The sequence below is a fragment of the Bufo bufo genome, chromosome 4 (assembly GCF_905171765.1).
Source record: "Bufo bufo chromosome 4, aBufBuf1.1, whole genome shotgun sequence".
NCBI lineage: Eukaryota > Metazoa > Chordata > Amphibia > Anura > Bufonidae > Bufo > Bufo bufo.
In genome coordinates, this window is record NC_053392.1 from 130,636,581 (window position 1) to 130,763,500 (window position 126,920).

The 126,920-nt window shown below is 44.7% G+C and overlaps 1 protein-coding gene, 1 long non-coding RNA gene and 2 other non-coding genes across 8 annotated transcripts; all 4 read right to left on the reverse strand.

The window, feature by feature from the left end:
- Nucleotides 1-833: 833 nt before the first annotated feature.
- Nucleotides 834-29,872, reverse strand: LOC120999992. The gene is made up of 3 exons (XR_005778716.1): nucleotides 29,716-29,872; nucleotides 27,939-27,940; nucleotides 834-861 (listed from the first exon to the last, which is right to left on the reverse strand). It is a non-coding gene; the product is annotated as an uncharacterized LOC120999992 (long non-coding RNA).
- An 8,313-nt stretch (nucleotides 29,873-38,185) lies between these two features.
- ATG16L1 (autophagy related 16 like 1) lies at nucleotides 38,186-105,401 on the reverse strand. Of its 5 annotated transcripts, XM_040427889.1 has the most exons (19): nucleotides 104,830-105,401; nucleotides 88,056-88,146; nucleotides 79,771-79,876; nucleotides 79,291-79,364; nucleotides 78,314-78,565; nucleotides 76,779-76,844; nucleotides 73,035-73,118; nucleotides 70,492-70,551; nucleotides 65,992-66,036; nucleotides 64,037-64,139; nucleotides 63,193-63,298; nucleotides 62,664-62,734; nucleotides 52,233-52,304; nucleotides 49,330-49,450; nucleotides 49,107-49,212; nucleotides 41,884-42,033; nucleotides 41,577-41,624; nucleotides 40,310-40,411; nucleotides 38,186-39,215 (listed from the first exon to the last, which is right to left on the reverse strand). In XM_040427889.1, exons 1-19 carry the CDS (start codon nucleotides 104,942-104,944, stop codon nucleotides 39,122-39,124), a joined length of 1,866 nt encoding a protein of 621 aa, XP_040283823.1. In that variant the 5' UTR covers nucleotides 104,945-105,401; the 3' UTR covers nucleotides 38,186-39,121. The 5 variants fall into 5 exon arrangements, with proteins under 5 accessions (XP_040283823.1, XP_040283825.1, XP_040283824.1 ...); XM_040427891.1 differs by lacking the exon at nucleotides 70,492-70,551; XM_040427890.1 differs by lacking the exon at nucleotides 65,992-66,036 and having other exon boundaries at nucleotides 104,830-105,400.
- LOC121000203 lies at nucleotides 62,817-63,087 on the reverse strand. The gene has a single exon (XR_005778828.1).
- Nucleotides 63,711-63,978, reverse strand: LOC121000204. Its single transcript, XR_005778829.1, has one exon.
- Nucleotides 105,402-126,920: the final 21,519 nt, after the last annotated feature.

Below are 126,920 nucleotides of genomic sequence, written 5' to 3' on the forward strand. Positions count from 1 at the left end.
TCATACTTCAAATGCCACCGGTTACAGCAGAAAGGACACACCCCTGACACACTCCCTGTACTGGCAGCTTGATATAAATCTAGCAGAGTAATTGAAGCAATGAATGGGGAGATCTCTGGATCCATGTGAGGTACAGGGCTGGTGCTAGCTTTTTTTTAGAAATAGATTGCCATGTACTGTACGATGTCTGATTTTCATTTTTTACATTAATCATAAGATAACCCCTTTAATGGCAACACAACACAATGGTGTTGGAGGAAATGTGAATGTGTAGATGAACATACTAATCTGACTTGACACCCAGGACCACAGTGCTGCAAGACATCAGTGCTAATCACTAATCCATTGTACATGAAAATATACTTCTCCATAAGGCCTCTTTCACACGATCATACGACTTTTTTAGTGTTTTGCGGTCTGTTTTTCACAGATCCGTTGTTCCGTTTTTGTTTCCGTTGTGTTTCCGTTTCCATTTCCGTGCCGTTTTTCCGTATGGCATATACAGTATACAGTATATACACAGAAAAAATTGGGCTGGGCATGAAATTTTCAATAGATGGTTCCACAAAAACGGAATGGATACGGAAGACATACAGAGTACATTCCGTATGTGTTCCGTTTTTTTTGGGGACTCATTGACTTGAATGGAGCCACGGAACGTGATTTGCGGGCAATAATAGGACATGTTCTATCTTTCAACGGAACAGAAAAACGGAAATACGGAAACGGAATGCATACGGAGTACATAAATTTTTTTTTGCGGAACCATTGAAATTAATGGTTTCGTATACGGACCGTATACGAAACGCAAAAAATGGCCCGTAAACGGAGAAAAAAAATGGTCGTGTGAAAGAGGCCTAACTGTTATCCCATTACTTCATACCTAAACCTACATACACAGAGAGATAGGATGGTGATGTATAAAAAGTAGTGCACATAGTGACATTTCCTATATATAGAGCAATGCTATATCTGTAATTGAATGGTTGTAAACTCCACCATTCTTTTTCCACTTGATTTTGTACAATGGAAGTATAAGTGTCAAGCATTTGTATATTGAAAGGCAACACAAACTACTGCACATGAAATATTAGTTATAGACAAGGAACCCTTGAAAAACTTGTGTATTGGGGCTCATGCACACGACTGTATGTATTTTGCGGTCTGCAAAACACGGATCCGCAAAAAATACGGATGATGTCCATGTGCATTTTGTATTTTGCTGAACAGAACAGCTGGCCCCTAATAGAACAGTCATATCCTTTTCCGTAATGCATACAACAATAGGACATGTTCTTTTTTTTTTTTTGTGGAACGGAAATACGGACATACGGAAACGAAATGCACACGGATTAACTTCCATTTTTTTTGCGGACCCATTGAAATGAATGGTTCCACATACGGTCCACAAACAAAATGGAACAGACACAGAAATAAAATACGTTCGTGTGCATAAGCCCTTAAACAGACCACACACACAGAACATAGCTCTCAGGCATGTGAAAATAATACATGTCTAATCCTCATTTCCCCAGACATCTTCAATTGCCAGACAGTCAAGAGGTTTCACACAATGGAGAATCCTGCCAATATAATTTTAATGTATGAGCAGCTTTAAGTGAGATGACAAGTCTACTGATTATACTAGTCGTAACTTTACAAACTGACCAATTTAAAAGGGTTTTCCAGGCTCATGATATTGATGACATATCCTGAGGGTAGGTCATTAATATCTGATCAGTGAGGGTCTAACATCCCACACTTCCATGATCAGCACGATCAGTTGTTCCCTGAAGTCTCTGACACTGGAACTACCATTTTAAAGAGCCTCTGTCAGCATGATCAATCTATTAAGCCAAGCCTACTGCCTGGTAGGGTTGATCATGCTGATTAAAACGATACCTTTCTTTTGTCTGTATGTTAAACAACTGCAGAGATATATGTTTTTTATTCATATGCATTTCATCTGTAGGACTACCCCGAGGACAGGCTTGAATCCTTGGAGCACTGCTTTTGTAACACCCTCTGTGCTCTGCACACTCCCCTCTCCCCTTGATTGACAGGACTAGACATCAGCATGCTGGATGCAGATCTGTATCCTATAACATAACAAAAACAAATTCTGGTGCACTTGTGAGGCCCGGGCTATATCAGCCAGTCTTGGGTGGGGCTCAGAGCTCTCTGCCTCCTCCCATTGTATGCATGGTCACATGCTGGAGGTTACTGGGAGATTGCTTTGAGTCGGACCTTGCGCACCTGTAATTCACCCACTGGTTCCTGGTATTGCCCATACGGCCCAGGTAGGTTTAGCGTTAGGTTCCCGAGCTACTTGAGAAACCTTGGCGCGGTGCTCGTGCTCAGACATGTCCTCCAAGCAGGATATGTTGGCTAATTCTCAATTTTACACCAGTACGAGGGTTAGTAAGACCGCAGAGTGCACCTGTCTTTGTTTTTGTTATATTATTTTTACTGTTTATCACATCCACACAATTGCTATCTTGTGTAGGATGTCCATTGTGGTACTTGTGGTCCGCTGCAGGCATCCTCCATTGTATGCATTTTTGCTGGGGATTGCCATTAGCAACGGGCCACAAGTGCAGGATCTGCCCCCCCCCCCCCCCCCTTGGTATAGATGCACCACTGCATATGGGGTTGAGCACTTCCTGCTGTTTAATACCACGCCAATTTGTAGTTTGTAGATCTGTATCCTAGCATGTACATATTATACACACTACTTACTATAGCCTTACCATGTTGAGAATAGATGTTTTCTATGCTTAGAAAACTATTACATATTGCTGGTTTATTCACAGGCACAATATATGATTATAAAGACACCAGTAATATGTATTCGCTTTTTTAAATATAGAAAACCTCCATTCTTAATATAGTAAGGCTATAGCCTTTTATTATGGGTTAAATGAGGGAGAGAAAATAAATGAAGAAAAGAATCTAGAAGTTTCTCCTGGGATTTAAATCTGTGACATTTACATGCAAGGCTGACTACTTAAATCCAGGCTACAGCTTTATCATATTGAGAAGAGTGGGGCAGCATGGTGGCTCACTGGTGCCTTGCAGGGTGATTCTAATGTCTGTAAAGTGCTGCGGGAATATGTCTGTGCTATATAAGTGAGTATAATAAATAAAATAAAAAATAAGAGTGGTTTTCTTGGTTTATACTTAGAGTGGTTTTTACTTAGAAAGCTAATGCATATAACTGGTTGCTTTATCATCATAAATTGTGCCTATGAATAGATCAGTAATATGTATTAGCTTTCTAAGCATTGAAAACCTCTATGCTCAACATGGTAAAGCTATAGTAAGTGATGATTATGATAGGTGCATGCTATGACACTGCTCTAGAACACAGCAGCTCTGTCCTCAGCATGCTGATGTCTAGTCCTGTCAACCAAGTGGAACGGGGAGTGTGCAGAGCACAGGGATGTTACAAAAGCAAAACCTAGTCCCCTGCCGAATAGTTTTTCTCAGCAGCCACTGGCACCAGAACTAACACAGCTAGATCATCAATATATAAAATGGAAAACGGATTTTAATATGCATTTTCACGAAAACAGACATAGATCATTTGATTTTCTTTTGTCGCATACTGAAATCAAAACTAAGAAATTCATATAAAATCTTCACTATATGTACTAGTATATCAGTCATTTCCCCCTCCTCCTTCTCAAAATCCTTTGGTTGTAAAACAACTGTCTGCAGCAGGAGCCTCCCTCTTAGCCCTGTCTGCAGTAGGACTAAAGATTGTTAAGCCCGGTTCCCCCTTGATAAGCAAGTTCTACTGAAAAAAAACTTTGATCACCTATAAAACTGCAGGAGGTTTAGGTACTGTGGCCAAAATCTGGACAGTAAAATACAGTCACAACATTTCCATCTGATACCAAAATTCGTATATAAACACAAGGGATCATCAAAATAAATGTGTTCACAGATGATTGCCTTTTCAGGTTCAAGCCACATTTCTTAAATAAAACAGTAGCTGATCCTAATCATGTGCATATTAAATATAATCCTATTAACTTGCAAAAATCATCTCTGGAGAGGCGTTTGCCTGGATGGGATTAGGTAAAGATAAAATGTTTTATCACAAACATTACTGGATAAGTAAAAAATTGTGTCACAAATTCTGGAAACAAAATTGACTATTTCCTGTCCATAAGGCATCATGCACACAGCCATATTCCAGATCTGTTTGGTATGGAGGCGATGGAGGTATTTCACCCCAGAAGCAGTGCTTCTAGGGTAAATACAATGCATTATACACCAATACATACAAAGCCCTCAGTCACAGTCAGAGCCCAGCAGTAAGTCCTGGTATCCATCAATGGTGGACTCCCCCAGTCCGCCCGTCATAAGTAACACATGGATCAAATAGGGTCTCTTTAATGACTACTTTATACTATCCTCAGATCGGGTAGCATAAACCTGGTGACAGATTCCCTTTAAAGGGGTTGTCTCATCTTGACAGTCCCTTTCCATGTACCCTGCTATGGTCAATAAGCCATCAGTGGCAACTTCCCCCAGAAAATAAACTGTTTTCTAGGGGTCTCATATTAAAGGGGTTACCCTTTTAATGCCATACAAGTTACCAGTAGCCTTGAAGATGTATGAACCTATTCTCTACTAATTCACCACCGTTCTTAGAACCCATATGCAGTAGAAGTCAATATAACTGAAAGGAGACCATAGGCTTCTCCATGACACAAAAGCTACAATAAGCATATACAGTAAGACTATGCATGGTCATACAACATCTCTATTGTATCTGGTTTCTCAATGATATTGCAATACCTTTTTATAGCAGGAACTCAACATACACTAAAACTAAAGCATATTATAAAATGAAATGCAGTTGTATTGCTAATATATGAATCAAAATATAATCATTTTTATTTTGAACAATATTTCTAAATTCTGCTTCAGGAATATACATATAATACATAGGCTTCCATTGTAAGAAGGGCACACAGAACGTACTAAACAATAAAACCAGAATTAAAACTACAGCTACATTCAGTAAAACTATTCATAAAAGCACCATAATACCATGGTCAAACAACAACTTTTATAGCAGGCACTCAACATACTCTAAAACTAAAGCAGATTATAAAAAGAAATGCAGTTGTATTGCTAATATATGAATTGAAATATACGGTAATACAATTTTTAATTTCTAAATTCTGCCCCAAGAATGAATATTACATCAGACTTCATTGTAAGAAAGGCAAACGGCACGTACTAAACAACAAAACCAGTATTAAAACTACAGCTACATTCGGTATATACAGTAAAACTAGGCATAAAAACCATATAATACCACTGTCATATAACAACCATATTGTATACCAGATTTATATTTACCACTGTCATACAACAACCGTATTGTATACCAGATACAATGTGGCTGTAGTATTTTAGTGCCCAACCTAGACAGTGGCACCTACCCAACCATCTAGAAGTATGACTGTGCCAGCCATGCCAAGAAATGGCAGATATATACTTGACCAAATACTATAAGAAAAAGTAACGTAAATCGTTTAAATATCATGAAATGAGAAAGCAAAGGATACAAATGAAATCACTGGCACAGACATGAGGAATGCCATGGCTGCTTTACTATTCTAACAGCAAGTAATAGTAGTAAAAATAAAACAGCAGGAATAATAAGAAATTCTTAATCTATATATTATAGGTAAGGTATACAATAGTAATCCAAATCTTACTATGAAGACAAGTACAAGGGTCAGAAACTAAAGCTCGAGGTCCAGAGGATTGCAGAAATATACTCTGAACCGCACGTTCCTGCAGCTCAATTTGTAGCAGCAGCAGGAGGGTAGGGAGGAGAAATCCCATTAATCCCTGGGCAAGTTTGTGAAGGAAGCAGGATTAGGAGATGAGCCAGAAGTATCTGTGTCAGCACCACAGGGCATTAACAAGAGGCTGTAGGACACATGATGTTGGATAGGGTGGAGTGGAAACTAGTGGCCATTAGATGCACCTTTAATATCAATCACAGGTGACCAAGGAGGTCAAAGCAAAATGACCTTTTTCGAAAGGGCAGCTAACTGCACTGCATCTGGCATCAAACAAACACTGGTGCTCTGGTGGTTAATAAGGATGAGCAAAAAAGGAGTTGCCGGGGTCGACTTTTACAACAAAGTGGTCTGTTTTGCAGGATTCAGGGAATATAGAATTGCCTGAGGTAGATTATTAACCTGCACAATAGATCTGGACGCTTCATTATGATCATCTATGAATCAGTGTGGTGCCAAGTGTAGCATGGAGATGAGCCACTGTCCCCTCAGGAATTAGATACATGCAATATTTCAGTACTTCCTTCCCTTTGCTAATATTTAAATAACTTGTTTCTTGGCCTGCAATCTGGATTTCACTCTGTAATTGTGAAGAAGACTAATAATCTCCCAACAACTCATACACCATATTCCTCAGGAACATCTATATGGGAATCAGCACATGGAGGAGGCTAGTACTGTGGGCACTTCGTGCTCATCTTTGTGTCTTCTTTAGTGATTTTTCTGCTATTGCCTTTGCAGTTGTTGGTTGTTCTAGTCTTGGATACCAAAGAGCTAAAATATCATGCCGCCATTACACCACTATGTTTGCTAGCAGTGCAATCCCTTTCATTCCAGTTGGTGTACACAAAGACTTTCCAAATGCTCAACTGAGGTGGAAAATTCCAGAATATTACTTTTGTCCTAACAAGACCATCATCTTTACAGCCACATTGTGGGGAGCATGAGGGCGCTCCTAGATCTTTCTGACCAGCTACCTCGGAGCAGTAAGCACAGATAGGGCCAATATGTGTTTCCTAGACCACTGTGCCAAGTTAGCACTAGTGAAGCGCCTCAACAAAAAAGTCAGGTCCCTACTGACTCTGCAAGCCAGGATTGTAGCCACAAAAGTTAGACATTTTTACCATACAAACACTCTTTAGAACCCTTAGGGGCACGCTAGTGCGATGTCTGTCTTTGGGACAGATTTATTTTAAAAAATAGCCAGTTTTAAGGGACACATTTCTGTCAAAATTTAGATTAGCTTGGTTTTGGTACATAAATGTGTGAAACTGTCGTGCAAAAGTTGCACCAAATCAATCACACAGCGCTCACCACTGGGATAAATTTGGTGCATTCTGTTACTGCCTGGACTAAGTTTTTTCTGTCTAAATATTTGTGAATCTGTATCAATGTGTTTTGTCCATCATAATACCACTGTCACCACTAGAAGAAGACAAGTAATACACAATACTTATCAATTGCACAAGACGGCGGACATGGTATGCACCTGCATACCATGTCCGCCGTCTTGTGCAATTGATAAGTATTGTGTGTTAGTTGATGCCTTATTCACTTACTGTGCATTTTGTATGGCGGCTTATGTGTGTTCCCATTTGGAACTTGAGTGTTGCAGGTATGTGTGGTGGACATATTTAAAGTCCACACACAAAGGTGTCAATTGTATACAATGATTTTAGCCTTTTTGGGATTTTGTGTTCTTTAATATAAGAGGTGCAGCCTTGTTTGCGGTAGTTCTTTTTTCTTAGATTTCTTGGTCTTTTACGAATACCATGGCTTGCACTCTGTTATACTCATTAGGTGTGCCTCCTGAATATTCTGGGTTGTTAACAGCAGCACCAAAAACATCTGATTCATCATTAAAGATATGGCGGAGGCATACCACCAGTTGCCACGACAGACTGACCCTGGAAGCCATATAGAAAGGTTGGAAGAAGACTGCTCCCAGGTGTTGGTAAAAACTCAAACATCTCCTGGCCTTCTCAGTCTACAGACTGGCTCATTCGCCCTGCTTGCAATGCACCCATTCCCACTGCCAGCATCTTTCCTGAGAGAATCCTTTAGTGTGGCAGTGGGGTCATAACATATTTCCACAATTGGAAGACTTTCATCAACGTGAAAACATCTTTGCATGCCACCACTGCCAGATGATTCCACTATAGACTAAGACACTGATGGATGGTGATGGATTCTCAGGGACTATGGAGAGTTTGTATATACTGTACACTCATTGACCAAAAAATATTAATGTGTCAAGAAGGAGTTGTTGGAGTTGAAATAATCTGTGTGTGAGAATGTAATAATTTATATATGTGATTACAAAATTAGAGAGAAATAATATGTTTATTGGGGAAAACTAAAATTGAAATGAGGCTCTAGGACACTGTTGGGTCACCTCTAGCCTGGATACAAGATTAGATACGGTTGGGCATGGAGGCATACAGGTTCTGTATGGTATCTTGCAGCACATTTGCAACTTGGCCTCTAGATACTGCCCACTAGTAGGTTGCCGAACCTGGTGTACCAGCTGGTCCTATAAATGTGCGACTAGCAAAAAATCTGGAGAATGGGCAGATCAAAGAAGTGTTGCAATCTAGCAGAGACATTACTGGGAAACCCTTGCTGTGTGTGTTAAGCATTATCCTGCTAAAAATAATGCCAGCTGGAAGCCCTGCCATGAGAGGCAATAAATGTAGCTGCAGAATGTCCTGCACATATCACTGAAGCGTTCACCACGAGGCCTCCACACTCGAACCTGACTGTTATTATGTGATGGCTCCTCATATCATTACGTCATCATTTGGGGCAGTGCGTTGCTCCACAGCAAAGGCAGGATGGAAGCCTTCACCACGAGACCTCCACACTCGAACCTGACTGTCGTGAGATCTCAAACAGAACCTGGATTCGTCATTAAAGATGATGGGTTCCAGTCCGCAGCAGTCCAGGTTTCTTGTTCATAACACCACAACACCACTGCAAACAAGGTGACAGTGGTTGGCTGTAATTGGCAGGGCACATAATGGATGCCATGACACCAAATTTCCTTCTGCTCTTCTGCTAAGCACTTGAAAATGCTCCGGGCAGAGACAGGGGTGTGTAATGAAGGTGTCACCCATGTCTGGATGGTGGACAATGAAACTGTGGGAGCTGCTCGTGCTTGTCAGCGGATCAAACAATCCTCTCTACAAAACCACTGCTCCCAACAATATGTTGAACCGACCATCCTGCTTCTCAAACGATACCCCCTTCTCAAAGTCTGTATACTGGCAAAAATGTATTTTATGCTGCACTAAAGTATTGCTGGTTCTGCCTACTTCTGCTTTTGTCAGGCTCCACCACGGTCCCATCACTCCCTCGCCTTCATAAGTGGCAAGCACAGTACAAAAACTTTTTTATGTCAAAAACAGTAGTAGTGTTCTTAGTAAATTACCCCCATTGACGTTAAGGAAAACACATGTCTGTATAGGAGCTGTGGAAATAAAACAATAAAACATTTTTTATTACAAACTACTGCAAAGTTGCTTAATTTATCATTTTAGATGCATTATATATTTAAAAAATTGCTGCAAAGTTAAATTGTGCCTGAGTTTTCAGAAAAAAAAGTTTGTATAATGGCTGTGCTTCTTTGTACAATCATAACTGTGAAGGAACAGGTCTTTTTTGGGCTTCCCTAATGTTTCTTTCAGCCATATTATTTCCTGTTTCAGCTGCACAGCTAGATGCATTTCTCTCAGAAGCAGGGGCATATCCCTTCTGTGAAATCTGCCAGCATTTTACTGCTGTGATGTCCTTTCCCTTACTTACCACTACGTTTGTTTTCAGCTCCAGAGCTCACAGAACAGATGTGGGCTCTTTTGATGTTCAGAAGCAGTGTAGAAGTAGTTATTTTATTAGGCTTAGGATCTCAGCTAGCTCTGACATGCCCTCATTTCCTATGAACCATCTTCTGTGCCTCTGTTACGGTTTTTGTGAGAGCCCTAGTGGCCATGACTTTATAATTTTTTTTTTTTTTTTAGGTCGATGCAGACAGATTCTTTAAATTAAGTTTACTAGTTACACCATTTTTTATTAAAAGGAACCTGTCATCAACTTTATGCTGACCTCACTGAGGGCAACATAAATTAGTGACAGAAATGTTGATTTCAGTGGTGTGTCATTCATGAGCTAAAAGTAAGTGGTTGCCGAGAACCAGCATCATAATCATTGCAGCCCAGGCCTTGAAAAAAGTCAAATCTACCTGAGAAGAGTCATGGTTATTCATAATCTCCTGCTCTCTCACCCATCTGCTGATGATTGGCAGTTCTCTCCTAGAGAGAAAGGGAGAAAACTAGGTAGAAGACTGTCAGTCATCAGTAGGTGGGCAGGAGAGCAGGAATTTATGAATAACCAGGACTCTTCTCAGGTGGCCGTGACTCTTTTCCAGGCCCAGTCTGCAATGATTGTGATGTTGGTTCTCGGCAACCACTTACTTTTTACTTATAAATGACAGACCGCTGAAATCAACTCACCTGTCTCTACTTTATACTGCAGTTAGTATGGGCAGCACAAAGTTGATGACAGTTCCCCTTTAAATGAAACTGTGTGAAAGTATAGTGACTCTTTAAGCCTTTACTCACTTTTTCAAAACACGCCTGAATTATGCTAGAACTTTATTGTAGAATGCTTTTTTGAAAAGAAATAAGGACCCATTATACCTGGCATTAAAAGGGGGTTTTCAGGCTCCAGGTCAGCATATTAATGGCCTATCCTCAGAATGGGTCATCAATTTCAAATCAGTCAAGGCCTGACATTTGCACCCCTGCCTATGAGCTGCTTAACTGAGCTATGGTGGTTGAGCATGGTCTCTTTATTGTTTACATCAGTACATCTACCTGCATGCCATCCACACAGTAGCAACCTGTTCACTTGAATAGGACAAAGATAAAATATACACTGTATAACAAAAGTACTAGGACATCTACACATTACACCTACAGGAGCTTTTATAATATCCCATTCTAAATCCATGGGCATTAAAGTGGTTGCCTGGGTAACATAGTTAATACGGTTGAAAAAAGACATACGTCCATCAAGTTCAACCAAGGAATAGGTGGCGATGCGAATCCCAAAAGGAATTGAGACTCAGATTTCTACACGTTTTCATAAGCATTAATTTTTTTACTTTTTTTTTTTTTAAACTTCTCTTTATTGAAAGAAAATGATATTGACATATCACAGATTACTTCAATGCTAAGCATTATTTTTAACATATTATTTCTTATATTCACCTTTACAACTTTCCCAAACCCCCCCCCCCACCCACTCATCTCGACTCTTGTTTAGAAGAAGATAACAATAATGTATATGAAAACATCTGTCCCTCTACCCAAATCTATTTTTTGACCTTCTCATTGTATAAAACATACCATGGATCTGAATTCCCCAATCTCAGGAACCATTCCGTTTCGACAAACGGATTAACGATTGATAGAATCTCTTCCTCTGTGAAATTTTTTTCCATATATGTTCTCCACTTTTTGAAAAAAGGTACTGTCAATTCTGATTTGCAGTTTTCCGCCTCAATACGTTCTAGCATCAAGCAATGTGTCGTCAAACTAATGGCATCATCTATGTTTGGTACACAGGGACAAAGCCAATGAGATAGTATACTACATTTGGCCGTCAATAGGATCACATGTACTGAATCTGTTAGTCGTGATCGCATTTCTGATCTCCCCACATGAAATAAAATCAACTCTGGATCCAATGGGATCTTCATTTGGTATTAATCTTATCAATGAAGGATTTCCAGAAAGCTTGGATTTTTATACAGGACCATAATCCATGTGTGAGATCAGTATTCGGAAGACTGCATTTAGGACAATGTGTTATTCTATCAGATAAAATGGGAGTTGTACCTTTTGGTAAGTGAAAACCATATATGGCTCTATGCACAATTTTGAAATATGTTTCCCTCCATATTTCATTACTGATTATTTTCCTAACCTTGTCCCATCCCTCCAATAACTGATCAGGGAGGTTCATGTCAGGAAAATCTTTTAGCCAGGCCTTAAATAAAGATATATCTCCTCTCCTAGATTCCTCTTCTCTCAAGCAGCTATGAATGAAGGATAAGTCTTTCCGGTTTCCCGCACTCCCTAATAATGTGTCAAAAGGGCCAGGTAAAAACTCTCTCGCCTTTTCTTGTATAAAGGCCTTAGCCTGATAATATGCTAGAAAATGGTTCGGAGAGATTCCGTATGTGGCTTGTACCTCCTGGAAGTTATATATTCTACGCTCTTCTTGCTTCCATATGTGACTGACCTTTGAAATCCCCTTTTGTGCCCATTGTACCAGTTGTTTATTGGTTGTGGCAGACTCAAATTCAGGGTGACCCCATAATGACATATTTTTTGAGATCCCACATAGGAGGCCAAAAGTTTTCCTAATTGCTCTCCAGGTCGCGATAGTGTCTCTAAGGAGAACGCTCCGTTTAACCAATGAAGGCAATCGAGAAAACTTAGTATGCAACAGTGCATTCAGCTTCCAGGGTTTCACTAGTTCTTTTTCCACATGGAGAACCGAATAATAAGACGTGTCCTGCATCCAATTCAGACCATGTCCCATCAAACTAGCTAAGTTATACTTCCTAATGTCTGGGAAAACCAGACCCCCTCTTGACTTAAGTCTAGTAAGCGTCCGCATAGCTATGCTGCTCCTCTTATTCTGCCAAACAAAAGAGCGAAATGCCCGTGACAATTGTTGGACGTCAGTATGTTTCTGAGGGAGTGGCAGGGTCTGCAAGGGATAAAGGAGTTTGCTGAAGCTCATCATTTTTATCATATAGCACCTCCAATGTTTTTTACTTTTAAGAATTTGTCTAAACCCTTTTTGAAACTGTCCACTGTTCCTGCTGTGACCACGTCCTGAGGAAGTCTATTCCACAGATTCCCAGTTCTCACAGTAAAGAAGCTTTGACGCTTCTGGAGACTGAACTTTTTCTTCTCCAGTCGGAGGCAGTGCCCCCTTGTCTTTTGAGCGCATTTTACATGGAACAGCTTTTCATCATATTTTTTGTATGGCCCATTTATATATTTGTATAGGTTAATCATGTTCCCCCTTAGACGTCTCTTCTCAAGACTAAATAAATTAAATTCTTTTCATCTTTCTTCATAACAAAGACCCTCCATGCCCCTTATCGGTTTAGTCGCTCTCCTCTGTACTTTTTCCAGCTGCAGAGCATCCTTTCTGTGTACTGGTGCCCAGAACTGAACTGCGTATTCCAGATGAGGCCGCACCAAAGCTTTGTAAAGTGGTAGTATTACATCCCTGCCCCGCGAGTCCATGCCTCGTTTAATGCATGACAATATCCTGGTGGCTTTAGAAGCAGCTGATTGACATTGTATGCTGTAATTTAATCTGCCATACACAAGGACACCCAAATCTTTCTCTATAAGTGACTCTCCTAGTACTACATCACCTAGGACATATGAAGAACAGAGATTATTACTACCAAGATGCATAACTTTACATTTATCTACATTGAACCTCATTGTTTTATATTGATAACCCATCCTCAGGTTAGGTCATCAATATCTGATCAGTGGGAATTAGACTCTCGGCACCCCCACAGATCAGTTGTTTGAAGAAGCTGCAGTACTCCAAGAGTCCTGCGTCCCTTTCTTCCCAGGCCAGTGATGTCATGTTTATCAGCCTCATGGCCTAGGCCAGTGATGACTAACCTCCAGCACTCCAGCTGTGGTGAAACTTCGACTCCCAGCATGCTGAATTCATTTCTATGGAGTTCTGAGAACAGCCAGCAAGTGTGCATCTTGGGAGTTGCAGTTTTACCACATCTGGAGTGCCGGAGGTTATCCATCACAGACCTAGCACAATTCAAGTGAATGGAGCTGAGCTGTAATAGCAAGCACAGCTACTATCCAATGGACGGCACTGTGCTTGGTAGGGTGAGAGGAGACCAAGGTGCTCAATAAAGCACAGCAGCCTCTTCATACAGCTTATCGGCAGGGCTGCCAGGAACAGCACCACCACCAATTATATGGCCTGAGGCCATTATTATTTGAAAGTGCCATTAATTATATGGCGCTGTACATCTAAGAGGTGCTATACATACGTAATATAAAACAACACAAGTACAATGAGCATGAAATTGCCAACAGACTGGAGCTCCACTCCCTTCCCGGGTATTACGATGACATATGAAATAGTTTAACTACATCTATGATTTTGGCAGCTTGAGAGTGGCTCATACAACTGGTCCGGTTTCATCAGTAACCTTACAAATGAATTGTAATTTGTAAATCTTCATTGAGCCTAACACGCATGACCTCCTAGCCAGCTTTAGTCATGCACCTGCATATAATCTTCCCATAATCCTCCTGATTAGATAAAGATAGAGTCAGGCACACTGGTGAGACATTTATTTGAGCAACTTGTCAAGAGGGAGATCTTACGCGTATCTCATGGAGCATACTCCAGTACTACTACTAAAATGTATGACAATACTAAAGAGAAAAGCAGTTCTACACCATTCTTTTGCATCAAAACAATAGTAAGGAGGTGTACTGTAAGATTTGGGGCTATGTTAAAGCCACAATAAACAGTGAAAAAGTCCCAAACCATCCCTCTAAATTTGTAAGATTGCACTGAGCATTTGGGCAGCGTTCCATCATCTGCAGAAGCCAGGCTCATCTTCCAACTCCAGTTCATCCCTCCAGAGACCATATTTCCATTCCTGTGCAGGACATGGAGTGGTCTGCACACTATTGCAATGAAGGTTTACATTGCTGGTCTGGATCTCAGACTTCTGTGCGTCTGCTCAGCCATGGAACCCGAATCCATGAGTGCAGCATTCTGGAATCACAAGGACACCCAGCAATGGAGTTTAAATGTGATATACACAGTACTACCTGATGCATATTGAGCAATACTTGCTATTAATCATAGCTGGATTTCTTCTTGGGATCCACTGGGAACTTTTTGGATATCTCTGACTCTGAGTCACGTCGGACGTCCAGATGGTTGTAGCTAATGGTGGATTTTAGTTTGAAGCTGGTTTCGGCAGTGAGCCTCATGAAAGTAATGCAGCTGAACATATATTTATGTACTCAGCACCTGAATCCCTGTCGCCGATGGGGTTCACAATCAGACTTCCCTATCCGACACACAGGACAAGCCAATAACTTACCATTTATTTTATGTAGATAAATGTTTATGGTCAAACGTTACAACAATAGAACTTAAATGGAATCTGTCCATGATTCTGGACTATTATCAGCAGTCATACATGAGTAGTACTGCACATAAGGAGTCCAGATCGCCATGTTTTATTTTCCTACTGTCCCCGCTCCCACTCTGTCAGTGCTCAAAGTTGTGCCTAAATACCTTGTCAGGACTGCTGTGCATGCAAGACTGTCACGACAAGGTATTTCAGGGCAGGTCTGAGAGCGGACAGTGGGGGAACAGTAGGAAAATAATAGGGATCTGGACTCCTTGGGGGACATTTATCAAAGCCCCTGCACGCCTCATCATAAATTAAGTGCATCCCCCGGAAGTCTGTGCACCTAGATTGAAATCAACTTAAGCCCCTGAGTGGAGTAGATTTCAACAGTCTTTTATGACTGGAAACATCCTAAATGTAAATGAATTTACCGGGCTGATGATTACAACTAGGGATGAGTGAATCCACTTTGGATGAAACATCCGAAGTCGATTCGCATAAAACGTAATTCTAATACCGTACGGAGCAGGAGCTCTGTACAGTATTAGAATGTATTTGCTCCTATGAGCCGAAGTTATTGCTTCCAAGTGGTACCGTGGAACCGAACCAGAGTCCTGGAAATGGTTTTTTATAGTACAAATTAATTTATGAAGTTATTACACAAAGTCTCACGAGACTTTGCGGAGCAATAACTTCGCTCATCGGAGCAAATACATTCTAATACTGTACGGATCTCCTGCTCCTACAGTATTAGAACCAAGTTTTATGCGAATCGACACCGGATGTTTCATCCGAAGTCGATTCGCTCATCCTTAATTACAACCAAATGTTGAGGGTGGCGTAAAAATGCAGAAGTCTTAGTAAAATACTTATTTGTAGAGCTACTCATGTATTACTGCAGATAACAGTCCAAGATGGTGGTGACAGATTTGGTGGTTGTATCGAAAATGAGCAGATGAACGTTTTAAAAAGTCATCTGTCAGCAGTTTTGAACCTATGACACTGGCTGACTTGTTACATGTGAACTAAGCATCTGAAGGCATCTGTGTTGGTCCCATGTTCATATGTGCCCGCATTGCTGATAAAAATGATGTAATATATGCAAATGAGCCTCTAGGAGCCAGGGCTGTGGAGTCGGAGTCGAGGAGTCAGAGGCAATTTTGGGTACCTGGAGTCAGAGTCGGAGTCAGCAAAAAATGAACCGACTACTAGATTTAAATTAGAATAAATAAAAAAAAAAGCAAGTTTAAATGTCCCAATTCACAAAAAGTTATAATTAATTACCGTATTTTTTGCCCATTAGACGCACCTAGGTTTTTGAGGAGGAAAATAAGAAAAAAATAATTTTAACCAAAAGGTGTGCTTTAGGTGAGTTTTGAACTAATGGTGGTCTGTGGATGACACTATTATGGGGCATATGCGGATTGCACTGTTATGGGGGCATCTGTGGATGGCACTGTTATGGGGGCATCTGAGGATGGCACTGTTATGGGGGCATCTGTGGATGGCACTGTTATGGGGGCATCTGTGGGTGGCACTGTTATGGGGGAATCTGTGGGTGGCACTGTTATGGGGGCATCTGTGGGTGGCACTGTTATGGGGGATCATTGTGGGGGCATCTGCAGATGACACATATACAGCATCTTATCTTATGTGTCATCCATAGATCCACCCCCATAACAGTGTCCCTGTGTAGTGAATGGGGGCCGGCATCTTTTTCTGTAATGGCAGCGGGGCCCGGTGCCTGCTTCATTCATAAAGTGGGCGGAGCAGGCACGTGACGTAGTGAGCTACGCTACGAGCACCCACCCGGCCTCCTGACTGCCAAGAAGTTAGTAGTAAGTAGTACTGCGCTAGATTTAAGATGATTGGAATACTTTAACAATACCCACAAGTTAGATATGATTACCGTATACTACAGTGAGCAGGGCCCGGTGTAGTAGAATACAGTGACTGCACCGGGCCCCGCTGCCATTACAGAAACCGATGCCGGCCCCCAGCCCCTCCTCCCTCTCAGCCTATTCACCGGACGGTCGCAGCATTCACCCCCATAAGACGCACTGCTATTTTTCCCCCACTTTTGCGAAAAATACGGTACTTCTCTACTGTAAGAATAAAGGCCAATGCATGCAGTGCGTCACGTTACCGCAAAACGAACACGTTAAGTGACCATGAAGAAGCATGCTTTTCATATGCTTCACTATATGGCACGCAACGCACAGTTAAGGAGCGGCAATACTTATACTTTCCATTGTGTTGTGTTCCGCTGTTACAGGGAACGCAACGCCCATGGTTAACCTAGCCTCTCACTGATAACTGATTAAGTAAATATGTTTTTTGCAGGACTAGACACTTGTATAAGTGACGGGAATGGATAGTCAATAGTTCAAGACTGAAGCTGTAAACCATTTGAAAAACTGCTGTCATTCAGCTAAGGCTATAAAAACTTGTAAACTCAGATTGTTAGCTTAAACTTTAAACATGACTATGGGATTCTACTAGGGAAATCATGTTTTACAATAAATGCCCCTTCCTGGATCCTCCCACCGCCCTATCTTCAGCAGAAGATCAGCACACAAAGGAGAAGGCAGCAGCTTCCTAGCCAGTAGTTCTGTGGTAATGACATGTATGTTGCCTTTCTTTCCTTCAAGGAATGTATAAAATACATTCGCATATTAAATACAGAGGAGTCGGAAGTACCAAAAACTGAGGAGTTGGAGTCGGACCATTTATCTACCGACTCCACAGCCCTGCTAGGAGCAACAAGGGGCCTAGAGGCTCTGCTCTCTCTGCAACTGCTACGCCATCTGCACTTTAATTAACGGGGCCAAGTGTGATTACATTTTCACTGTCTGACCCTGTTAATCAAACTGGAGAGATGCAGAGAGAGCAGAGCCTCTAGGTGTAATGACAACGCCCCCGTTGCTCCTAGAGGCTCATTTGCATATATAAAAACCTCATTTTTCTCAGCAATGCAGACACATATGAACATGGGACCAACACAGATGTCTTCAGCTGCCAAGTGCACATATAACAGGTCATCCAGTGTCATAGGTACAAATCTGCTGACAGATGAACTTTAACCCCTTAAGGACGCAGGGCGTATCGGTACGCCCTATTTCCCGAGTCCTTAAGGACTCAGGGCGTACCGGTACGTCCTAGCTTGAACTCAGTATTCCGGCGCCCGAGGGGTTAAACGGAACGGGATTTCGGCTGAAATCCTTCAGCCGGCATCCTGTGACAACGCCAGGGGGGGTCATGTGACCCCCCCGTGTCGGCGATCGCAGCAAACCGCAGGTCAATTCAGACCTGCGGTTTGCTGCGCTTTTTGCAGTTTCTGATGCCCGCGGTCCCTGACCGCGGGGATCAGAAACTTTTGAGTGCCTATAATCAATATTTTTCACCCCCCCCTGCACCCCTGCACGATTTTATGCCGGCGGGTGGTGCGGGGGGGGGTGTCGCATGCGGTGGGGGCGGTGCGGGAGGCGGGCGGTGCGGCAGGCGGGATCGCGATCCCCCGCCCGCCTCCCCATGAACGATCGTTGGCTTCTAGTGGGGATACCAGGGTGCCAGCACATTGCTGGCACCCTGGTATAAACGGCTGACATCTGTGAAGATGTCAGCCGTTTAACCCTTTCCATACCGCGGTCCGTACGGACCGCTGTATGGAAAAAGTTAACTGTCGTCGGTCAGGGAGCTCCCTCCCTCTCCATCGGGGGGCTGCTGTGCCTTTGCAGCCCCCCGATGGAGAGGGAGAGAGCCCCCAGAGAGCCCCCCTCAGCCCCGTGCTTACCCTTCCCCGTCTGCGAAGTTCTGAGCAGACGGGGAAGGTTCCCATGGCAACAGGACGCCTGCTCAGGCGTCCTGCTGTCCATGGTGCTGAACAGATCTATGCTGAAAGCATAGATCTGTTCAGTGTAAGTAAAATACAGTATAGAACAATATATATTGTACTGTACTGTATTATACAGACATCAGACCCACTGGATCTTCCAGAACCAAGTGGGTCTGGGTCAAAAAAAAAGTGAAAAAAAGTGAAAAAAGTTAAGATAAAAAAAAAACATTCATCACTGAATAAAAATAAAAAAAAATAAAATACACTACACATATTAGGTATCGCCGCGTCCGTAACGACCTGATCTATAAAACGGTCATGTTACTTTCCCCGCACGGTGAACACCATAAAAATAAAAAAATAAAAACTATGAGAAAATTGAAATTTTGCCCACCTTACTTCCCAAAAAAGGTAATAAAAGTGATCAAAAAAGTCACATGTACGCCAAAATAGTACCAATCAAACCGTCATCTCATCCCGCAAAAATCATACCTTACCCAAGATAATCGCCCAAAAACTGAAAAAACTATGGCTCTCAGACTAAAGAAACACTAAAACATGATTTTTTTTGTTTCAAAAATGAAATCATTGTGTAAAACTTACATAAATAAAAATAAAGTATACATATTAGGTATCGCCGCGTCCGTATCGACCGGCTCTATAAGAATATCACATGATCTAACCCCTCAGGTGACCACCGTAAAAAATAAAAAATAAAAACGGTGTAAAAAAAGCCATTTTTTGTCATCTTACGTCACAAAAAGTGTAATAACAAGCGATCAAAAAGTCATATGCACCCCAAAATAGTGCCAATTAAACCGTCATCTCATCCCGCAAAAAATGAGACCCTACTCAAGATAATCGCCCAAAAACTGAAAAAACTATGGCTCTTAGACTATGGAGACACTAAAACTTTTTTTGGTTTTAAAAATGAAGTTATTGTATAAAACTTACATAAATAAAAAAAAGGTATACATATTAGGTATCACCGCGTCCGTGACAACCTGCTCTATAAAATTACCACATGATCTAACCTGTCAGATGAATGTTGTAAATAACAGAAAAAAAAAAAACGTGCCAAAAAAGCTATTTCTTGTTACCTTGCCGCACAAAAAGTGTAATATAGAGCAACCAAAAATCATATGTACCCTAAACTAGTACCAACAAAGCTGCCACCTTATTCCGTACTTTCTAAAATGGGGTCACTTTTTTGGAGTTTCTACTCTAGGGGTGCATCAGGGGGGCTTCAAATGGGACATGGTGTCAAAAAAACCAGTCCAGCAAAACCTGCCTTCCAAAAACCGTATGGCATTCCTTTCCTTCTGCGCCCTGCCGTGTGCCCGTACAGCGGTTTACGACCACATATGGGGTGTTTCTGTAAACTACAGAATAAGGGCCATAAATAATGAGTTTTGTTTGGCTGTTAACCCTTGCTTTGTTACTGGAAAAAAAATATTAAAATGGAAAATCTGCCAAAAAAGTGAAATTTTGAAATTGTATCTCTATTTTCCATTAAATCTTGTGCAACACCTAAAGGGTTAACAAAGTTTGTAAAATCAGTTTTGAATACCTTGAGGGGTGTAGTTTCTTAGATGGGGTCACTTTTATGGAGTTTCTACTCTAGGGGTGCATCAGGGGGGCTTCAAATGGGACATGGTGTCAAAAAAACAGTCCAGCAAAATCTGGCTTCCAAAAACCATACGGCGCACCTTTCACTCTACGCCCCGCTGTGTGGCCGTACAGTAGTTTACGGCCACATATGGGGTGTTTCTGTAAACGGCAGAGTCAGGGCAATAAAGATACAGTCTTGTTTGGCTGTTAACCCTTGCTTTGTTAGTGGAAAAAATGGGTTAAAATGGAAAATTAGGCAAAAAAATGAAATTCTCAAATTTCATCCCCATTTGCCAATAACTCTTGTGCAACACCTAAAGGGTTAACAAAGTTTGTAAAATCAGTTTTGAATACCTTGAGGGGTGTAGTTTCTTAGATGGGGTCACTTTTATGGAGTTTCTACTCTAGGGGTGCATCAGGGGGCTTCAAATGGGACATGGTGTCAAAAAAACAGTCCAGCAAAATCAGCCCTCCAAAAACCAAACGGCGCACCTTTCACTCTACGCCCTACTGTGTGCCCGTACAGTAGTTTACGGCCACATATGGGGTGTTTCTGTAAACGGCAGAGTCAGGGAAATAAAGATACAGTCTTGTTTAGCTGTTAACCCTTGCTTTGTTAGTGGAAAAAATGGGTTAAAATGGAAAATTAGGCAAAAAAATGAAATTCTCAAATTTCATCCCCATTTGCCAATAACTCTTGTGCAATACTTAAAGGGTTAACAAAGCTTGTAAAATCAGTTTTGAATACCTTGAGGGGTGTAGTTTATAGAATGGGGTCATTTTTGGGCGGTTTCTATTATGTAAGCCTCGCAAAGTGACTTCAGACCTGTAGTGGTCCCTAAAAATTTGGTTTTTGTAAATTTCTGAAAAATTTCAAGATTTGCTTCTAAACTTCTAAGCCTTATAACATCCCCAAAAAATAAAATATCAATCCCAAAATGCTACAAACATGAAGTAGACATATGGGGAATGTAAAGTCATCAAAATTTTTGGGGGTATTACTATGTATTACAGAAGTAGAGAAACTGAAACTTTGAAATTTGCAAATTTTTCAAAATTTTTGGTAAATATGGTATTTTTTTATGCAAAAAAATTTACTTTTTTGACCCAATTTTAGCAGTGTCATGAAGTACAATATGTGACGAAAAAACAATCTCAGAACGGCCTGGATAAGTCAAAGCGTTTTAAAGTTATCAGCATTTAAAGTGACACTGGTCAGATTTGCAAAAAATGGCCAAGTCCTTAAGGTGAAATAGGGCTGAGTCCTTAAGGGGTTAAATGAAAAATCACTGTGAGGTGGAAATTAATGAACAAATGTTTAGCCTCGTTCCCTGGAAAGAAGTTTCAATGTTTTGCCCAATAATCCCTGAAGGAACATTCCCTGTGTCATCAGTCATACTGCGCCTGGTATCGTTAGACATGTATTACTAGTTAAAACAACTGTAACAGCCATAAGGGATAACGTGTATGGCTGCATCTATGGAACAATCATTCATTCGGGGGTTGTTCAACCATCAACCTGCGTCTATCTCATGTGTATGATCTCCTAGCAGGGCAGAAAATGTTACAAACTGGTATGGAAAGGTTTCATTAAATAACATAGTAACATAGTAACATAGTACATAAGGCCGAAAAAAGACATTTGTCCATCCAGTTCGGCCTGTTATCCTGCAAGTTGATCCAGAGGAAGGCAAAAAACCCTGTGAGGTAGAAGCCAATTTTCTCCACTTTAGGGGAATAAAAAAATTCCTTCCCGACTCCAATCAGGCAATCAGAATAACTCCCTGGATCAACGACCCCTCTCTAGTAGCTATAGCCTGTAATATTATTACGCTCTAGAAACACATCCAGGCCCCTCTTGAATTCCTTTATTGTACTCACCATCACCACCTCCTCAGGCAGAGAGTTCCATAGTCTCACTGCTCTTACCGTAAAGAATCCTCTTCTATGTTTGTGTACAAACCTTCTTTCCTCCAGACGCAGAGGATGTCCCCTCGTCACAGTCACAGTCCTGGGGATAAATAGCTGATGGGATAGATCTCTGTACTGACCCCTGATATATTTATACATATTAATTAGATCTCCCCTCAGTCGTCTTTTTTCTAACGTGAATAACCCTAATTTTGATAATCTTTCAGGGTACTGTAGTTGCCCCATTCCAGTTATTACTTTAGTTGCCCTCCTCTGAACCCTCTCTAGCTCTGCTATGTCTGCCTTGTTTACAGGAGCCCAGAACTGTACACAGTACTCCATGTGTGGTCTGAATACTACGGAGTACTTCAGTGTGACCCTTTTATTGCCATTTCTTGTCTGTGTACATAGACATACAGTATGTGGGTTAGCTGATATTAGTGAATGGCAGCTTGAGAGCTTAACAACCTAATAGTCATTATCTCTTTTGTAATCTTCACTAATCTGTATACTTTACAACTGGTGACGGAGACCCTGATGAGAACACCGGGGTCACTTGCTGGACCCATTCCTTTTGCTGAAATCACCACTGAGCAGCTCCAGCGCTCATGTTCATGGGCTCCTGGTTCTCCCCGCAGATGACTGACAGCTCTCGCCCTAAACACGCGATACAATAAACGTAAAAAGCGCTGACTGAAGAAGTAGTAGAGTGCAGAAGCTACAGTGGGGGAAATAATTATTTGACCCCTCACTGATTTTGTAAGTTTGTCCAATGACAAAGAAATGAAAAGTCTCAGAACAGTATCATTTCAATGGTAGGTTTATTGTAACAGTGGCAGATAGCACATCAAAAGGAAAATCGAAAAAATAACTTTAAATAAAAGATAGCAACTGATTTGCATTTCATTGAGTGAAATAAGTATTTGAACCCTCTAACAAAAAAAGACTTAATACTTGGTGGAAAAACCCTTGTTTGCAAGCACAGAGGTCAAACGTTTCTTGTAATTGATGACCAAGTTTGCGCACATTTTAGGAGGAATGTTGGTCCACTCCTCTTTGCAGATCATCTCTAAATCCCTAAGGTTTCGAGGCTGTCTCTGTGCAACTCTGAGCTTGAGCTCCCTCCATAGGTTTTCGATTGGATTAAGGTCCGGAGACTGACTAGGCCACTCCATGACCTTAATGTGCTTCTTCTTGAGCCACTCCTTTGTTGCCTTTGCTGTATGTTTTGGGTCATTGTCGTGCTGGAACACCCATCCACGACCCATTTTCAGTTTCCTGGCAGAGGGAAGGAGGTTGTCGCTCAGGATTTCACGATACATGGCTCCGTCCATTTTCCCGTTTATGCGAATAAGTTGTCCTGTGCCCTTAGCAGAAAAACACCCCCAAAGCAAAATGTTTCCACCCCCATGCTTGACGGTGGGGACGGTGTTTTGGGGGTCATAGGCAGCATTTTTCTTCCTCCAAACACAGCGAGTTGAGTTAATGCCAAAGAGCTCTATTTTGGTCTCATCAGACCACAGCACCTTCTCCCAGTCACTCTCTGAATCATTCAGGTGTTCATTGGCAAACTTCAGACGGGCCTGCACATGTGCCTTCCTGAGCAGGGGGACCTTGCGAGCCCTGCAGGATTTTAATCCATTGCGGTGTAATGTGTTTCCAATGGTTTTCTTGGTGACTGTGGTCCCTGCTAATTTGAGGTCATTAACTAACTCCTCCCGTGTAGTTCTAGGATGCTTTTTCACCTTTCTCAGAACCATTGACACCCCACGAGGTGAGATCTTGCGTGGAGCCCCAGAGCGAGGTCGATTGATGGTCATTTTGTGCTCCTTCCATTTTCGAACAATCGCACCAACAGTTGTCACCTTCTCTCCCAGCTTCTTGCTAATGGTTTTGTAGCCCATTCCAGCCTTGTGCAGGTCTACAATTTTGTCTCTGACATCCTTGGACAGCTCTTTGGTCTTTCCCATGTTGGAGAGTTTGGAGTCTGCTTGATTGATTGATTCTGTGGACAGGTGTCTTTTATACAGGTGACTAGTTAAGACAGGTGTCCTTAATGAGGGTGACTAATTGAGTAGAAGTGTCTAACCACTCTGTGGGAGCCAGAACTCTTAATGGTTGGTAGGGGTTCAAATACTTATTTCACTCAATGAAATGCAAATCAGTTGCTATCTTTTATTTAAAGTTTTTTTTTCGATTTTCCTTTTGATGTGCTATCTGCCACTGTTACAATAAACCTACCATTGAAATGATACTGTTCTGAGACTTTTCATTTCTTTGTCATTGGACAAACTTACAAAATCAGTGAGGGGTCAAATAATTATTTCCCCCACTGTATGTGACAGAATGTCAAGTTTATTTACAAGGTTGGTTGTGCAAACCATTAGACCAGAATAAGTCAAAACACAAGCAAGCATGGCACAGAGGGGGCAGAACACAGCGGGCACCTCTTCAGAAGAGAAAGAAGTGAAGGGATGCATCACGTGATGGGCTTCTTCTCACTAAATTAGAGCCAGGCGGCTAAGGTTTTATTTGTTAAGGCATGTACAATGTAAGAGGCAATGACACAATTACCTCGTAGGCATATACAGTACACCCTGCCCCAGTGAAATCATATTGTATAGATAGAGGAAGTGCAGCTTTTTATTTTTATTTATTATTTAAGAGATGTAATGCCACTTATGTCAAATAGTGGAACAGGCTTTTAAAAAAATAAAATAAATAAATAAATAAAAATAATAATAATAATAAAATATATATATTACTTTTACGGCAAAAACTGCACTGGTCAGTTTTTTGTCACCGATTTTGTGTCTAAAATGTTGCCGGTTGGATGCAGATTTCATTCTTTGCATTGGAAGGAGTTAAATCTGCAATGAAATCCATGTTATAAATTGATATGCTGTAGAATTAAAATCCACAGCACAGATTAATTTCTGCCACAGATTTTTTTTTTCTGCCGCGTGTTCGAGAGAACTGCTAAAAGCGCATTCCTTTGCTGGCACTGTACAGTGCTGCAGATTTGTTGCAAGAAAAATCAGTTAGGACTCATGCACACGAACGTAAGGGCTCTGTACACGGGCACCAGCCACGTGCACTCCGTCCTGCGACCCACTGACTTGAACGGGTCTGCAATCTGCAAGATACGGCCAAAGATCAATGGGTCCACATCCGCGGCAGGGAGTGCACACGTCCAGTACACCTTTATTGCGGACCCGCCATTTGCAGTCCACAATACAGGCACAGAACACTTGCGTTCAGGTGCATGAGCCCTTAATCAGACATGGGTGAACCCGGCCTTAATGTGATAGTGGACGCAGGCAATGTGATTGCCTAAGTTATCTTACACTTCCAGATGCCTTTCCAGTAGAGTTGATCTTCAAGAAAGGATTCTGGTACCATATGTAACTGGACTGCCCAAATCTCTTATCTTCACTTTTCAACCGGTTGGGGATGCAGAAGAAAAAGAATCACAATGCTATTTACAAACCAGTATGGAGCTACCCTATATATCAGAGATTGGTGGTGCTTAAAGTGAACCTGTCACATGGAACATGGTGTCTGAGCTGCAGGCAACATGTTATAGAGCAGGAGGAGCTGAGCAGACTGATAAAGTTGTGTGAAAATATTCTGTATAACTAGTAATTTATTCATCTAAATTCCTACTAATTCTGCGGTTTGAAGTCCAGGAGGCGGAGCTATCAGATCGACAGCCTGCCCTCTATGACTGTGTAAACAGAGGGAGCGGTCAATCACTGATAGCTCCGCCTCCTTGACTTCAAAGCCCAAAATTAGCAGAAATGTAAATGAATAAATAACAAATTTTACTGAATCTTTTCCCATAAAACCATACATCAATCTGCTCAGCTCCTCTTGCTCTATAACATGCTGCCTACAGCTCAGACACCATGTTCATTGTGACAGGTTCCCTTTAAACACAGCAAACAACCTAACATCGCCTAGAATTGGACTCCCTTCGGTGCTGAAGGAATTTCAGATTTTTGGATCATTATCCAATTTTAAAGTTAACGTTCAAAAATCTGAACTTCTAAATATCACCCTTTCCCCCAGAGATGTCACCACCCTCAAGGAGTCATTTTCATTTAGATGGTCACCAAATACACTTAAACACCTGGGAACGTATATTTCACCAGATCCTTCCCACTTGTTCAAGCTCAACTATCTGCCCTTACTCAATACCATTGAAGTTAACCTTCGATTCTGGTCGAACCTAAATGTCTCCTGGTTTGGTAGAATAAATACCTTGAAAATGGACATCCTGCCCAGGCTCCTCTATCTATTTCAGACGATCCCATGTCGGGTTCCCTTTTCTTATTTTACCCGACTAGCGTCTCGTTTTGGATGGGGTAGTTCCAGGGCCAGACTAAACTACAACTTAATGATTAGATCAAAGACCCAAGGAGGCACGGGTTTACCAAACTTCCTATCATATTACAGAGCGGCGGTCGCCAATTGCATAATTGACCTCACACACAATCTTGAAAGGAAATTATGGGTCAAATTAGAACACGCCTTGGCCCCAGGCCTAATTCCAGGCGTCTTCTGGTTCCCGAAAACCGCCTTGGCCCAGTTATCCATCCAAAAGCTATCACCTTTTCTATCCGCCATAGTGGATATTTGGATTGGGTTCGCTTCTAAGGTTCAATTAGCCACGATTCCTGGCCCACTCACAAACCTATCTGGACATCCATCACTACCATCCACGCTCTCGGCCCTACCATCTTTCGGGTCACAAGCCATGCCCTAGGTTAGGGTCAAGGACATATATTCCACCAGGGGGTTATTGGATCTCAAAGACTTAGGGCACCTCATTCCCGACTCACCCGGACGTTGGTTCCACTACCTCCAATTACGCAATTTCACTAGGTCTCTGGCACCCGGCCCGCAACTCCAATCCTCTCTATCTGAATTTGAGAAAATATGTCTAGCTACCTCTGCGCCTGGGCATCCTATATCTCTCATATATGCCATACTGAATTCGGGAGAGATCGGGGATGACACGGAGGAGTTCCCTGCTCCGGTTAGGAAAATTATGCAATCCTGGGAGACTGATATGGGATGTTCCCTCACGTCTGACCAGTGGAAGAGATCTATATTATTCACTCATAAGTCCTCAATATCCTGTAAGATACAAGAACTCAATTATAAGATCTGGACTGGATGGTATAGGACCCCGGTTAGGCTCCACCAGTTTTACCCTTCCGTACCAGACACGTGTTGGAGGTGCCTGAGATCTAGAGGCACCATGCTACACATTTGGTGGGAGTGTCCAGGAATTGCTCCCCTATGGCGAGATATATTCACACTCCATGATCATCTCTATAGGACCCATACCTCTCCATCCCCCCCAGTTAGCCCTCCTTTCAGCTTACCCAGGTAGAATCAAATTGGTTAAAAAATGCACTTAGATTCTTTATTATAGCAATGTGCCAAATCATACCTCGGGCATGGCGCTCAACGGACAGCCCTCTTAGAATTACATGGGTGAAGGCTCTAGATTGCCTAGCACGACTCGAGGAATTGGGTGCTGAAGACCAGGGCACTGGTGCTGTGCACTCTAGACAGTGGGAAGCCTGGTACCAGTTCCGGGCATCGGGTTGGTTGACGTCTGGTACATTGACTTAATGTATTATATTAGCTCTATTGTATTTCAAAATCTTATAAGGATTACAAGTATACTCCCCTCCTCTCCTCTCCTCTCCTTTCCCTTCCCTTCCCATTCCCATTCCCATTCCTCCTTTCTGTCCTCCTGTCTTGTCTCCCCTCTTACCACCGTCCATCTTTAGATTGATTATTTAAAGATTCATGTCGACATGATCTACTGTATTTGAAACCGCTATTAACAGGTGATTTGATATGTCTTTTGTTCACCATGGTTTTCAATAAACACAAATTGAACCATAAACACAGCAAACATAAAGGCGGATAGCCTATGAAAACATTATTGTGTAATAACCCAATCAGTGAGAGGCCTATATAAGTAAATCACTGGTATCATACTCTTGTATTATGGCAGCCTACTAACTACCGTATTTTTTGCCCTATAAGATGCATTTCCCCCCCCTCAAAAGTGTGGGGGAAATGGCAGTGCGTCTTATGGGGTGAATGCTGCAGTTTACACTGATACACCGCCGACCGCATGCTGCACAGCGAGGTCGGCGGGTGCATCAGTGGGGAGGGAGGAGGGGCTGGCATCTAGTTTTGAATAGCCGCGGGACCCAGTGCAGTCACTGTATTCTATTGCACCGGGCCCCGCTCACTGTAGTAATCCCATCTATAACTGTAGGCATTGTTTAACTATAATCTTCAATACAATCCATTAATCTTCACTTACTAACGTCTGTATCAGGCAGGAGGCCGGGCGGGCGGTCACTGGCAGCGTAACTCACAACATCATGCACCTGCTCCGCCCACTTTATGCCGGCCTCCACCCTCTGTATTGGGGGTCATTCACACTACACAGGGACACTTATGGGGCGGATCTGTGGATGACACATAGCATAAGAGTGCCATCCACAGATGCCCCCATAACAGTGTCAGCCACAGATCCCCCATAACAGTTCAGAACCCACCAAAAGCACACCTTTCGTTTAAAAATATTTTTTTCTTATTTTCCGCCTCAAAAACCTAGGTGCGTCTTATGGGCCGATGCGTCTTATAGGGCTAGAAATACGGTAGTTATCTTGCTTAATTTCCCGTTTGCTTTGCAGTTAAAAACGGTCTGATGCATATCCAACCAATAGTAACATTATCTAAGTTTTACTGCGAGTTAATTTCTCTGATGTAAGCATAAATTCTGTATTACAAGTGTACTTCAAACAGGCTAAACACTTAACCAGCAAAATAACCTAATTGGGAGCCCAAATAAAAACTGTATCATAAGAGCACCTTAGGCTACTTTCACACTTGCAGTAGCCTTTTCCGGCAGGCTGTTCTGGTGGGGGAACAGCCTGCCGGATTTGTGCTTCGACAAGTCCACCGTGCCGCTGGAAGTCTCCTCCGGCCCCTGGCACTTTAATGGGGGCAGGCCGGAGGTCCGGCTGCAGCATGGCAAACATGCTGAGAGGAGGCCGGAATAAAACTACAACAGCACGCTGCTGTTTTTGTCTGGCAAACATGCCGTGCTGCGGCCGGACTTCCAGCCCACCCTCATTATAGTAAATGAGGCCGGAGCGGACTTCCAGTAGCACAGACCCTGCAGGCTGTTCCCCCGCCGGAAAAGGCTACCGCAAGTGTGAAAGTAGCCTTAGTCAGATTTTGTATTCGGGATCTATAATGGCCTATACCAGGGATCAGCAACCTCTGGCACTCCAGCTTCCGTAAAATTACAACTCCTATCATGCACACTTACTCCACTGTTCTTGTAACTCCCATAGAAGTGAAAGGAGGATTCTGGGAGTTGTAGTTTCAGAACAGCTGGAGTGCCAGAGGTTGCTGATCCCTGGCCTAGACGTATTGCTTCTCGGGGAGAAGATCTCTATAATACAGCTCTGTATTAAAAGCACCTTATGGTGGCACATGAGTGGTTACAGTACTGCTGTGTGCATGTAGGCAACTGCTAACTATAATATCGAAGATGCAGACTGTAAAATTGCTCAAAAATATTTAATAAAAAAACTTAAACAGCAATATCAAAGCCAAATGCCTCCGTGCATTCCTATGGGAAAAGATCGAGTGATTAATGAAATAAAGCAATATAAAAAAATGGCCAGAGTGATTTGTATAACAGTCATAAGGTGTCTTTCCTTCGTGACTTTTTGGATTTGTAAAAAAAAATCCACAATTTTCATTGGGCCCATGCATATGACAGTGTCTGTATTGCTGTCCTCAAAGCACAGATAAATAAAATATGGATACCTTCCATGTTCAATCTGCATTTTTCTCACTCCCATTACTGCAAATGACTATTATTGACTGCAAAACTGACATGAGTAGGACATGTTCTATAATTTGTGGAATGGACTCACAGACCCATAGAAATGAATGGGTCCGTGTGCGACCTGCAAAAACTTGATTTTTGTACTTACCGTAAAATCTGTTTCTCTTCCGTTCATTGGGAGAGACAGGCTTGACCATGGGTATAGCTGCTGCCACTAGGAGGCACACACTAAGCACAAAAGTGTTAGTGCAAAAGCCGTGCGAGAAGAGAGAAAAAAAAAAAAACTGAAAAACCAAACTATGTACAAACCCAGAACCATGTAGTCCAGGAGAGGTCTATAAAAGAGAGAACGGGTGGGTGCTGTCCCCCCCCAATGAACGGAAGAGAAACAGATTACTAGCCGCCTTTGATACCTGAAGGTCCGAAGCCCCTTGATGCACTTCCCAAAAGGCCCCCACTGCCGGAGCAGAATGAGCAGTAACCCGGAAGGGTGGGGCCCGGTCACTGATGCGGTACGCTTCCACAATGGCCAAACAAATCCATCGGGAAATGGAAGTTTTAGACGCAGTCAGAACTCATCTCGGCCCCTCTGGAATGACGAACAGGGAATCTGTCAGTCGGAAAGAGGACGTCTGGGACAGATAGATGCAAACGGCTCGTACCAAATCCAGAGTGTGGAGTGACTGCTCACGAGGATGAGACAGGGCAGGACAAAAAGGAAGGTAGGATGATCTATTTATTGCGATGGAATGCCAACACAACCTTCGGAAGGACGTACTGAACAGGGCGAAGACTACTTTGTCCTGATGGAGGATTAGGAAGGGCGACTGTCAGGAAAGAGCAGCGAGTTCATACACCCTACGGTTGGAAGTGATTGTCACCAAAAAGGCCACCTTGTAGGACAGGAAGCGAAGCAACACTTACTGCAAAGGCCCAAATGGTGAAGACTGTAGAGTGCTGAGCACTAGATTAAGATCCCAAGAATTCAACGGACTGAAAGGGGGCGCAGCATGCGCAACCCCCTGCAGAAAGGTCCGAACCACAGAAAGAGAAGCCAAGTTCCGCTGAAAAAGAATGGAAAGAGCTGAAACTCGCCAATTGAGGGAGCCGAGAGCCAGCCCCAAGTTCATGCCCGACTGCAGGAAAGACAAGAGTCGCGGCAACGAGAAACGAATGGGAGCTGGTGATGCTCGCACCAACTAAAGTAGGACTTCCAGGTCCGGTGGTAGATTTGAGAGGACGACGGCTTTCTGGCACGAATCATGGTCTGGACAACAGCATCCGAGAAACCCCGAGCCTTTAGTATGGCGGCTTCAACAGCCATGCCGTTAAATGTAGAAACCCTAAATTCGGGTGGAAGATAGGTCCCTGCGACAAGAGGTCCTTCCGAAGGGTAAGACGCCAGGGTTCACCTGCGAGGAGGGCGACTAGAGATGCGTGCCAAACTCGGCATTGCCAATCGGGGGCCACGAGTATGACAGGCAGACCTTCGGACCTGATTTTCCAGGAGATGTGGAATGAGGGGAAGAGGAGGGAACACGTAATGAAACGTTAACTGACTCCATGGAATAACGAGGGCATTGTACGCCAGGGCTATGGGATCCATGGACCGCACAACAAAGTTCTTGAGCTTGTGGTTGAAGCAGGAGGCCATGAGATCCACGTCCGGCCGACCCCATCGCTTGCAGATGGCTAGAAAAACTAGTGGGTGAAGAGTCCATTCGCCGGGATCGAGACGCTCCAGGCTGAGGAAGTCCACAATCCAGTTGTCGATGCCGGGGAGGTGAACTGCCGACAGCGCCGGAACATGGCTCTCCATCCAGCTGAGAATCAGTGCTGTTTCCGCCATGGATGCCGGCCTCCGGGTGCCGTCCTGGTGATTGAGGTACGCCACAGCCGTGGGGTTGTCAGACTAAACTCGATCTGGATGTCCCTGGAGATGGTCGGTCCAACGAAGCAGAGAGAGAGAGAGAGAGAGAGAGAGACTAATCGCTCTCAATTCCAGAATGTTGATTGGGAGGGATCGCTCCTCACACGCCTTGACCGGATAGATTTTCCAACACTTTCCCCCCCTCTCCCCCAACCACGGAGGCTTGAGTCCATTGTCAGCACGATCCAGCGGAGGGGAAGGAAAGAACGGCCCAACGTCAACATCGGTGAAACCAACCACCACCTAAAGGGGCCTGGCGGGTCGGGGCAGGGAGAAGCATGAGCCGATCCAGGGAGGCTGGTGAACAGTCCCAATTGGTTAGAATGGCTCGCTGAAGAGTCCTGGTATGGAACTAAGCATAGGGAACTGCTTCGAAGGCAGAGACCATGTGACTCAGAACCTGCATGCAGTGACGAATAGGAAGAGGATGGGGCCGCAACAAGGGGAGAATCTGAAGACAGAGTGGATAGCGTCTCCGGGGGCAAGAGTACCTTGGTCTGAAAGGTGTCAAGTAACATGCCCAGAAAGGTTAGCCACTGAGATGGATAAAGGCATGACTTTGGCCGGTTCAGGATCCATCTGAAGTGTTCCAGGGTGTCCAGGACTATGTGTAGGCTGTCCGCCTTTGCCTGAAATGAGAGACCCTTTATCAAGATATCGTCCAAGTATGGAATCGCCACTATGCTCCTGGCATGGAGCAGGGCCATGACAGTCACCAGAATCTTCGTAAAAGACTCTGGGAGCTGTGGCCAGGCTGAACAGGAGGGCCACAAACTGGTAGCGGAAGTGACCCACTGCGAACCAGAGAAATTTTTGGTGACTGACGCAGATGGGGACATGGAGATAGTCGTCCTTGATGTCCATCAAGGACAGGTCCTCCCCCAGTTGCATGGACGCAATGACCGATTCTCAGGGACTCCATCCGAAAGCGGCAGAGCCGAAGGAAGCGGTTGAATGCTTTGAGGTCCAGAATGGGGCGGAACATCCCCTCTTTTGGGGACCTCAAAGAGATTGGAGTAGAACCCGTGAAAACAGTCTTGTGCAGGAACTGGGGCGATCACTCCCTGATGCAGAAGTGTGTGGATAGCCTGAAAAAAGAAATTTGCGGCGGAGGGAGAGACTAGCGAAAAAATTAAATAAATAAATAAGGACAGAGGGGGGACCTGAATTCCAGTTTGTAACCCTCTGAGATGACCTCTCTCACACAGGCATCCAAGACGTGAGCCAGCCAAACATAACGAAACAGATGAAGACTGATGTTGCCCACCAGATTGGAGTCATGCACGTCATGCAGAAGAGGTCTTGGGGGTATAGGACTTGGAGCCCTGTTGACGGGGACGTCAGGAAGGGCAAGGTTTGATGGAAGGCTTGCTCTTCTGATCCGGCACAGACTTGGGGCTAGAAAAGCTCCGAAAGGGGCGAAAGAGGTCTACACTTTTTTGACTTGCTGAAACGAACCCTATTCTGTGGTAAATGAGTGCTCTTACCACCTGTAGCATCAGAAATGATAACGTCCAGGCGTTTGGCAAAAAGTCTGCTGCCGGTAAAGGAGATGGCCGTCAAGGTCAGTTTTGAAGAATTATCTGCTGCCCAGCAGGAGAGCCATAAGGTATGGTGAATAGTCACCCAAAGGGCTGACGAGCAGGCCATTAGTCTGGCCGTGTCCAGAGAGGCTATACAAATATACGCACTGGCATGGAAGAGCTGCAGGGCAATATCGGAAAGTTCCTCCGAGGGGTACCCCGAGGAGAGACCCTGACGTAGTTTGCTTTCCCATTCTCCCATAACTTTGCTCACCCATGTAGAGGCAAAAAACGGTCACAGTGCTGTGCCTACTGCTTCAAAGGATGAATTTGCGAAAGATTCAAATTTTTATCCCTGATATTAGAGAAGTAAGCCCCATCCGCTATCACCAAAGTGGTATGTTTTGCCAAGCGGGATACTGGCGGGTCAACTATAGGCAAGGACGACCACTTCTTAGTCAAATCCTCCGCAAATGGGTAAAGGACGTCTAAGCATTTTGGTAAGGCAAAACGTCTATCAGGAAAATTGCACTCCTTGTAAAAAGAGGAATCAAAATCCTGGTGGTTGGGGAAACATTTGGGTAAGCGTCTGAAGAAAAAACTGGACCTGGCCGATGAAGGTGCGGGGTCCTCAACCTGTAAGGTCTCTATAACCACTGTAATGAGATTGTCCACTATGGAGGACAGTTTTAAAGACTTGCCCTCAGAAGAGACAAAGTCTGCATCTGAAAACCTTTCCTCAGAACATGCCTCTTCCAAGGACACGTTGGACTCTCTGGGAGGTGGCAGAGAAAACGGGGGATGAAGACACCCTTCTGGGGGAGGGTGGTCTGGCCTGTTTAGCGGGATGGCCACGATGGGAATGAGCCCCAGGATCCCCAGAGTCGGACTAGCCAGAGGACGGCCTTGCGGACAAATGCCCCTGTATTTCCACAATGGCTTTGTTGGTATAGGAGACGTCCTGTACCATCCTTGACCGGGAACGCGCCCACTCCAGCTCTACCATAGGCTGGGCAGAATGGGCGACTGGGTCAGGGTCAAAGCCACTTAGCAAAGCACAAAGAGCAGAGAGGATCTAACTGGATAGAAATTTTAAGGGGCAAGAAGCACAAGCTAAATGGCGCACAGAAGTGAGCGCCTGCTTTGGGGCCTGGGCTTGGACATAGTGAGTACCCTGTAGTGACAGGTAGGAGGATGAGTGGGGTAGGTTAAACCCTGGAGGAAGAGGAGACAGAGCTTACCCGGCTTGTGTCCCTCAATGCAGCATATCCGGAGGTGCCTTGAGCCAGAGTCCCGCAGAGGCCCTCTTGAAACAGAAGGTGGACAGAGGCAGAAAAGGCGCCAAGATTCACACCAGGATACAGATAGAAAGGGAGCGGGGAGAACTTCATGCCCCGCCCCCAAAATGGAGTTGGTCCCTGGTGAAAACGCAGGGAAGCGCAGGCCTGATCCTTCTGTCCCTGCTAAAGAGGCCTCCATGCCTTAGTCCCTGTAGGAAAGATATAGCTGAATGGAGGCGCTCACACTTTTGTGCTTAGTGTACACCTCCTAGTGGCAGCAGCTATACCCATGGTCAAGCCTGTGTCCCCCAATGATACAGATGAGAAAAATGCGGATCAGACACAGATACAAAATACAGTCATTTGCATGAGGCCTTATTATAGACATTTAGGGGGCGATTGATCAAACTAGTGTAAAGTAGAACTGGCTTAGTTTCCCATAGCAACCAATCAGATTCCACCTTTCATTTTTCAAAGGAGCTGTGAAAAACGAAAGGTGGAATCTGATTGGTTGTTATGGGAAACTAAGCCAGTTCTACTTTACACCAGTTTGATAAATCTCCCCCTTAGGGTGACTGCACAAGTACAAGTTTATGTGCAGAAAATAGACATGAAATCAACAAAAGTGCACACACACAAAAAAAAAAAAGGCTCAAATCTGCACTATTTATCGCCTTTTTGGTGCATTTTTTGTGCATTTTTTTTTTTTATGCGTGTTTTGGTGCGGATTGGATTCAGATTTACTGCACATTTCACTCCGCCATTGAAAAGGGTTAAATCTGCACAAGAAAAACGCAACAATTGACACGCTGCAGATTTCAAAATCCAGTTAGGTCGATTTGTTCATCTAAGAAAAAAGGTGTACCTGAGACTTGTCTTATCTCATTCACTTTGCTGGTACTGGATTATGCTGTAGTTTTTCCGCACAACATTAGCTTGGAAAAAGTGTAATCCGCATCATGTGCAGCCACCCTTAGGCCCCTTTCACGTGAGCGAATATTCCGCGAGGGTGCACTGCGTGATACGAACGCATTATGCCTGCACTGAATCTGGACCCATTCATTTCAATGGGTCTGTGTACATGAGCGTTAGTTTTCACGCATCACTTGTGCGTTGCGTGAAAATCGCAGCATGTTCTATATTCTGCGTTTTTCAGGCAACGCTGGACCCATAGAAGTGAATGGAGCTGGGTGAAAAAAGCATCAGCAAGCAAGTGCGGATGCAATGCATTTTTCACGGATGGTGGCCAAGAAATGTTGTTTGTAAACATTCAGTTTTTTATCACGTGCCTGCAAAACGTTTTAAATCGCATTGCACCCGCGCGATAAAAACTGAACGTGATCGCATACTAAACTGAATGGACTTGCTTCCGAAATCGCGCATTTTTCACTGAACGCATCCGGACCTATTCCGCTCACGCTCGTCTGCAAGGGGCCTTAAGGTGCTGCCACCCAGTCTTTTTTGGCTTGTAAAAAATAACTGTAAATTGGCATTAAAAAATGAGAGAAAAAAAAACTGTGCAACTCCAAAAAAATGCACCAAAACACTGTGGTACATTTTATATTTCCCTATTGCCTACAGCCAACACCTGACCAAGAAGAATACGCCAAAAAATGAACAAAAAAAATGCTGCATTTTTCCTGAAAACAAAATGGGGGGAGTTTATAATTTCTGGAGTGTAAAAAAAAAAAAAAAAAAAAAAAAAAAGGTGCAAACCTTGTGCTTGAAACTCTTTAAATGCCATTGCACCTAAATCAAGGCACAAGTGCTGTTTCTCTGCTGCCCTCTTCATTTTCCCAGAGAAGAGGGAGTGGCAAGAGTGGGTACAGCGGGCCCAGCCTATTTACCTTCTTTAAAGGGGTTTTCCCATTATATACAATGGGGGCATATCGCTAGGACGCTACAACGAGAACAGAGCGGGGAAATGAATGGAGGGCGCACTGCGCATGCACAGCCGCCCTCAATTCATTTCAATGGGGCGCCGAAAATAGCCGAGCCATATTTCCGTCTGCCCCATAGAAATGAATGGGAGCAGGGGCCGCGATTGAGTGGTGCGCTCCTATTAACTTGTATGGGAGCAGCGGGGAGGAGCGCTTGGTGGTGGACGGACCCCAACTCCAGCCACAGCTCTCCCTACTCCGTTCTCATTGTAGGCGCGGCCCTATCAGACAATGGGGGCATATCCTAGCTATATGCCCCCATTGTATGTGATGGGAATACCCCTTTAAGTCACTTTTTTGCCGTGAAAGACGACTACAATCTGTGTCAGTACAGAGCTGCGTTGAGTTCCGTTTAGGTACATAGACTTCCAGGGGGATGAGCCCAATTTATGACAAATCATGTGCCGTAAATTAGGCGCATCCTCCGGCAGTGCACAAGGATATCATAGAGCAGTGTAACACGTCTATGATAAATTCCCCCTATGTGTGTAACCACCCTAACTGAAACACATTAAGATTTGTACAGATCTCATGGACTTGGCTTATTTTAATTTGGCAAAAGGAAGCTTGATGTAAGAGAAAGTAGGAACAGAGCTGAATTGCTGGACTTTTCACCAATCGTTCACATTAAACTGAAAAGTGCAAAAAAGTGAAAAACAAGTTAAACTGAAAGCCGAAAACTTACAATGAACAGAGAATCAATGTGAAATAAAACCTTGAAGAGCACTCATGCTAGGTGATGCTGTGTTGGTAGAAATATCCCATGACCATCTTACTATTAAAGGGAACGTCCCATCTAGAACATTTATGGCATATCGATAGGCATCCTCTCCATTTCATGATATGGGACTTCTGACAATAGCCAAGCGAGCATGCTCGGCTATTTTCGGAAATCCCATACCCATAAATGGAGGTGGTGGCTGCACATACGTGGTTTGCTCTCCATTCACTTCAGGGCCCGGTTCTTGAGACAGGAGCACATCCCAGAGATAGGACGTACCATAAGTATCAGATAGGTACTGGTCCTATCAATTTGCCATAATGTTGCAGATGGGATTTCCAATTTAAACTTAAAGTAGCTGGAAAAGTTGCTGTGCCCTGGATATAGAATAGCCTTAAGTAGTTCACTTCCCATGAAAAAAACAAAAACAAAAACAACCTACGCAAATATTCTGCTTCTATTTAAAAAACAAAAAACAATTAGTTGTGGAAGTCGTGAATTACAATTCCTTTAATCAAGAATTCTTTTCATTTCAACTTCCCAATCAGAATTCTGCAGGACCAAAAGTGAAAGACAGAGAAACAACCAATTAGAAGACACGATGCTAAGGGGTTACTAGCATTATAGTTGATTTTGGGCTGCTCATCAATTTTCAGATCTTCATCCAGAACTTGTCTCACTTTCTATCTGCAAGTTCAGGCTGCCATTTCCAGGACCACAGACATGGATGATCGATCGTAGCTTGCTACTGGACTGCTCAAAATGCATGTTCTATGGCTGCCGGATTAAAGGAATTTTTGACACATATCCTAAAGTGCCTTTCATGTTGGAAAACTTAACATTAAAAAACAGGTTCCACTGGCATTGAAAGAAAATATGAAATATAACGCAAAATGAGCGTATCTGCTAATTAAAACCCACATCCATCAGTACAGAAGACTGAAGACAACATTCACAACCATTCATTCTAAAACCGTTACTTTTCCCATAAACAAAAACAGGGATCTTACAGAAAAACCAAACGGTGCAAAAATAAACTGAAGGCATTAAATAGGTTCCTACATCAACCAATCAGATTAAATCTTTGGAATCTGACTGGGTCCTATGAGCAAAGCCTTCACTCTGCATAATTCTTTAACATCACCCCCCAGGTTGTAAAATTCAAGATATATTATTATATATATACTGTTTTCATTTAGCAGTCTTTACACAGAAGGCGTCCACGTTTTTAAGCACATAATGTCTCCTTCATTTCACAGCGATGAGGGCCCCTACAGGGATAGCACAATCTCATGGTCTGCACATTAAATATTTTCTGAGTCCAATCTCTCGTAAGTCGAATTGTGCGCCGTTAACAAACTGAACAGCTGAAAAGCCATTTGTCAGCAGTGCAGGCTTGGTCTTTGGGTAAGAAAGCACTCAAAAGTCTGACCATAATACGCCTTTGCTTCCTTTGTCCACACTCACTACGTAGGCACCAGAGGGAGACCAGGCAACGGCATTAATACTGGAACTGTAAGGAAGAAGAGGACAGTCAGCAACAATACATGAAATGTTCATAAGAAAAGTCCTATACCTGTTTTCACACCTAAACTCCAGAATATTTCCGGATTATCAGGTCCAGAAATTTACCAGAGTTGGCCTTTCCCACATGAACCTATCACCCTGGAGATGTTCCATGTCGGGTACGTTCTCACTACAGAGGTAATGTTCCAGGTGCCTAGACAAGGGGCAGGAGCTTTAGGCATGGCCACTGTGATTTTCTGGAACATTTACTGCTGATTTCACACATGCGCTCACTAGTTAGTACTAGGGCTCTGGGGAGAAAAAGTCTGAAAGTCCGGGACAGATATTGCAGATGTTTGCATTCACACATTCAGCCCCTCCTGGGTAAACTCCAGAATATTTCCGATTTATCATGTCCGGAGATTTACCAGAGTTGGCCTTTTATACAAGTAGCTATCACCCCGGAGATGTTCCATGTTGGGTGCATTCTCATTACAGAGGAAATGTTCCAGGTCCATACTGAGCGCATGTGTGGAAACAGCAGGACAAAACCTGGACTTAGTCCTAGGGCTCTGGAGAGAACAAAGCCCCATTCACACTTGAAGTGGAATCCAGAAATATTTTGGAGTTTACCCGGGAGAGCTGTATGTGTGAATGTCTCAGACTTTACCCAGAATCTCTCTCCCAGAGCACTAGTACTAACTGCAGGGTTTGTCCGAGTGAGCTTGTGCGAAAACAGCAGTAAATGTTCCAGAAAAATCTGTTTTCACCCCTTACCTAGGGACCTGGAACATTTCCTCTGTAGTGAGAACGCACCCCACATGGAACATCTCCAGGGTGATAGCTACATGTGTGAAAGGCCAAATCCAGTAAATTTTTGGACCTGATAATCCGGAAATATTCCAGATTTTAGGGGTGAAAACAGCTCAAGTCATGGGAAAGATATTGTGGAGGTTTGCATTCACACATACAGCCCCTCCGGGTAAATTCCACTGTAATTATGTGTACAGAATTTAAAAAAGGTGAACATATACTCTGGATACTATGTGACACAAAAGATGCAATAAGTCTAATAAAGCAACAGATTTCTTCCAGTCTTACCAATGCTGCTTGCCAAGAATCTTTTCCACTTTCCCGGTCATCACATTCCAGAAATATAGAGCCCCGTCTGCTGACCCGGCTGACACATATCTACCATCAGGGCTAAACCGAAAGAATAAGAGAAGAGAAGAGAAGATTGGGTTATAGGAGCACAGGGGCTTAATTTTCATTTACTGGAAATATCCAGGCTCTTGGTCTAATGGTTTATGTACTAGAGAACAACCCTCCGAAGGAATACCCAACTATACTCTCCTTATTTGGATCTAGATGGTTAATTTGTGTCAATTGCCCATATACAGTTTCTATCCTCCATGTGCCTGCAGAAGGGGTAATCAGAGCTCCCTCTGGTGGTCCCTGGTCCTTTATTTTGCTGGGGCGATGACAAGAATACATCCACAATACCGCTGCAGCCAATCACTGGTAATAATGTGTGCAGCTGAGGCCAGTGACTGGCTGCTGTGGTCATGTGGATTTACAGCATGTCATCGCTTCAGGAAAATAAACAGCGCACTGCAGCCTCGGTGCGGCAGGGGATTTAAAAGGTCACCCGTCAGCAGATTTGTACCTATGACACTGGCTGACCTGTTATATGTGCGCTAAGCAGCTGAAGGCATCTGTGTTGATCCCATGTTCATATGTGCCCGCATTGCTAAGATAAATTAAGTTTTAATATATGCAAATTAGCCTCTAGGAGCATTGCCATTAAACCTAGAGGCTTTGCTCTCTCTGCAACTGCCTCACCCTCTGCACTTTGACTGAGAGGATCAAGTAATCATGATTGGCCCTGCCAATCAAGGTGCAGAGGGCACAGCAGTTATAGAGAAAGTAGCGCCTCTAAGTGTAATGACATCGCCCCGTTGCTCCTAGAGCCTCATTTGCATATATTAAAATATCATTTTTCTCAGCAATGCCGCACATATGAACATGGGACCAACACAGTTTCATAGGTACAAATTTGCTGACAAATGCCCTTTAACAATAGTGTTCTTTCATTTTATAACATTTCCTGCAATTTTATTTCTAAAATTCTGGCACAACCACTTTAAGAGGACGGATAGATTTAGATGCAGGGAGTGCCTGAGCATCATCCTGGGACTGAACCCATAGACCCTTTGGCTATATGAGCAGCTCCAATGAGAGGTCCATGTAGTTTATGGGGACAATCCACATCATTTACAGCAAGTTCTTTAGCCATGCAATTTTTACATATAGGAAGTTTGAAGAAAATGTTAACTTTTCTATGCCTCCTTAATTTTTAAATGCTTACCTAAATATGACTCTAGTCCAATCAGATCCACACTTGAAACCTTGCGCACTAGAAGCAAAAATGAAACTGAATACGATTGCATTTAAATAGAAAGTAAAAAACGCCACAAACACACAGAATTCACATGAGATATGTAAAGACATTTTTCATTTTATCAACTTCTAGACTGTCTCACTATAGAGAACAAGTGCACATGAAGGCTGGTAATGACAGTCTTGAATATGCTACAATACAGTGAAGGCTCACTTTATTACCTAGGATTCCAATGTGTTAAGCAGACAGAGCCGATGGGTCGCCTCTAACTCACCTAAAGGTCTGTCGTACTGCACTGGCACGCAAATCTATGATCTTGATCAGGTCGTCCCGGGAGCAACTGAGCAACTCTGTCCTCTCGTGGTTCAGATCTAGAGCCGTGATTCTACCTTGTAGCTCCAGCTCCCGTACTATACACTCCGTTCTGAAAGGCAAAACAAGAGTTAATAATAATAATCCATTTTAATATTACTAACCTCTTTTCTAGTTACAGTGCCTTGCAAAATTAATCACCCCCCTTGACTTTTCGGATTTTGTTATATTACAGCCTTAAGTTCAATGTTTTGTCAATCTGAATTTTATGTGATGGATCAGAACACAATAGTCCAAGTCGGTGAAGTGAAATGAGAAAAATATATAAATAAAACTATGGTTTAGAAATAGAAAACAGAAAATTGCCATGTGCGTATGTATTCACCCCCTTTGTTAGGAAGCCCATAAAAAGCTCTGATGCAACCAATTACCGTCAGAAGTCACATAATTAGTGAAATGATGTCCACCTGTGTGCAATCTAAGTGTCACATGATCTGTCATTACATATACACACCTTTTTTAAAAGGCCCCAGAGGCTGCAACACTTAAGCAAGATGCATCACTAACCAAACACTGCCATGAAGACCAAGGAACTCTCCAAACAAGTAAGGGACAATGTTGTTGAGAAGTACAAGTCAGGGTTAGGTTATAAAAAAAATATCAAAATCTTTGATGATCCCCAGGAGCACCATCAAATCTATCATAACCAAATGGAAAGAACATTGCACAAAAACAAACCTGCCAAGAGATGGCCGCCCACCAAAACTCACGGACCGGGCAAGGAGGGCATTAATCAGAGAGGCAGCACAGAGACCTAAGGTAACCCTGGAGGAGCTGCAGAGTTCCACAGCAGAGACTGGAGTATCTGTACATAGGACGACAATAAGCCGTACGTTGGGCTTTATAGCCGAGTGGTCAGAAGGAAGCCATTACTTTCAGCTAAAAACAAAAAGGCACGTTGTGAGTTTGTGAAAAGGCATGTGGGAGACTCCCAAAATGTATGGAGTAAGGTGCTCTGGTCTGATGAGACTAAAATTGAACTTTTTGTCCATCAAAGAAAACGCTATGTCTGGAGAAAACCCCACACATCACCCAAAGAACACCATCCCCACAGTGAAAGACGGTGGTGGCAGCATTATCAAGCTGTGGGGATGTTTTTCAGCAGCCGGGACTGGGAAACTGGTCAGAGTTGAGGGAAAGATGGATGCTGCTAAATACAAGGATATTCTTGAGCAAAACCTGTACCACTCTATGCGTGATTTGAGGCTAGGACGGAGGTTTACCTTCCAGCAGGACAATGACCCCAAACACACTGCTAAATCAACACTTGACTGGTTTACATGTAAATGTGTTGGAATGGCCTAGTCAAAGCCCAGATCTCAACCCAATAGAAAATCGGTGGTCAGACTTGAAGGGAACCCGTCACCTCAAAAATGCTTCTACACCCGCCAGCAGTACCTCATAGTAGCCCGCAACCTGTTGATAATCATATGTTTCATCCTGTTGTCCGATGCTGCAAAAGTCCCAGGGACTTGGGGAATCGCGGCCGCACTGCAGGCTGTCACTCTCAGGCAAGAGGGGACGGTTAGGGGGCATGGTTACCTTGACTTCAAGCTGGCCGACACTATAGCGCTGTTTGAGAATTAAACCGCGTTTTTTTAACTTACGCAGCATCGGACAACAGGATGAAATATATGATTATTAACAGGCTGTGGGCTACTATGGAGGTACTGCTGGCGGGTGTAGATGCATTTTTGAGGTGACAGGTTCCCTTTAAAGATTGCTGTTCACAAGCGCAAACCATCCAACTTGAAGGAGCTGGAGCAGTTTTGGAAGGAGGAATGGGCAAAAATCCCAGTGGTAAGTTGTGGCAAGCTCATAGAGACTTATCCAAAGCTACTTGGAGCTGTGATTGCCCCAAAAGGTGCCTCTACAAAGCATTGACTTTAGGGGGGTGAATAGTTATGCACATTGACCTTTTCTGTTATTTTGTCCTATTTGTTGTTTGCGTCACAAGAAAAAAAATTAAAAAAATCTTCAAAGTTGTGGGCATGTTCTGTAAATTAAATTATGCAAATCCTCAAACAATCCATGTTAATTCCAGGTTGTGAGGCACCAAAACACGAAAAAAAAGTCAAGGGGGTGAATACTTTTGCAATGCATTGTATATAATGTAAACCTATTTAACAAGGGGAATCGGTAAACATACAAAAGTGCTGTGGATTTACAGCAGATTTCACCCTTTGCATTGCAAGCCGTGAAAAACAGTCAAAATCCACATGTAACAGGCAAACTAAATAAATAAATAAAAAATTTGCCATGTATGAAGTCCCCCTTAACCACCTCAGCCCCCAGTGCTTAAACACCCTGAAAGACCAGGCCACTTTTTACACTTCTGACCTACACTACTTTCACCGTTTATTGCTCGGTCATGCAACTTACCACCCAAATGAATTTTACCTCCTTTTCTTCTCACTAATAGAGCTTTCATTTGGTGGTATTTCATTGCTGCTGACATTTTTACTTTTTTTGTTATTAATCGAAATTTAACGATTTTTTTGCAAAAAAAATGAATTTTTTCACTTTCAGTTGTAAAAGTTTGCAAAAAAAACGAGATCCATATATAAATTTTGCTCTAAATTTATTGTTCTACATGTCTTTGATAAAAAAAAAAATGTTTGGGTAAAAAAAAAAAAATGGTTTGGGTAAAAGTTATAGCATTTACAAACTATGGTACAAAAATGTGAATTTCCGCTTTTTGAAGCAGCTCTGACTTTCTGAGCACCTGTCATGTTTCTTGAGGTTCTACAATGCCCAGACAGTACAAACACCCCACAAATGACCCCATTTCGGAAAGTAGACACCCTAAGGTATTCGCTGATGGGCATAATGAGTTCATAGAACTTTTTATTTTTTGTCACAAGTTAGCGGAAAATGATGATTTTTTTTTTCTTTATTTTTTTTCTTACAACGTCTCATATTCCACTAACTTGTGACAAAAAATAAAAACTTCCATGAACTCACTATGCCCATCAGCGAATACCTTGGGGTGTCTTCTTTCCAAAGTGGGGTCACTTGTGGGGTAGTTATACTGCCCTGGCATTCTAGGGGCCCAAATGTGTGGTAAGGAGTTTGAAATCAAATTCTGTAATAAATGGCCGGTGAAATCCGAAAGGTGCTCTTTGGAATGTGGGCCCCTTTGCCCACCTAGGCTGCAAAAAAGTGTCACACATGTGGTATCTCCGTATTCAGGAGAAGTTGGGGAATGTGTTTTGGGGTGTCATTTTACATATACCCATGCTGGGTGAGAGAAATATCTTGGTCAAATGCCAACTTTGTATAAAAAAAAAAAATGGGAAAAGTTGTCTTTTGCCAAGATATTTCTCTCACCCAGCATGGGTATATGTAAAATGACACCCCAAAACACATTGCCCAACTTCTCCTGAATACGGAGATACCACATGTGTGACACTTTTTTGCAGCCTAGGTGGGCAAAGGGGCCCACATTCCAAAGAGCACCTTTCGGATTTCACTGGCCATTTATTACAGAATTTGATTTCAAACTCCTTACCACACATTTGGGCCCCTAGAATGCCAGGGCAGTATAACTACCCCACAAGTGACCCCATTTTGGAAAGAAGACACCCCAAGGTATTTCGTGATGGGCATAGTGAGTTCATGGAAGTTTTTATTTTTTGTCACAAGTTAGTGGAATATGAGACTTTGTAAGGGAAAAAAATTTAAATAAAAAAAATCATCATCATTTTCCACTAACTTGTGACAAAAAATATAAAATTCTAGGAACTCGCCATGCCCCTCACGGAATACCTTGGGGTGTCTTCTTTCCAAAATAGGGTCACTTGTGGGGTAGTTATACTGCCCTGGCATTTTCCAGGGGCCCTAATGTGTGGTAAGTAGGTAAATGACCTGTGAAATCCTAAAGGTGCTCTTTGGAATGTGGGCCCCTTTGCCCACCTAGGCTGCAAAAAAGTGTCACACATGTGGTATCGCCGTATTCAGGAGAAGTTGGGCAATGTGTTTTGGGGTGTCTTTTTACATATACCCATGCTGGGTAAAAGAAATATCTCGGCAAAAGACAACTTTTCCCATTTTTTTAATACAAAGTTGGCATTTGACCAAGATATTTATCTCACCCAGCATGGGTATATGTAAAATGACACCCCAAAACACATTGCCCAACTTCTCCTGAATACGGCGATACCACATGTGTGACACTTTTTTGCAGCCTAGATGCGCAAAGGGGGCCACATTAATTTTAGGAGGGCATTTTTAGATATTTGGATCCCAGACTTCTTCTCACGCTTTAGGACCCCTAGAATGCCAGGGCAGTATAAATACCCCACATGTGACCCCATTTGGGAAAGAAGACACCCCAAGGTATTCAATGAGGGGCATGGCGAGTTCATAGAAATTTTTTTTTTTGGCACAAGTTAGCAGAAATTTATATATTTATTTTTTTTCTCACAAAGTCTCCCTTTCCGCTAACTTGGGACAAAAATTTCAATCTTTTATGGACTCAATATGCCCCTCACGGAATACCTTGGGGTGTCTTCTTTCCGAAATGGGGTCACATGTGGGATATTTATACTGCCCTGGCATTCTAGGGGCCCTAAAGCGTGAGAAGAAGTCTGGAATATAAATGTCTAAAAAATTTTACGCATTTGGATTCCGTGAGGGGTATGGTGAGTTCATGTGAGATTTTATTTTTTGACACAAGTTAGTGGAATATGAGACTTTGTAAGAAAAAAAAAATAATAATTCCGCTAACTTGGGCCAAAAAAAATGTCTGAATGGAGCCTTACAGGGGGGTGATCAATGACAGGGGGGTGATTAATGACAGGGGGATGATCAGAGAGTCTATATGGGGTGATCACCCCCCTGTCATTGATCACCCCCCTGTAAGGCTCCATTCAGATGTCCGTATGTGTTTTGCGGATCCGATCCATGTATCCGTAAAAATCATACGGACATCTGAATGCAGCCTGACAGGGGGGGTGATCAATGACAGGGGGGGTGATCAGGGAGTCTATATGGGGTGATCACCCCCCCCCGGAAGGCTCCAGGGAGACGCCTGTATGTGTTTTGCGGATCCGATCCATCTATCCGTGGATCCGTAAAAATCATGCGGACATCTGAATGGAGCTTTACAGGGGTGTGATCAATGACAGGGGGGTAATCAATGACAGGGGGGTGATGAGGGAGTCTATATGGGGTGATCACCACAGTCATTGATCACGCCCCTGTAAGGCTCCATTCAGACGTCCGTATGCGTTTTGCGGATCCGATCCATCTATCAGTGGATCCGTAAAAATCATGCGGACATCTGAATGGAGCTTTACAGGGGTGTGATCAATGACAGGGGGGTGATCAGGGAGTCTATATGGGGTGATCAGGGGGTTAATAAGTGACAGGGGGGGGGGGGGGGTGTAGTGTAGTGGTGCAACATATTACTGAGCTACCCGTGTCCTCTGGTGGTCGATCCAAACAAAGGGGACCACCAGAGGACCAGGTAGCAGGTATATTAGACGCTGTTATCAAAACAGCGTCTAATATACCTGTTAGGGGTTAAAAAAAAAATCACATCTCCAGCCTGCCAGCAAACGATCGCCGCTGGCAGGCTGGAGATCCACTCTCTTACCTTCCGTTCCTGTGAACGTGCGCGCCTGTGTACGTTCTCGCGAGAGGACGCGCCCACCCAGAAGAGCAGGGCCGCCGCAATCCTGCGTACGGCGGTCCTGAGAAGGTTAAAGAGGACCTTTCACCAGAGGAAAGCCTCTAAACTAACTATACAGAAGTGTAGAGCGGCGCCCAGGGATCCCGCTGCACTTACTGTTATCCCCGGGCGCCGCTCCGTTCTCCGGTTATAGCCTCCGGTATGTAAGTAGTTAGGCTCCTCCCAGTTGATCCTGCCGGCATCTTCTTCTCCTATGCTGTAGCACTGGCCAATCGCAGCGCTCAGCTCATAGCCAGGCTATGAGCTGAGCGCTGCGATTGGCCAGCGCTACAGCATAGGAGAAGACGCCGGCAGAATCAAGTGGGAGGAGCCTAACTACTTACATACCGGAGGCTATAACCGGAGAACGGAGCGGCGCCCGGGGATAACAGTAAGTGCAGCGGGATCCCTGGGCGCCGCTCTACACTTCTGTATAGTTAGTTTAGAGGCTTTCCTCTGGTGAAAGGTCCTCTTTAAGGCTGGGTTCACACTTGAGCGTTTTACAGCGCGTTCAAACGCGCTGTAAAACGGTCAACACATGAAAACCAATGCTTCCCTATGGCCTTGGTTCTCACTTGAGCGTTTTACAGCGCGTTTGAACGCGCAGAAAAACGCCCTACGCTCAAACAAGTTCTTGAGCTTCTTTGGGGCGTTTTGACGCGCGTTTGTGGCCATAGGACACTGCAGTCAATCACACAAACGCGCGTTTACTATTGCAAAAAACGTACATAAAAACGCGCGACAAAAACACGCGTTAAACGCGCATATCAAATACGCTCAGGTCTGAACCCAGCCTAAAGAGGTTATCCGGGAACTGACATTGATGACCTATCCTGAGGAAAGAACATCAATATCAAAATCCTGGATAAGGCCTCCTGCACACGACCGTAGGTGTCCCGTTGCCGTATTGCGGACTGCATATGCGGATCCGCAACACACGGGCACCGTTCAGTGCGCATTCCGCATCACGGATGCGGACCCATTCACTTCAATGGGACCGCAAATCCGGAGACACGGAATGGTGCGGAACGGAAGCGATACGGAGTGCTTCCGTGGGGTTTTGTCCCGTACATGGGTTCCGCAAAAAGATAGAACATGTCCTATCTATTTACGAAAGTGGCAGATCGCGGACCTATTAAAATGAATGGTCCACGTTTCCGCTGCCCCACGGTCGGTGTTTGTGCATTGCGGCACGCCGCGGGGCGCACACGTTCGTGCGCAGGAGACCTAACCCTTTAAGCTGGCCATACACTTCAGATAGTTGTAGACCAAACACTAGGGAGGGAGAGTTGGGAGCCCTACACACACACAATGTTTGGCGGGTTCAGCTAACATTAATGTATATGACAATGGAAAACCTTGCAAGTTCACTATACAATTAATAGATAAGTTATTTTGGGGAATGTCCAAAAAGGAGACCACCATGACTCTCATTCTATCATCCCACATACCTTATATCCCAAAAACGAATCTTTTTGTCAAAGTGCCCGCTCATCACACACTGCTCAGTGCAGACAATGTCATTGCAGCTGGAGCCAGCAAATACAGTCTTGATACCTGAAATTGCAGGAAAAAAATAAATAAAATTGCCATTCCAAAAAATAAAATTTTCAGTGGACATTCTGGAATCTGAAGGCCTTGTCCTTGAAAGGGTTAATGTCAGGAAAAACTTACACACTTTGTTACGCAGATCCCAGAGTTTCAAAGTACGGTCATGACTTCCTGACACGATGCGAGCGTTGTCCAGTAGGAATTTAGCTGACAACACCTTTCCACTGTGCCCCGTCAGTGTATGCTGAGGCGAATGAAGATAATAAAAATTGAAGACATTAAAATGTGCTGGACTGACCGACATAAGCAGAGGAAAAAACATGGGCCATTTCTTCTTTCCTCTCCACCTCTCAAACTGCAGAGGCTCTATTCAAAAAGGCTGTCGCGGTGGGGAGGACGACGACTCCCCACCGAACACCGTAAGGAAGCGGGAATAGAAACTAGGCCTAGATGCCAGGATCAGGGCACCTTCTAAAGCATACCTAATCCTTGCCCCGACTCCTATCCGTATGAGTGTACCCAGATGGTAGGAGGGCTCATACACAGGAACCTGGGCCCTAGCTGACCCTGAAGATCCCTGGAATAAAGTCAGGACTGAGACACCCTGTTCGTCCACAACAATAATGAACAGGAGTCTCTACAGGCTTAGCAGCAAGGAGAGGAGAAGACCGTGAACAGCAACTGGATCAGCAGGTAAGAACCTAATGCTACAACACACCAGAACAACTAGCACTTACCCGCCGCAGCAACAGGATGGAACACAGACACAAATAACTACCTGGACCCCTATGCGGAGAGGATGCATGACGGCACCAGGCAGAGCTGCTCAGTGACTTGTGGTTCCCACTTCGAGGAAGCCAGGAGCCCTCTCACTGAAGGCACAAACAGGGGAAATGTCTAGCAAACATGCTGGACTACAAACACCAACAGACCAGACATGTAACAACAACTAGACATACAGCAAAACCCCAAACAAAACCCACACCATACAAAGAGACATGTAAAGAAGGGAAAAAGACATAACAGGAAGAATTGGTGTCAAACTAGGTGGCCCTCATACTGGACAGATGGAACCTCCAGCACAGGAGCGCAACTCCAGCACACAACAAGGCTGGAGTACAACTAAACTCCCGCTACCAGCCACAGGCAATATAAGCACCTAGTGACCACACCCAGCCAGGTAGTTAACCCCACACACACCAGACAGGGAAGGGAAACCAACCATAAAGGGAATGCTGCAAACACGTTGCTCCAGGCAACCAGCATGCACGGCTATTGTGTCACGGCGAACAACAACATGACCGCGACACAGCCATGACACTATAGGATGCACCCAAGGATTAGATGGGAAGAAAACATTGCAGGCTAACTCAGGCTTTGGTGGTGGTCTAAGGAGACGGAGGGGTTAATGTCAGTAACTTTGACTATGCCCTAGGCCAGTGATAGGCAAACTGCGGCTCTCCAGCTGTTGCAAAACTACAACTCCCACCATGCCCTGCTGTAGGCAGTCTTTGCATGCTGGGAGTTGTAGTTCTGCAACAGCTGGAGAGCCGCAGTTTGCAGATCACTGCCCTAGGCCAATGATGGCAAACCTTTTACAGACAATGCCCAAACTGCAACCCAAAACCCACTTATTTATCGAGAAGTGCCAACACAGCAATGTAACCTGAATACTACAGTCCAGTATAGTATATCTTCCATGTACTTTATCATTTAGCTATAATATCCTGCCTACATTCATTGCACTGCCTGCGCTGTTCATAGTGCACCCTGCGCTGATGAATGGCAGAGAAAATCTAAGGCATATTGGTACACCATAGACTTTTTCCAGGGTGTCCACAGAGAGGGCTCTGAGTGCTACCTCTGGCACCTGTGCCATAGATAGGACTATGTTCTAAGTCAGTGGTGGCAAACCTATGTTCAATGTACGGGCTAATGCACACAAACGTATATTTCTTTTCCACATCCGATCCACATTTTTGCAGATTGGATGCGGACCCATTCACTTCAATGGTGCCACAAAAGATGCGGACAGCACTCCGTATGCCTACTCCGTGGCACCTGCAAAAATATAGAATATTTCCTATTCTTGTCTGCATTACAGTTCCATTATAAGCCACGAGTTCCGCAAAATGCAGAGCGCACGCGGTCAGTATCAGTGTTTTGCGGACCTGCAATGTGCTGACTGCAAAACAGGCTACGGTTGTGTGCATGAGTTCAAAGAGGGGGAGAATATATTTTACATGTTCTTTAGATAAATTGGTGGGGGTGCCGTTTATGAGACGTTACATTGTGACTTTGAATATTAAAGCCGATTTATGTTGGAACCTTAGCTCCAGTGTACCCTGCCTGCATCTGCTGTGACGTGTAGTACTACTGCACATGCTCAGGAGGATTACCGCAACATGAATTCCTGACATTCCTGGCTCTCCACGCCCCAACTTCTTAATAACAGCTCCAGATCAAAGTCTGCACTGACCGGAAGCTCAAATTTTTGTTTTTGATGTGCCAAAATGTGCAACTTTTTGCGGGCCAGTTTTCTGGCATAAAAGCAATGAGAAATCTCTCCTAAAGGGTCTATACTTGAGCGTCTATGGGCTGCCAGAGTAGGGCATGTCCTGCCAACAGTTCTGAGGCATGCTATCTAGCTTCTGACAGGCAGCTGAATGATCAGTCAGAGCACTTTATAAACACTCTGCCTGATCAGTAGTGAAGCAGTCAGAAAAGGGTTTGCCAGGCCCCAGGGAATTCAGACTAAAACAGGACTTTTTAGTACGATTTCTTTTTGCTAAGAAGTGCACCTTATGGTCAAAACAATCAAGTATATATTTTTTTTATAATATTTTTGCTCTCCATTAGTTTTAGACGTAATTTTGGTGCCCAAATCACACCTAGAAGTAGGAGGACATCACTGTTTATGTCAGTTTAATAACTCGCTGTGGTATAAAATTATATATATATATATATATATATATATATATATATATATATATACACAAAAATATACAAAATAATTGTGGTCTTACCCGAAGGCGAAGGTCATCAACTGTCCAGATCCTGCTGGCAAAATCATTAGACGCAGCCAAAAGGTAGGAACCCTAGAAGAACATTGCAATATCATTACTCATTGCACATAGTATGTTTACTTCTTTATTTATTTTACGCATTTATGTAGCACTTTACAGACAATAGCATCACTCGCTGTCCCCAATGGGGCTCACAATCTAAGTTCCCCATCAGTATTTGTTTAAATTGTGGGAGGAAACCGGAGTACCTGGAGGAACCCCACACAAACAAGGGGAGAACATACAAGCTCCATAGGGATGTTGTCATTGGCTGGATTCGAACCTAGGACCCCAGAGCTGCAAGGACCCCAGCGCTAACCACTGAGCCACTTAACCCCTTTAGGACACAGCCTTATTTCACCTTAAAGACCAGGCCATTTTTTGCAAATCTGACCAGTGTCACTTTATGTGGTGATAACTTTAAAACGCTTTTACTTATCCAGACCATTCTGAGATTGTTTTTTCGTCACATATTGTACTTCATAACACTGGTAAAATGGAGTAAAAAAAAATCATTTTTATTTATAAAAGAAATACCAAATATAGTTATTAGTTTACATTCCCCATGTGTCTACTTCATGTTTGGATCATTTTGGGAATGCCATTTTATTTTTTGGGGACATTACAAGGCTTAGAAGTTTAGATGCAAATCCTGAAAATTTTTCAAAAACCCACTTTTTAGGGACCAGTTGAGGTCTGAAGTCACTTTGTGAGGCTTACATAATAGAAAACCACCCAAAAGTGACCCCATTCTAGAAACTACACCCCTCAAGGTATTCAAAACTGATTTTACAAACATTAACCCTTTAGGTGTTCCCCAAGAGTTGATGGCAAATGGAGATGAAATTTCAGAATTTCAATTTTTTGCCAAATTTTCCATTTTAATCCATTTTTTCCACTAAGCAAGGGTTAACAGCCAAACAAAACTCTATATTTATTGCCCTGACTCTGCGGTTTACAGAAACATCCGATATGGTCGTACACCACTGTACGGCCCCACGTCAGGGCGTAGAGGGAAAGGAGTGCCGTGTGGTTTTTGGAAGGCAGATTTCGCTGGACTGGTTTATTTACACCATGTCCCATTTGAAGCCCCCCTGATGCACCCCTAGAGTAGGAACTCCAAAAATGTGACCCCATTTTGGAAACTACAGGATAAGGTGGCAGTTTTTTTGGTACTATTTTAGGGTACATAAGATTTTTGGTTGCTCAATATTACACTTTTTGTGAAGCAAAGTAACAAAAAAATAGAAATTCTGAAATTTAATCTCCATTTGCCATTGACTTGTAAAACACTTCAAGGGTTAAAGTTAGTAAAATCAGTTTTGAATATCTTGAGGGGTGCCCGTACAGCAGTTTACGGCCACATATGGGGTGTTTCTGTAAACTAAAGTATCAGGGCAATAAATATTGAGTTTTGTTTGGCTGTTAACCCTTGCTTTGTTACGGGAAAAAAAATGGATTAAAATGGAAAATTATTTTTTATTATTTATAACGTTCATCTGACAGATTAGATCATGTGCGATCTTTATAGAGCAGGTTGTTACGGACGCAGGGATACCTAATATGTTTACTTTTTAAAATTAATTTAAGTTTTACACAATAATATTTTTGAAATAAAAAAAATCATTTTAGTGTCTCCATAGTCAGAGCCATAGTTTTTTTTATTTTTTGGGCGATTGTCTTAGTTAGGGTCTCATTTTTTGCAGGGTGAGATGACTGTTTTAATGGTATGATTTTGGGGTGCATATACCTTTTTGATCGCTTGCTATTACACCTTTTGTGATGTAAGGTGAAAAAATTATGGCTTTTTTTACACCATTTTTTATTTTTACGTTGTTCACCTGAGGGGTTAGATCATGTGATATTTTTATAGAGCAGGTTCTTACGGACACTGCAATACCAAATACGTGTTTTAGTGTCTCCATAAGTCTGAGAGCCATAGTTTTTTTTATTTTTTGGGCCATTGTCTCATGTAGGGGCTCATTTTTTGCGGGATGAGGCGACGGTTTGAATAGTACTATTTTGGCGTACATACAACTTTGATCACTTTTATTACCTTTTTTGGGAAGGTGGGCAAAGTTTCTATTTCATCATAGTTTTTATTTTTTATGGCGTTCACCGTGCGGGGAATGTAACATGACCGTTTAATAGATCAGGTCGTTACGGACGCGGTGATATATAACATGTGTAGGGAATTTAATTTTTTTATTTTTAATTAGGGATAAATGTGTTTTTTTTTATTTTTACTTTTTTTTACTCCAGTGGGTCTGATGTCTGTATAATACAGTACACTATATAGTGTACTGCACTGCATTTCACTCAAACTTTATTTGAACAGATCTCTGCCTTTAGCACCTAAGAAGGCTTCCTGTTGCCATGGGAACCTTCCCTGACTGCCAGGCATTGTCACAGGGTGCCTGCTGAATGATTTCAACAGGCACCCCGTTCCGATCCGTGCGGCAATGATCAAAACTACACAGGACGTACAGATACGCTCTGTGTCCTTAAGTACCGGGACATCAGGGTGTACCTGTACGCCCTGTGTCCTTAAGGGGTTAAAGTACATTTGCTACACTTTTCACAGATGTAAACTTAATCCAGACATAAAAGGGCAAAAGTGTCACAACTGGCTGGAGCAAAATTCACTATTTTATTTTTTCCACATTTTTTATTAATTCAATAAAAAATTAACATACAATACTATAAATTGTACGGCATATAGATCAAACAAAGGCCATACGAGTACAAAGGAAAAAGTCGATTTTTCATCAGATTAGAAATATTCATACAGTATGAGGACAATTCAAATATTGTTCAGTGACAGTTCTATTTGAAATTTCTGTATATCTCCTAGTCTTTCCAATTGTTCTTAAACTTAGGATGGGTTCTATTTTCCCAGACAGCAATTTCCTCAAAACGGTAAATCGTGTCAATTTTATTGACCCATTGATCGTCTGAGAGGAGATAGATCTGATGAGAGCCAACACTGCGGTACCAGGAGACGTGCTGCCATTATTAGTTTGCTAAATAGTAAGGGAATCCTAAAAATTCACTAGTTTTGAGCAAACTTCTGTTGTCAAGTTCGAGTTATCTAAGAATTCCGTTACCATGGATCATAAGATATAACCCGAACCTTGTACGTTGAACTTAAAAACAGAAGTTCGCTCAACACTAAAATGGACCTCTCCTTTTACCACCCATGAGGAGTAAGTCACCTTATAAGGGCTATACCAGAACAGCTGGGGACAGTCTTTTACACAGGCAGATGGAAACGTCCTGAGGGGCAAATGATCACTACCATCATCGTTTGTTTCCCATAGGTCTACATTATAGGAGATGTCCTGCTGAACAGCAAGCATTTTCATGCTCACATAAATGGGCTGATCTGCTGCATTTTACTCATTTTTGGCTGATCACTGGCACATTTATGCAGGTCAGTTATTGGGAATGAGCATTCGTTCTCGATAATTGGCCCCAAGATCTGCAAAATGTAAAAAGTGTGTTTGCAATAAGCTCTATGACAATTGTGTGCAGAGCTTAAAAGGGGTTGTCTCTCCTCAGACATTGGTGGCATGTCGCTGGGATATGCCACCGTCAGAGAAGCATGTGTCCCACCTATCTCTAGAACAGGGCAACCCCAAAGTGAACGAAAGTGCACAGCGCATGTGTGGAGTGCTCTCTATTCACTTCAATGGGAGTTCCCATAGAAAGCCCCACACTGCGCATTGAACTCTGTGGGACTGCCCTTTCCCATATTCGGAGTTGATTTTCCCCTTTTAAATATGGCCTCAGTGGTGCGCACAGCGTATACTCTCCTTTTGGTCGGCTTAATAATCTCTATAACTTTGAGCTGTGGTCCGCTCTTAGGTCTCCATTCATCGGTCTGTATTGTTGATGCCTCCTATTTTTAGAGATATAGATATATGTACCTATTCAATGTAATACCCCTTTGCCCCTTGAGGAAACTGTTCCCCTGACGTGCGTTTCACAGTCAAGCTGTTGGTCTGCTGCCTTATCATTGACCCCTTATGGGTCTGTATATTGTCTGTTTGAGTTCGGCACTATTGGACTCTTATTTTTCTATGTCCTTATATCCGTTTTACTAAACCTTTTTGGGTCAGTTTGAGGAGGCACTCGTGCACTTTACCGTTTCTTTGCATATTCATTCTTTATGTATTTGAGAAAATATTGGATTACACTTACCGGTAATCGTTTTTTCTTTGAGCCCATTACAGCACCCCTGGAGAGACCGCCGCCTCATTTGAACAGGAAACAGAACGCCTTTTTAAAAGAGGGATCCTCCCCTCTATCTCCAGTCCTTTCTCAAGGACTAAGAAACATAACATCTTAATAACTTTTTTTTTTTTTTGTAAAGGATTTTTTTTTTTTTGTAAATGCTTCCTCTTTTTTTTGGGATGGGAATGAACCGGGTGCTGTCATAGGCTTAAAGTAAAACGATTACCTATAAGTGTAATCCAATATTTCTCTTTCGCCTAAAGACAGCACCCCTGGAGAATAGGCAATAATTCTATCTAGCCTGCAGCACCTTACGGCCAAAGGAAAGACCCTCATTAGAGGGTAGCTGTAGCCTATAGTGTCTAATAAAAGTATGAGAACTCCAGGTAGCTGCTCTACAAATCTGCTCAATTGAAGCTGAAGCTTTCTCTGCCCATGACGTGGAGACTGATCTTGTAGAGTGAGTCTCAAACCCCAAAGGGCGGAACTATTGCCTTAGAAGAGTAAGCTAAGGAAATGGCCTGTCTGATCTACCTAGAAGAGGCAGCGGAACCCCTCCTAGCTCCCTGAAATAAAAGAAGGAAGGTAGCACTATCTCCTGAGAGCGGTGAAAATGAGAAAAAAACCTTTGCTAAAAAATAAGGATCAGGGGAAACCACTACCCGATCCTCCAAGATTACCAAATGGGGAGGGGGGGGGGGGGGAATCAGCAGAGAGTGCACTGATCTCACTAACTCTTATAGCCGAGGTAATGGCAAGCAGGAAAGCAAGCTTTAGGGAGAGCATCTTTGAGGAGAAACCATCAATCGGCTCAAATGGTTCAGAAGAGAGCAGAAAGGACCAAGTTTAAAGGAGGGGTTCTTTCCCTCTTGCCTCTTAGGACAGGAAACAGAACTAGAGGTAAAGGAGGGGAGGATCCCTCTTTTAAAAAGGCGTTCTGGTTCCCGTTTCCTGTCCAGAGGAGGAGGCGGTCTCTCCAGGGGTGCTGTCATAGGCAAAATAAAAAAATGTCCCCTTTTAACATTGGGTTCTCGAACCATATATTTTATTATACGTATGTGCCTATAGTTAAATTCCCTTTTTTAATGGTTCTATGATATAACAGGCAGTATAATGACCAACTTACTGGTTTTAATATGGATTGTGATGGTCATTTTGTATACTATTTATTACATGTCTTAATAAATCTTATTTTGCGATAGATATTATTTGTTCTTTATCCTTTACATTATTTGGGAACTATATGTCATTAGGTTACTCCGTGATATGGAGGTACATTTTTGGTTGGTGTTCATTTGTATTTTGATTTTGGGTCTCTAACTATAATGGCATCTCCTTGCTCTTAATCATTGTTTGGTATGTTTTCTGTTGTGTACTTCTTTAAAAATTAAAACGAAGGGGACATTTATTAAGACCGGTGTTTTAGATGCAGGTCTTACACTGCGTGCAGAATTATTAGGCAAATGAGTATTTTGACCACATCATCCTCTTTATGCATGTTGTCTTACTCCAAGCTGTATAGGCTCGAAAGCCTACTACCAATTAAGCATATTAGGTGATGTGCATCTCTGTAATGAGAAGGGGTGTGGTCTAATGACATCAACACCCTATATCAGGTGTGCATAATTATTAGGCAACTTCCTTTCCTTTGGCAAAATGGGTCAAAAGAAGGACTTGACAGGCTCAGAAAAGTCAAAAATAGTGAGATATCTTGCAGAGGGATGCAGCACTCTTAAAATTGTAAAGCTTCTGAAGCATGATCATCGAACAATCAAGCGTTTCATTCAAAATAGTCAACAGGGTCGCAAGAAGCGTGTGGAAAAACCAAGGCGCAAAATAACTGCCCATGAACTGAGAAAAGTCAAGCGTGCAGCTGCCAAGATGCCACTTGCCACCAGTTTGGCCATATTTCAGAGCTGCAACATCACTGGAGTGCCCAAAAGCACAAGGTGTGCAATACTCAGAGACATGGCCAAAGTAAGAAAGGCTGAAAGACGACCACCACTGAACAAGACACACAAGCTGAAACGTCAAGACTGGGCCAAGAAATATCTCAAGACTGATTTTTCTAAGGTTTTATGGACTGATGAAATGAGAGTGAGTCTTGATGGGCCAGATGGATGGGCCCGTGGCTGGATTGGTAAAGGGCAGAGAGCTCCAGTCCGACTCAGACGCCAGCAAGGTGGAGGTGGAGTACTGGTTTGGGCTGGTATCATCAAAGATGAGCTTGTGGGGCCTTTTCGGGTTGAGGATGGAGTCAAGCTCAACTCCCAGTTTCTGGAAGACACCTTCTTCAAGCAGTGGTACAGGAAGAAGTCTGCATCCTTCAAGAAAAACATGATTTTCATGCAGGACAATGCTCCATCACACGCGTCCAAGTACTCCACAGCGTGGCTGGCAAGAAAGGGTATAAAAGAAGAAAATCTAATGACATGGCCTCCTTGTTCACCTGATCTGAACCCCATTGAGAACCTGTGGTCCATCATCAAATGTGAGGTTTACAAGGAGGGAAAACAGTACACCTCTCTGAACAGTGTCTGGGAGGCTGTGGTTGCTGCTGCACGCAATGTTGATGGTGAACAGATCAAAACACTGACAGAATCCATGGATGGCAGGCTTTTGAGTGTCCTTGCAAAGAAAGGTGGCTATATTGGTCACTGATTTGTTTTTTGTTTTGTTTTTGAATGTCAAAAATGTCTATTTGTGAATGTTGAGATGTTATATTGGTTTCACTGGTAAAAATAAATAATTGAAATGGGTATATATTTTTTTTTGTTAAGTTGCCTAATAATTATGCACAGTAATAGTCACCTGCACACACAGATATCCCCCTAAAATAGCTAAAACTAAAAACAAACTAAAAACTACTTCCAAAAATATTCAGCTTTGATATTAATGAGTTTTTTGGGTTCATTGAGAACATGGTTGTTGTTCAATAATAAAATTAATCCTCAAAAATACAACTTGCCTAATAATTCTGCACTCCCTGTAATATCCTCTATAGCTTGTGGTGGATCTGCTGGAGTTATGAAGAGGCACTGGTCTCTACATAACTTCGGCAGATCCACCGCCGCTTCTAAGGGCTCTTTCACACTTGCGTTCTTGTCTTCCGGCATAGAGTTCCGTCGTCGGGGCTCTATGCCGGAAGAATCCTGATCAGGATTATCCTAATGCATTCTGAATGGAGTGAAATCCGTTCAGGATGCATCAGGATGTCTTCAGTTCCGGAACGGAACGTTTTTTGGCCGGAGAAAATACCGCAGCATGCTGCGCTTTTTGCTCCGGCCAAAAATCCGGAACACTTGCCGCAAGGCCGGATCCGGAATTAATGCCCATTGAAAGGCATTGATCCGGATCCTGCCTTAAGCTAAACGTCGTTTCGGCGCATTGCCGGAGCCGACATTTAGCTTTTTCTGAATGGTTACCATGGCTGCCGGGACGCTTAAGTCCTGGCAGCCATGGTAAAGTGTAGTGGGGAGCGGGGAGCAGTGTACTTACCGTCCGTGCGGCTCCCGGGGCGCTCCAGAGTGACGTCAGGGCGCCCCAAGCTCATGGATCATGTGATCGCATGGATCACGTCATCCATGCGCATGGGGCGCTCTGACGTCATTCTGGAGCGCCCCGGGAGCCGCACGGACTGTAAGTATACCGCTCCCCCGCTCCCCGCTCCTACTATGGCAGCCAGGACTTTAATAGCGTCCTGGGTGCCATAGTAACACTGAAAGCATTTGGAAGACGGTTCCGTCTTCAAATGCTTTCAGTACACTTGCGTTTTTTCCGGATACGGAGTGTAATTCCGGCAAGTGGAGTACACGCCGGATCCGGACAACGCAAGTGTGAAAGAGGCCTAAGGGTCCATTCACACGTCCGCAATTCTGTTCCGCATTTTGTGGTCCCATCCATTTCTATTTCCGGGTCTGCATTTCTGTTTCCGAAAAAACTAGAACATGCCTTATTCTTGTCCGCAATTGCGGACAATAGGCATATTCTATTAGAGCCAGCAATGTGTGGTCCGCAAAATGCGAAATGAACATTGCTGGTGTCCGTGTTTTGCGGATCCGTGGATCCACAAAACATACACGGATGTGTGAATGGACCCTAAAAGTAAGACTGTTTCCTTGCAGTCTTACATTTAGACCATTTTCTATGAGTAAACCAGGCATAGAAAATAGTAGATGAGACCAGCCTGCCGGCCCGTCCCCTTCCCCACCCATTTTTTTTTAGACCTGGCGTGAGAAGGGAAAAGTCGCAAATACGCCTAACATAGGTGTATATCTGGTTAGTAAATGACCCCCAAAGATTAAAAAGAATAAAAACAAAATTTTAATGCAAAAAAAATAAAATTATGAGACTGAAAAGTACAAAAGGAGAAGGAAGAATGAACATGGATTTCCATTTTTTTAATTCAAGAACAAAGCTGGACATAGGGCTAAAATGATTACTTGATTGAATTGAGTAATTCGACACAAAAAAAACCCCTCCACCTGCTGTTTGCCCTTTTTTAAGCTATCTGAGGTTGACATACATGCTCAGTTCCATCCTTAAACTGCCACCAGCTGTAGCAGAAAGGACATGCCCCTGAGAAAGGACACAACCCCTATGCTAGAAGTGCGATTGCAGCAGTGAATGTAGAGAGCTCTGGACCCATGTGAGGTACAGGGCTGGTTCTAGCTTTGTTAGATAAGCGGCGGTGCCAGCAGTGTTGGGCTCTAGCCTGTGAGCCCCAGCTAAATCAGAAGACATAGAAGAATACCGCAGCACTCACTTTCTTTGCAATAGTTGAGCAGGTTTATTCACCAAGATGAATGCAACGTTTCAACTTCCTAAGCTTGACAAAGACCGTAGGAAGTTGAAAAGTCACATTCATCTTGGTAAATAAACCTGCTCAACTATTGCAAAGAAAGTGAGTGCTGCGGTATTCTTCTATGTCTTCTGATTTACCTGGGGCTCACAGGCTAGAGCCCAACACTGCTGGCACCGCCGTTTATCTAACAAAGCTAGAACCAGCCCTGTACCTCACATGGGTCCAGAGCTCTCTACATTCACTGCTGCAATCGTACTTCTAGCATAGGGGTTGTGTCCTTTCTCTGGGGCATGTCCTTTCTGCTACAGCTGGTGGCAGTTTAAGGATGGAACTGAGCATGTATGTCAACCTCAGATAGCTTAAAAAAGGGCCAACAGCAGGTGGCGCTATATACAGATAGATTTCAGCGAATAACTCAGGGGCTATACAAATTTTTTTATTACATGCAATTACAAAAATATTCAGATCCAGGTGCTGGTTTGAAAAATATAGAATATTATTTTTTGGGGGGACAACTCCTTTAAGTACTTTACATTCCCCATGTGAAAACAATTCTGGAGCACCTATTCTTAAAGGGAACCTGTCACCGGGATTTTGTGTATAGAGCTGAGGAAATGGGTTTCTAGATGACCGCTAGCACATCCGCAATACCCAGTCCCCATAGCTCTGTGTGCTTTTATTGTGTAAAAAAACCGATTTGATACATATGCAAATTAACCTGAGAGGAGTCCTGTATGTGAGATGAGTCAGGGACCGGACTCATCTCAGGTTAATTTGCATATGTATCAAATCGTTTTTTTTACACAATAAAAGCACACAGAGCTATGGGGACTGGGTATTGCGGATGTGCTAGCGGCCATCTAGCAACCCATGTCCTCAGCTCTATACACAAAATCCCGGTGACAGGTTCCCTTTAAGACTCTATGTTGAGCCATTCCTCTTATTTTTACTAGAGTGCCGGCAGTCTGCAATTAAGATCCAGATGGGTGTCATCAGTAAAGGGCGTGTCCCTGCACAGTTTGATACTGTCCAATCAGTCCTGCCAGTGTCAGACTGTGCAGGAACACCCTCCCCAATTGGTAACACCCTTCTGGACCTTAATTGCAAACTGTTATTAGTTTATTCATAAACTTCTAGTAAGAATAATAGAAGAATGGAACAACAGTCATAAGAATAGATTCTCCAGGATCATATGGGGAATGCAAGTAGTTACTAAAACAGAAATGTGAGGAGGGGACAAGGTCCTCTGTAAAGTCCAAAGAGGGAACAGCATTAACTGTTAATCCCATCAAATTATTTTTTGCAGAAAAGCAAAGTTCACATTCATGTATGAAAGAAAAATACACACTTACTGCACTGTCAAACTCTATGCTTGTAATGCCCGCATTGCTTCCCGTCAATGATCCCTTTGCCTCACACCTCTCTGTAAACACAAGAAGCAGATGTGTAAGAATGGTAGACCACTACATATTACACTGGACACTAATATACTGCATATTCCACGTTGTCTCAGCTTGAAAACTTAAGATCATACACTGTATACATAGTCAGCCCCCGAACACCACACTCCAGATGGGAGGTATATGTAGGGTGACGTTAACCGCCATGAGTCCTATGTCTTCTGGACACAAGATTCACGTTACCCAATAATGTCAGCAACTCCTGGAAACACACATAGCACAACTGGAAGCTGGTGTATAAGAAGGGGCTGCTGGGAGCGTCTTGGCTGCAGGGGGGCAGCAATGTAATCAGACCTTTTACTGCTCATCACGGACAACAGGACAAATTTGTAAAACAGAAGAAAAAAAACGGGCAAATAACAAAAAAGTAACTCAAGTAACTTATTATTCGCTTTCCGTAATCCCTTTCCACATTTCTTACCTGCAATCACCTCCCACAGCTTTACCCGGCGGTCCATCCCTCCTGTAGCCAACAGTCGTGAGCCTGGGCTGAACCGCACTGCATTGACCTCGCCATCATGAGCATCCTGATAACGAAAAAACACATAGATGATGAAAAAGATCTAGCTGCTGTACAGTGCAATTACCCTATTCATAAATCATTGAAAACATGGCTCTGTTCACATCTCGTTTCTATTGGACGCTCTGCATATGCGCCAGGAAAATTCCTAGCGTGCATGATAGTACCCCGAGCACCCAGTATATGCCAAGAGTGTCCTCCTAACATACATTAGACCGACATGCACTGGCATACAGTATGAGGCATGGTATATTTTTATGGAAGTCAATGGCGGACTTAAACCACGGTATGCCTACAAAGTGGCAGACATTGAAGCTTTTGTTGGAGGTATACATCATGGAATACTCCTAATACTGTCAAGCAGGGAAAAACAAGATGTGAACAGGGCCCAATACACAATGACTGAGCGAAGGACATGAGGTCTCAGCTTAAAAACTTATGATCAGGTAGCACTGGATTCTGCCTCACCGCTCCTTATTACTTACTATGTAGGATTGGCTCAGAAAACGCTCATCCTTGTACCTCGGCCAGATAAGCAGCATAGAGACAACCCAATGATGTCAGCAGCCTTTACAACCAACCAACATGTAGCTCAAGTGTGGCTGGATCAAACTGTGGGTGCTGGGAGCTTAGTGGATTTTTGGAGAATTGCAGTGCTTTCAGACCTTTTACTATTCATCACTGACCTCAGCATATAGTAGAGGAGAAGAGAAAGATACCATACAAGTGATGGGCAGCTACTTACAAATGAGTGAAGAGCCGCCACTGGAACGCGAACCTCCCGGTTACCTCCCGCCTGAGCATCTGTGCTGTCCTGTGAGGCTGGGAAAGAAGATATAGAGCGCCTCCTAGGAGGAAATTCAGAGAAATTAACATCTATGAAGGCCACACCATCCTTGTAAATACAAGCAATACAAAAGGAACCTAATCCTATTCAAAGCAATACAATAGACAGCCATGCCCAGCACTGAAACCACAACAAAAAGGACAAAAGCAGCAAATCGATCCATGTTATCCAATGCCACAAGTAATATAAAAAAAACTGACAAAAACACCCCACCCAAGTAACCTAAGAATCATTGTGGCTTGATGTGGTTCTTAGATAGAAAAAATTGGATTGGCTCACCCTCCAAAAAATATGGTGCTAATAAATAGTTTTATAAACGTATTGGCTGCAGTTCCATGTGATTTTTAGATGTAGGTGTGCCCCTCTCATCTATTCAGCTTGATGTGGTTCTTGACAAGAGACAGAAACCTTTCCTGTGAAATAATTCATTTTTTGTACATAAGCCAAGGCCAATGTTATGGCCCACGGATAGTGTATCCCATACATATGTCAGACCCCCACCCCTGATACAAATACAACACACCTGTAAGTTCGGTGACAGCCTAATTTACTTTTTATTTGGTGTCAGTGAGTGGAAAGAATTTGGTTTATATCCAGAGACTGGAAATGGAAAAGGTGTAGAGACCTAAGGGCCTGTTGCTGGGAGGCCATGCTGCTGTTCGTGCATCTGGCATTTTAAAGCTATGACTGCGCATTAAAAGGGACATGTCCCATCCCGGAACGTTGTCCGGACAGACGCCAATGGAAGCCGTGGTGGGTGTCCGCTTGTGCATTCGCTCCATGCAAGCAGGTCTGTAGTCTTCAAAGTGAAAGACCGCAGTGGTTTCTGCCCTGGAAGACGTGTTGGGTTTTCGCAGAGGTAAAATCCGCCCTGTGACCACACACTTCTCGGAGCTGATAGTTTGCTACAATTCTATCCAGTGAGACAGCCTGAATCTCATCACATCTTACTTACAATGATACAGTACAGAAGACTACTTCTAGACTGGATACAACGTAGCAAACTCCATTGTTGGAGTAAAGTTTGCATGTTGTAACATATCCACAGCAAACCTGCAGGGAAAAATCGCCGTGCGCTTCCTGCTGCCGCCGCAGTACGGTAATACACTGGTATGATCTATACCAGTGTATCACTGTACAGTAGCGGCCGCAGGAAGCACACGGCGTCATAGAAACCAATGACGCCGTGCGCTCCTGCACTCTGAAGAAATCCAGGCCGGTATCACACGGACCGTGTTCCACGGACGTGTGAATGCAGCCTAATTGTGCGATCAGCATACGGAGAACAGGCGGTGGCAAGCATCACCATACGAGAGGCAGGGGATTGGGGAGGAGGGTATAATGCCTTTTTTTGCAGTAATCCATAGTAAAATTCACAATACTAGGATTTCTTCTCTCTCATTGACTTCAATGGGGAAAAATACAAATAAAAAAATAAAACAGCCCTGTCGGTGACCGATATTGACATGCTGCCGATTTTAAAATACATATCACAGGTCTGTCTCCGCCGCACCTGAAAGACCCTTGTTAAAATGCCACCATTTGCATAATGCTGTATTATGCTGCGCTGTGTGCAAATTCACTTAGAAAATCCTCAGCATGTCAGTCACATGTGAAGTCTGCCTTCAGATTGCACACTCTGGATGTAAATCAATATATTCTCATTCACTGACAGCAAGCAGAAATCCTGACTAATAACGTATGTTAGAAAGATACAGAACTTGTCATCACATTTTGATTTGCGTGAATCCCGGTGAGCGCGTGGCCTAACAAAAGGATGTACATTTGGTGGGAGAGAACCTAACCCGCCTGACAACACATGGGTGATAATGCAGAGGAGAGGGAAGCATCACCTGGAGGTGTCAGAATGATGGCCCAAGAGGGGAGACTCAGACAAGCTGGAGGGACAGTTCATAGGTCGCCGAGGCACAGGAATAGCAGGGAGAGGGAGGTAAGAGACAGAACACAGAAATTAACTATGCATTAGAACAATACAGAAAGCTTTGCATCTTACCGGCATCCGACCTGCACAAGCGTCGAGACACAGCAAGGTGCAGGGACCCACAGCAAGTAAAGGGTTCACAGAAGAAAATCATTGTCCAGTTCCTAAAGGTAATAGCCCTTTTTCTAAAAGGTGGTTACCTTAGGATAGGTCACCTGGGAAAAACCCTTCAATCAGGATCACATTTCTGATAGGGAATTCAGCTCTGTACACACTGCATTCGAAGTTAAGGGAGGGCACACTGCGCATGTGTGGGTCCTCTCCATTCACTACTATGGAAGTTCTGAAAATAGCTGAGCAAGCGCGCTCAGCTATTTCTGGATCTCCCAAAGTGTTGAATGGAGGGTGGCCACACTTGCGCGATGCGCTCTCCTTTACTTCGGGGGGCCGTTCTGGAGGAGACAGGTGTGGGTCCCAGAGGTGAGACCAGCAGCTATCCAACTTTGACGGCATAGATTTGTGATATTCTTAGTGCAAAACAGCAGGACGTCCTATTGTCTATGGATTATAGGTGAGCCTAATCAAAAATACTCACGCTTCCAGAAGTACTTCGGTATCTTCCAAATTTTATTTGTATATTAATACAGCAAATAAAGACTCGTAGGCCATGTTTTTAAGAGAACGCTGAGCTAATTCCTTTCCAGTACTGGGCGATGTTTCAGGGTTCATGCCCCCTTACTCACGCGTACTGGTTGAATGCAATCATGTTTCTTAAATAAGCTAAACCCATTACCTCAGATCTATTTATTATATCTATCTATATAGACACACACACACACACACACATAAAAAGCATAGAGGCAGATCTATAGAAATACCCTAGGCTTTAAAGGTTTCCATTTTGGTAATCCATCTAGTTTCATGATGTATCAATTTCCTTTTGTCATGCGGAGTAATATATTCAAGAATTGTCCACCGCGATTCATTCCATTTATGTCCCATGCCAAAACAATGTTGCAACAAAAACATTTCATTCCGTTTATTTCCTTTGACTGTTTCACAAAACCATTCAATATTAGATTTATCTTCATTCAATTGAATCCTAATTTCCCTTTCACTTTGTCCAATATACCACAAGCTGCATGGACATCTAATGCCATAAATGTTATTTTCAGGGATACATGTAGCAAAGTGGCGCATGGGAATTTCAAAACCCTGCCTGTGATGATTAATGGTACTTCCTTCAATAATTGAATTGCAATGCATACAAGACGAGCAGGGGTAGGTCCCCTTTTTTGGGTGGCTAAAAAAGTCTGTCTATGGCTACTTCCACACTGGCGTTTTGACTTTGTTTGCGAGATCCGTTCAGGGCTCTCACAAGCCGTCCAAAACGGATCAGTTTTGCCCTAATGCATTCTGAATGGATGAGGATCCGCTCAGAATGCATCAGTTTGCCTCCGTTCCGTCTCCATTCCGCTTTGGAGCGGGATACCAAAACGCTGCTTGCAGCGTTTGTGTCCGTCTGACGAAACTGAGCCAAACGGATCCGTTCTGACACACAATGTAAGTCAATGGGGACGGATCAGTTTTCTCTGACACAATAGAAAACGGATCCGTCCTCCATTGACTTTCAATGGTGTTCAAGACGGATCTGTCTTTGCTATGTTAAAGAAAATACAAACTGATCCCTTCTGAACGGATGCAGACGGTTGTATTATCTGAACTGATACGTCTGTGCAGATCGATGACTGATCCGCACCAAACGCAAATGTGAAAGTAGCCCATCTTGTTTTTTCGGTCTCCCCTAATCAGGGTATTGCCTATTGTTTTCCCTTTATGATAAGCAAGTCTCGGTTTGTCTTTCCTATCATGTTGTAGTAGATCCCAATTGGACGCCCTGCTGTGTTGCTCTAAGGTTGTGGTTTGGAGCCTGGTGAGGCTCTGAAGGCAGTGCGTGATTGCTACTCCATGTGGGAGCTATATGTATATACCATTAAAGTCTGAGATGAAAATGCCCCTTTAGGCCATGTATAGACATAACAGATTTGCTGCAGATTCTTGGTGTGAACCGGTGTAGATTTCAGGGCCTGCTTCTACAACATGACCCATATCTAGTAAGACACGAATTACACCTTCCCATCTAAAGCTGGCCATAGAGGGGCGGATTGGCAATGTACCCTACTGGGAAACTTCCCGGTGGCCGATTGCCTACAGTATGCTTGGGACCGGCGTCACCTTCATTTTTAACATTGTTATAAGATTACAGCAGGGGAGCTGCGGCCTGGCACCTGCCCTACAATACACATTACAGGCCGCAGTCAGCCCTGCTGAGATCTCATTATCATGCCACTGTCATGATAATGAGATCGCAGCAGGGCTGCTGGCAGCCGCAATGTGTATTGTAGGGAGGGTGATGGCTACCATTGGCCCTGCTGTAATCCCAGCAATGTGCCCGCCCCTGCCCAATGCGCCGCCACCCTCCTGTGCCTTCCTCCTGCTGCCAGATCCTTTGACACTGGACAGCAGGATGGAGGTCAAAGGACCTGTGGCTCCTCCTATATCCAGCGCCAACGCGACTGATTCTGTGTCATCCTCCATACCCCTCCTGCTCCGAGTTATTGTAACTAGTGGCACTATAGGGGGCATTAGTATTTCTATAGTATATTAGTTGGGGGCATTGGGGAGCTCAGTGAGCACATTATTGAAGGCAGCAGCAGGAAGACAATGTTAGGGCACCATGGTGGGGAAGATTATGGAAATTTGAGGACACTATGATGTTTGTGTGTCATACGCTGCAGAGACGGAACACGGCTAGAAGATGTCTCCTAATGGAGAAGATGAGGAAAGAGAAAATCTACATCACAGGAGAAGTCACTGGATGTAAGAGGCATGTGACGCTGTAGTCTCCTGTATGTATGGTAGTGATGAAAGACCAGTCATAATGCTGAAGGTAGGACTGGCTCTGTGATATTGCCTGTGTTTTAAGTTTCCATCCCCTTTCTCCATATCCTAATTAGATGAGGAGGAAAAGGAGGATGACAGAACATGGCAGTTGGCATTGGCCACCACAGAGAGGCAGATTCTATGGAGGTTCTACTGGGGCAGTATATCTTGCAGCACAATATACTGCTCCCTCTATGGAATTTCTGGCCCCACCTTCTGTCAGTTTGAGCCCGCCCACAACATAGGGCCATTTTTTATTTTATTTTTTTCCAGGGACACTTTAAATTCCCAATCCGCCCCTGGCACTTGTAAAAGCTATTGGTCAAATGCTCTTTCCTCCAGACACGGCTCCTTCATGCAAAAGTGCATCTTCTTAAGGCGTACTGGGTAGTGTTTTTTTTAATCTTCAATCACACTTTGAGAATTATAGTTTAACAGAGTGCATATTAGGGTAATTTCCCATATTCATTAAAATACAAAGTGTGCATAAATACAGTCAAGGAGAGTGTAGGGACAGAAGGGTAGACAGTGGAAGGATTCTAATAAAAGGTTATACATTTATACTCTATGGGAGTGATGGAAGCGGCACCATAGAGTTTGAATGAGTGCCTGTGCTTGATCTCTGGTCTATTCAGTCATGCAGGTGGGGCAAAGAGAGGACAATAGCCCTCTGTTCTAGTGACCAGCAGTAGTATGTGATTGGAATAAGAACAACCATTTAAGAATGGGACAAGCTACCCAAAACAGCCACTACTAAGTGCACTATGACCACTTACATCAATGTAAACAATGAACCGACCCCACCCCTCGTCTTTTCAAACTGCTGGTCAGCAGGGTGCCGAGAGGGTCAGACTCCCACCCATCTAATACGGACTGCCCATCCTCAACAATGTTACTTTGGAATAAGCTAAGAATAACTTGTGGACAAATTATGTTGTACAATGACGCCATATGTCAGATACTACCAGAAGGGCCGTTCCAAATCGATCTAATATAAGGTTTCTTGCGCTCCTCAGCAAGTTCTGCTAACATGTTATAAAGCATAGAAACATAGAATGTGTCGGCAGATAAGAACCATTTGGCCCATCTAGTCTGCCCAATATACTGAATACTATAGATAGCCCCTGGCCCTTATATGAAGGATGGCCTTATGCCTATCCCATGCATGCTTAAACCCCTTCACTGTATTTGCAGCTACCACTTCTGCAGGAAGGCTATTCCATGCATCCACTACTCTCTCAGTAAAGTAATACTTCCTGATGTTCCTTTTAAACCTTTGCCCCTCTAATTTAAAACTATGTCCTATACATAGCTAATGGCAATAAGACAACACTAGTTCCCAGCAAAGAGCTAGAAATCATTAACCAGACAGTTGCATGGCAATGTCATCAAGATCTGATGAGAAATCCTAAAAACGTACAAAACTTCCAGACGTGTGGAACAACAATATAGGAAGACAAAGACCTACCCGAACATATTAGTGATAGAGTCCAGAAGGCCTCCTACGGCAGGCTGAGAGAGTCTCTTACTAGAGAGGGAGCACAGGAATAAACCAAGTCATCATTATGGTCCAAACCAGAAAATAGGACTGTAAAACGGACAAGGACTCTAGAGACAACATTCAGCTATCGGACAAAACAATAATAGGTTGAGTTCAAAGGCCCAGGGGCTTAAGAATTAGTATGGTGGGTAAGTAGATGTAGAAATCAGAAGAAGACGTGAATGTGCAGACTGAAGAGTCAGATGTCTACTACAATAACAGGATAGCGATGCAAGCTGCAATAGCAAACTCCTTCCCCATGAAAATGGAGGAGATCCAGAAGAGAGGTCTCCAAGCTGGCCACACACAGCAGATGCCTGCCATCTCTCCTGACTCCCTCACAAACGTACAAGATTGGATTGACCAAACGTGTGACAGGGAGAGGGGTATAATAACGTAGTTACATGACTCGAGGTTTAGGCCGATCATCAGGAATGAATGTACGTTCCATATAGCGATTGTATGTGCAGATACCTAAATCATTGTTTCTGGGCAGAAGAGCTGCTGGTAAACATCACTGCTGCCAAATACAATGCAACTGTATGAAGATGAGCGATAGCATTAGCCATCAGTCATCCTGATCAATGCATGCACCTCCAGCAGCGAGCAGGCAATCAGGAAGGAGTGCTTCCTTCCCAACAATCGTCTGCTCATCAGCGCAGTGTAAATGCGCCTTAAAAGGGGTTCTCCGGGAATTAAAAAAATGAAAATACTTAAATGTTACTTTATGATAAATATATTCCCAAATACCTTTCATTAGTTATAATGGCTTGTTTTGTCTGGGGAGCAATCATTAGGAGAAATAAAATGGCCGCCTTCCTATCAGTACACACAAAACCCGTCCTAATCACACAGGAGGACAAGTTACTTCACCACAATGAGCCATAGTGCTGCCTCATCCTCCTCTCTGCTCGTCAGGAATCATGAAAACAGGTGAATCTCTGTGGGAATGGAGAAGATGAGGAGACATGAGAGGAGGGTGAGGTGTGGATAAGGAGCAGCAGCACTTGTTTACAGTCTCCATTACCACAGCCTGTCCTGTCCGTCCTCTCTGTATTAAGTTCCCCAGAGATTCAGCTAAAGTTTTTAGCAGCTATATTCGGGATCATAATCCCTGACCAGTAGAGCAGAGAGGAGGCTGAGGCAGCTCTAGTTTCCCCCCTGCTGATTGCTCCCCAGACAAAACGAGCCATTATAACTAATGAAAGGTATTCGGGAATATATTTATTATAAAGTAATATTTAAGTATTTTAATGTTCTTAATTCCAGGAGAATCCCTTTAAGCCACACCTCAAGTAGCCACTTTTCTTTGAAGGGAACATTTTTTCCTTACAAAACAGGAGACCACCAGCTGCCGGCATACATATTAGACTGTTTGCAGATCCTGCCGAATTCAGGAAGTCCACCCTCATGGGTATAGTTAGTTGAATAGTTAAAATTAGCTGAAAAAGTGATCTTGCAGCATGTCACCGAGTCATGTAAGATTACAAAAGCGGAGGACGGGAGTTTAGACCTCTGCCAAAATTGTCCAACTTGGGCTAGTTTCACACTTTTGCTAAAACGTTTTGGTAGAGGAACAGCCTGCCGGAGTCCATCATATCCAGCATAGTCAGTTACTACCTTTCACCGCCTGAGCCCTCTGACTATAATGAGACCCGGCAGGGATACATCCTGTTTCTGGCATTACTGCTGGGATTCGGCTGAATCTTGGTACTAATGCTGGATGCAATGAGCTCTACAGGAACAGCCTACCGGAACTAGATCTAGTGCGAAACTAGCCTTCTGGAGCATGAAAAGGTCATCAGCAGTAAGAAGATTCCCAACACGGGACATCTCTGCAGGGCCAGAAGTCACAATGCATGATGGGGAGGTTTCTATAAGGTTTGGGCTAAATGGCAGTATCGCGATACTACATCGTAATAGAATGAAAGTGAATGTGGTCGCCTTGAGTCTGGCAGGTTTGCTGTAGTATTGTAATACTGAGAACTTTGGCTGCGTGACAGGTCATATAGGCAAAGTTGCTGTGTAGCTCTACACAAGATTCTCGCTGAATTTCAACTAACACTTCCTAATATTCCTAACTCCTCCTTGCCAACCTGTGTTAGAAAACACAAGGAGTGTTTTTTCCAGCTCCTTACATTTTTATAAGGCATGAACAAAACACGGTGGTTAATGAAGTGCTTGTTAAAGGGGCAAAAAGGGTGCAACACAAAAGCAGTGTGCAACGAGATTCCTTTAATCCAGTATCCATGGGATCTGATAGTTTGGGTTTATCAGACAGCTGCAAAAAGTATATAAAAGATATTTTAAAAAATGAAGAACAAATCATCTACGCTCACACTCTGGTCACTGGATTATTTACCATTATATCACAATTGGAGATAGTTGGATTTTGTGGATTAAAGGAATTTCATTGTACCCACCTATACACACACACACACCAATTAACATATCAACAGTATTAAACTTACCCAGACATTCGTCCAGAAACTGGAGGGGCCATGGCATCCCCGGAGGGATCTGCATTATCATTCAATACTTCAATATCATCATCCCTGCAGGAAGGGACAGACCACAAGCTGAGAAGCAGCCATGGAAATCCAAGCTTAACATAACAATAACCAAGCTCAGACTGTTCAATAAAAGATGGTGTTGGTGGAAGCTGGAAGAGTAATGCTTCGTTTACACTGTCCAGTTGTCGGAGATTATCGGGAACAAATGTTCCTACGGATGTTCGCTCATGATAATCCACCCATGTAAAGGTGCCGCAGATCACACAATGAACCAGCAAGACGCTCATTCATCGGATGAAATTGTTTGTTTTGACGCCTCAATAATTGTTTCTGGGCAGAATATCGTGATTTGCTGCCCAGAAACAATGAATTTGTATGAGGATAAGAAACGGCAGCAGCCATCACTCATCCCCATACAGTGGAGGGGATCGTGGCATGTAAATGTAGCTCTTACCTCCACGGACGAGCAGACAAAGAAGGGTTCCTTTCCGATAATTATCCATTTATTGGCACAGTTAAAACCAGATAGCAACACATAAACAGGATTAGTTTTTTTATTCTATTTCCTGAACATGATTATGGGGCCGGCCATCTTGTCTGAGCTGTTATTAACAGCATTAAGAAAATAGCTTTCCGGCAGCCCCATGGGCCATAGACACAATGGTCAGGAGGGGACCTCATTGACTTCTATGGGAGAGTTTTCAAGGCATGTCCTGTGCAAGGAAGGAATAGATAAGATTTGACAATCACATATTGTGAATGGTGGATCCCATCTTATCTGTCAGTCTAATCCTGTCTGTAATGATATCACCTCTATGTATAGATAAGCAGGTAACTGCAGTAAAGTGATCTGCACAGACCAAGAAGAGGTGACTATTATTAGGCATAGTTTTTTGTTTAACTATAGATATTGAGATAGAAAATGAATAAATAATTCTCAAAAAATATGTTTAATATAGAACACGATTTAAACAATAGGCCATTTTCTGATGACACATTCTATTTAAGGCCTATAAATACGAGCGAGTCCTGGCAGGATATAAGGTTAGCATTTTAGATAAGTATACATTAACCCCTTAGTGACCACCCATTTTTACGGCGGTAACTAAGGGGTCTTAGGCTGGGCTGCCCAGTCTAAGTGCTGCACATGGCACAATGGTGCCCGCCGCATGTAAAGCGCTGACAGAGGGATCGGACTTCCTCCGTCTCCCATCGGCAACCCGCAAATGCGGTTGAGGGATGCCGTTGTGTGTAAAAAGGCAGGCTGGGGTCTTATGAAGCCCCAAGCCTGCCTTGAGTAGTTTCCAGCAGGCTGTGCCTCTCTGGCGCAGCCTGCTGGTTAATGTCAGTATAGCATTGACATTAAAATGCAATGCACTATAGGGATAATGCATTGCATTTTAAAATCAATCTGAACATTGTCTGTTACAGTCCACCTGTGGGATTATTAAGTGGTAAAAAAAAAAAAATAAAGGAAAAAATAAAATAAAATGTATTAAATTGAAAAAAAATTCCCAAAAAAATATATATTTTTTCCCCCTCTACATTAATACAATCAAGTCTTTAAAAAAATAATGCAGACTTAACACTTATTCAACCAATAAAGACTGGGTGAATGTGGCAAATCTTTTGCAAAAAAACAACCAAAAAACAGCACTCCAGTTGTTCTGAAACTACAACTACAGAATACTCATTTCACTTCTAAGAGAGTTAAAAGAACACCCAAACAAGTGTGCACGCTGGGAGTTGTTGTTTCACAGCAGCAAAGGTTGCTGATCCCTGAAATAGGGCTTTGGGCCTAACTGTAAAAAAAAATTCCAATGTTTTGCATTTTTACACCACTCCAGTTCTGAAAACTGGGAAAGACAGTGAGCGTGGTTAGCCTGTCCAATTGCTTGTAACCAGATTCATCAAATGCATCTTTGACAGTCACAAAAATTGTCACAATCTTATTCCACGAAATGGATAACACAGAATGTGGAGCAACTTTTTCAAGATCGACGGGTTAATGTATTATTTGTCTACACCAGTTTGTCCACTTTTTCACCACTTTTACAAAAAGTGTGTGTGTCTGTGTGGCCTTTGGAAGGAGGGGGGCAGGCTGCATAAGTGTCACCCGCGGCCCTACACATTTACAAATGTGTGTGCCAGAAAACTGCCACACATTACAATTGAAATCTACTCCAGCTCCCCGGCTAGAGTAGATTTCATTTTCTTACATACAGACCTTCTGAAGAGAGGCCAGTCCCAAAACAAATCGATATCAGATTGGTGGGGCCTCGAAATCCAGCAACCCCTCGATCAGCTGTTTTCAGCCATCGGTGCTGGATACTAAACAGTGGATGAAGCTGGAGTCAGAAGCCTCATTAAAGCAGTACGCTGGCAAAGGGTCACTTCACAGTGGACAGAACCTTTCATTTCTAGTTCATTTAACTGTTTAGTTACCAGCTGCGAAAAAAACTGCTGATCAGTAGGGGTGCTGGGTGTCTTGACACCCACTGATATGCCAAGGAGGACCTTTCCTGGGGACAAGTCATCTATATCTAAACGCTGGACAACTCCTTTAAAGACTCAAATTTATCATCATGCCACGTTTGACAAATTTGGCGCAAAATAAATTGACTTTAAAGCTTTACATCATGATAAATTTCCTATCTTATTTGTTGTATTTATAATAATTCTGGTACATGATTAGTTATAATGTGTACCATGGTTATCCAACAGGTTCTTATGGTGACAGAACCCCCCTAAAACCTAACTTTAATAAAAAAATAAACAAAAAAAAATATCGACCAAACTAAGGTCTAGTTCACACATCAGTGTTTGGTCAGTGATTTCCATCAGTGATTGTGAGCCAAAACCAGGATTGGAGCCTCCACAGACATAAGGTGTAAGGGAAAGATCTGCACCTGTTCTGTGTTTAGAGCCGCACCTGGTTTGGTCTCAAAATCACTGACCAAATACTGAAGTGTGAACTAACAAAACTTGTATGCATATCAGTTTTTAATAGAGACTGACAGCCATATAATTCTTCTGGCTTCAGAGGTGGAGCCTTCTTTAATGGATCTCTTAATGGCCCTAAATAGGCTAGGGCCAAGAAGAAATCCAGTCCGGGGGTTAGGAGAAGTGATGTCATTTGATTGACAGGAGGATTTCTTGACACCAGAATTTGTGCTTTCAGCTTCAAATGACAATCATGTTACCTAGTACATTAAGGGTGCTTCTACATGGAACAAAAACATTGCTCCAGATTTGCCCCATTTATTGCAGAGGTGAAGTCAGAGGTGGAAATCAGCAGCATAAATTAACATGTAGTGGACTTAAAATCTGCGCTGATGGTCAATTTACATAATTTTTTGTTTGCAACATGTGGATGAGACAAAATTTCATTTGGTCCTAGCGATCATGTTATCACTAGGGGATGGGTAACTGCACAAGCGGCTGGCTCTTAGACACAGACCTGCTCTGCAGCGAAGGCCAGCAGCCTTGTACAAGGTCTCCGAGGTCTGTATTCTCCCTGTACCTGAGGCTAACACATCAGCCCTAGTTACAGGTGAAATCAGCAAGAACACAATGTAATGTTACATGTCCCCCTTTTGAGTCCTCTTTACATTTAGCAGGTATTAGGTAACACCCAGGAGTGTCAGTCAAGGAGAGTGAATGAAGCATTTAAACACAGGAAGGCAAACTAATCATACTCACTGCTCTACAGACACCGGTTCCTTGGCTGCTTCAGCCAGCTCTTTCTGTAGTTTGGCCTGCCTCCTCCTAAAAACAGCATAACAGGACAGGTTTACATCTACAAATTATCACACAAGCAAGAATCAGTAATGTAAGAAGAAAAAAAAAAAAAAAGAACGATCAAAACAGTTCTTTTCTGGGACCTCTAAGGAAAAACTTGACCATACATCTTAGATAGCTTCAACCGAATAACTCGGACATGTTGAAATCCACTATGCCTAAATTCTCCTGTCACCCTTAAAGCGAACCTTTCACCTGGATTTCACTTAATTAACTATCACCAGTACCTTATAGATTATCCTCATTGTGTTCCCATACAGTCTTGTGCCGCTTTCCTGGGATGTACATTCATGAAAAAAACGACTTATAAAGTACTTGTCCCCAGCTCCTGAAGTCACGGTATAAGTCAAGGGGGTAGCCCTTCCCTCACTCCAGACTAACTCCCCTGCCCTAACCCCTCCTCTAAGTAGTGTAACTGACACCCGGCTCAGTCGCCGGGACCGCGCTTGTACAGGCGGCGCATGCGCCGTCGGCCTCAGTAGCAGCGCGATCCCGTAACTGAATCGCGCGCTCCTGAGGAACAGAAGACAGGCAGGCATCGGGGACAGACGGCGCATGCGCGATTCAGTTACAGGATCACGCTTGAGTCCGCGCGATAGACGGGATCGCGCTGCTACTGAGGCCGACGGCGCATGCGCCGCCTGTACAAGCACGGTCCCGGCGACTGAGCCGGGTGTCAATTAGACTGCATAGAGGCGGGGTTAGGGCAGGGGAGTTACAGTCTGGAGTGAGTGAAGGGCTACCCCCTTGACTTCTAACGTGACTTCAGGAGCTGGAGACGAGGACTTTATAAGTCTTTTTTTCATGAATATACATCCCAGGAAAGCGGCACAAGACTGTATGGGAACACAATGAGGATAATCTATAAAGGTACTGGTGATAGTTAATTAAGTGAAATCCTGGTGAAAGGTTCGCTTTAACATCTGCTGTCATTTGTAGGTGTAATGAAACATCTACTAAATCATCTGCCAGGCCGAAACACCCTGGGTTCTCTGCAATATTACTACAAGACGGAGAGAACCCTACAGAAAACCCTGGAGGCAAGCTCATCTACTGTTCATTCTTTTCCACAATTTCTAGATTTAGAGTCCCTTGAAGGAAAGTAGACATGTTAGGATGTATGTAGGGAAGTATGACCTTTCCAAAAGACATTACAGGTCAGACCGTATAATGTATTATGGCATCATAGTATTACGGTCCAGGACTATTCACTTGGCTTCAATATCAGAGACAGCCCATGCACAAAAGCGTCAGTTTCTGGAGACAAAAAAGGCAGATTTTATTCTAGCCTTGGACAACCCCTTTAACAAAGTCCATGAATTTACTTGCAGCCGAGGAAAGAGTAGGGGTGGTGGGCAGAGCTTAGAGGGGAGAAGCACTCCCTCAGCTGCACGACATTCAGAACTATGATGTAGCGAACACTGAAAGAACCTTACTTTGTGTCCTTCTCATTTTCAGCATTGAGCCGGTTGGCTTCCAGAGCTTTCTCTGCCATCCAGCGAGTGACCAGCTCCTGGTTATCCTCTGTAGTTTTCCGCAGCTTCTCTTCTAGTGCGTTAAAAGTGATCTGCAGAGCGTCGTATTCGTCCTTCAGGGTTTGGTTGATGCGCTCAAGTTCCTGCAGTTTATTCCGTAAATCCTGACACTCTGTCTGGAGTTCACTGATTGTGCGCTGATATTCCTCTATCCTGTAACGCATCAGTCCCCAATGTTATCAGGATGGGGCAATCTCAAAATAATACATTTCACTACCAGAGAACACTACTCCCAGTCTGACATTAAAGGGGTATTCCCATCACAGACAATGGGGGCATATCGCTAGGATATGCCCCCATTGTCTGATAGGTGCGGGTCCCACCTCTACAATGAGAACGGAGGGTGTCCCCATTGTCTGTGATGGGAATATCCCTTTAAAGAATGCTTTACGTGTCCTATACATTAAAAGAACATTTATATCATGCAAAACTAAGACTACTTTCATACTCGCGTTTTTGCTGGATCGGGCAGGGTTCAGCAAAAACTCTTCCGTTACTGATAATACAACCATCTGCATCCGTTATGAATGCATCCGGTTGTATTATCTTTAACATAGCCAAGACTGATCCGTCATGAACTCCATTGAAAGTCAGTGGGGGACGGATCGGTTTTCTATTGTGGCAGAGAAAATAGATCCGTCTCCATTGACTTGCATTGTGGGTCATGACGGATCTGTGTTGCTCCGCATCCCAGGACGGAAAGAAAACCGCAGCATTCTATGATGGATCTCAGTACTGGAAAATATTAACGATAGTGTAAAAGTAGCCTAATAAAGCATAAAAAAAAAAAAAAGTTGAACTAAAAAAAAGAAAAAAAACTTCTTAAAAATGACATCTAATAAAAGGCTGAAACGAGGACCAGAGAGGCTTGTACTCACGTTTCCTTGTTGGCTTGGATCTCTTTGTCCTTCTGCTGCATCTGGTTGTTCAGTTCTATCACTGTCTGAGCTAGCTGAGAGGGAGGGACGCAGATTTAATGACAGCAAGCCAAAAGTGGATCGAAATGATAGTTGGAATAGTCATTGTCCCTGCAGCTACATACAACTCACAGTTAAGTCAAAATCTGCATTTACAGGGGTGACCGGCTGAAGCAGGAGACTACTACTCTACCACAGCAGACATGCTGCGAGCAGGAACAGTAATGGGGATTTGCTTTACTGCATAAAACATGACAAAAGGCAACTCCTGTAACGCATACACTGCTTCTGACAATACTGGATACACAGATTTCACCCATCCATCAATACTTGGCTTTTAAAAATGTTCTTCATCATTAGGAAAATCAATAATGAACTATGAATGGAAAATGAGTAAGAAAAAAAACAAAAAGGTTTTATTCTTTAAATCAGAGCACTTACCTCGCCACGCTTTTTATGAAGATCAGTCAACTCCTCTTGGTGCTTTATCCTCATCTGAGCCATGTCCTGTAGTAGAGCCTCATGTCGCATCCCATCTGGTCCTGGGCTAAAAGAAGGACAACAGTTTTACAAAAAGTCTTAAAGAGTCCCTGTATTGCACACAATTTAATTAAAAAGGGGTTGTCTCACTTCACCAAATGACATCAATCATGTAGAGAAAGTTACTACAAGGCACTTACTAATGTACTGTGATTGTCCATATTGCTTCCTTTGCTGGCTGGATTCATGTTCCCATCACATTATACACTGCTCGTTTCCATGGTTATGACCACCTTGCAATCCATCAGTGGCGGTCATGCTTACACACTATAGGAAAAAGACACCAGCCTCTAGTGTCTGGGGCCGTGGGAGCTCACATAGGCCGATGCTTTTTCTTATACTGTAAAAACGAGATTTTTGTATAACTTACCAGTAAAATCTCTTTCTCGCTCTTCCTTGGGGGACACAGGAAACCTTGGGTATAGCTCATCTCCATAGGAGGCGTGACACTAAGTGAAGACTGTTAAGCCCCTCCTCCAGCAGCTATACCCTCAGCCTGGAGAGAGAGACTACCAGTTATGTGCCCAAGTAGTTAAAACAAAGGCAAGGATCAACCAAATTAACACCAAGTCAAAACTCCCGTCAGGGCAACCAAAACAATGGGTGGGTGCTGTGTCCCCCAAGGAAGAGCGAGAAAGAGATTTTACTGGTAAGTTATACAAAAATCTCGTTTTCTCGCCCAATTCCTTGGGGGACACAGGAAACCTTGGGACGTTCAAAAGCAGTCCACAAATAGGGAGGGACCACAACCCAAGATGAATTAAAGCACCATAGGCATTAAGGCACCGCCGCCTGCAAGACCAGGCGGCCCAAAGCAGCATCAGCCGATGCATAAGTGTTCACCTTGTAGAACTTGGTGAAAGTGTGCAAAGAAGACCAGGTGGCCGCCTTACACAATTGTTCAGCCGAAGCTCGATTTCGCTGAGCCCAGGAAGCCCCGACCGCTCTGGTAGAATGAGCGGTAACACCAAAGGGCGGTTCCCTGCCCTTAGCACGGTAAGCCTCAGCAATAGCCATCTTGATGAAGCAGGCAATAACCACTTTAGATGCCGCCAGCCCCCGGCGCGGACCCTCCGGAACCACAAATAGAGAATCCGAGCGCCGAAAGGGTCTAGTTACATCCAAGTAGATCCTCAGAGCCCGAACAACATCCAGACGGTGAAGATCCCGTTCCCGAGGATGAGACGGGGACGGGCACAGAGAAGGAAGGACAATATCTTCATTCAGGTGAAAAGCGGACACCACCTTCGGAAGGAAATCCGGAGCCGGGCGGAGAACCACCTTGTCCTGGTGAAAAACCAAGAGGGGTTCTACGCAAGAAAGTGCCGCCAATTCAGACACACGCCGAAGAGACGTGATGGCAACGAGGAAAAAAACTTTGCAAGACAACAAGCGAAGGGAAACCCTGCGCAAAGGCTCGAAAGGAGAAGATTGGAGAGCCGTCAGCACAACATTAAGATCCCAAGATGGAACAGGAGCGCGATACGGGGGAGCATAGTGAGCAACCCCCTGAAGAAAAGTCTTAACTGGACCGAGCGGAGCCAGAGGTCGCTGAAAAAGGACCGAAAGCGCTGAGATCTGACCCTTTAGGGTACTGAGACCTAAACCCAAGTCCAGACCAGACTGCAAGAAGGATAAAATCGTGGGGAGAGAAAACCGAAGGGGATGAACATCTAAGGTCTCGCAGAAATTCAAATAGGCCCGTCAGGTTCGGTAATAAATCCTGGACGAAGCCGGTTTGCGCGCACGAATCATGGTACGGACCACGTCAGCAGAAAACCCCGCCGCGTTAGGACCGCGGTTTCAATAGCCACGCCGCTAAACGTAGCGACCCTAAATGCTGGTGGAAGATCGGCCCTTGAGAGAGGAGGTCTTCTCTTAGAGGCAGAGGCAAGGGGGCGTCTGCCAGGAGCAACATAAGGTCGGCGTACCAAGGACGACGAGGCCAATCTGGGGCTATTAGGATCGCAGGCGTGCCCTCCGCCGCGATCTTCCGAAGGACTCGTGGAAGAAGAGGCAGGGGCGGAAAAACGTAGAGGAGAGAGAACTCCGTCCAGGGAAGGACGAGCGCGTCCGTGCCGTAAGCGTCCGGATCCTTGGTTCTGGCCATGAAGGTGGGAAGCTTGTGGTTGAATCTGGAGGCCATGAGATCCACGTCCGGACGACCCCAACGGAGGCAAAGAGACTCGAAGACGTCGGGGTGCAGAGACCACTCGCCCGGGTCGATCGTCGTCCGGCTGAGGAAATCCGCCGCCCAATTGTCCACTCCCAGGATGTAAATGGCCGAAATGGCTGGAACATGAATTTCCGCCCAGCGAAGGATCAGAGACACCTCCCTCATCGCCGCCGCGCTGCGAGTGCCCCCTTGATGATTTATGTATGCCACAGCCGTGGCATTGTCCGATTGGACACGAACAGGGAGACCCTGAAGCAGCGAAGTCCAATGCCGGAGTGAAAGGAGAACCGCCCTCAGCTCCAGAACGTTGATCGGCAGTTTGGACTCCGATGGAGACCAAGTGCCTTGTACGGACCGAGGAGGAAACACCCCCCCCCAACCCCGCAGACTGGCATCGGTGGTAATCACCAACCAAGTTATCGGCAGGAAGGACTTCCCTTGGAGAGAGGTCCGTAACCACCAGAGGAGAGAGGAGCGAACCTGGGGGGGAAGGGGAAAGTGCTGATCCAGACTTTCCTGGGACTTGTCCCATGCGGACAGAATGGCAGTCTGAAAGGTGCGGGAGTGATACTGCGCGTAGGGGATTGCTTCGAAACAGGACACCATCTGTCCTAAGACCCGCATGCTGAACCGGAAGGAAGGATGGCGGTGGGTCAGAAGGCTCCGAACCGACCGATGAAGGAGCTGGCGCTTCTCTGACGGAAGCCGAACCTCCGCTGCATCTGTATCCAGCAGCATCCCCAGAAAGATCAGTTGCCTGGATGGAACAAGAGCGGATTTAGGAAGATTGATAATCCAACCGAACAGGCGTAAGGTTTGTAGCGAGAGGTCCACACTGGCGGATGTCAGTGACAGAGAGGGTGCCTTGATAAGGAGATCGTCCAAATATGGAAGAAGAAAAACTCCCCTGGAACGAAGTAAGGCGAGGACAGGGGCAAGGACCTTTGTGAAAACGCGAGGGGCCGTCGCCAGCCCGAAGGGGAGAGCGACGAACTGGTAGTGGTCGGACCCCACTGCAAAGCGCAGAAAGCACTGATGACACCGAGCGATTGGAATATGAAGGTAGGCGTCCTGGATGTCGATAGAGGCCAGGAACTCCCCTTTTTCCAGAGAGGCCACCACCGACCTGAGAGACTCCATCCGGAATCGCTGAAGACGAAGGAAACGGTTTAACCGTTTTAGATCCAGAATGGGACGAACCGAGCCTTCTTTTTTGGGGACCACAAAAAGGTTTGAATAGAACCCTTTGAATCTTTCTTCCATGGGAACCGGAGCGATGACCCCTTTGTCCAGAAGGGTGCGAGTGGCAGTAAAGAAATCGGCCGCCCCTTGGGGATCCCGGGGAACCCGGGAGCGAAAGAACCGAACTGGGGGGAGGGACGTAAACTCGAGTTTGTACCCGGAAGACACAACTTCGAGAGCCCAGGCGTCGGAGACGTGCGCCTGCCAGAAGTCCCTGAACAGGAAGAGACGTCCCCCCACCCGGGTGGGTGGGGGCGCACCTTCAGGTAGTGTTCTGCTTGGTCGCGGGAGGGCGAGCAGGCTGTGACTTGCGCCAGGAGGGCTGGGTCCGAAAAAAAGGTTTCTTACGTCTGTCTTGGACAGAGTTAGGGGATGGACCTGAAGAGGTGCGAGGTGCGGGAGCCCTGTGGGAAGACCTGAAGCGAGAAAAAGTGGGACGGCCTCGAGTGGTGGTCCTAGTCCTAGATTGAGGAAGATGCGTACTCTTCCCCCCCGTGGCTTCGGATATGATTTCATCCAAGCGGGTCCCGAACAATCGAGAACAAGTAAAGGGAAGGCCAGTAAGAGACCGCTTTGACGTGGAGTCCGCCGTCCAAACCTTTAACCAAAGCTCCCTCCTGGCCGAAACGGCCAGGTCAGACGAACGGGCTATGAGCGCCCCCGCATCAAGGGATGCCTCACAGACGAATTTGCCGGCTTGAACGATAAGTTGGGCTAGAGCACGGAGGTCCTGAATAGGGACGTCGGATTCAAGCTCCTGATCCAGCTGAGAAGCCCACTCTGAAACCGCTTTTCCAGCCCAAGCGGAAGCAAAGACCGGCCGGAGGGCGGAACCGGAGGCTGCAAAGATACCTTTGGTAATGGCCTCTATACGGCGATCCTCAGTGGATTGTAAGGAAGAGCCATCAGCAACGGGAATAGCCGTGCTTTTTGCCAAACGGGCCACCGGGGGGTCGACTTTGGGTGGGGACGCCCAGTTTGTAATGCAATCCGCCGGGAATGGATAACAGATATCCAACTTCTTAGGCGGGGTAAAACGGGCATCAGGGCGGGCCCAGGCCTTGGAAACCACCGACGAGAAGTCAGTGTGGAGGGGAAAAACTGCAGACGTCTGTTTATGGCGAAAAAAGGAAACACTGGTTTTTTCAGAATTAGGAGGATCATCGTGAATCTTAAAGGTATCACGAATATTGTTAATAAGATGGCCCACAGCAGAAGCCAGTTTTGAAGGCAAGGCCGAGTCCATATCACAATCTGAATCAACTAGTTCCCCTTCAGAGGGCATATCCTGTATCGAGGAAGGGCCCGACTGAGAGCGCACCCTTGGGGGTGATACTGAAGCATCCGAGGATGATAGGCGCTCCGCCCTAGACCGCTTCTGGGGTTGACAGGCTCTGGAGGTGTCGCCTGGAGAGAGGGACTCAGACGGGTCAGCTAAGATAGCGGACCCGGAGGGCCCAGCAGGGGAAATATCCGGCTGCGATAAGGGCAATACCTCTGCAAGGCGGCCCACAACGTTAGAGAGGCTGACCACAGCCTGGGAAAGGGATCTAGCCCAGTCAGGGGGATCCAAGAGGCCAGGGGGGTGACACAACAGATGGCGGACCCTGTAATGGGGCTTTGCAAGAGGAGCAATGCGGGTCAGGCTGCCCTTGAGGAAGGGGCGCCTTACATGCGGTGCAGGTGTGATACCAAGGACCGGCCGGCGCTGAGGGGTCAGACATGTTGGCTCAAGTAATATAAAAGCGTCCAGGCCAGAGGGCTGCAGAGCTAGAAGGGGTCAACAGTCCTACCAGGTCACAGTGGGAGCGGACGGCAACAGCAGCGGCAACACCTGAGGTAAAAACGATCCGTCCTGAGAGCAGGCTGGCACGAAGAGGAGGCGGGGCCAGCGAGGAGCGGGAAGAAGACGTCCACCCCCCCCCCCGACTGAATGTCTAACATGTACAGGAGAAGCGGAACGAAGCTCCGCCCCCCGCTGGAACTTTCGCGAGCGCGATTCAAACAAATATGCCGTCGAGAAAATATTGCCCCCCGACCACCTCCTTATACACCGGCGGCGAATGACACACCGGTAGCCGGCAAGAGAAGTCAGCCGGCAGCTGAACACAGCGGCAGCACTGGCCGAGATAACAAAAGGCGGCCCCACATGGCCGCAGCACCTGAGGTAAACTTGTACAGTAAACCCTCCCCCACGAGCACCGCTCCGTCCTGCTCCACACACAAAGGGGAGAAGCCGACAGTAAGCCTTGTAATGTGACAAGGCTAGGCAGAGGGAACACAGAAGTTAGAACCCTAACAGAGATGGGGGGGGGGGGGGGGGTAGGAACGGCTGCATAGCCACCTCACCAGTCGCCGTTTTCACCCTCAGTCCATCCAGCAGGGACGCCCCTTCAGCCACTGGCACCAAAGTGGCAGGAAGCTGGAGAGGGGCTTGCAGGCGGGCGACCCTTGTGCTGGCGGGATGCAGGGGAGCTGGGCTGCCCTGGTCCTCCTTTTCTTCTGTGGGGGAGGCAGCAGTGCGGATAGCCGGCACTGGCGCAGCTCAACCCCGGGAAAACAGAGAGGTCTTTGCGACTCTGTTGTCCCTGTTGAAAAAAGGAAAAAAGTTGAAAATAATAAAAAGAGAAAAAAATAAAATCTTTAGCAAAGACAGCTTTGCAGTGCAGAGAGTGTCTTGCCTCCTTGACACTAAGCAAAAAACTGGTAGTCGCTCGCTCCAGGCTGAGGGTATAGCTGCTGGAGGAGGGGCTAACAGTCTTTCACTTAGTGTCACGCCTCCTATGGAGATGAGCTATACCCAAGGTTTCCTGTGTCCTCCAAGGAATTGGGCGAGAAAGCAGGGCCACAGCTGCTGGATTGCAGGGTGGTCATAACCATGGAAACGCGCAGTATATAATGTGATGGAAAAATGAATCCAGCCAGCAAAGGAGGCAATGTGGAAAAACATTTACTAGAGAATGATGTAAATAGCAAGTTTTCAAATAACTAACATTTTTAAAATCTGCCTACATCCACCTGAAATATTTTTTTTTTTTTAAATAAATGTAGAGTCACAAGGCATCTCACTTCCGCCTAAGTTACATCCACTTGTCAGGCAAGATCAGTCCTTAGTAACAGAGACTGCATAAAGGAAGTGGGGGCGTGACAGAGCTAGCTGAGATTGTGAGCCTGATAAAAACTGCTTCTACACCACTTCTGAACATCACAGGAGCCTCCTGTGTGTCAAGTGTGATCTCCCCCTCCTTATCTGTTCTGTGACCCCTGAGCTGAAAACAAACATAACGGGAAGTAAGGGAATGGAAGCCACAGCAATACAGTGCTGGCAAATTCCACAGAAAGGCTACTGCTTTTGAGAGAAATGCATCTAGCTGAACCGCTGAAGAGAGGAAGAATTAGGCTGAAAAAGACATTAAGGAAGCCCCCCAAAAAAGACCTATTCCTTCACAGTTAGGGCTCATGCACACGAACGTATTTTCTTTGTCCGTTCAGTTTTTTTTTTTTGCGGACCGTATGCGGAGCCATTCATTCCGTTTGGGATTTTTTTTTTTTTTTTTAACATGTCCAATTATTGTCCGCATTATGGACAAGGATAGGACTGTTATATTAGGGGACAGCTGTTCTATTACGCAAAATACGGAATGCACACGAACGCCATTAGGAGTGTACAAAGAAAAACTGCCTTTAAAAAAAATAAGTTTGTATAACTCACGTACGCTTTAAGCCGGCCATACATACAGATTGCCGTCGCTGGATGCTTGTTCAGCCAACGGCTATTCTGCCAAACTGCCCCCCAATTCACATTGCAGCTCATCCAAGCATCCATCGGGAGAGGGGAATATGTCACTGCTAGATAATGGAACCAGGGCGCTGTCTCGGTATGCTCAATTTTGTAACCATTTTCTTATTTTTTGCTCCAGTGAATTTTAAATAAAAAGCTAAGTTTAGCATGCACAGCTTCTATGTAGGCTTATGGATTTCCAAGGAAACAGGCAGCAAACAAACTTTGTATAGTCTGACCCTGCAGCTTCTTAGTAGGGGGTCAGAAGGGAGTCTGGCTGCAGGATCAGACTACACAGTTAATTTGCCTCCATTCCAACCACTGTTCAAATATTTTTCACTAGGGTGAAGATAAATGCGTTGCAACATGTCTTTTTTCTCACGTGATAGCCGAGTCAATGCTACAGTTGTAGAGTTTACTTAAAGGGGTTTTACCATCTCAGACAATGGGGGTATATCGCTAGGATATGCCCCAATTGTCTGATAGGTCAGAGTCCCAGAAGTGGAACGGAGAGGGGAGAGAGCTGTGGCTAGAGGACCCAGGATTTCCCGGGGTCCGTCCAGCACCAAACGTTGTTCCCCACAGAAGTGAATGGGAGCGTACAGCGCGGCCCCTGCTCCCATTCATTTCTATGGGGCAGACGGAAATAGGGCTCGGCTATTCTCGGCGGCCCCATAGAAATGAAAGGCGGGCGGCTGCGCACGCACAGTGTGCCCGCCGTTCATTTCCCCGCTCCATTCTTATTGTAGCTGTGGGTCCCAGAGGTAGGACCCGCACCTATCAGACAATGGGGGCATATCCTAGCGATATGCCCCCATTGTCTGAAATGGTAAAACCCCTTTAAAAAGGGAGAAAAATGAAAAGAAAGCCTACAATTGGTCATGAACGGTGCGACTTCGTTTTGACCGCGCCCAAATCATTTTATTGCCATAACCATTAATAACAGTCATCCGGCCGTATTGTTAACTATTACACTCTTTATGGTACCTGATGTCATGGCGGCTCTGATCGTACTTCTCCGTTTGCAGCTTGTCAGCCAACACAGATTGAAAGTCAGACTTTTCAAGCAACTTGTTATCTGTTGAGAGAATGCAAAAGCAATTAGCAGAATAGGAATCCGCTGCGCCCGAGGGATCATGGAAGCAGAAAAAGGCAGCTCAGTGCCCTTGACCTGTGCTGCCAGGAGAAGTCAATAGCATCCACAATACACAGCGGTGGAGCAGATGCTCACATAGCAAACACTTCCCTCTGTAAAGAACACTGACATTTTTGGTATTTGGATGATTTTTTTCAGCAATATTTTACGTGTAAAGCTGAGCTGTTTTGCAGACAAGTTATATTTGTCTGCTCCAAAGAGAACAATGCACTGTTCCTTAAAAACCAGGAGATGAGCATGGTAATAATATAAAGGCGGCATTCGGAAAGTCTCCAGAACCTTTCACTATTTTCACATTTTGTTATCTTGTAGCCAAAAGGTCACACTACATTTTTTCCAGAAGAGTAAAAATACAATTTTGGAGGAGTATTTTTACCCAAGGAGGCTTACGAAAATTGCAGTAGCTCAGACACATGATATATAGGCCTATACTTGCTCACATCTGCGTTGGAGGCTGCGTTTGGAGCCTCTGTCAAGACGACCAGATAAAAAAAAAAGCCTTGTATGCAGCACTTTTTGTGTCTGGTAAAACGAAAGGATCCCAAACGGAAACTGAACGGACTCCTGCATAGTCTGAGTCTGTTCAGCTTCTTCCCTCGCCGGAACAGCCTGCTGAACCCCGCTACCGCAAGTGTGAAAGTAGCCCGACTCAGGATTTAGTTAAAGCCCCTTTGGCAGCGATTACAGCCAAAGGTTTGCACACCTGGATCTGGGGATTTTCTGCCATTTTTCTCTGCAGATCCTCTCAAGCTCCGTCAGGTTGGATGGGGACAGTCAGTAGACAGCCATTTTCAGGTCTGTCCAGAGATGTTCAATTGGGTACAAGTCAGGGCTCTGGCTGGGTCACTCAAGGGCATTCACAGAGTCGTCCTTAAAGGGACACTGACAGGGCCAATAAGCATATTGAGGTATATATATGGCAGTACAGGTCTTATAATGGGTATTACAATCATCTAAGTATCCCCCCTGTCCACATTATACATACAGTAAACTTTAGTTTTATAACCTGCTCCAACGGTCTTCAATCTGCCCAAGGGGCGGCGTTTCACCTCTCTTGCGCCCAGCCAGCCTCCCCCAACTGCCGCTTTGAAGCGCCGCCCAGCTCATGAATATTCAGTTTGCTGGGCGGCTTCTGCGGTCCCCGCTCTGAAGCGCTGCGCTTAACAGTGCCCTGCGCATGCGCCGGATCTTGTGAAGTCGGGGACAGTAAGCGCCGCCCAGCTAAGTGAATATTGATGAGCTGGGCGGCGCTTACTGTACCGGACTTCACAAGATCCGGCGCATGCGCAGGGCACTGTTAAGCGCAGCGCTTCAGAGCGGGGACCGCAGAAGCCGCCCAGCAAACTGAATATTCATGAGCTGGGCGGCGCTTCAAAGCGGCAGTTGGGGGAGGCTGGCTGGGCGCAAGAGAGGTGAAACGCCGCCCCTTGGGCAGATTGAAGACCGTTGGAGCAGGTTATAAAACTTAAGTTTACTGTATGTATAAGGTGGACAGGGGGGATACTTAGATGATTGTAATACCCATTATAAGACCTGTACTGCCATATATACCTCAATATGCTTATTGGCCTTGTCAGTGTCCCTTTAAGCCATTCCTGTGTCATCTTGGCTGTGTGCTTAGGGTCATTGTCCTGTGGGAAGATGAACTTTCAGCCCAGTCTGAGATCCAGAGCACTCCAGATGAGGTTTTCATTATGGATTTCTCTGTACTTTGCTGCATTCAGCTTTCCCCCACCCCTGGTCTCCCTTTCCCAGCTACTGAAAAACACCCTCATAATGATGCTTCCACCACCAAACTTCACTCTAGGGATGGTATTGGGCAGGTGATGAACATTGCCGCTTTCCTCCAGACATAACACTTACAAATCAGGCCAACAAGTTCAGTCTTAGTATCATCAGACCACAGAATCTTGTTTCGCACAATCCGAGAGTCCTATAGATGCTTTTTTGCAAACTTTCATGTGTATTTTACTAAGGGGCGGCTTCTCTCTGGCCACTGTGCCCTAAAGCCCAGATTAGTGGAGTTCTGCAGTGATAGTTCACCTTCTGGAGGTTTTTCCCATCTGCACACAGGATCTATGGAGCTCAACTGGAAAAACCATTGGGTTCTTGGTCACCTCTCTTACCAAGGTCCTTCACCCCAATTACTTAGTTTGGAGGAGTAGCCAGCTCTAGGAGGAGTCCTGGTTGTTCCAAATTTCTTCCATTTAAGAATTATGGAGGCCACGTTTCTCTTGGGAACTGTCAGTGCGGCAGAGAAAAAAATAAAATAAAATTGTGCCCTTTTCCAAATCTGCCTCTCTACACAATCATGTATCTGAGCTCTACAGGCAGTTCTTTCTTCCTCATGGCTTGGTTTTTGCTTGATATGCATTGACAGCTGTGAGACATTATATAGACAGGGCTGTGTCTTTCCAAATCATGTCTAATCACCTGAATTTACCACAGGTGGACTCCAATCAAGGTGTAGAAACATCTCAAAGATGATCAAGAGAAATGGGAGGCACAAAAGCTAAATTTCCAGTGTCTTAAAGGGTCTGAATACTTAAAGGGGTTGTCCAAATTATGAAAAAATATATAGCACTGTAAATCTGATAGGCAGCAATATATAACTAAGCTAAGCAAGTTTTAGGCAGAAAATTAAAAATATATAGATTCACTCATTTCCCTGATTCTCTTTCGGACCTTTATCTGCAACAATAACAACAATCTCTGAAGTTTTCCTCATGAATATTTGTGCCCCTTCCCCTGCTCTGCAAAGGGAGTGAATACAAGCACTGCCCTGAGTGACATCTGACTGCTGGAGACTCAGCAGCTTGTTGTATGTGTAGGACTACAAGTCCCAGCTGTACAATGGCACTGCTGATACACACAGGATCTTCCCCCTACCTGTTCTTGTGCAATGCTCTGCAGAACTCCTCTGTCCGCTCCTGTGCCCAGCATTTGTCTCCTCACTGCCTGCAGCTACTCAGTAAAGCCTTCAGTCGTGAGTCTGTGCTACTGAAGGAATTAAAGTTTTTTCTAAAGAAGCCAGGGAGAGAGCAGACGGCAGCAGCCAGTGCAGTGACCTCTCCTGTACAGACACATATCTGCTCTCTCAGGCTTGTGCACGATACATCAGAGTAGGGAGAGAAGGTGACACCACAGGTCCTGTGACATCTGAGAAAGCAGCAACTGGAGATAAAGTAAGTGAATTGTAAAGTACTTACATTTGCCAAGTTAGAAACATACCCCAAAAAAAAATAAAAAATTAAATAAACATAAAAATTATGTTCACTTTCTCATTATGGGGTATTGAGCAGAATGAGAGGGAAATTTATTTTCACTTTTTGACAAAATGTGAAAAAATAGACAGGGTCTGAAGAGGTTCTGAATGCGTTGTATGGCAAGATTAAAGCCCCATGGACTACACAGACATTCACCATTTATCGAGGGTTCTTCAGGATTACGATGATCTGTTCTATAGATATGCTGTGTACACAACTCAAACTAGGGGCAGGTGGCTTACTGGCGGTGTACAAAGCCACCAATGTACAAGGCTCTATATATTATCACCCGTGCCAATTATCTTTACCCTAGACCAAATTAAATCTCTATGGGTTGGTCGAGCAAGATGCCTTAGGCTATGTTAACATCTCCGTTGAACGTTTCCGACAGAGGACCCATGTAAATGTGTGACTGATCACCCGACAAATGAATCACACGCTAGGCCATTGAGTGATCCACCGTTAATGCAGCATATAAAATAGTTTGTCGGCAGCATATTGCCTTGTGTACACAGGGCCAACAAACTATGAATCTGTATGGAGACGAACATTCATCCCCACACACAGGAGATGATTGCTACAGAGAAATGCAGCTTTAAAGAGGACCTGTCATTAGAGATGAGCAAATTTCCTATTTTGAAATTAGTTTACTGGTAAAAGGTAAATTGCGCTATGGATTCCGTTACCACGGACCATAACGCAATTCTATGACGGAATGCATAAGGGAATGCCTTTAGAGACATTCCGTTATTCATTCCGTCATAATAGAAGTCTAAGGGCTGCAAAACGGATCTGTCCCGTTTCCGTTATGCAGGGGAGTCCTCTAAAGGCAGTCTGTTATGCATTCTGTCATAGAATTGCGTTATGGTCCGTGGTAACGGAATCCATAACGCAATTCACCTTTTACCAGTAAATGAAGCGTGAATGAATTTCAAAATATGAAATTCGCTCATCTCTACCTGTTACCACTAAATACAGTGCAACCTGCAGGCAGTATGTTATAGAGTAGATTAATATATACTTTTATGGGGAAAGATTCTGTAAAATGTGTAATTTACAGATTTATATCTCTGCTTCTTCTAACTTAAAAGGGGATGAATATTTCTGTAATTGCATGTAATTAAAATTTTAGTACAGCCAGTAAATTAATCAATACAATGTAATTGTATAGCGCCACCTGCTGTTTGTTTTGTTTCTTATTTCTCTGTTCACCTTATGCCGCATTCACACATCAGTGTTCGGTCAGTGATTTCCATCAGTGATTTTGAGCCAAAACCAGGTCCGGCTCTAAACACAGAACAGGGGCAGATCTTTTCCTTATGCCTGTGTAGCCTACAAGCCCGAATTTGGCTCATAATCACTGACGTGTGAATAAGGCTTTACTGAGGTGGACGCACATGCTCTGTTCCGTCCTTCAGCTGCCTCCTGAGCTGTGATACCAAGAGAACTGCAGCAGAAAGGACACACCCCCCGAGCTTCAATGTGAAATAAATCTAGCAGAGCAATTGAAGCAATGAACAGGGAGATGTCTGGATCCATGTGAGGTGCAGGGCTGGTTCTAGCTTTACATAAATCTATGATTTCAGTGATTTATGTATTCTTATATTTTCATCCACACATTATTTCATCTTGTGGAAGATGTTTTTGTGGTGCATATGGTCTGCTGCCGGCATCCTCCATTGTATGCATTTTTGGGGATTGCCTTTAGCAACGGATCACTTGTGGAGGAATTGCTCCCATGATTATAAACACGCCACAGTGTTTGGGGTTTTTGAGCATTTCCTCCCATTTAGGCCACTTTATTCAGTGATTTTTCTGGTTCTAGCTTTGTTAGAAAGAGACTATTCATGCAATAGAGGTTATCGGATTTTAATTTTTTATATTAAATCATGGGATAACACTTAAGGCCTGCCTTGTGTACAGATATCAGTGGCTGAAAGCTATCTCTGTATACACACTTACACAGAGAATGCTATCAATCACTGAGAACACCTGCCCTGTGTACTGGAAGCTGTACACAAGGGCGGTCTTAAAGGGGTATTCTGGTTATAACAATTTATCCCGTGGATAGGGGATAACTATCAAATCAGTGGGGGTCCTACTGCCACCAAGAATGGGGTCTCATACCCCTTGGAGCCCCCCTGAAGTGGATGGAGCAGGATGCCAGAAGAGTGAGTCGTCGCTCCATTCATTTCTATAATTCTATACATTTCTGATAGTATTAAACAAAATAAATATCACTGTAAAAAAAAAACACAAGAGCTAGAAAAAAAACCTGCAGCTCATCTGGTGTCACAGAAAGGGTTTGTGGCGAGAACAGCTTGTATACAGGAAACTAGGTACAAGGAAGCCATGTACGTGTTCATATAAGAGCATTTGCTTGTCTACACCGGACAAAGTCAGCTCACTGGCACAATGTTACATCGGCTACCCAGTTATCCGGATCAAGCGTTTATATGAACCCTCATTCCAAATAACTGACCAAAAATTATGTGGTGTAATAGGGCCTTTACTGTAAAGAACCCCTTCTTGTACTGATGTCTAAATTGCCTTTCCTGGTCTGTTTTTTTTTTTTTTGTAAAGTCATTGGAATAATGAGGATTACTTACCGGTAATTTGATTTTCCAGAGCCCATGACAGCACCACAAGAGAGAGGATCCACCCCCACAGACAGGAAGCCTGCAGAATTAAAAGGGCGGACACTGTCCTCCCAATTCAGTGTGATATCCAAGCATCGGAGGAAGGCTGCCAACATAACGTTAGATAGTCAAAAATAATTTCCGTTTGACCAGTTTTTTTGGGCTACACCCATGTAAATATAAGACAACCAGAAAAAAAAACAGCAGGGAGGGAACCTAAGGGTGCTGTCATAGGCTCCGGAAAATCAAATTACCGGTAAGTAAAATCATAATTTTTCCCTTCACCCATGACAGCACCACAAGAGAATTACCAGAGGAATTTTCAGGGTGGGAGAGTAGAAAGAAGCACCTTTTCCCCAAAGGAAGATCCTGAAGGAGAGGAGTTCAAATCAAGGCGATAGTGTTTAAAAAAAAAAGTTGAAGGAGAAGACCAGGTGGCTGCTCTGCAAATATCCTCTATGGGAACCGAGTATCTTTCCGCCCAGGAGGTAGCCACTGCCCTGGCAGAGTATGCCTTATAACCCGTTGGAGGAGATAACCCAGATGAAAGATATGACAAGTAAATAGCCGAAACAATCCACCTTGCAATAGAACTTTTAGAGGCTGCATTACCCTTATTCACTCTTTAAGGCTACTTTCACACCTGCGTTTAGGAGCGGATCCGTCTGGTATCTGCACAGACGGATCCGCACCTATATGCAAACGCTTAGATCCGTTCAGAACGGATCCGTTTGCATTACCATGAACAAAAAAAAAAATATATATTTTTTTTTTCGTTCATGGTAATGCAAACGGATTCGTTTTGACTTTACATTGAAAGTCAATGGGGGACGGATCAATTTGAAGATTGAGCCATATTGTGTCAACTTCAAACGGATCCGTCCCCATTGACTTACATTGTAAGTCTGGACGGATCCGCTCGCCTCCGCACGGCCAGGCGGACACCCGAACGCTGCAAGCAGCGTTCAGGTGTCCGCCTTTTGAGCGGAGCGGAGGACAAACGGTGCCAGACTGATTCATTCTGAGCGGATCCGCATCCACTCAGAATGCATTAGGGCTGGACGGATCCGTTCGAGGCCACTTGTGAGCCCCTTCAAACGGAACTAACAAGCGGAGCCACGAACGCTATTGTGGAAGTAGCCTTAAAGAGTATAAAGAGTGAAGAAGATCTGCGCCAATTTTTAGTGCGAGATAGAAGGGCTTTGATTACCTGACGTCTAGGCAGTGAAGGGATCTCTCTTCTTCTGACCCAGAATTTAGGAAGAATAATTTCTTGGGACCTATGAAATTTAGAAACGACTTATGGAAGAAAAGCCGGATCTGGACGTATCAAAACCTTGTCCTCTAAAATTGCGGTATAAGGAGGATTGATGGAAATGGCCTGAATCTCATTAATCCTGCGAGCAGATGTTAAAGCTATTAGAAGACATAACTTCAAGGTGAGACATTTAATAGAGCTGGTCTCTATAGGTTCAAATGGAGGACGAGTTAGGGCCTTTAAAACCAGTTTTAAATCCTAAGGAGGAGGTCTAACTGAAGCTGTCGGGGTAGATCTGTCTATCGCTCTACAGAACCTTGATACCCACGGGCATCCTGCAATGTCCTGATTAAACAGGGCCAACAGAGCTGAAACATGTACTTTTAAAGTATTACCTGCTAGTCCCAGATCTAGACCCTTCTGAAGGAACTCCAATATTAGATGGATGGGAGCAGAAGATGGAATATCATTGATCTGGATATGCCCAAAATCTAAAAAATTTCTGCCACACTCTAGCAGATGGCTACCGTTACTTTTTACCTACTCTTAAGAGTTGAGATCAAGGCATCGGAGAATCCATTCCTCTCAACAGGTACCTTTCAAGTTCCAGGCAGTTAGGTGGAGATTTTTTATGTCTGGATGAAACACTGGACCGTGGCTCAACATACCCCGGATCTCTGGAAGGACCCACGGAACCGAGTGACATGATCCGGAGCCACGTGAACCAAGACCTTCTCAACCAAAATGGAGCAATGAGGATAACCCTTGCGCCGTATTCTTTCCGTAATACACAAGGAATCAAGGGAAGAGAAGGAAAGGCGTAGGCTAGGGGAAATTTCCATTTCTGTACCAGGACATCTTTCCCACAGGGGGATCCTGTTGGATCTAGGGAGAATTTTTTTTTTAACTTTCTTGTTTTGGTAGGTAGCAAACAGATCTATGTCTGGCTGTCCCCAGAGGGCTGTTATCTTCTTGAAAATGGATTGGTCTAGAGTCCAGAGAGGGTGATGACTGACAAAGTCCGCCTGTCTCTTTTCCACGCCCCTGATATGTACCGCCGATATCGACGCGCATTCTTTTTCTGCTAGTAAGAGGATTCTCTGGGCTTCCTGCATTAGAGTTCTGCACCTTGTGCCCCCCTGTTTGTTTAGGTATGAGACTACTGTCCTGCTGTCCGTCATAATTCTTAGATTTTTTCCTCTTACTCTTGGAAGAACAGATCTCCTGAATGTGAGCACCCCATTCCCAGGGACTCGCGCCTGTAGTTAGGCAAATCAGGTCTTCCAGTTTCCACAGAACTCCCTGAATTAGATTTTCCCTCTCCAGCCACCATATCAAGTTATGGAGTTTGATCCGAAATCCTTATTTTTGCATCTAGGAAGTTGTTTTTCTCCCAACGAGACAGGATTTCCCACTGGAGGCCCCTTGAGTGGAGTTGTGCCCATCATACTGCTGGAATACAAGATGTGAGGGATCCCAGGATAGACATTCCTTTCCTCATTGTGATCACCGGATTCTTGATCAGGTGTCTGGTTTTTTTCCTGGATGAGAATTACTTTTTCCTCTGGCAAAAAAAAACGCTCTGGCAGGAGGAATCTAATATCAATCCCAGAAAAGACTGTCGTCGTGATTTTTCCAGGTTTATAAACCATCCTAATCTGCTGAGGATTTCTGTCACCACAGCTACTGCAATTTCGCAGGCATATACTGTTTTCCCTACAATCAGAAAATCGACCAGGTACGGTATGAAAAGAAAATCTCTCTCCCTTATAAGAGCCGCCATCTCTGATTATTTTTGTAAAAACTCTAGGGGCCATAGACAGGCCAAACGGGAGAGTCTGAAACTGAAAATGCCGTATCTGAATGAGCCATTTGTTTTTTTTACTAAAAACAGGGGGGGGGGGGATAAAACCCCTCGCCCTTTTTTCCTCCTATGCTACCGGGACTAAAACAGATTTTTCTACTAATTTTAGAACCTTGCTTTCCATGGCAGAAATTCCTAGAGCCGAGGCCTGATCTTTTGTAGTTCAGAATCTTACTGGAGGGAAAGAAAAGGTTTTAATCTGCCCCCCACCTGACTATTGCTGATCCTGTTTCTTTTTGTCTCCAAAGGACTGATTGAAGAAATAACTTCTACCTCCCCTTTGGTTCCGGAACCAAACTTCCCTGGACCTTTTATCTGTTTCTTCATTACTTCTGAATGGGCGAAAGGAACGGTTAAACCTGCTCTTCGAGGGAAATGAGCTCTGAAACCCCGGAATTTTTTTCTTTTTATTCGCAGCCTTATCTAATAAGTCGTCCAGTGTTGGCCCCAAAAGGTACTCCCCTTCACAGGGGACACCACATAGTTTGTTCTTAGACGGGAGGTCTCTAACCCAATTCTTTAACCAAAGCGCTCTTCCTGCTGAATTTGACAAGGCGGCAGACTTGGCCGCCAGTCTGACAGAATCAGCTGAGGCATCTGCCAAGAAGTCAGCTGCTTTTTTTTTTTTTTTTTTTTATTGTTGGCAGGGATGCTAATATTTCCTCCCTGGGGCATCAATTTTTTAGCTGATTTTCTAATTCAGAAAGCCCGACAATAAGGGACCGAGCCGTACATGTAGAAGCTACACTTGGTCTGAAGGAGGAAGTAGATGCCTCCCAAGCCCCTTTTAAAAAAGGTATCAGCTTTTTTATCTAATGTGTCCTTCAATATCCCCATGTCAAAGGAAAGGGCCATCTTTCTGTATACTTTAGAGATTGCCACAAGTGTATCAGCATAAGGAAGCATAATATAATGCCCAGAACACTCACCCCCTCAGAGGTACCAAGGCTGAAGGGACTGCAGACTCCTCTGTGAGTTTGTCCTCCTCCATGCTTCTGTTGCCGGCCACCAGAGTGCTGTTTTAGGATGCCAGTCTGTAGCCTATAGTGCGCTCTACTCATAGGCGCTCCTGGATGACATCACGCCCAACGCAGCGCGCCGATCACCTGACTCCTAATGCTTCCCTCGGCCTTCTCTCTGCCGGAAGCTCCACCTCTTCCCCTGGGGCCGGCGTCCGTGACTCTAGCGCATGCGCGATGTCGCCAGGCACTGCAAGCTCCAGCACACAATCGCCCCCTCCGGGGTTCTGCTGTGCCTCTGCCCGTCCCGACAAGCGCACCAACTGATGCCGCCTCACGTTCTCAGTGATAGCAGGAATGTTTGAGGTCTAGATCCACATCCACAGGATCAACATAGGAGCACCCCCAGAGGGAAGGACCTGAAAGAAAAACCAACAGGCTTCCCCAGAGACAACCCAGGTAAATGTGACCACTGTCTCCACTGACAGCACACATTTCCATTAACTTTAAAGGGAACCTGTCACCTGGCTCTCTGTGCTTTTATTGTGTCCAAAAAAAAACACCAAAAAACGATTTTATAGATATGTAAATGAACCTTAGATAAGTCCTGTCTCCTCCATGCTTCAGAGATGAGTCCAGCGTTCTCCGACTCTTAGCCCAGCCACGCCCACTGTGAAGGAGCCCAGCACTGCCCGCATCCTCCGAATTTCCTTCTTTCTCCCCGACGTCACAAAGCTAGAGCTAGCGCATGCGCAGTGTCGGCATAGTGTTCCTTTCCTGTGCTGGCATCAGCCTCAGGGAACGAACTGCGCATGCGCTAGCTCGCGCATCACAAGATTACGGCGTTCTAGTTTTGTGACGTCGGGGAGCAAGGAGGAGATTCAGAGGATGCAGGGCATGGCTGGGCTCAGAGTCAGAGAACACTGCACTCATCTAAGGTTCATTCACATATATGGCGGGAACATTTATTTTAGGTTTTTCTCTGAACTGATAGTTCATTCAGAAATTATTTTAATATCATTAATGTATTAAAAAGTATTTTTAGAAAAGTGAGTGGATAAATAGGCTTAGAAAGTGATGACAGGTTTCCTTTAATTTGCGTATTCACACATCAGCGGTTTTCCATGGCCTGTGGGTCAGTGGCGACATTACGGCTACTTACACACTTGCGGTAGCTTTTTCCGGTGGGGGACAGCCTGCCGGAACCGTGCTACCGCAAGTCCACCGTGCCGCTGGAGGTTCGCTCCGGCCCCATTCACTATAATGGTGATGTGCCGGAGGTCGGGCCGCAGCACAGCAAGCATGCCGAGGTGGCCAGACAAAAAAACTTAAGCCCCTTGCAGACAAGCGTGTCCGGATTAGGTCCGGATGCGTCCCGGTGCATTGCGGCAAACCCGCGCGAGTAGGTACCCAATTGCAGTCAGTTTTGACTGCGATTGCGTTCTGTTTTTATTGCGCGTGTGCAATGTGTTTTGCACGCGCGTGATAAAATAGACTATGGTACCCAGACCCGAACTTCTTCACAGAAGTTCAGGTTTGGGTTCAAGGTTGTGTAGATTGTATTATTTCCCCTTATAACATGGTTATAAGGGGAAATAATAGCATTCTGAATACAGAATGCTAAGTACAATAAGGCTGGAGGGGTTAAAAAAAAGAAAGAATTTAACTCTCCTTAATCCACTTGTTCGCGCAGCCGGCATCTCTTCTGTCTTCTTTTGTGAGGAATAGGACCTTTGATGACGTCACTACGCTCATCACATGGTCAGTCACATGATCCATGACCATGGTGATGGATCATGTGACTGACCATGTGATGAGCGTAGTGACGTCATCAAAGGTCCTATTCCTCACAAAAGAAGACAGAAGAGATGCCGGCTGCGCGAACAAGTGGATTAAGGAGAGTTAAATTATTTTTATTTATTTTTTAACCCCTCCAGCCTTATTGTACTATGCATTCTGTATTCAGAATGCTATTATTTTCCCTTATAACCATGTTATAAGGGAAAATAATAATGATCAGGTCTCCATCCCGATTGTCACCTAGCAACCGTGCGTGAAAATCGCACCGCATCCGCACTTGCTTGCGGATGCTTGCGATTTTCACGCAACCCCATTCATATCTATGGGGCCTGCGTTACGTGAAAAACGCACAAAGAGGAGCATGCTGCGATTTTCACGCAATGCACAAGTGATGCGTGAAAATCACCGCTCATGTGCACAGCCCCATAGAAATGAATGGGTCCGGATTGAGTGCGGGTGCAATGCGTTCACCTCACGCATTGCACCCGCGCAGAAATCTCGCCCGTGTGAAAGGGGCCTTAGTGTGCTGTCGTTTTTGACTGGCCGCTATTTGCATGTTTGCCGTGCTCCGGCCCGCCACCATTATAGTGAATGGGCCCAGAGCAAACCTCCAGCTGCACGGTGGACTTGCGGTAGCACGGTTCTGGCAGGCTGTTCCCCCGCAAGTGTAAAAGTGGCCTTATTTTGGTCCAAGATGATGGATCCCTCACATACATTACAGTCTATGGGCCCATGAAAACGACGGACTCAACATGGATGCCATTTATGTTTGGTCCGTGGTTTCCATGGATCGTTACTAGGAGATCCTCTGGAAACAATTTTTTTTTCGCCCATCAAGGTGCATGGAATACAAAGGACACACAGAGGGCAAAAAACAGACACATGAGCCAAATACGGACCCTTCATGGACAACTTCACAGCTGAACCACCGAGCATCCTGTCATGGACACAGACGTATGAAAGGTCAACAGAGTATTATTTCCAAGCTGGAGCTTCTGGTCAGGGCTGCCAGTGTCAGACTGTGCAGGGACACGCCCCCAACTGGTAACACCCAGCTGCACCTTCACTGCAAATTGCTAGTAATTCATTCATGCCTTTTAAAGGCTCAAGCAAACAAACTTATTTTCTTTCTGTGTTCGTTCCGTTTTTTTGGCAGACCGTATGCAGAACCATTCTGCATGTCCGTTCTGCAAAAAAAAATAGAACATGTCCTACTATTATCCGCATTACTGACAAAGATAGGACTATTCTATTAGGGGCCGGCTGTTACGCAAGATACAGAATGCACACAGACATCATTGGTCATTTTTGCTTTCGCAAAATAAATATGGTCGTGTGTATGAGCACAAAAAGGGATTCTGTCACCAGGATTAACGATATGTAGATATTTATATGTGCCCATTAGTCTCTATGCAGTGTTTACAATGATCCCTCTGTTTATGCTCTGTGTGCCTTATATTCTTATAAAAAGCGAATTCATATGTAAATCACCTCTGTCAGGAGCCCAAGGGGTTGTCCCACGATCTCCTGGAGCCCGGCCGCGCCCATCGATCCGGAGCCCAGCACCGCCTACTACTTAATTTATTCACTCCACTATCCCTGCGTCAGTTCTTCTCAGTGCTGTAATCTCGCGCAGAGGGAGCCGGCGCATGCGCAGTTGACTCTTTGAAGCCGGTGCCAGTAGTCTGCACGGGCACAGACTACAGTGTCCACTGAGCCTGCGCGAGACTATGGAGCAGAGCTTACATGACGTCAGGGATAGTGCAGTGAATAAATTAAGTAGTAGGCGGTGCTGGGCTCCGGGTCGATGGGCGCGGCCGGGCTCCAGGAGATCGTGGGACAACCCCTTGGGCTCCTGACAGGTGATTTACATATAAATAAGGTTACTTTCACACTTGCGTTTGGGGTTCCGCTTGTGAGATCCGTTTGAAGGCTCTCACAAGTGGCCCCGAACGGAACCGTTCATCCCCAATGCATTCGGAATGGATGCGGATCCGCTCAGAATGCATCAGTTTGGCTCCTTTCCGCCTCCATTCCGCTCAGCAGGCGGACACCAAAACGCAGCTTGCAGCGTTCGGGTGTCCGCCTGGCCGTGCGGAGCCAAACGGATCCGTCCTGAATTACAATGCAAGTCAATGGGGACGGATCCGTTTGACGTTGACACAATATGGTGCAATTGCAAACGGATCCGTCCCCCATTGACTTTCAATGTAAAGTCAGGACGGATCCGTCTGACTAAATTAGACTTAGACTTTTTTTTTACATAGAATGCAGACGGATCCGCACCGAACGCAAGTGTGAAAGTAGCCTAAGATCGCTTTTTATAAGAATATAAGGCACACAAAGCATAAACAGAGGGATCATTGTAAACACTGCATAGAGACTAATGGGCACATATAAATATTTATAGATCGTTAATCCTGGTGACAGAATCCCTTTAACAGGAATAATAGAGGAATTGCACCATACAGATATAATAGATGCTCCAGAATTGTTATTACAAGGGGAATGCATGTAATTACTACAATGGCCCATTCAGACGGTCGTATGAAAGGGTCCTCAACTGTTCCGCAATTTTGCGTTACGGGTGCGGACACATTCATTTCAATGGGGCCGCAAAAGATGCGGACAGCATACAGCATCTGTGGTTCCGTTCCGCGGCTCTACGGAAAGGATACAGCATGTCCTATTCTTGTCCACAATCGCGGACAAGAATAAGCATTTTCTATTACGGTTGCGGCCCGCAAATTGTTGAACACGAACGGCCAGTATCCATGTTTTGCGGATCTGCAAAACACTACGGTCATCTAAATGACACCTAACAGACATGTCAGGAGAGGGAACAGGTAGGGATGAGCGAACTTCAGGTTTATACCGAATTGAGTTAGGGATTCCGTTACCACGGACCATAACGCAATTCTATGACGGAATGCCTTTAGAGGCATTCTGTTATTCATTCCGTCATATTGGAAGTCTATGTTCTGCATAACGGATCCGTCCGGTTTCCGTTAATCAGGAGAGGACTCTTCTACATAACGGAAACCAGACGGATTCTGCATATAGACTTCTATTATGATGGAATGCCTCTAAAGGCATTACGTTATGCATTCCGTCATTGAATTGGGTTATGGTCCGTGGTAACGGAATCTGTGAAAGGTCCTCTTTAAGTGAATGATGGGCAAAGTTCCACATACTGCAGGTATCCAGAGGACCCTATAGACCAGTGGTGGCGAAACTTTGGCACTCAGATCCCTCTCTGTGGGCACCCGCACCCTGGAAAAAGTCTATGGTGTACCAATATGCCTTAGATTTTCCCTGCCCTTCGTCAGCGCAGGGCGCACTATGTACAGCACAGGCAGCGCCCTGACTATAAGCAGGCTATTGTAGCTAAATGATAAAGTACATGGAGGATAGAATATACTGGACTGTAGTATTCAGGGTAAATTGCTGTCGTGTTCGAACTTTGTGATAAATAAGCGGGTTTTGGGTTGCAGTTTGGGCGCGCGGTCTCTAAGAGGTTCATAGACCATCGGACAGCAGGATTATCCCTTTGACACTCCACGTGCACAGGTATACAGATCTATAGGAAAGCACACTGTATCCTATAGCAGCATCAAACCATAAACTCTACTGTGTGGTGTACGGGCCCACGGCGGAGGTTTGCCACCATGCGTCAGAGGTACATGTCGGGAGCAGGTCTCGACCTAAACCTGCAGACACAGTGTGAACAGAGCACAAGCTGTGACATCCATTGTAGTAAGGCCTCGGTCACATTTCCGTTTTTCACAGACAGCACAAGTATGTGTCTGGTCACACATCAGTAATATCGTACGGACCGCGGGTAAGAGAAAACATCATGGACACATGCACTGCTTGGGTCCTAGAGGTGGACCAAACACTCCCACTATAGTACAGGGTTCCAGGAATGAACATGGACACAACACGGATGCCGTTTGTCTTCTGTCCGTGTCTGGTTCGTTTTACTGACCACTAATAGGAGATGCTCTGGAAATTAACATTCAGGTGAGCAGTGTGTGGAAAATGGACGACACACGGGGGGTAGAAAAAATAGACAGACGGACCAAACACGGATTCTTCATGGATAAAACACGGACTCATTTTTTTCACGGACATCAAACAGACACAAATGTGAATGAGGCCTTATAGCAGGGACCGCTCCGCAGGGGGACCCCCGCCTTATAGCAGGGACCGCTCCACAGGGGGACCCCCGCCTTATAGCAGGGACCGCTCCGCAGGGGGACCCCCGCCTTATAGCAGGGACCGCTCCGCAGGGGGACCCCCGCCTTATAGCAGGGACCGCTCCGCAGGGGGACCCCCGCCTTATAGCAGGGACCGCTCCGCAGGGGGACCCCCGCCTTATAGCAGGGACCGCTCCGCAGGGGGACCCCCGCCTTATAGCAGGGACCGCTCCGCAGGGGGACCCCCGCCTTATAGCAGGGACCGCTCCGCAGGGGGACCCCCGCCGTATAGCAGGGACCGCTCCGCAGGGGGACCCCCGCCTTATAGCAGGGACCGCTCCGCAGGGGGACCCCCGCCTTATAGCAGGGACCGCTCCGCAGGGGGACCCCGGCCTTATAGCAGGGACCGCTCCGCAGGAGGACCCCCGCCTTATAGCAGGGACCGCTCCGCAGGGGGACCCCCGCCTTATAGCAGGGACCGCTCCGCAGGGGGACCCCCGCCTTATAGCAGGGACCGCTCCGCAGGGGGACCCCCGCCTTATAGCAGGGACCGCTCCGCAGGGAGACCCCCAGTCACATCAGGAATGAACACAGCACACATGAGACCACTGGAGGCTTACACTGTAGGATGAGCTCCTCGAAGGCCTGTCTCTGCTCCCGGTCTCTCCTCCTCAGCTCCCGGGAGATGTGAACCTTCCATCCAGGGTAAGCCCCTGCCCTGCAGCCGGCAGCCATAGCGGTGCTGTGTGTGCGGCTCTCACATGCTGCTGTCAGGGCCCCCGGTGCCGGCCGGCGTGTACGTTCCCTGCTCGTCTATTACACGCGCCGCTCCCCGTCACTAGATACAAGCGGGTGTGACCGGTGACCGGCGACCTCCGGCTATGCGGCACAGCCGGGCCTCCTCTACCCTCCTCCGCTCAGGCTTCTATCACAACAAGCGTCTTTATCCGCCATAGCCCCGCGTCCCAAGATCCATACACTGCTGCCCGGCCCGCACTGATGACGTCATCCACGGGGCGCTAAATACACTCAGCGATTTTTTTTGTTTTGTTTGATTTTTTCACTCAAAATACTGGCGGCACCAGAAGCTTTATGGCCGCTCCTGACAAAGGAGTCAGGTGATAAAAAAAAATCACAGTGAGTCAGCGGGACGGCGGCGAGTGTCACCAGGTGACCATGCGGGTCTGGCGGCCATGTTGTGATTGGCAAAAGCTGTCGGTGTCGCAAGAAGCATCAGGTGACCTGTATTCAGCCCGTGCACGTACCACGTGATGTTCTGTAGTGCGACATCCCTGGTGCAGTCAGCAACACCGGGCAGGGCGGTCCAGCTAGAAATACTACAACCCCCAGCAGACTGAAAAATAAAATCGCTGGACAGGAGGGAGAGTCAAATCACAGTATGCCCCCTCAGTGCCCCCCCCTTACAGCAGTGCTGCCTCCTTAGTGCCCCCTTGCAGTAGTACTGCCCCCTTAGTAACCCCCTTATAGTGGTAGTGCCCCCCTTACAGTAGTACTGCTCCCCTAATGCCTCCCTTACAGTAGTACTGCCCCCTTAGTGCCCCCCTTAAAGTAGTAGTGCCCCCTTACAGTAGTACTGGTCCGTTAGTGCCCCCCCTTAAAGTAGTACTGCCCCCTTAGTGCCCCCCTTACAGTAGCACTGCCCCATTAGTGCCCCCCCTTACAGTAGTAGTGCCCCCCTTACAGTAGTACTGACCCCCTTTAGGCCTCTTTCACACAAATGATACGGATTGACTAAGGATGCATTCAGTGAGACTCGCACCATTTCACAAGCAAGTTCAGTCAGTTTTGTTTGCATTCAGAGTTTCAGTTTTTTTCTGCGCGGGTGCGATCCGTTTTGATGCGTTTTTCACGCGTGTGAAAAAACCTGAAGGTTTACAAACGATCATCAATGAAAAACGCATTGCACCCAGACTGCGTCCAGGTTACATCCGGATGCAATGAGGTTTTCACTGAAGCCCCATTCACTTCTTTGGGGCTTGTGTTGCGTGAAAAACACAGAATATAGAACATATTGCGATTCTCGCAGAACCAGGGGCGGACACAGACAGCAGAGGGCCCCTGTGCAAAGAATGTGCCTGGAAACCCCTCCACCCCCCAAGCCAAATTCTCAAACTAACCTGTTCCGTCCTAACATTACTTATAGCAATGCAAAACATACAGGGTAAGGCTACTTTCACACCTGCGACACTACGCTCCGGCCACCTGATCCGGCTGAAAATGCAAGGAATCGGCCGGACACAAACCGCAGCATGCGATCCCGCTGATTCTCTGCATTTTTGCCAGATTGTGGTTGGATCTCTGCCGTACCCCATTATAGTCAAGCAGTGCCGGATCCAGTGAATTCCAGCAGGCTGTTCTCTGCTGGAACAGCCTTCCAGAATCACTAACGCAGATGTGAAGGTAGCCTAATACAGCGCCACATACGTCGTACATCCAGTGGCGTCTCCTTTGATGTAGATGTTCTCTGTCCTCATCTTCTTCTTTCAGACCAGACCGCCATGATGATTTTTCAGCCATCTCTTCTCTCTGCAGAGTTTGAAAGACAGACATCTTACTTTCCTACTTTTCCATAATCCTCCCACCTTCTGAACACCCCATCCTGCCACCCCCAATACTGTGCCCTCTGTGCTCCCTATACAGGTTACACACAGATAGTTTCCCTTCAATAATTATTGGCACACAGTGTCCTAAAAAATAACTGTGTCCAGGAAACAGTGTCCCTGACACTAGAAGTGTAAACATAATTGTCACGGATGGTGTTGCAGAAAGCTGGAACTTATAAATAAACATCCGACTGGCTTGATCACAAACTAAGGAGCATGTGGGTGAGCCCAATAAAACCCCTAGAGCTCTCCCTGACTGCTATGCCCATGCAAAGGTCTTTATGGTAGACGATTGCATGCCCACGTACCTTATACTGTGTGACACCTGAAAACCCTATAATAGTGAGGGGACACGACCTGCACTTAATACGGACGGAGTCAGGGTCACCTAGAATCAAGCCAGAAAGGAAACACAAATAAAGGAAAAGGACTTATCTGAGGAATCAGCAGTAGCAGCCTCCAGCAGTGAACAACTCATCCAGGAAGAAGTATAAACCGCAAAGTGAGGCAGTATGGGAGGGAATATAAAGGGAGACAATTAGTGTAAATAGGTGACAGCTGGGAGAAGGAAAGGAGATGACAAAGTGAAACCAAAACAAAGAACCTCATGCAAGAGGTAGAGAAAAACGTCTAACAGACCTTCTCACAGAACTGGCGGTGACAATAATGTTCCCCAAAAATAATTGTGCTAAGCTGATATCGTGCCAGGGTGCCCCCCACAGTAATACTGCTCCCCAAAGTCTCACCAATAGAAATAATTATCTACCAGACAGCACATAGTAATTAATAATAGTGCCCCTACAGTAATAAAATCCCACTGTGTCCCAGAAGTAATAATACTCCCATAGTGCCCCTACAGCAGGGTGGATTTGATTTAAATCAAAATTATTTAAATCACGATTTAAATCACTAGTCAGTAAGGCTTGATTTAAATCATAGTTTTCTACATAAAGACTAATTCTTGCTGCTATAACTTATAATATGCAAGTAGATGAAGATTTTTAGAATAACAACTTTTTATATTAGTTTGATTAGGTTGATTCTGTATTCATAGGTTTGTAGAAGTTAGGATTAAGGTCTTTTTCTCAGCTCTGTTCATGTTATAACATTTTTGCCGTGAAGAAGAGGCATGTGATCTCTGCTGAGTCAAATTCAGTTTTGAGAACTGCAAAAGTAAACCAAGCATCTATGATAATATCTTGTAGGCAGAGAAACTGCCCAATAATCTTACAAAAACCTCTGGAAGAGAATGACATTGTGAATGGATTAATGGAATTTATTTACCCAAAAAAATTACACATATAGAAACATAGAATGTGTCGGCAGATAAGAACCATTTGGCCCATCCAGTCTGCCCAATATACTGAATACTATGGATAGCCCCTGGCCCTATCTTATATGAAGGATGGCCTTATGCCTATCCCATGCATGCTTAAACTCCTTCACTGTATTTGCAGCTACCACTTCTGCAGGAAGGCTATTCCATGCATCCACTACTCTCTCAGTAAAGTAATACTTCCTGATATTACTTTTAAACCTTTGCCCCTCTAATTTAACCCCTTAAAGGGAATCTGTCACCTATTTTGACCCTATTAAACTGTTAAAATAGCAATGTGCAATAAAGAACCTTCTTACCTACATGTGTCTTCTTTCTTTTATTCAACTTTTCATTCTTATAAAAAAGCGATTTTTCTGATATGTAAATGAGGTTCCAAGGTGCCCAGAGGGGCGTTATTACTCTGCTCTGGTGCCCAGAAACCCCCGTCTTTAGTGCCCAGCCGGCCTTTCTTCCAAGACCAGCACGCCTCCTTATAAATAAATGTCCTCCCACATACTGGCCAAACACGCGCCGCCCCCTTCCCACCACGTCATTTAATTTATTCACTTCATTGGGCGTTCCTTCCTCCTCTCTTGGCCTACGGCGCCGCCCTCTTCCTCCCTTCCTCCTCTCAGAAATCCCGCGCAGGCGCAGTATCGGTGAGTGCCTGCGCCTGCACGATTCTCCTGTTCCAGAGGGCAACAGCCTCAATATTGTCACTGGGCATGCGCCGAGCCCAGTGACATAATCCGAGCGCTGTTGCCTCTGAGACAGGAGAGGAGGAAGGGAGGGCCGCTGCTATGAATACATGTGACGTAATGGGAGGGGGCGGCGCCGTAGGCCAACAGAGGAGGAAGGAATGCCCGATGAAGTGAATAAATTAAATGACGTAATCGGGAGGGGGCGGCGCCGTAGGCTAAGAGAGGAGGAAGCACAATGGTGCAATGAATAAATTAAATGACGTGGTGGGGAGGGGGCGGCGCCGTTCGGCCAGTATGTGGGAGGACATTTATTTATAAAGGAGGCGTGCTGGGCTTGGAATAAAGGCCGGCTGGGCACTAAAGAGGGGCGTTACTGGGCACCTGAGCAGAGTAATAACGCCCCTCTGGGCACCTTGGAACCTCATTTACATATCAGAAAAATCGCTTTTTTATAAGAATGAAAAGTTGAATAAAAGAAAGAAGATACATGTAGGTAAGAAGGTTCTTTATTGCACATTGCTATTTTAACGGTTTAATAGGGTCAAAATAGGTGACAGATTCCCTTTAAGGACTCAGCCCTATTTCACCTTAAGGACCAGGCCATTTTTTGTTAATCTGACCAGTGTCACTTTAAGTGCTGATAACTTTAAAACGCTTTGACTTATCCAGGCCATTCTGAGATTGTTTTTTCATCACATATTGTACTTCATGACACTGGTAAAATGAAGTAAAAAAAAAAATACATTTTTATTTATAAAAAAATACCAAATTTACCAAAAATTTGTAAATAAGTTTCAATTTCTCTACTTCTATAATACATAGTAATACCCCCAAAAATAGTTATTACTTTACATTCCCCATATGTCTACTTCATGTTTGGATCATTTTGGGAATGGTATTTTATTTTTTGGGGATGTTACAAGGCTTAGAAGTTTAGAAGCAAATCTTGAAATTTTTCAGAAATTTTCAAAAACCCAATTTTTAGGGACCAGTTCAGGTCTGAAGTCACTTTGCAAGGCTTACATAATAGAAACCACCCAAAAATGACCCCATTCTATAAACTGCACCCCTCAAGGTATTGAAAACTGATTTTACAAACTTTGTTAACCCTTCAGGTGTTCCACAAGAATTAATGGAAAATAGAGATACAATTAAATGATTTTTGGTTGCTCTATATTACACTTTTTGTGAGGCAAGATAACAAGAAATAGCTGTTTTGGCACCGTTTTTATTTTTTGTTATTTACAACATTCATCTGACAGGTTAGATCATGTGATACTTTTATAGACCAGGTTGTCACGGACGCTGCGATACATAATATGTATGCTTTTTATTTATTTATGTAAGTTTTACACAATGATTTCATTTTTGAAGCAAAAAAAATCATGTTTTAGTGTTTCCATAGTCTGAGAGCCATATTTTTTTCAGTTTTTGGGCGATTACCTTGGGTAGGGTATGATTTTTGCGGGATGAGATGACGGTTTTATTGGCACTATTTTGGGGTGCGTGTTACTTTTTGATCGCTTGCTATTACACTTTTTGTGATGTAAGGTGACAAAAAATGGTTTATTTAGCACAGTTTTTATTGAATTTTTTTTACGGTGTTCATCTGAGGGGTTAGGTCATGTGATATTTTTATAGAGCCGGTCGATACGGACGCGGCGATACCTAATATGTATACTTTTTTTTTATTTATGTAAGTTTTATACAATAATATCATTTTTGAAACAAAAAAAAAATCATGCTTTAGGTTTAGTGTCTCCATATTCTGAGAGCCATAGTTTTTTTCAGTTTTTGGGCGATTATCTTAGGTAGGGTCTCATTTTTTGCGGGATGAGATGACGGTTTGATTGGCACTATTTTGGGGTGCATATGACTTTTTGATCGCTTGCTATTACACTTTTTGTGATTTAAGGTGACAAAAAATGGTTTATTTAGCACAGTTTTTATTTTTTATTTTTTGCAGTGTTCATCTGAGGGGTTAGGTCATGTGATATTTTTATAGAGCCGGTCGATACGTACGCGGCAATACCAAATATGTATACTTTTTTTTTTATTTATGTAAGTTTTACACAATAACAGCTTTTTTAAAACAAAAAAAATGATGTTTTAGTTTCTCCATATTCTGAGCCATAGTTTTTTTTATTTTTTGGGCGATTGTCTCAGGTAGGGGCTCATTTTTTGCGGGATGAGGTGACGGTTAGATTGGTACTATTTTGGTGGGCAAACGCCTTTTTGATCGTTTGCTGTTGTACTTTTTGTGATGTAAGGTTTATTTAGCACAGTTTTTATTTTTTATTTTTTATGGTGTTCATCTGAGGGTTTAGGTCATGTGATATGTTTAAAGAGCCGGTCGATAGGGACGCAGCGATACCTAATATGTATACTTTTTTTTTTTCCCCTATTTTTTACCAATTTTTTTTAACTTTATTTGGGGAAAATGACGTTTTTGTTTATTTTTACTTGAAACTTGTAATTTTTGGGGGGGGACTTTATTTTTTAAACTTTTTTTTTTCACTTTATTTTTTGTCCCACTTTGCGACTTGAACTTTTGGGGGGTCTAATCCTTTACAATGCATTCCAATACTTCTGTATTGGAATGCATTGGCTGTATGAGTAATACAGTGTGTATTACTCATACAGCTTCCGGCCTGTGAGATCCAGGGGGCTGGATCTCACAGGCTCGTCACCGGAAGGCAGCGCAGATGCCTCAGGAAGGCATCGCGCTGCCTTCCATGCCATCGGGTCCCCCCCACAGCCCCATGGGGACCTGATGGCACCACCGCCGCTGCACCAGGTAAAAGCCGCAAACCGCAGGTCTGAATTGACCTGCGGTTTGCGGAGATCGCCGACACGGGGGGGTCACGGGACCCCCCCGCGCATTTAGCCGAGGTGCCTGCTCAATGATTCGAGCAGGCACCTTGTTCCGATCACCGCCCGCCGGGCGGCGGTGATCGGAACAACACATGACGTACCGGTACGTCATGGGTCCTTAAGGACTCGGGAACCATGCCGTACCGATACGTCATGGGTCTCTAAGGCAGCGGTTCTCAACCTAGGGGTCGCGACCCCTTTGGAGGTCGATCGGCCCTTTCCGGGGGGTCGCCTGAGGCTTTCTATTAGGGCTGCACGATTGTAGCGTTACATTACCCTACTTCGTGAGATTTCCCTACCTCCTGACTTCCCGTCGCACTGCTAATGACGTGAGGAGGCGTTCCTGAGTTTTGACGATCTGCGCATGCGCAAACCGACAGTTTATGGAAAATCTCAGCGGAGTTCAGCTTCACACCGGGACACTGCGCATGCGCCGGCCGGAGTTAGCCGCGCTTGCGCACTGGGCCGTAATATTTCCCTACTAAGGCTCTCCTGCGCATGCGCAGTGTCCCGGTGTAAAGCTGAACTCCGCTGAGATTTTCCATAAACTGTCGGTTTGCGCATGCGCAGATCGTCAAAACTCAGGAACGCCTCCTCACGTCATTAGCAGTGCGACAGGAAGTCAGGAGGTAGGGAAATCTCACGAGGTAGGGTAGTATGAGGCTACTTTCACACTAGCGTTCGGAGCGGATCCGTCTGATGTTTCATCAGACGGATCCGCTCCGATAATGCAGACGTTCGCATCCGTTCATAACGGATCCGTCTGCATTAAAACTTAGAAAATTTTCTAAGTATGAAAGTAGCCTGAGCGGATCCGTTCAGACTTTACATTGTAAGTCAATGGGGAACGGATCCGCTTGAAGATTGAGCCATATGGTGTCATCTTCAAGCGGATCCGTCCCCATTGACTTACATTGTAAGTCTGGACGGATCCGCTCGCCTCCGCACGGCCAGGCGGACACCCGAACGCTGCAAGCAGCGTTCAGGTGTCCGCTCACTGAGCGGAGCGGAGGCTGAGCGCTGGCAGGCGGATGCATTCTCAGTGGATCCGCCTCCACTGAGAATGCATTGGGGCCAGACGGATGCGTTCGGGGCCGCTCGTGAGCCCCTTCAAACGGAGCGCACGAGCGGACACCCGAACGCTAGTGTGAAAGTAGCCTAACGCTACAAATAGGAGAGAGATTGTTTCACACAGGAGTAACATACTTTACACGCAAAGACAGTTATGTGCGCAGTTTAGGACACATGAGATCCCCCATAACTATGTCATACCCAGCCGCGTCAGCGGCTCATATGGGAAAATGTAATGGTTGGGGGTCACCACAACATGAGGAACTGTATTAAGGGGTCACGGCTTTAGAAAGGTTGAGAACCACTGCTCTAAGGGGTTAAAACTATGTCCTCTTGTAGCAGTTTTTCTTCTTTTAAATATTCTCTCCTCCTTTACCGAGTTGATTCCCTTTATGTATTTAAAAGTTTCTATCATATCCCCTCTGTCTCTTCTTTCTTCCAAGCTATACATGTTAAGGTCCTTTAATCTTTCCTGGTAAGTTTTATCCTGCAATCCATGTACTAGTTTAGTACCTCTTCTCTGAACTCTCTCTAAAGTATCGATAACCTTCTGGAGATATGGTCTCCAGTACTGAGCATAATACTCCAAATGAGGTCTCACTAGTGCTCTGTAGAGCGGCATGAGCACCTCCCTCTTTCTACTGGTAATGCCTCTCCCTATACACCCAAGCATTCTGCTAGCATTTCCTGCTGCTTTATGACATGGTCTGCCTACCTTTAAGTCTTCTGAAATAATGACCCCTAAATCCCTTTCCTCAGATACTGAGGTTAGGACTGTAGCACTGATTTTATATTCTGCTCTTGGGTTTTTACGCCCCAGGTGCATTATCTTGCACTTATCAACATTAAATTTTAGTTGCCAGATTTTTGACCATTCCTCTAGTTTTCCTAAATCCTTTTCCATTTGGTGTATCCCTTCAGGAACATTAACCCTGTTACAAATCTTTGTGTCATCAGCAAAAAGACACACCTTACCATCGAGGCCTTCTGCAATTTTGCTGATAAAGATTTTAAACAATATGGGTCCCAGAACAGATCCCTGAGGTACCCCACTGGTAACAAGACCTTGGTCTGAATATACCCCATTGACTACAACCCTCTGTTGTCTGTCCCTCAGCCACTGCCTAATCCATTCAACAATATAGGAGTCGACGTACAGCCTTAGGCTACGTCTACACAACGACATTTGTCGTGCGACATTTTGTTGCACTAATGTCGTGCGACAATTTTTATAATGGCAGTCTATGGTGTCGCACTGCAACATGCAACATGCTGCAACTGCGACGCAACAGTCGCAGAAAATCCATTTGAGATGGATTTTTCTGCGACTTGCGTCGCAGTCGCAGCATGTTGCATGTTGCAGTGCGACACCATAGACTGCCATTATAAAAATTGTCGCACGACATTAGTGCAACAAAATGTCGCACGACAAATGTTGCAGTGTAGTTGTGCCCTATCTGTCGCGCGACTTATTGTTGCGCGACAAATGTATTCGTGTAGACGTAGCCTTATTCTACATAATTAAAAAACTAATCCTTATTTCATGATGGAATAACCTTTGGATGGTAATATATTTTCCTCAAAAAGCATTTTATATTAAAAAAAATCAGATTTAAATTAAAAAAAAATCAGATTTTATTTTTTTATTTTTTTAAAGCATTGATTTTTATCCACCCTGCCCTACAGTAATAAAATCCCACTGTGTCCCAGAAGTAATAATGCTCCCATTAATAATTCTCTTTATAATGTGTTACAGTAAAAATAAAAGTGCCCTGTTGTGTGGCAGTATAAAAAATACCTCCTCTTAGTGCCCCCTGTAGAGCCAATGTCCCCATAGTACCCTATAATTTTTGCCAGTATAAAATACTCCTATATCGTGCCCCAATAGTGCGCCTCCACTTATCCCCATGGTGCCTGACAATGTGCCAGTATAAAATGCCCCTATAATGTGTGCCAGTATAATTTCCCTATATAATGACCCCAATAGTGCTCCTCTCCTCACTTCTCCATAGTGCCCCCCATGTGTGCTAGTATATAAGATAGGGCCCTCAAAGTGCTCCTCCCCTCCATTGTGCCCCCCATGTCTGCCAGTATATAAGATAGGGCCCCAGAAGATGCCCCCATAGTGCTCCTTTCCCCCCTTCTCCATAGTGCTCCCTATGTGTGCCAGTATATAAGATAGGGTCCCCATAGTGCCCCCCCCACACTCCATAGTGCCCCCCATGTCTGCCAGTATATAAAACAGTTATTTTGCATATTACAGTATATAAAATAGGCAGCCCCCCCATATGTCAATTGCTCAGGCCCCCCCCATATGTCACTTGCTCAGATAGGCCCCCATATCTGTTGCCCAGGACCCCCCTATCAGATGCCCATTCACGCCCCCATATCAGTTGCTCAGACCCCCCCCATATGCCAGTTGCCCAGGACCAACCCCCATTATCAGTTGTTTATTTATTCAACCCCCCCCATATGTCAGTTGTCCAGGACACCCCCCCATATCAGTTACTAAGGAGGACCCCCCCAATATCAGTTACTAAGGAGGACCCCCCCAATATCAGTTGTTTATTTATTCAGCCCCCCCATATCTCAGTTGCCCCCCATATCGATGTGACAGGGCCCCATCAGACCTCAGATCAGACTAAAAATAAATATTTAAAACTTACCTCTCCTGCTCCGCTGCTCTCCGTGGCCTGATGTGAGTGCCTGCCCTGCTGGTTTTCAACAGCCCGTGCTGCACAGTCACATGACCTGACTGCGTACAGCGTCAGGTCATAGTGCGCGCTGTACGCAGTCAGGCCGGAGGGGTAAGTAATCGCCGATCACTTGCATACTAGTGAGCGCTTCTGGATGCGCTTACTAGTATGATACTCGTGAGCGCTTCCAGAAGCGCTCACTAGTATGAATGGGCCCCTTCACACGCCGGGCCCCTGTGCAGCTGCACCGGCTTATGTCCGCCCCTGCGCAGAACTGATGCGTGAAAACCAACGCTCATGTACACAGACCCATTGAAATGAATTGGTCAGGATTCAGTGTGGGCGCAACCGCGTGGAAAACTCGTTTGTGTGAAAGAGGCCTTAAAGAGGACCTTTCACTAGAATAAAACATCTAAACTAAGTATACAGACATGGAGAGCGGCACCCAGGGATCTCCCTGCACTTACTATTATCCCTGGGCGCCGCTCCGTTCTCCCGTTATAGCCTCCGGTATCTTCATAGTTAGGCTCCACCCAGGGGAACCTGCCGAGGTCTCCTTCTCCCAGGCTGTAGCGCTGGCCAATCGCAGCGCTCAGCTCATAGCCTGAGAGAAAAAAAAGCCTCTCAGGCTATGAGCTGAGCGCTGCGATTGGCCAGCGCTACAGCATAGGAGAAAGAGACGGCGTCAGGTTCCCCTGGGTGGAGCCTAACTATGAAGATACCGGAGGCTATAACGGGAGAACGGAGCGGTGCCCGGGGATAACAGTAAGTGCAGGGAGATCCCTGGGCGCCGCTCTACATGTCTGTATAGTCAGTTTAGATGTTTTATTCTAGTTTTATTCCATTGACTTACATTGTGTGCCAGGACGGATCCGTTTGGCTCAGTTTCGTCAAGCGGACAGCAAAATGCTGCAGGCAGCCTCCAGAGCGGAATGGAGACAGAATGGAGGCAAACGGATGCATTCTGAGCAGATCCTTTTCCTTTCAGAATGCATTAGGGGAAAACTGATCCGTTTTGGACGGCTTGTGAGAGCCCTGAACGGATCTCACAAACGGAAAGCCAAAACGCCAGTGTGAAAGTAGTCTTAAATGTATTTTAATGGGATTTTATGTGATGGACCAACACAAAGTACCAAGTATGTGTGAAGTGAAAATGAGACAAATGAGAATTTTTTTTTATAAAATCTGGAAAGCGTGGCATGCATTTGTATTCAGCCCCCCTGAGTCAATACTTTGTAGGACCACCTTTCACTGCAATTCCAGCTGCAAGTCTTTTGAGGTATGTCTCTAGTCTCTACCAGCTTTGCACATCTACTGACATTTTTGCCCATTCTTCTTCGCAAAATAGCTCAAGCTCAGTCATAGAAAGCGTCTGAACAGTATTTTTCAAGTCTTACCACAGATTCTCAGTGTGATTTAGGTTTGGACTTTGGGCCATTCTAACACATAAATATGCTTCGATCGAAACGATTCTGTTTCGAGTTGTTGTCCTTCTAGAAGATGAACCTTCGCCCCAGTCTCAAGTCTTTTGCAGCCTCTACCAGGTTTTCCTCCAGTATTGCCCTGTGTTTAGCTCCATCCATCTTCCCATCAACTCTGACCAGCTTCCCTGTCCCTGCTGAAGAAGTATCCCCACAGCGTGATGCCCCCACCACCATGTTTCACAGTGGGGATGGTGTGTTCAATGTGATGTTCAGTGTTTGTTTTCCACCACACATAGCGTTTTGCATTTAGGCCAAAAAGTTCAAATTTGGTTTCATGTGACAGAGCATCTTCTACATGTTTGCTGTGTCCCCTACATGGCTTGTGGCAAACTGCAAACAGGACTTCTTATGGCTTGCTTTCAGAAACGGCTTTCTTTTTGCCACTCTTCCATAAAGGCCAGATTTGTGGAGTACCTGACTAATAGTTGTTCTGTGGACAGATTCTCCCACTTGACTTGTGGATCTCTGCAACTCTTCCAGAATGACCATGGGTCTCTTGGCTGCTTCTCTAATTTGTGTTCTCCTTGCCAGGGCTGTCAGTTTAGGTGGATGGCCATGTCTTGGTAGGTTTGCAGTGCCATACTCCTTCTATTTTCTGATTATGGATTGAGCTGTGCTTTGTGAGATGTTCAGAGCTTGGATGTTTTTTATAACCTAACCCTGGTTTACACTTCATCACAACTTTATCCCTGACCTGTCTGGTGTGTTCCTTGGGTTTCCTGATGCTGTTTGATCACCAATGTTCTCTAACAAACCTCTGAGGCCTTCACAGAACAGTTGTAGTTATACTGAGAATACATTACACTCCGGTGGTCACACTAGATTTTATTTAGGGGTATCAGAGTACAAGGGGCTAACATTCAAGCCAGCCAGTAAGAATCAGCACCCTAAAAGAGGCTTCTACTTTCCAGCACTGGATACGTGAGATAGATGTTCTGAGACGGAATCAAATAAACAGCAGGGGGCAGTATAATGAGTTGAGTGAATTTCCGCTTATGAAATTCGTTCACACTTCGTTTGTTAGTAAAAGGTGAATTGCGTTATTGATTTCGTTACCACGGACCATAACACAATTCTATGACGGAATGCCTTAGAGACATTCCGTTATTCATTCCGTCATAATAGAAGTCTATGGGCTACAAAACGGATCCGTCCCGTTTCCGTTATGCAGGAGAGGACTCCCCTGCATAACGGAAATGGGACAGATCCGTTTTGTAGCCCATAGACTTCTATTATAATGGAATGCCTCTAAAGGCATTCCGTTATGCATTCCGTCATAGAATTGCGTTATGGTCCGTGGTAACAAAATCCATAACGCAATTCACCTTTTACCAACAAACGAAGTGTGAACAAATGTCAAAATATTAAATTCGCTCATCTCTGACAACCTATCCTGAGGAAAATCCATTTAGTTGTAAGTTTTTGGTCTTTATTACCATATTTCATAGTTTTTTTGTTATTATTATGTGTGTGTCACCAGTCCTTTGGCTTAGAGTTGCCACTTTTTATATAATGGGTTTGGGGGGGTGACGTGACATAAAGTTAGTATCATGAATTAAAGGGGTTGTCTGGTTTCAGGAGGAAAATAAAGATAATATCTCTACTAACCTGTCAGATCCGCCGCTACAGCTCCCCCGAACAAGATACAGCAGTGATGTCATGTCAACAACACGTAAGTGTGAAGCCTCTAGGTGCACCGCTGATTGTTTCTTTACTGCAGGCTCATCCGCAAGGTTGTCGGCTTCCTCCCAAAACCAGACAACCCCTTTAAAAGGCTTGTCTAACAAAGACCCTTCATGAACAGTTATCAGTGTGGCTACATGTCAGTAATATTTGTAAGGCACCTTTTACAAGTCAGTGAATTGTAGGTCTCCACAGACCACTCACATATCCATTGACTTTAATGTGTGTATTTAGTGGTTTTCCACTGATCTTGGGTCTGTGGTGACACAACACGGAAGCATGCCCATTTTGTCTGTGATTATGGATCCCTTAAGCACATTATAGTCTATGGGTCTGTGAAGACCACGAACATGCCATCCGTGTTTGCTCTGTGGTTTTCACAAATCATGCCTAGGAGACGCTCTGGAAATTATTTTTAGCCTAGCAGTGTACGTGGAATATGAATGGCACACGGGCCAATCACAGACCCTTCATGGATGACCATCTTGTCGACACGGATGTGTGAAAGAGGCCTAATAGCACACGCTTCACACATATTATGGGTTACCATCAGGGTTTGAACTTCATCCAAAGGCCATAATATGTAGAAAGGTGACAGAAAGCAGACTTCTCTGCACTTGACTCCTTCTCTGCATTCACCAGGTATCCACACAACATTTTGGCCAAGACTGTTGAGAAAAGATCTAATTGTGTTGAAATGTCGCAAGAGGTGCTAAATAATGTGAAGGAACTATTTGCAAACAAGTTGATGCCTATACATAGAAGAGAAATTGTAGCGTTAGGCCTCATGCACACGACCATGCCGTTTTTTGCGGTCCGCAAACAGAGGATCCGCAGAAAACGGAAGGCGCCCGTGTTGCCTTCCCAAATTTGCAGAACGGGCGCCGGCAATATAAATGCCTATTCTTGTCCGCAAAGCGCGGACATGTTATATTGAAATGAATGGGTCCGCATCCGAGCCGCCAAAACGGCGGCTCGGATGCGCACCCAAACAACGGTCGTGTGCATGAGGCCTTACATGCAGGCCATTCATGTAGACGTGCATTGCTGGGTCCGCCATTTTTACAGAAAAGCCTTCAGTTACAGTTCCGTAGCCTGTCACCTTCAGCTACGTGTAGTTGTTTTTGTATGACCTGTGACTGTGTCCTGTGGTATCTGGCAACAAGACGCGAGCAGGAGATGGCCTCCATCTATCTGGTCATAGATATGCATGTCTGTGGAGGCTGCTCACACGTATTTTCCATGTCAGAGAGAGTACGAGGATGGAGGAAAAGGGATAGCTAAAAGCTAATGGTTCGCTGTGTGGCTATCTAGGACCTTCCCATCCCTGTGTGCCACTTCAGACTTAAGTCATGTGTACATTTGGCCATCTTCTTTGTAATTTATGGGAGTTGTGAAACACTCACTTCTTACAGCAACTCACATAAACTACAATGGAGAGAGTCACATTTTTTGGAGTTCAAACTGAGGAGAAGGGCTCCCCATTCTCCCAATACATTGGTGTCCAGGTGCCATCAGGCAGTCATAGTACAGTCGTGGTTAAAAGTTTTGAGAATTACATAAATATTGGAAATTGGAAAAGTTGCTGCTTAAGTTTTTATAATAGCAATTTGCATATACTCCAGAATTTTATGAAGAGTGATCAGATGAATTGCATAGTCCTTCTTTGCCATGAAAATTAACTTAATCCACAAAAAAACTTTCCACTGCATTTCATTGCTGTCATTAAAGGACCTGCTGAGATCATTTCAGTAATCGTCTTGTTAACTCAGGTGAGAATGTTGACGAGCACAAGGCTGGAGATCATTATGTCAGGCTGATTGGGTTAAAATGGCAGACTTGACATGTTAAAAGGAGGGTGATGCTTGAAATCATTGTTCTTCCATTGTTAACCATGGTGACCTGCAAAGAAACGCGTGCAGCCATCATTGCGGTGCATAAAAATGGCTTCACAGGCAAGGATATTGTAACTACTAAGATTGCACCTCAATCAACAATTTATAGGATCATCAAGAACTTCAAGGAAAGAGGTTCAATTCTTGTTAAGAAGGTTTCAGGGCGTCCAAGAAAGTCCAGCAAGCTCCAGGATCGTCTCCTAAAGAGGATTTAGCTGCGGGATCAGAGTGCCACCAGTGCAGAGCCTGCTCAGGAATGGCAGCAGGCAGGTGTGAGCGCATCTGCACGCACAGTGAGGCGAAGACTTTTGGAAGATGGCCTGGTGTCAAGAAGGCCAGCAAAGAAGTCACTTCTCTCCAAATAAAACATCAGGGACAGATTGATCTTCTGCAGAAAGTTTGGTGAATGGACTGCTGAGGACTGGGGCAAAGTCATATTCTCCGATGAAGCCTCTTTCCAATTGTTTGGGGCATCTGGAAAAAGGCTTGTCCGGAGAAGAAAAGGTGAGCGCTACCATCAGTCTTGTGTCATGCCAACAGTAAAGCATCCTGAGACCATTCATGTGTCGGGTTGCTTCTCATCCAAGGGAGTGGGCTCACTCACAATTTTGCCCAAAAACACAGCCATGAATAAAGAATGGTACCAAAACACCCTCCAACAGCAACTTCATCCAACAATCCAATAACAGTTTGGTGAAGAACAATGCATTTTCCAGCACGATGGAGCACCGTGCCATAAGGCAAAAGTGATAACTAAGTGGCTCGGGGACCAAAATGTTGACATTTTGGGTCCATGGCCTGGAAACTCCCCAGATCTTAATCCCATTGAGAACTTGTGGTCAATCCTCAAGAGGCGGGTGGACAAACAAAAACCCACTAATTCTGACAAACTCCAAGAAGTGATTATGAAAGAATGGGTTGCTATCAGTCAGGAATTGGCCCAGAAGTCTATTGAGAGCATGCCCAGTCGAATTGCAGAGGTCCTGAAAAAGAAGGGCCAACACTGCAAATACTGACTCTTTGCATAAATGTCATGTAATTGTCGATAAAAAGCCTTTGAAACGTATAAAGTGCGTGTAATTATATTTCACTACATCACAGAAACAACTGAAACAAAGATCTAAAAGCAGTTCATTCTGAAAACTTTTGGCCACGACTGTATGTGCTTTTCATATGCTATGTTTCAAGAAAAGGATGTGCACCCCTGCTCTATGTCCTGTAAGTTGCAAGTTTTGGATTTGATGCCCATCAAAGAGCTTTGGGCACCCACGCTTGGACCACTTTTGGTAGGTGTTTTTTTGAGACATTTAAAAACCTGGGAGAAGAAACCATAAAATAAGAAAGTACTGGTCACCTGAAAAATCTCCTGTTGCTGCACTGCCACCTGCCTAGTACTCAGTCCAGTCTCTGATGCTTTCCTGAAGTGATGATGTGACCCCTGCTGCCTGTCAGTGGACAGTGATAGTGGGATGTCCTGCAGGTAGTCGCACTGTCATCACCGTAGGACCGGCAGGAGGACAGGAGTGTCAGCCCTGTTGGATCGATTAAATTCAGGGTGAGCAGTACTAATTTTGTTATTTTATGGCATACCCTTTCTTCTCCCTCATTTTTCACTGTCATAAGTGACTTAAAGGGAACCTGTCACCAAAAAAATTGGCTATTAAGCTGTTAAGAGTACCTTATAGTGCTACATAGTTGTGTCCTATAGCACTTTTTCGTCCTTTTCCTGCATTTATCGTCACTGAGAAATCGATGTTTTAATCAGCCGCTGCCCCGTGTTTCAAGTCAGGCTTGAAGTCAAGGGGGCAGCGGCCTAGGCGTCTCCAATCCTGCTTTTCCGGCCTCTCACCGCCTTGATTTACACGCCGCATCTCAGTGCCGGGACCGCGCTCTCAGCCCGCATGCGCAGTAAAGGGCTGCTGTCGAGCGATCCCGGCTCCGGCTCGTACACTCAGCCGGCTTCAGTCTCACTACTGCGCATGCGCCCGCCAGCCTTACATACTCGTGCCCGCGCCCGGCATCTTCTCTTCCTGCGCATACAGAGCGCGAGTATGTAAGGCTGGCGGGCGCATGCGCAGTAGTGAGACTAAAGCCGGCTGTGTGTACGAGCCGGAGCCGGGATCGCGCTACAGCAGCCCTTTACTGCGCATGCGGGCTGAGAGCGCGGTCCCGGCACTGAGATGCGGCGTGTCAGTCAAGGCGGCGAGAGGCCGGGAAAAGCAGGATTGGAGACGCCTAGGCCGCTGCCCCCTTGACTTCAAGCCTGACTTGAAACACGGGGCAGCGGCTGATTAAAACATCGATTTCTCAGTGACGATAAATGCAGGAAAAGGACGAAAAAGTGCTATAGGACACAACTATGTAGCACTATAAGGTACTCCTAACAGCTTAATAGGTGATTTTTTGGTGACAGGTTCCCTTTAAGAGACGCCTGATGAAGAGGCCCAAGTAGCCTCAATAGCTTGCAATTTTGTCATCATCTTTTCAGTTAGCCATTAAAAGGTATAAACCAGTGAGGAATCTCAATCTTTTTTCATCTTACTGTCATAGGCAACTTCTTTAACCGCTGCATACCAGAAACCCCCAAGACCTGGCGTTTTGGAGATGCTCTGACCCAGTCATCTACTCATCATAATTTGTCTCTTTTAGGGTACATTCACACTAGCGTTTTTCTCTACTAGCATAGAGTTCCGTCCTAGGGGCTCTATACCGGAAAAGAACTGATCAGTTTTATCCCCATGCATTCTGAATGGAGAGTAATCCGTTCAGGATGTCTTCAGTTCAGTCTTTTTGACTGATCAGGACAGAGATAAAACCGCAGCATGCTACGGTTTACCTCCGGCCCAAAAAACTGAACACTTGCCTGAATGCATTTTTTTTCCATAGGAATGTATTAGTGCCGGATCCGGCATTCAAAATACCGGAATGCCGGATCCATCCTTCCGGTCTGCGCATGCGCAGATCGAAAAAAAGGAGAAAAAAATAAATGCCGGATACGTTTTTCCAGATGACACAGGAAAGACGGATCCGGCATTTCAATGCATTTGTAAGACAGATCACTCTGCCGCAAGTGTGAAAGTACCCTTAGGCCCCTTTCACACGGGCGAGTATTCCGCGCGGATGCGATGCGCTTGTTGAACGCATTGCACCCGCACTGAATCCCGACCCATTCATTTCTATAAATTTGTGTGAAAATCGCAAGCATCCGCAAGCAAGTGCGGATGCGGTGCGATTTTCACGCACGGTTGCTAGGAGATTATCGGGATGGAGACCCGATCATTATTATTTTCCCTTATAACATGGTTATAAGGGGAAATAATAGCATTCTGAATACAGAATGCATAGTAAAACAGCGCTGGAGAGGCTAAAAAATAATAATAATAATTGAATTCACCTTAATCCACTTGATCGCGCAGCCGGCATCTCTTCTGTCTTCTTTCTTTGCTGTGTGCAGGAACAGGACCTGTGGTGACGTCACTCCGGTCATCACATGATCTTTTACCATGGTGATGATGGATCATGTGATGGATCATGTGATGACTGGAGTGAAGTCACCACAGGTCCTGTTCCTGCACACAGCAAAGAAAGAAGACAGAAGCGATGCCGGCTGCGCGATCAAGTGGATTAAGGCGAGTTAATTTTTTTAAAAAAAATTTAACCCCTCCCTTAGGTGATGCTGCGTCCCTCTAGCTGTTGCTAAAATCCAACTCCATGCACAGGCTCCAGCAAGTAAAATGCAGCCCAGCATTTGTGGAGGTGGCGTTTGACAACAGCTGGAGGGCTGCAGGTAGAGCTGGCCAGGGCTATTACATATAGTTGGTACACCACTGCACACAAGGAGTTTACTTTTTACATTAGAACACACATGGAAATACCTTTTCCCTGTTTCACTGTCTTTGTGAAAGTTGGCCAATCTGGCCAGATTCTTTTGGCGATATCCTCCCAGGCCTGCTGCCTGCTCCTCCTATTTTTATACTTGGCATCCTGCGTATCATACAGGCAGCGTTTGGCTTGCACCAGCCTGATCAGGGTCTCGGTGTCACACACAGACTCCTCCATGCTGGAGTCTCTCCAAAACTGTGCTTTTCACCTGGTGTTGGGCCTTTTCCAGCATGTTGCAAAATTCCAAACGCGCGTTCGAACGCGCGTTTTCAGTGTCAAAAACGTGCAAAATACAAGCGTTGCGCGTTCCCATTGAAGTCTATGGGCCAAAACGCGCGACAAACGCCCAAAAAAAAGCTCAAGAACTTGTTTATGCGTAGGGCGTTTTTCAGCGCGTTCGAACGCGCTGTAAAACGCGAGAATGTGAACCAGTCCCATAGGGAAGCATTGGTTTGCATCGGTTATGCGTTTTACAGCGCTGTAAAACGCGCAGGTGTGAACTTAGGGTAATACTGCCGGCGATTACCCGATGAAAAAGCAAACTCACTCGTTCATTGGACAATCCCAAATTTTTTAATAGGTTTAAAAATCATCATTTGCCAGAGGCAGATTGTGGTGTCTAATCACAGTGGAGGAGATCATTGCAAGTAATAGCAGCGGCCTCCTCCACTAATGAGCTTGCCAGGAAGGAACTCTTCCCTCCAGACAATCGCCTGCATAATCTGCCTGTCTAAGTCTACTTTCACACTCGCGTTTTGGCTTTCCGTTTGTGAGATCCGTTCAGGGCTCTCACAAGCGGTCCAAAACGGATCAGTTTGCATTCTAATGCATTCTGAATGGAAAAGGATCCGCTCAGAATGCATCCGTTTGCATCAGTTCCGTCTCCATTCCGCTTTGGAGGCGGACACCAGAATGCTGCTTACAGTGTTTTGGTGTCCGTCTGATGAAACTGAGCCAAACGATCCTTCCTGACACACAATGTAAGTCAATGGGGACGGATCCGTTTTCACTGGCACAATAGAAAACGGATTAGTCATCCATTGACTTTCAATGGTGTTCAAGACGGATCAGTCTTGGCTATGTTAAAGATAATACAAACAGATCCGTTCTGAACGGATGCAGACGGTTGTATTATCTGTTCACTTGCTTCCTAAGGGTGGTGTCCCAAGCTGTTGCAGCCACGCTGCCAAGGAGTATAAAAAGCCCAAGTACACATGATTTGCTAATTAAATATATGCTAACCGAATAGCCACATAGTTTTAGGCAAACTGCGACCTTTAACAATCAGCAACAACTTTCCATGGCGCGTCAGGCGATGGCTGCCTCAGGGGACACCATCCTAAAGCCACACATTCAGGTTTCCTGAAGCAGTTTTTTGTGCTGAAATCAGGAGTGAATTCTAAAAAAGAGTAGAAGTCGTATCTGTCCTTTATACTTTTTCTCCTTTTATGATTCACTCCTGATTTTGGCTTCCAAAACCGCATCAGGAAACCAGACCGTGTGGCTGAATATCCCACTCCTTGATAGGTGCCATTGTAGCGAAATAATCAATGGGATTCACTTCATTTGATTTTAAGGTTATGGCTGATCAGTGTATTTATGCATGTGGAGGGCCGTCCAAATTTCGCTTTGGGCCTCAATGTTTCTACTTTATAACGGAGCCATGATAGATATGCCAAATCACTTTTCAAACAAAATATTAGTAAATTTGTGATAAACCTTGGTGGACTGAAATTGATGAGCTCTAGTGAGGTTCTGGTAATGTTTATGGCAAGGACAGGGGTGTACCTAGCCTTTCTGCTGCCTGGGGCGAAAACTGAAACGGCGCCCCCTCCCATGCAAATTTCTTAACCTAACCCCTTTACCACAATGAAAGCGCTCATTGCCCATGGCCCTTCCGCTGCCCCCCTCTTGCCCCTAGCTGGTGCTGCCTGAGGCGATCGCCTCACCTGGCCTCATTGGTGGTGCACCCCTGGGCAAGGATACTGGAAACCTAGAAAGGCCTCATTAATGCAAGTATGACCAGAGTTTACACTCTTGAAAAAAAATATCTTTTTACCCCTGCTGTGAGGGAATACACTGGAAGAGACTTCCATAGCCTGACGCAAATAAAACCAGTCCTTTCCAAACCTGGTGAGTATCCGATATTTCTGAGGGAAGTTGCGGCCAGTTGCACAAGTTACAAGTGTAGTATTACATACTTCCAGGGAGAGCTTCTCTTTATTAGCAGCTCTCTGCTCTGGATTATAGAGGAAGGCTCAGGAAGGTGACCCCCTATGATGCCCATATGCCCCAGGGGTTGTTTTAAATCATTAAAGGGAACCTGTCATGTTAAACATAGTGTTTGAGCTGCAGGCAACACGTTATAGATCAGGAGGAGCTCAGCAGATTGATAAATAGTTTATGGGAAAAGATTCAGTAGAACTTGTATTTCATTCATTTATATCCCTGCTCATTCTGTGATTTGAAGTCCAGGAGGCGGT

Coding starts and splice junctions, on each gene's coding strand:
- ATG16L1 (XM_040427889.1), bottom strand. CDS start 104,944: ATGGCTGCCGGCTGCAGGGCAGGGGCTTACCCTGGATGGAAGGTTCAC. Junction 88,147..104,829: donor CGAGGAGCTCATCCTACAGT/GTAAGCCTCCAG, acceptor TTCTCTCAACAG/ATAACAAGTTGCTTGAAAAG. Junction 73,119..76,778: donor GAACCGGTGTCTGTAGAGCA/GTGAGTATGATT, acceptor CCCTTCCTGCAG/GGATGATGATATTGAAGTAT.